Raw genomic sequence first — 121298 nt, forward strand, 5'->3', positions numbered from 1 at the left:
AAGATTTATTTTGAAACAAAATAGTGGTCTCTAAAAGCTGGTCCACGATAGGCACAAGGCATGCAATAGCAAAAATGAGGTGGAAGAAAAGTTCTACTCCTGGAAATGTTGTGCTGAAAGTTTTGGCTTCTGGCTTTTGCTGAAAAATTAACCCCTTGCATACCTTTTCATTGAGAGCAACCAAAGAATGGTTCAAAGAGTGAAGAAGGATTGCAAGAATTGGGTAACTTTAGTCTAGTGACATGATAGCAGTGTTACAATATTTGAGGAATTGCCACAAAGAAGAGGGAGTCAAGCTATTCTCCAAAGCACCTGAAAGCAGGACAAGAAGCAGCAGATGGAAACTAGTCAAGGAGAGAAGCAATCTGGAACTAAGGAGAAATTTCCCGACAGTGAGAACAATTAACCAGTGGAACAATCTGCCTCCAGAAGTGCTGAATGTGGAAGTTTCTAAGAAGAGACTGGACAGCCATTTGTCTGAAGAATAGAATAGAATAGAATAGAATAGAATAGAATAGAATAGAATAGAATAGAATAGAATAGAATAGAATAGAATAGAATAGAATAGAATAGAATAGAATAGAATAGAATAGAATAGAATAGAATAGAATAGAATAGAATAATAGAGTTGGAAGAGGCCTTGGAGGTCATCTAGTCCAACCCCCTGCTCAGGCAGGAAACCCTATACCATTTCGGACAAATGGCTCTCCAGTCTCTTCTTAAAAATTTCCACTGTTGGAGCATTCACAGCTTCTGGAGGCAGGTTGTTCCACTGGTTGATTGTTCTAACTGTCAGGACGTTTCTCCTTAGTTCTAGGTTGCTTCTTTCCTTGATTAGTTTCCATCCATTGCTTCTTGTCCTGCCTTCAGGTGCTTTGGAGAATAGCTTGACTCCCTCTTCTTTGGGGCAGCCCCTGAGATACTGGAACACTGCTATCATCTCTCCCCTCGTCCTTCTCTTCATTGAACTAGACATACCCAATTCCAACAGCCATTCCTTATATCTTTTAGTCTCCAGTCCCCTGATCATCTTTGTTGCTCTTCTCTGTACTCTTTCCAGAGTCTCAAGATCTTACTGGGACAGTCATAAGTGCAAGGACCAGTTGTAAGTCACTGTTTTCAGCACCGCTGTCATTAAATGAATGGTCGTCAATTGAAAACTACTTCTAATTAAAATCTCAAAAATCCTCTTTCGAATTAAGTTTGGAGTAAATAGCTCCAAAGAAGTTATTTAAGAAGACATAGATTTCCCCATGTCTTATAAAGTGCAAACAAACAAACTAGATTAGAGCTGGCAAAGTTGGTGGAACATAATTCATGTTAGATTAGATTATCTTTTACGTTGCTTCAAGTTTGGTTTGAAGTTAGGCCAAAGTTAATCCCACTTAAAGGACAATTCATTCCATAGAGAACAAAAGATGCCTAGAAGGGGAAATCAGCTCTATGATCTTTTGAGAGCAGAATATTGACATCCTAATTGGGAGAGCCTGGATAACTAAATCAAATCAAACAGCTTTATTACAGCCCTAAGGCCAGAAAACAGCAATATAAAATAAAATAAAATAAATTGAATACAAATATACATCTATGTCAAATGTACAAGTAGTAAGTGCAAAATGTGAGATATGTATCAAGGAATAACAACGAAATATGGATAATTAAGGGATCAGCCGTGGTATCGGTAGACCTGTCACAATGAGTTCTTGTCCTTCAAACCTTGCAATTGTGCCTTCTTGTACAGGTTGGCAAACAGAAAGAATACATTACCCTGGGGTCAACTTGCACATTTATCTGATAGGGAAAGCTAGCTGATCAGCTCTGTCCCAGCTCTGAGCAAAAAGCCTGTTTCAACAGGCAGCTGTGTTGTGCAGGATCTGAGGTGTTGCTTGGTTAAGGAAATACAGGAAACCAGAAGTTGCCTTTTTAAGCTTTACATTGTTTTTTTTTATTATTATTATTATTCAGCTGAACAAAGACGGGCCCCTCTATAAGAGAGAAACCCCAAATGACAGAAAGTCCCTCTATTTATATTTTTTGATTACGTAAGCGATTCACCCAGCAAAGCTGACACACATAAGATAAAGACTTCACCCAGAAAGGCTGGCACACCACAGATAAGAAGGGAGAAAGCAAAAGTAGCTAAATATCTTCCTTTTTGGGTGTTTCCATAAAGACATCGGATGGGGTTAGGACATGGGGTGTTTTCCTTGCTGTCCTTTCATGACCCTGCATCCATGACTCTGCAAGTGCCCAAAGACAGGGGGGTCAACTGCACATATTCACAATTAATACTTTCTATGTTTACCCCTCAATTTGAAGGCAAATTGTTTATTTTTCATTCGAGAGACTTGACAAACCATGTGGGGTGCTTGGTTGCTTTCTTGCAGCTACTTCATTCAAACAGATAATGAAATGTTATGTAACGATATAACATTATGCCTCATCAGTGCTGGAAAGGGTTTGCTCTCATTTGATCTACCAGGGCAGGGGCCTTCAAACTTGGTCCTTTTATGACTTGTGGACTTCAACTCCCAGAATTCCTCAGCCAGGCACGCTGGCTGAGGAATTCTGGGAGTTGAAGTCCACTAGTCATAAAAGGGCCAGGTTTGAAGACTCCCTGGTCTGGATCCAAGCCTGCAGTTTCCTCAAAATGGCCGACTGAGGAATTCTGGGAGTTGAAGTCCACAAGTCATAAAAGGACCAAGTTTGAAGACCCCTGGTCTGGATCCAAGCCTGCAGTTTCCTCAAAATGGCCGACTGAGGAATTCTGGGAGTTGAAGTCCAGAAGTCATAAAAGGGCCAAGTCTGAAGACCCCTGTATTAAGGACTTGCTCTGTCTGTGTTTCTTGTTTTTTTTTCCAAATTGACCAAATGAAGCAACGAAGAGGGTATCATTTGATGCTTCAGACATTCCTCAGTCTGAATTCTGAGATCACTTCTGGAAGAATATTTTTAAAACATTGCCCATTTCTTTTAAACTTCCACCAAGAAAATATTCAGCTTAAACTTCTATTGATTTGTTATCTATGTGGAGTAGCATAGGTTTTCATTTTCATTATAACAACCAGGTTTTATGGTTCCAAAATTAAAGAACATCTTTCTTGGACGATCTGAGATATTTTGATCAGAAAATCATCTTCACTTGTCTAAAGAAAAGGTTTTAAACAGTTTTCTAACCAATATTTCTGTATGCTGTGTGCACGGGAGACCTCACGTTCCTATTACACCACCAATGCACAAAGGTCAATCTCCTGCTTGCTGTCAAAGTTGAGGTGCTAATAAAGTGTATTTTTACAAAGAGGTAAGCAAAGAAGTTGGGGGGGAAGCTAGCCTGAAGCCTATGAAACTTTTGTTGGAACTGATGAGCAGCAAGGAGGAAAAAGTTAAGAAGGCTTTTGTTTCTGCTTTCCTGGTTTCAAGGTTTTTCTCTCTTCTAAAGAAGGCTTAAGGGACGCGGTGGCTCAGTGGGTTAGGACGCTGAGCTTGTCGATCAGAAGGTCGGCAGTTTGGCGGGTCAAATCCCGAGTGCCGCGTAACAGAGTGAGCCCCTGTTACTCGTCCCAGCTTCTGCCAACCTAGCAGTTCGAAAGCACGTAAAAATGCAAGTAGAAAAATAGGGACCACTACGGTGGGAAGGTAACAGCGTTCCGTGTGCCTTTGGCATCTGGTCATGCCGGCCACATGACCACGGAGACGTCCTCGGACAAGCGCTGGCTCTTCGGCTTCGAAACGGAGATGAGCACCGGCCCCTAGAGTCGGAAACGACTAGCACGCATGTGCGGGGGAACCTTTACCTTTTTAAAGAAGGCTTTGTGGCATTTACCCTCAGTTCCATGAACCTTCTGGAGTGACAAGGAGAGATTGAAGAGGCCAATCCGCAAAATCCAAAGAGTTTTCAATATTAAAAAAAAAACAGCAATACCCCACTGATGAGAGAAGAAACCCGGAAAGCATTGCTCTTTTCCTATAAATATCAGCCTTCCAAAAACCTGTGAAAAGATACCTTAGAAATATCCAACTCATGCTGAGCACTGTAACTCAAGTTCTCGTCAGCTCAGAAAGAGAGAATAAGTGCAGCTAATGAAAACCAAATGTCTGTTCTTGGCAAAGATTCCAGCTAACGTCATTGCTCAAGAAATAAAGACGTTCTTGTAATGCGAAAGACAGCCCGGCGGAATAAACAAGTTGCTATGTTGTGCCTCGTTCTTAAAATCATTGGAGTTCTCCTCTGATAATAAGGAGTTCTGCTGAAGAGGACCTTCTGTCAAGGTTTGACAAAAAGCCAGAGGAACATCCACAACATAAACTATGACACACACAAACACACCTTGCAATACACTGTAATATTGCAGGGAAGAAAGTACAGCAACAGAAAAGCAAAGGTGTTGAGTAAAATGTCTATGGAGATTCTCAGTCATCCAGATCATGGTTGTCCCAAGGGGAATTGGGAACCGAAGAAGCTTCTTAGATGAGAAACAAAATGGCTTCAAGGGAAAACGAAGTCCAGTTGCCTTTTGGAAAAAAAGCACCTTTGGGACAAGATGTTGAGTAGGTTAGAAGTTCTTAATAAACAGTATGACATCTTGAGTGTAATTTCCAGCTCTGACCAAAACAAACATGTTTAGTTTGAAACAAAACAAAGAGAAAGAAGGAGCAAATAGGCTGGTCAGAACAGGCCATCAAAAAACATTTCATGTCCAACCCAGTGTCATGCGTTGGCTACCTGGATTGGCAAGTTCTGGATGTTAAAGTCTACTTCAGAAATACACTTCCACAAAAGCTTAGGGCATATCCTTTAGATCAGGGGTCTTCAAACTTGGCCCTTTTATGACTTGTGGACTTCAACTCCCAGAGTTCCTCAGCCACACATGCTGGCTGAGGAATTCTGGGAGCTGAAGTCCACAAGTCATAAAAGGGACAAGTTTGAAGACCCCTGCTTTAGATGGACACTGGAAGTGGCTGTTCAACTTGGTACTTTTTAAAGGAGTTACCCAGAGATTGATCATACTAATTACACTGAATTGAGCTAATTTTATTGCAGTTTAAATTTAATAAATCAGATTTCATTGTTGTCCTCACACCACCTTTTTTTGGGAATGGAGAGTCCAGAAAGCGGGGTCAATGTTTCCCAGAGGGCTCTTGACATCCTCAGAGTTGTCCACCTACCCTGGATGTAAATACTTGAGCTGTAAGGAAAACTCAAAGTATGTCAGTCGAAATGTCACAAAACAAAGAAATGTAGAAAAAAGTGGGTGTGATGTGTTTCTTCAAAAAAAAGTAGACAATTGCCCTTAAGTTCCAAGTTTTAGATAGATCATTTTTCCATCTAATTTTACCCACTGGCCATAAAAAAGTTCCAACAATCCAGTAATCCAACAATCCAGTAATCCTTCAAAAGATCCTAAAGCCACACTGTAAATTTTTTCCAATTTTCCAAAATATTTCCAGAAAGTCAGTGCATTTTTCAACTGCTATATGAGTTGAAAATCTATTGTAATTTATAAGATCTCAGATGCTATCTCTTGACTAGAAGAGGAAATTCATTGAATTAATTAAATGTTAATCAAATATTTGAAATTAACATGGACAAGTTAACCAGGGCTCTCACCTCTTTCAATAGAAACACATTAATTTTTTTCTAAATTGAACACCAAGGAGGTCTGTTAATTCCATTCGTATAATTTTGAATTCAAATATTCAGAAACTCCCTTAGCCATGTAGAACTGATTTCAGACTTTGCTCTTCCCTTTTAACAAACATTTCCATGTATAATTTTGTCCTAAAGTTATATACTCTCTTGGTAATTTTTTTTTACCATGGTGTGATATAAGGTCCACATTTCCTAGTAACCTTTATTGAAATTAATCCATGTTTCTGACATGCAGTTTGGTTGATGTCTTAAAGCAGCCTTTCCCAGTCCAGTGATCTACTCACATTTTTGAAATAACCATTGTCCAAATGCCAACCCAGCATAGAAAAGCAGACACAATTTTTTGTCAAGAGTCTCTAGCTTAATTTTTTTGGGTTATTGTTTTATCTACCAATTAAGCAGAGGTGGCAAACAAGTCAAGCTATGTCAATCTTTCAAAACAGGTTAGGTCAGGAAACTGATATATTATATACTACACGTTGCAGACATACTGCAAATAATATATTATTGCAGGGTATAGTAACAGAATCTTGAAAGCTGGACAGAGTATCCCCCTGCCCTTTTTATACTGAATCAAATGAGGGTGGAGTTGTTGTTTTTTCTCATGCTGAATTCTAACCTTATTGTTGTTAGTTGCGAAGTCGTGTCCGACCCATCGCAACCCCATGGACAACGTTCCTCCAGGCCTTCCTGTCCTCTACCATCTTCTGGAGTCCATTTAAGCTCACGCCTACTGCTTCAGTGACTCCATCCAGCCACCTCATTCTCTGTCGTCCCCTTCTTCTCTTGCCCTCCACCTTTCCCAGCATTAGGCTCTTCTCCAGTGAGTCCTTCCTTCTCATTAGGTGGCCAAAGTATTTGAGTTTCAACTTCAGGATCTTGCCTTCTAAAGAGCAGTCAGGGTTGATCTCCTCTAGGACTGACCGGTTTGAACGCCTTGCAGTCCAAGGGAACCTTGTTAGATATTAGCAACTATTGTTGAGCAGTGACTGATCAATGAAGAAGAATATTTGTAGCTCAGGGTTGAAATGAGAAGTCCTTGGTGTTCTCTGAGCTTGCTTGTTTTCTTGCAGACATTTCATTACCCTAACTAGGTAACATCACCAGTGCTAGCTAGTAAGGATTGCTGTTTGCTGTCTGTTTATACAGTATTCTGGTGTCTTGCCTGTCTGGTGGGTGGAGGCTGATCAATGAGCTTTAAATTCTTCTTTCTTACTTGTCGTTCCATCTGCCTTCATCACGATTTTTTTCAAGAGTTTTTTTTTTAATAGGGGAGAATATCAAGAAGCTAAAGGCTCTTTCTGGGAGGCAGTTCTTCCTCACTCCATGTTTTTATTTTAAAACAACCCCCTCATCCCAAAACAACATATTTGATCCATTCCTTTCCTATAACAAGAAACATGGGAACAGCAGCCTCAAGAGAAAAAGACAAGGTTGAAGAAACAAAGATTTGATGTGTGCTCTGTATGTCTTGGTAACACACTGTATGAAGAAACTGCTTTAGGAAAGTTAAGCCTGGCTATGTTTCAAGGCCATTAGCAAGACAACCTCCGTCTATGTTAACTTTGGCTGACCTTGCTTTCATCTGTGGGTAAAACGCTGTCGTAAGCAATTTCTTAAATATTCTAGTCAGAAAGAGTCATCTTCTGAAAAGATCAGAAAGGTGTTGAAATGTCAATTTACTGTACAATTGAATATTAAAATTAGTCTCAGCAGAATCTGCTTGGAGATGCCCCATCATTACAAACAGATGTAGCCTTCAAAGACTTCATTGATAGGCAGATGGATGGTTCTCAAATGTATATTATCATTGCACAAAACCGCAGTAGATTCATATCTGCCTTTGAAACACAGGAATCCTTGAGTGCTGTGACAATTCTAATAAGTTTCAAACCATTCGGCCTTAACTGGATCTTGCAGCTGAAAAGGCTTGTCAAAACATAAATGGAAACAGACTATTTCAATTTTCCACTCTGTGTTTGCCTTTAATTCTTTTGGCAAATATTTCGTATTTCCCTCCCCACATTTTTTTTTTAACAAGAGGCATAAAAATGAAATCTACATCTACTGCTCTGGCAACCAACAGAAATTCTATCAAATTCCTTTCAAATTATCGTGCATTATTATCATTTCATAAAAGGGGCAAAAGAGGTGATATTCTGCCCAAAGACATATAATGGAGAGAACTTTCCATCTTTTCATTGTTTGTCTCTAACTGATGGACAATGTAAATGAAGATTCCATTACAATGAAAGTTTCTTTAAACTATAGCTTTGTTCCCTATGCCATCCGTCTGATAAACTCGTAAGATTCTTTTTTCTCGCCATACACACGTATATATCACCCCAACTAGGCTGTGTTGTTTCTCTGTGTCATATAATATATGTGGGTATATGCATAATTCTGTATTTATTTATTTTTGTCATATTTATGTAATGTATATCGGTGGTGGTGACCCTTTGAGAGCTGAATGCAACGAAATTTCATTTTAATGTACGCTGATTAGTGTACATTTAAAGTGACAATAAAGTTATTATTCTATTGTATTCTATTCCTAAGATGAGAAGAAAAAATGTCTGTATGAATGTAAGGGATAGAGGAGGAGGAGGAGGAGGAGGAGGAGGAGGAGGAGGAGGCAGATTATCAAGGATCCCTCTAGAGATTTTATGGGCAAAGGATCAATACTTGGTCATGTCTATTGGATTAATGGATTCTTAGTGCAACTTCTCTTGAGTGCAACTTGTCTTGAGAATGTAGAGTTGAGCGAGTGGAGGAATTGTTAACACCTGAAGTAGGTTGGGTTCAATAGTGTTACATTATTTAGTAACAGTTGGAAAAGTCAACAACTGAATAAAGATAACTGGAGGGTTCCAGGAAAGAAAGCTGATCTTATTGCAGTGAAGAAAGACAATGACTTAACTGACTTGCAAAATTAACTGACATTCAACCTGGTTATTAAGTTAAATCATTTTCTGGATTCGTACAATACATACACCTATAAGCTAAGTAAAAGAGTTGGGTTTGCAGGCCAAGAAGCATTCACACACACACACACACACACACAAATCACAATTAAAATTGAATTAATTCTGCCCGTGACAGCACAGCAGTTGTATGTTTTTGAACTGACCTGGTTGAGTATGTGGTGAGACTCAGCCAGGAAGGGGAATTTTGTATCAAAGTTAGAATTAGTCAAACAATGGTTGGAAATGACCAAAGAGAGAAGCAACCTGGAATTAAGGAGAAACTTCCTAACAGTGAGGACAATTAACCAGTGGAACAGCTTGCCTCCAGAAATCATGGGCGCTCCATCACTGGAGGTTTTTAAGAAGAGACTGGACAGTCACTTGTCTGAGATGGTATAGGTTCTCCAGCATGAGCAGGGGGCTGGTCTAGAAGACCTCCAAGGTCCCTTCCAGATTCTATTCTATTCTATTCTATTCTATTCTATTCTATTCTATTCTATTCTATTCTATTCTATTCTATTCTATTCTACTCTACTCTACTCTACTCTACTCTATTCTATTCCATTCACTTTGTTAGAAATAAATCAGTGGAGTAATTATTTGAATGATTTTAGGTGAGGCCAATCAGATACAACCTCAGGGGGATCCTATAAGTCAGTAACAGCTACTCAGCCCATCTGTCAACATATATAAACAAGAGGTGAGGTTTCTATGCCACAGTTGTAATTGCCCTCTTGATTTTTTTATGCCTGAAAATTTTTATAGAAAATTATTAATTGTACTTTGCCTGTATACTCTGAATGTTCCTATAAAAAGTATGGTTACCGGTTTTGTGCTCTGAACGGATTCTAACATTGGAATGTTTTCCTGCTATCTCTGATGTTAAATTCTACAGCTGAATAAACAACCAGGGAACTGTTACTATTCTTTGCAAATCAGTTGATGATGTATGGTAGATCTACTGGAAAATATGGAGAATTCTGGACCATTAAGTCATTCAATGATATGAAAGATTCTGTGTCCTGATGGCAAGTCCTAGATATGGCACAAATGTGTTTACCCACCACTGGTTTTCTCACTACTTGTTCTGGGAAAATTACATTTTGTGTGTGATGTGTGATGTGTGATTCCAATTTTTCCATCTTTTTTTTCTTGACTAATAAATGCTAAGGGCTGTGAAAAGACAATTGACAAGCTCTACTCGTGTGGCTTTCTTCAACTTCCACGACAGTGTTTCTCTAAGAAAACCACGCGAGATCGTGCTTAGGATAGTAGTATCCACTGACAATCTCAAGCAGAATGTCACACATTAGAAGCAGAGGCATTTGTAGGCTCTTCAGAAATGCTGTTGCCTTTCTCAAATTTCTTATAACGGTTCTCACGAGGAGGAACAGCTACGATTTCGAGGTTTTGCTTTATAGCCAAATTTCAAGCAGCAGCTCTTGTGCACACGTGAACTTGTAGAAGCACCGAAGTTTGTTGTTATGCGCAAATAATCCAATTTCAGCTCAGGGCATTGTCACTGGGGCCGCTGACAGAACACAAACAGGCCGTTGTGCACATATCAATGTAGGCAGCTGTAAACAGCTCTGACACCTGCCCTTTTGGCCATCAGAGGCCTAATCCAACGGGTGGGTGTTTTGCTTTCGTCAGGCCTGGGACCCCAATGCCTGAAAAGCAAGCCTTCCGCAGTTAATGGGCCAATATGGTGCCGTCTTCAGGGTCCAGCTGGAGAATTGTTCTCCAATCCACTTACAATACATAAAGCATCTCCCTAGAATATTCAGGGAACTCAGAATGCAAGGAGGCATCTGCGTTCTGAAACAAGAGTCTGGTCAGTTCAGATTCATTAGACAACCCTTTTCAAATGCAAAGCATCTCCTTGCATTTTTGGTCATTTAGATGTTAATGACGCCTGTTTATTAAAAATAAAATAAAAGAATTCAGTTTTAATTCCACTCAGGTTGAAAGTCTGCACCCTGAAAGAAAAGACATCGTTTCCACCCCCACCCACCCACCCCTTCTCTATTTCTCATCTCAGCGATGTTTTTTCCTCCTTTCACCTTCTTTCCTTCTGCAGAAGGGAAGGCTTAACATAAAAGATAAAGAACCATCTCCCCAAGTTCTCTACTGGCCAACCTAACAAAGTCACCTATTCATGCATTCAGACGTGTTAGCATTCCCCCCCCCTTTGGTAATGGTAATTGACTGCACAGGTTAATACGAAATAAAATCAAGTCTTTATTTCACTTTTAATTAGTAAAAGGCGGCAGGCCACAAATGTAGTCCTGCAGTCCTAAAACAAAAACGGTACAGATCAACTTCCATTAGGTGGGCGGAGAGGCGAGAGAGAACTGCCTTTCCCATTCAATAGAAAAGTCATTTTCAGGGAGGAATTCTGCAACAGACTGAAGAGAAAGCCCGTTAGCGGTTTGTGACAGCCTACAAATAAAAGCGGAAATGCTTTTTTTGTGTGTACCCCAAACCGAATGACCTTTTAAATCTATTTACATTCTGGTCTCCAAAAAGGAGGGTTCTGTTGCTACAATATTGATAGGACCACCTAAGCCTCTGCCATGACATACACCAGGCGCGTGAAGGTGGGTGATTTCGAAGGCTTTTGCACAGGGCTTTTTTTCTCACAGAACGCTCAGAACGGAGATCCGGCACCTTTTTTGGATGGAAACTTGTAGGGTAGGCAAGGCGGGTTGTATGACATGTGTGAGTTCCGGCACCTTTTTCTTTTACAAAAAAAAGCACTGCTTTTGCACAGTGGTGGGATTCAAATATGGGAACAACCGGGTTCTCTGTCCGGATGCCGCTTCCGGAAGTCCATTCTGGGCCTGGGCAACAAAAAATTAACTACCGGTTCCGCTGAAGTGGTGCGAACTGGCTGAATTCCACACTGCTTTTGCAGAAGTCAGATCTCTAAAGCTTGGCTCATTAAATAACAAGAAGCCCCAAAGCTTAGTCTCTCACTGACTTACTTATCTTTCTCCATGACCTTGGACTATCCAGATTTTAATTCTGGTAACAAAGTCAAAGTTACAATATTTTAAAATGATGGCATTCTGGAGCAGAGGTGTCTTGATACACACCCAGAGACACACACACATATAACAAATGCATTAAAATTATGTGAAACGATAGTAGACATATTTTAAAACTCGGGTGTTCGGGAAAGTGTCACTATAGATATCCAAGTTCCTTTCCTCAAAAAATACCCACAGGGCACAGAAGAATGGGTCATCCCTACGTTTAAAGCTTTCCATTTCTGATTTGGTGTGTTCTGTTTAAATTAATCCTCTCCATCCAGAGAAGAAACAGGACAGAAGAAGTTAAATCATGGGCTGATGACCACAAAATGACATCTGGAAACTCTGTAAAATTGCCATGGTAAACCATGTCTACTGCACATTTTTCTTTAGGAAAAAATAATCCATCTGGGTAAGCTAAAGGCTGGAAATTGCAGGAGCTTGAAGTCCCCAAAATCTGAAAGATCTCAGATTAAGGAAAGCTGGTCTACTGTAGATCACTAATCATATCAGATCCTATCACATTTGTGGACATATATCTCCTGGATTTTGTGGTTCCAAAAGTTAGACTTCCCCAAATACCTGTTCAGTGGACTTCAGATCCTTGGCTAAAAACCCAGCAGTCCGTTCCAGCACTGAAGCCAGTCCCAATTCTTGTCTGACTTATTTTCCAAAAAAGAAGGGATAAGAGAAGCAAATCTGTATTGGTGGGTCAAGGAAGGAAGGAAGGAAGGAAGGAAGGAAGGAAGGAAGGAAGGAAGGAAGGAAGGAAGGAAGGAAGGAAGGAAGGAAGGAGGGAGGGAGGAAGATAGGAAGGAATGGAGGGAGGAAGAAAGGAAGGAAAAAGGGAGGGAGGGAGGAAGAAAGGAAAAAGGGAGGGAGGAAAGGAAGGAAGGAAGGAAGGAAGGAAGGAAGGAAGGAAGGAAGGAAGGAAGGAAGGAAGGAAGGAAGGCAGGCTTGGTGGTGTCAAGACATTTTCTGACTTACTAAATGCTTATAAAACTGCCCATTTGGAATATGTCTGGTTTTTATTAGATTTGCAGCAAGCTGTCAGAAAAACAGAACGTGCCAAATCAGCTCTTCTGGATTAAACTTTGGGAGAGCTCATAAACTGTTGACTGCTTGTTTCAATTAGAATCAGAAAGAAACAGGATTCTCAACGCTGCCAATGTTTATAGGCTGGATGGGGTTGAGGCCATTGAGAAAGGGAGAAAGAGAGATATTTGGGGAGATTCGGGCCATAATCTTATTTCTGAATACAGGCCATGACCAACACGGATGCATTCAGAGATCTCTCTCAGAGCTACCTGTGATAATTGGCCATCTCGGGACTAAGAGAGAGGGCCATCTTGTAACTTTCATCATGTTTACCGACCCCTTCAACTTACAGCAGGTGAGTAGTGGGTACGTGTCACTGAACATCTCTCTTTTACAAAGTTATCTTCTCAGCACAAGTAGTCCACAATTTACGACCGCTCATTTAGCAGCTGCTCAAAATTAAAACACCGCTGGAGAAAAAAAAATTAACTACCTACCCTTGGTCCTCATATGCAAAATCACATTTCAAAATTCAGGCTCTCGGCAATCGGAATATATTTATGATGGTTGCCGCACCCTGGGATCGTGTGATTGTCATCTGGTGTCCTTCCCAGTCAGCTTCCCTCAAGCAAAGTCAATGGGGAAGTCAAATGTGCTTAACAACTGATTCACTTAACAACCATGGCCAAAAAAAAGGCCATAAAATTGGACACAATGTACATAACTGCCATTCTTAGCAGCTGAGATCCTGGTCCCAACTGTGTTTGTTAAGACCAGGACTACTTAACAATTAGTGGTCTGATGTTTAATGGATAATAAACAGTTGAGAAAGTAACACTGGGGGAATCTAGTACAAATATATTCTTAAAACTTTCTTTCAATAAAGGGAGGGGGGATCGTCTTAATTATTTGAATCACGGGGAGGAGAGCAACTTTTCGTTCCACTTCCACTAACTGTAAAATCTTTAAAATAAATTATGGATATTGCTGCCTGTGGTCACCTTCCAATTTAGTCAGTGCAACCGAAGTTCGCTTCTTCTTTTAAAGCATGGCACGGTCTCAAAAACAGCTGGATGTATCTTTGGGTCTTTAAAATTCCTGGAGAAAAGCAAAATCAACAAGCGCAAAGGACTAGACCGGCCGGCCTTTTATTAATTATGCTCAAGGGCTAAAGTGCTTCTACGTGCATTTTAATTCAAAGGGTTAGGGTTAGGGTTTATTTATTTATTTACTCACATGATGTGGCGATATTATTTTTATTATCCTTCTCACCTTTTCTATTACCTTCTCTTATTGGTATCATTATTGTGATTAGTATTACTCTGTTGCTTTGAATGTACACTGAGAGCTTCTGCCCTGTAGATAAATTCCATGTGTGTTTAATCACTCTTGGCCAAACACAATGATGCTCCATACAACCGTCTAATCATAATGCAGTTAAATTCTGGATTACTCACATTGCATACATATGGGTGCTGAGAAGGTCTGCATCTTCTATCCCTGAATACAATTAAATCAACATCAGTGAGTGATCGAGGACTGCAGCCCTTTGCATTTATGACATATATAAAGGTAAAGGTAAAGGTTCCCCCGCACAAGCGTGCTAGTTGTTTCCGACTCTAGGGGCCGGTGTTCATCTCCATTTCAAAGCCGAAGAACCAGTGCTTGTCCGAGGACGTCTCCGTGGTCATGTGGCCGGCATGACTAGACGCCAAAGGCGCACGGAACGCTGTTACCTTCCCACCGTAGTGGTCCCTATTTTTCTACTTGCATTTTTACGTGCTTTCGAACTGCTAGGTTGGCAGAAGCTGGGACGAGTAACAGGCGCTCACTCTGCTACGCGGTACTCGGGATTCGACCCACCAAACTGCCAACCTTCTGATCGACAAGCTCAGCGTCCTAACCCACTGAGCCACCGCGTATATACCTTTCTTTAAAACCATGTATTTGTGTGTTTTTATTTGGTTTATGCCATTGACAGTAAAATGCAACAGAGGTGCATGTCCTGGAAATGTTAAGAACGGCTTTGTCCCTTGCAAATAGAGCCCATCTCTGCTCTCCATTAAAGCAGCCATCTCCTTTGGCACTGCTTTAAGAGTCATCCTAATGAGGTGTCTCATCAAAGCACCCGCCACTTTTCAGATTGTAGGGAAGGCTGACAAAAAGAGGAGCTGCTTTAATGCCTAGGCCTAGAAAGGAGTTGTGTTCAGGTGAAGCTCTTCTTCCAAGCATTTTAATAGCACACAATCTATACATCTTCCAGACGGACCCTCGTTAATTTTGGATGTATGGAACATGAGCGCCATCTGGTGGGAAGTACTTTTAAGGCCACTGCCTCAGAGCCTATATGGATAGTACAGTAAACTTTGAATGGAGTTGGTTTATTCATGCATACAAAGTACTTCAGGCAGAAACCCGCAGCAGTAATACAGTTACATCTATGACACCAAACCAATCTAGAACTCAAAAGCGGATTGACACACACACACACACACAAAAATAATCTCATTCTTGTTCTGGCCACTGAACTGACTTGCTGTAATTTGCCAACATTTTCATTAAGCGATGTAGCAAAAACCCAACCGGCTATCAGAATACTTTAGGAATGTGGAATAATTCTTTTAGTCCCTTCTCCCTTTTATCTTCAGGAGAGTGCAAAAGTTGCACCTGGAGCAACAAAAGGAAAAACTACTGCCTGGAAACACCGGCTGAGGAATTCTGGGAGTTGAAGTCCAGAAGTCATAAAAGGGCCAAGTTTGAAGACCCCTGCATTAAGGCTACCATTTTGGGCATACAAAGATCCATACCACCACCAGATGGCAGCAATAATATACAAAAAAAAATAAGGCTTTACAGTACTGCCATCTGCAATCTTGGCCATCCAGAGTTTTGCAGTTGAGATACAAGAATGTTCTATTTATATGTTTTGTTTTTAAAGTTGAAAGACACCGTTTCGATAAAAGAAAATATTTTTTAATCATATTTTTCTAAAAATTTTACACACACCCTATAAATCAATCAATTATCTTTGGTCCAAAGCAATAGTGAGACTATATAGCTGATCAAAAAAGCAACCAAAATGGTTATCCAGCAGCATGCACACATATATCCATAGGGGGAGGGGGAAATTGATTTTTTTTTTAAAAAAAGATCAAAACATTACAAGTAACAGTTATCAGCTACCACTGCTTTAGTTAAAATACGTTTGCTTGGTAAAACTCACTGCAGTATCTCTTAACCAGCAATTCAGTGCAAGCTCAGATCTGTCACACTTTGTTGATGTCTGCTACTTAAGATAATTTGGTTTCTCCTCAATCCATTGTCCATTCCCACCAGCCTTTTATTTTTTTTTCCCCCTTCCTTCTAATAACTCCCCTCTGATCACTCAGAATATTTGCAGACTTGCTAGCTTTGTTGTCTTTCTTTCTATGGGGAGAGAAAGGGGAAAAGAGCAGGTAGGTAGATCTTGGTGTAGTGGTTAAAGACATGAGGCTAGAGACCCTGAGTTCAAGTCCCACCTTAGGCAGCAAACCAGCTGAATGACGTAGGACAGGGGTGTCAAACTCAATTTCATTGAGGGCCGCATCAGCATTGCGGTTGCCCTCAGGGGGCCGGGTGGGTATGGCCAGGGTGGGCGTGGCCTACTGGGTGGGCGTGGCTAGAGTGCGTATGGCCTACTGGGTGGGCGTGGCCAGCTCTACATCGTTCGCATCAAGGGTGCCTATGGGGGCCTGGGCAGGAGTGGGACAGATCTGGGGGTCTCTGGCAGAAGGAGGGTCTCTGGGCCAGGGCCAAGGCAGTGGGGGCCGTTCCCTCACTGTTTCCAGGATGGCTTCGCGGGCCACATGAAACCACTTCGCGGGCCAGATCCGGCCCCCGGGCCTTGTGTTTGACATGTCTGACGTAGGATGAGTCACCCTCTTTCTCAGCCTAAGGAAAAACACCATGATTCAACTACTTCCAAAAGCATCGCCAAGAAAAAAGCATCGCCAAGGTCTTGTCCAGGTAAGTCAACAGTGACTTGAAGGCACACATATATAGGTACACTGGAGGTTTTTAAGAAGAGACTGGACAGCCATTTGCCTGAAATGGTATAGGGCAGACATGTCAAACACAAGGCCCGGGGGCCGGATCTGGCCCGCGAAGTGGTTTCATGTGGCCCGCGAAGCCATCCTGGAAACAGTGAGAGAACAGCTCCCACTGCCTTGGCCCTGGCCCAGAGACCCTCCTCCTGCCAGAGACCCTCAGATCTGTCCCACTCCTGCCCAGGCCCCCATAGGCACCCTTGATGCAAAAGATGTAGAGCTGGCCATGCCCACCCAGTAGGCCATACGCACTCTAGCCATGCCCACCCAGTAGGCCACGCCCGCCCAGGCCACACCCACCCAGCCCCCTGATGCGGCCCTCAATGAAATTGAGTTTGACACCCCTGGTATAAGGTTTCCTGTCTGAGCAGGGGGTTGGACTAGATGACCTCCAAGGTCCCTTCCAACTTATTATTATTATTATTATTATTATTATTATTATTATTATTATTATTATTATTATTATTATTATTATTATTATTATTATTATTATACATGTATAAATAATACTTCACTATCTGTATATGCCATGCATGCGATGAACGGGATGGTAAAATACCAAGTATATTCATGAATAAATTTATTAGACTGTAGGTGCTGCAGGAATCTTTGTTTTGTTTTGTTTTTTACAAAAAAAATGAAACATGTTCTGGAACATTTGGGTTTCTTGTGATTGTACAGACTTAAGGGCCCATTCATTCTGGCATTAAACAAAGCATTAAAGAAGAGAAAAATACATTGTTCCATTAGGCGACCCTATGAAATATTCTCTTAATGAAAATACGTTTCAAAAGTCTAACTGGTTTGTATTTAGAGTTCTTACAGTTTTCAACATGAAGATGGTGTTTTTATTTATACAGTCTTGAACGATGGAAAAGATTGCTCATTGTCACTGAAGTTGAGGACATGTCTACTGCTGAAATAAAAGTCTTTCATCAACAGTTATATAATTATGTAAAAAACACAACGTTATGATCGTATTTCCATGAAAATATAGCTATATACTTTTATTGGGCTTGATCTTAACAACATTTAGGCATTTTTCATTCCATTTATTACAGTTGGACTTCAAACGCCCTAAATAAGCACCATGTGATTATACTTCAAAAGACATCCATACCATGCAACCTTACACACGTCTTAAGTACTTAATCAAAACTCAGCTGCAAACAAATCCATAAAATATACGAATGCAGCCTCAATATATTGCAGTTCTCAAGATAAATCCTTAGGGTCTGATCATAATATATTGAACGCTGGCATCCCATCCCATTTCTCCCTCCTAAATTCCCAATGGGAAGTGATGTCGTCTCAAGCTATGTAAACAATCTTTAAAGATCAAGAAACCTTAAAATGCATATGCAGTTTTAAAATCACGCTTGCATTCATTCTGTTAAAAATGCAAAGTTATTAAAAACATACTAAGCTTTGTCAGAGGCTTTCAAAATAAGTTGTTCACATTATTGGAAGTGTAGTTTGAGGTACGGCTGGGACGGGGAAAGGCACCATATGAGCAGATCGGTCGAGATGTACAGAATCAATAAAAAAATCATATCCTATTGGAGAGTCTACTTTCCTATTGGAGAAAAAAATGTATATAGATACAGCATTATGCATAATTCCGGCCCCCCCCACAAAAAAACAACAACTCTGCAGTAAATTATTTCAAATAGGAGATAGTATATTTTTCCAAATGTGTTTTCCCTTGTGTATTGATTGTTCAGTCGCAGTCCTATACTTAATTCAAGGTCAAGGTTCCCCCGCACATGCGTGCTAGTCGTTTCCAACTCTAGGGGCCGGTGCTCATCTCCGTTTCAAAGCCGAAGAGCCAGCGCTTGTCCAAGGACGTCTCCGTGGTCATGTGGCCGGCATGACTAGACGCCAAAGGCGCACGGAACACTGTTACCTTCCCACCGTAGTGGTCCCTATTTTTCTACTTGCATTTTTACGTGCTTTCGAACTGCTAGGTTGGCAGAAGCTGGGACGAGTAACAGGCGCTCACTCTGTTACGTGGCACTCGGGATTCGACCTGCCAAACTGCCGACCTTCTGATCGACAAGCTCAGCGTCCTAACCCACTGAGCTATCACATCCCTATACTTAATTACCTAGGGGTAAAACTTGGTTGATATCAGAAAGAGTTACTTTTGAGTAAGAAAAATGGATTGTACTATTACTATTGTACTATTAGTTAGCCTACACATTAGTTATATGTATAGTGAGTGCCTATGTTCAGCATAGAATTACCTGCATTTACGAATAATTTTTCTTAGTTCTGGATAGATCCCTCATTTGCTGTTTTAGTTCCTTAAAGTTACTGTAACTCTACAAAAAGGACTATGGATGGTAATAACTGCACCAAATATTAAGAGAATAATATATATGGGATATATTGGATATAAAATGACATAAGGAATTCTATAAACCCTAACCCTAAGCCTCAACATCAGTAAAGGAAACTACCGTATGTTAAAACAGTGCAACTGAAGAGCATTGGTTTTAAAGAAAAAAAACAGCCTGTAAAATTATATTTTATATATATATATATGTTGTCTCTTTACTTGATTATCATTTTATATTAAATTAAATTTGATTTTTTTTTAAACCATGGCTGCCTACATTCTGAAAAGGCCCACTTACTTGGGCTTCCGTTCCTCAACGGGGAAGGACTCCTGCTTCGAGTTGCCTAAACGACAAAAAAAAAAAAAGAGAGATGATATTTTGATTCATCCCCATTCCTTTTCCTCTTGAAAAAAAAATAAATCCGAATTGAACGCAGACAGCATCAGATTAGATGGAACGAAAAACTGTAGCATTTTATAGCGATGGCCTCGGTGTGCTTACGTTGCCACAACCGGAACGCATCTCTGTCGCACGACTATGCACTAAGACTAGTTTTAAGGTCCGTATATACTTGATATATCTGATTATTCATTCTCCAAAGTATATTAGGTCAGTTAGAAGGTTGGTGATTTGCCCTGCTGCCATTTCTCAATTATATAGATCAATGTTTCTCAATCTTGGCAACTTGGAAGAAGTGTGGACTTCAACTCCCAGAATTCTAGGAGTTGAAGTCCACATATCTTCAAGCTGCCAAGGTTGAAAAAAACCCTCTGATTCAGATATTGGCATTCCACATACATTAGCCCTAACAGACAGCTGTGTTAAAGAGCAGTCTACCAGTCCTTGAGCCAGGAGAACAATGTGCCATCATGAGTCTCAGGTCCCAAGTAGCCTCACATCATCATAATCACAACATTTAGAAGGCCACACTGCTGGATGAGAGTGTATTGTGGCTCCCAATTAAGAAACTTCCTATACTTTTTTCCAGCTGCTCCTGGACCAATGAAGCGGCAGCTCTCTCGCATAAACCACTGAACCCAGAAGAAAATAATAATAATTTTGCACTTAGAATTGAACAAACCATCACCTCCCAAAGCCCCTCTGCTTTGCCTGTAGTAAGAAGAGTCAACCTTTGGTCACCAAGAGCCACATACAAACTTTGAAGAAGGGGTGAAGGTTTCAAAGTATGTGAGGCTGGATTGGGGCAAACTTGGGTGATGCTTCTTTGATCTCTTAGAGCAGGGCTTTTCAACCAGTGGTACGGGTACCACCTGTGGTACATGGGCACCTGGCAGGTGGTACGTGACCATCCTAGAAGAGTGGTAGCTGGGGAGGGGAATGAGCTGAACCGGTGGCAGCACCGCACAAGCCTGAGCGAGAGACGGCTGGAGCTGCAGGGCTGTCAGGGCTCAGTGGAGGCGCCAGGATCAGTGCCAGGCTCCAGCTGGAGCTCAGCGCTGATCCTGACGCTTCTGCTGAGCCCAGAAGAAGTGCCAATCAGCTGGAATGTTGTAGTATCTCCAGGGTCTTGTGATTTACATTCAGATGCTTGGCAACTGATTCATATTTATGATGGTCACAGTGTCCCAGGGTCATGTGAAGTGACCAAAACCTGCTGCAACCACCCCGCAGATGGGGGGAATACAAGCCAAACACCTCCCACCCACCCCACCCCCGCTGCCAATCTTCAACAGAAATGCTCACAACAATGAAAACCTCGGACAGAAGGAAGAGCGCGACCGGGCGGGCAGGCAGGTGTCTTGCTCGGCTGTGGCTTGGGGGGCACTTTTTTCAGTGCCATTGTAACTTCGAACAGTCACTAAGCGAACTGTTGTAAGTCGAGGACTACCTGTACTTCATCATTTTTTTTTCCTTTTTTTTGGATCATCAAGTTTTTGACACCTTCTTAGGTGTCACTGGTGGTACTCAGATGTTGCCATATCCTAAAAGTGGTACAATGGGTGAAAAGGTTGAAAAGCCCTGTCTTAGAGCAGGGGTGTCAAACTCGCAACGTTATGTGACGTGTCGCAACGTATTGTGACTTTCTCTCCATTGCCATGACGCATCCGGCCCACGGGCCGGCAGTTTGACACCCCTGTCTTAGAGGGAGATATTTGAGAGTTAGGCTTGGATTACTCTTTTCAATCTTAGGTGGCCTCATTCCAAAGATTACAGCTTCCTGCTAGTTGGAGATACAAAGCATTTCTATGAGGCCATGAGGCCACCAAAGATTGTAAAAATGATCACTGAGGGCCACACCTGACCTGCTTTGAGTTATCCATTGCCAAAATCTGGGAGAGTTGAGCTATCAATGAGTATTGGAGATTAGTGGGCTTCTATAAATCCCTATGACTCATCCTCATGTCCACCATTTTCCTATGCAACGTCCTCATAACCTTTGCCTTTGCCTTATTCCAAACCCTAGTGGGGGTAGCTTAAAGTGGTCTTTAGGTATTCCCCTTCCTCCCCTATTTGTTTTTCCTCACCACTGAATTGACACCCCTCAGGTTTAGGGTGAGGGACCCCCAAATGGGGGTTGGGCTTCTCACCTGTTTTACAAGCTATGACGCTGGGGAAGTACAATAGCTCGGTGCACAAAATCAGAGTGTTTTTTTAACCACACCGTCTCCCTATCTCTCAGTCCCCTCTTTTGAGTAGTCTCTTCCTTGTTAAAAATAATAATTAATGATGCCTTCAGTGCAAACTCCTGGGGGGGGGGATGCATCTTATTTTGAACTACGACGTTAATCGGTTGATGTTATACTTTACCAAGTGCCGAGAGTAGCCTGTACCACGAGGCAGAGGGCTAACACTACGGCTGCGACTGTGGCTCCTGTTTCTGCTTCTGGAAGACAACTGAAATAAAATGCAAACTGTGAAAGAGATCTCAGTTAAGCAGGGATCCTTTTAATGAGTAGACTTTGCAGAAGGGCAAGGTACCGGTAGGAGACTACTGTGGGAGAAAAGTCCCATTTTGTTTTTGTGTCTAGCAGGAGATGGCAAATCTGGTCCATTTCCAGAAATGGCAACTTCGATTTCCAGTGGAAAGTGGGATCGAAACGATCAAGATGACCCCTTTGACTGAGAAATCAAAGCTCTGCCTATTTTTACGTGCTATCTTGACTTTTTTCGATCCCACTCTCTGGATACCCCTACTTCCAGATGTCCCCACCCAGATTGGCCATTGCTAACACCCCTGGGAACTGAACACACATCTGGAAGCAGTGAAGGTTGAGAAGTAGTGCCCTAACACATTTCAGACTCCAATCCCAATCATAGCATGCAAATTGATCTGGAATTTCTCCCTTAGCAAGACGCTTTAAAATTTCAGCCTTCCATTTGACACACAGCTGAAATTCTAAATTTCAGTGTGCCTGGCTGAGGAATTCTGGAAGTTGAAGTCCACAAGCAGAGGTCTTCAAACCTGGCCCCTTTATGACTTGTGGACTTCAACTCCCAGAATTCCTCAGCCAGGCACACGTAGCTGGCTGAGCAATTCTGGGAGTTGAAGTCCACAAGTCATAAAAGGGCCAAGTTTGAAGACCCCTGTCCTACACCTTATCGCCTCTGTAATCCAATCGACAAATTGTGCTTAACCACCACGGCTTGCTGAATAAGTCACAATTCTCTGGATTCATAGATCATACCAAACAAAGCAAAGGTATAAACCCAAATATCTGAGTTCAAACAACACACTGAGCCAAAACCAAAGGAACTGTGTTACAGCTTAGCATAAGGCCTGAACTCAGCGTATATTACACTTTTCCGAGCTGACACCCTCCAAATATACTGAATTCCTCACCGCCAGGATTCCCAGCTCACACGGAATTCTGGGGTTTGTAGTCTATGCATGTCTACCTGACTGTTTTGTGAGAGTGGTTAAGATGGGATTAGAGATTGGTTGATACCTGGAGCTGTAGGATCACTTAATTTTATAAACAGAACATTTTGATAGCCATTGTTAATTCAGTTAATATTCATTTGTCTTTTGGGTCTGGGCTAGTCTTTCTTGGTATGGGTTTTTTGAAGGCACCTATCAGTATTACATAGTACGGGTAGTCCTCAAATTACGACCACAACGGATCCCAACATTTCTGTCGTCAAGTGAGACATTTGTTAAGTGAATTTTGTCCCCTTTCACGACTTTTCTTGCCTTGGTTGTTAAGTGAATCGCTGCAGCTGATAAGCTGGTAACCTGGTTGTTAAGCAAATCTGGCTTCCCCATTGACTTTGCTTGTCAGAAGGTCGCAAAACGGGATCCCATGACCTTAGCAGAAAAGCAACGGTCATAAATATGAACCAGCTGCTAAGCATTTGAATTTTGATCACATGATCACGGGGAGGCTGGAAAGGTCATAACTGTGAAAAACAGTCAGAAATCAGTTTTTCCAGTGCCACTAGTGAACGGCCACTAAACAAACTGCTGTAAGTCAAGGACAACCTGTATACACACACACACACACACACACACACACGGTAAGTGGGGAGGTGGAAGTAGATTAGTAAGGAGGAAAGTTGAGCATTGCTGGGATTCCTGTGTGAGTTGTTATCTTTTTTCAGTCTAACTCTTCCTTCTTGTCGCTAGGCGATTGTCTTAAATCCTAGAATTTCCTTTGGAGCAAATATGGTTAAACAATAAGTTCGGTATCGTAACTGTCAATCGTCAGGACTTTTTTCGTTCGTCCCTTTCAGAATCTCCTATTTTAATACCATCTGTGGCACGTGGGCTCCAATGGAGAGCTCTCTCGTTTAAATTTTTTTTTAAAAAAGCCTTACCAGGGCGCCTCTTTTAGTTACGGCTTCTCCCTTCACAATCACTGAATCCTCTTCCATGAGAGCTGGCCAGACATGATAAGCCACCAGCGGAGCTGTGAAATCAGAGTCATAGCTGCGACGGTATCTATTCAGAGACAAAAGAAAAGTCCGTAAGATTATCTGGGACGCGACACGTCCTCTTCACGACCGGTTTTCTTTGTTCCCTTCTGGGAGGAGAGGGCTCCGTGGTATCCGAAGCAGAACATCCAGATTCAACCATAGTTTCGTTCCACGCAGCATTAACCTTGTGAGCTCTAAAGCTTCCTCCTTCCGTTATATATTCAAGATGGACAGAACTTAATATTTATTTGTTACGTATATGTAGGGGTGTGGATCTATGCATATGTTGTATGTAGTATGTTTCAGGTGTGTGTCATGTATGTGTTTCACTTCGAGAGCGGGCAACTAAATTTCATTTTTGATTGTGGCATTGTGCCCACAGTAAAAAAAAAAGACAATAAAGTTTATCTTATCAGATCTTATCTCATCATCATATCTTATCGTATCGTGTCATAGCTTATCTCATCTCATCTCACCTCATCATCATATCTTATCTTATCTCATCATCATATCTTACCGTATCTTATCTCATCTCACCTTATCTCATCTCATCTCACCTCATCATCTTATCTTATCTTATCATCTGATCATATCATGTCGTATCTTATCTTATCTCATCTCATCTCGTATCTTATCATATCATCGTATCTTATCTCATCTCACCTTATCTCATCTCATCCCACCTCATCTTATCATCTTATCTTATCTCATATCTTATCGTATCGTATCGTGTCGTATCTTATCTCATCTCATCTCATCTCACCTCATCATATCTTATCTTATCTCATCATCATATCTTATCGTATCTTATCTCACCTTGTCATCTCATCTCACCTCATCATCTTATCTTATCTCATCATATCTTATTGTATCATATCATATCATGTCGTATCTTATCTCATCTTACCTCATCTTCATATCTTATCTTATCTTATCTCATCATATCTTATCGTATCTTATCTCATCTCATCTCATCTCACCTCATCATCTCATCTTATCTTATCTTATCTTATCTTATCTTATCTTATCTTATCATCTTATCTTATCTTATCTTATCTTCTATCCCTCTGTTAATGCAGCCTAGGACTGCTTTGGCTTTTTTGGCAGCTGCAGCACACGGCCGGCTCATCTTTCAGTGATTGTCCACTAGGACTGCAAGATTCCTCTTCCTGTTACTACTATTGAATCAGGTTCCACCTATTCTATAGCTATACATTTTTTGGGGGGGTGGGGTTGCCTAAGTGGTAAAACCTTATTTTTCTCACCACTGAATTTCAGTTTGTTAGATAGGGCACAGATGAGTCCAAGTCTGTCGAGATCCTTCTGGATCTTGAGCCTGTCTTCTGGGGTGTTGGCTATTCCTGCCAAGGTTGTCTAGGCAAATTTGATGAGTTCTCCTTGTTCCCTCACCTAAATTATTTATGAGGATGTTGATGAACACTGGGCCTACCACAGAACCTTGCAGTAACCCACTGCGTACTTACTTCCTCGTAGATGCAGTTCCATTAAGGTGTAATACGTTGACTCCGGTTTTTAATTCATCACGTCTCCAATTCAGGGAGACAAATGTGTCTCTGCATCTTTTTGCTTTTTCTTTTTTTTTTCAGATTAGGAATGCAAAACACCCATACTTTGTTCCCCTTACTTGTATTCGCTGAACAGCTCTCCATCTGTACCAAAAGCAACGTCAAGGGGAGGATCAAGAGTCTGCATGGAAAAAGCTATCCGGCATAACTCTCGAATTAAACTGCTAATCATGATGAAATTAACTCCTGGAACAGAAATCTTAGGGCTGAGGTTCAGTGCACGGATGACCTCCTGAAAGTAGATAAAATACGTGTGGTTATTCCCTAGAGAAAACTAGTTGGAACTTACAAAATAAATAAATAAAAAATAAAAAATAAATGCAGATAGGCCATTTGAAACTGGAACACAAAATGACAGCGTGACCGGGTTAAGACTAAGTGGCTTCCTAAACGTTTGTTTGTTTTTATTATTTATTTATTTTCAAAATCAAGTCATCCACATGCCAGCGTATGTCACAAACCATGTTGTAATACTTTCCATTTAACTTGACTAAATGAGTGAAATGGTTTACTGCGTACTACTTCACTAAAATGTCCTTTAAGGGATTGACTTAAAGATTTCCTATTGCCAGTTATACAGCTGAAGAGGCAATGAAGTCAGACATAGTTAGGAATAGAGATGTTTTCAGAGGTATCTGAAGGGTCAAAAAAGGCAAGATGGCAGCCATGACCACAGAACTGAAGCCCTGCCCCCTTTCTAATACATCATAAATATAGGGGTAGGGTTTCAATCACTTGGTTATGGCTGCCATCCTCTTTTGACGCTCCTCTTCCAAATACTTATGGTACACAAACCGTATTTTATTAGAAGAAAAGTATAATCGTTGTTGTTTAATCCTCAGCCTCAAAGAGCCGTATAATACTGAATGTCATTATGGAATGTATCGCAGACAACCCTGATAACAGAATTAACATCATGGAGGTCCTGTCAAACACTACTTTATTACCTGCCTAAGATACAGATTTCGAGGTGTACGGATCCCAAGGATCTCGTTGCTCTAACATTTAGACTTGGTGGATTTGTCAAGTTCTCGTGACACCTTTGAGATATAATCGCTGGTGAATACTTCTTCCTCATAGACCAGGGGTAGGCAACCTTGGCTCTTTTATAACTTGTGGACTTCAACTCCCAGAATTCCTGAGCCAGCATGGCTAAGCATGGAAACCTCTCCCTTTCCTCTCAGCATGGCTGGCTGAGGAATTCTGGGAGTTGAAGTCCACGAGTCGTAAAAGAGCCAAGGTTGCCTACCCCTGTCACAGACCAAGCAGATGGTCAGTGTAAGGAACCATTTTGTTAGTCTCCCGCCTGCCACAACTCCTCCATTAAGTTGCTGTACTTCAGGGGTGTCAAACTGGCAGCCCTCGGGACCCGTTTGCATCATGCATAGGACCTGCCCACCCCAGCTCCACAAAGGCAAAAAAAGACACAATATGTCACGATACATCACGTGACATGATCTATCTTGACACCCGTGCTGTACTTCAGCTCTCCTTTGTTTACAAAAGAGCTCTGAGGAGTGAGACTGGAGGGAATCTAGCCAAAGTGGAAGAATGTTCTGGAAAAGTTGATGGGAAAATGTATCTAAAGTCTTGGATTGAGTATTGTACATAATCTGGATCCCTTTAGATTGGTTTTAAACGTAATCCAGGACAGAAAAAATATTTGTTACTTTTGTGGGAAATCCTTTGGTCACTTTTAAGTTAGGTAAGACAGGCCCTGATGGTTTTCAACATCTAAATGGAACTGCTGGACAAGGAAAACCGTTAAATTTGCTAATGGATATAACAACGTTAATGATGTCCAGTGACCTAATTCTAGCCCAGAGTACCATTTAAGATCAGGGGTCTTCAAACTTGGCCCTTTTATGACTTGTGGACTTCAACTCCCAGAATTCCTCAGCCAGGCATGCTACCTGAGGAATTCTGGGAGTTGAAGTCCACAACTCGTAAAAGGGCCAAGTTTGAAGACCCCTGGTTTAGATGTTTCGTCAGGATCCATAGTTTCTAGGTAATCAGCAGGTGGAGGCCATGGGTGGGAAAGACTTTGTCAGCCTTGTTCTGGTACACTTATTGTGGCTCTTCATGGAAAAGATATCCTGGCAACAATGACTCGTGCTCTCAACCATAAAGTTGTAATGCATGGAGTTGTCATTGTAGATTACTTGGAAGCTGCAGTTTATGAAAGCAGCAGTGTTTTATTAGCAGACTTACACTGATGCTGGACTGAACATCATAGAGATCTTCCTGACGAATTATATAATCCATCACCATATCTTCAAGTGGTTCTGGCCCTGAATAATTGAGGGACAGTGTCTTTCTAACACGCATTTTGAACTGTCTGAAGGCCTTCTTTGCTGCATAGAAGGACTCCTGCAAAAGAGAGAAGAGCAGTTAAATTTAGATGCCCAGGCAATGCAGATAACCGTATCTTATGATAAAATAGCTTATCCAGTTGTCAGTCTGTGCTATGTTAAACTCTGTCAAACTGATGCAATGCTTTAAAAATTCTAATTAATAATATTTTTTAAAAAATGTACAAAAACATATTCGAATCTACGGAACGATGCAAATAGGATGAGTGGCTGCAAAATGCCAAGTATAGATGGTATGTTTATACTGTATCTGGAGAAAGAATAAGGACAGTCTTTACATTTACAATTAATGATCTATATTAAAGTTAACTAAATTAAAATAATCTAATTAACAAAAGGTAAGCACAATGTATTCGCTTCGTTTTTTCAAAATCTTCTAAAGATAAAAGATGTGTCTGTGTCTAGGTTACAAAAATTTGGAGAACCACTAGATGGCAGTACAGATACAGAAAATGTTCCTTCCTGCCTGCTAATGGCCATCTTGATTTTTATTTATTTATTTTTATTTATTTATTTATTAGTTTTTATAAACCGCCCTTCTCCCGAGGGACTCGGGGCGGTGTACAGAGGAAGGAAGGTATACAGATGAACAATAAAAAGTAATAAAAACAATAGTGAAAACAAACTGGGACCCCAATTAACGCTATCATGCCAGGCCGGACTGCTGGAACAGGAAAGTTTTTAAGTCGCGACGGAAGGTACGGAGGTCGGGGGCCATCCGGATTTCGGTTGGTAAACTGTTCCAGAGGGCCGGCGCACCCACTGAGAATGCCCTCCCCCTGGGGGCCACCAGCCGACATTCCTTGAGCGGTGGCACCCTGAGGAGGCCCTCTCTGTGGGAGCGCACAGGACGGTGGGGTGCTGACATCGGCAGAAGGTGCTCCCGTAGGTAGTCCGGACCCATGCCATGTAGGGCTTTGTATGTCATTGTTAGCACCTTGAACTTCACTCGGAAGGCAACCGGAAGCCAGTGCAGCGCACGGAGGAGAGGTGTGATGTGGGAGTATCGGGAGGCTCCCAAGAGTGTCCGTGCCGCTGCACTTTGCACCAGCTGAAGCTTCCGAGTGGATCTCAAGGGCAGCCCCATGTAGAGAGCGTTACAATAGTCTAGGCGAGAGGTCACAAGGGCATGGGTGACTGTACGTAAGGAATCCAGGTCTAGATAAGGCCGTAGTTGGCGAACTAGTCGAACCCGGGAGAAGGCCCCCTTGGTCACAGCTCCTATGTGGTCTTCTAGGGAGAGCTGCGAGTCTAGGAGGACACCCAGGTTGCGGGCCCTATCAACAGGGGGTAGTAACATGTCCCCGATGTTAAGCAATGGGACATTCTGAATATCCTGGTTTGCCGGAACGTACAGCCATTCAGTCTTGTCCGGGTTCAGTTGAAGCCTGTTCCTCCCCATCCATTCCCGGACCGCTTTCAGGCAGCGGGACATCACGTCTAGGGCATCACTGATATTGTTTGGAGTTGAGATAAAAAGCTGGGTGTCATCAGCATACTGATGGAACCCTACTCCAAAACTGCGAATGATCTCACCCAGCGGTTTCATGTAGATGTTGAACAGGAGAGGCGAGAGGACCGACCCCTGAGGGACTCCGCAAGCGAGAGGCCTCGGGGTCGACCTCTGTCCCCCTGTCAGCACCGACTGCGAGCGACCCTGGAGAAAGGAGGAGAACCAACGCAGAACCGTGCCTCCCACTCCCAGTCCCCTGAGGCGTCGCAGCAAGATACCATGGTCGATGGTATCGAAAGCCGCCGAGAGGTCTAATAAGACTAGGACAGAGGAATAGCCCCTGTCCCGGGCTCTCCAGAGATCATTCATCAGAGTGACCAATGCCGTCTCCGTGCTGTAGCCCGGCCTGAAACCCGATTGGTACAGGTCTAGATAAACCGCTTCATCCAGGATCTGAGGAAGTTGGTGCGCCACCACGCTCTCAACAACCTTCGCAAGGAAGCGAAGATTGGAGACTGGACGAAAGTTATTTAAAGAGGATGGGTCCAAGGTGGGCTTCTTGAGGAGAGGTCTCACCACCGCCTCCTTCAAGGCGGTGGGGAAGTGACCCTCACTCAGAGAAGCAGAGATGACCGCTAGGAACCATCCACGTGTCCCCTCTCGAGCTGCATAGGCCAGCCAGGAAGGGCACGGGTCCAGTAAGCATGTGGAGGAGCTCAACCTTCTCATAATCCTGTCCACTTCCTTAGGAGTTACAGGATCAAATTCATCCCAGATGACGTCGACAAGACTGTCCATGTCTTGTTCTTCCATCTCAGCCCAGTTGGAGTCCAGGCCAGTTCGAATCCGAGCAATTTTATCCAGCAGATATTGACCGAATTCCTCGGCTCGACCCTGCAAGGGTTCCTCCCTCACCTCTTGGTTTAATAGGGAGCGAGTCACCCTGAACAAGGCAGCCGGGCGATTATCTGCGGACGCGATGAGGGTGGAAAAATAGTTGGATTTTGCCACCCTTATCGCAGCGAGATAAGACCTGGTGAGGATTCTTAGTCGCAATCGGTCGGATTCGGATCGGCTGGATCTCCAACGGCTCTCTAGGCCCCGTCTCCGACGCTTCATCTCCCGGAGCTCCTCGGTGAACCATGGGGCTCGCTGGGATCTGCGCCGGGTCAGAGGCCGCAAGGGTACAACTCGGTCCAGAGCCTCCGTGGCTGCCTTTTCCCAGGCTTCCACTAAGGCATCCGCCAAGCTGTGAGCAGGGAGTGCATGCGTGTCCCTAAGCGCTGCCTGGAACTTATCAGGGTCCATTAGGCGCCTAGGGCGGTACCATCTGACTGGCACCGTGCACCCACGGTGGGGGGTGGCAAGGGGGAAGTCTAGCCGCAGGAGGTGGTGATCGGTCCATGACAGGGGCGTAACAGTTGTGGTGCCCCCACCGATATCATCACGCCACCGTCCAGACAAGAACACCAAGTCTGGGGTGTGGCCTCTCTCATGAGTCGGTCCAGAAATTATTTGCGACAGGTCCATGGCCGCCATGGAAGCCATGAACTCCCGAGCCAGTTCGGACGATCCTCCCAGGGACGGTAGATTAAAGTCGCCCAAGACCATGAGTCTTGGGAATTCAACCACCAACCCTGAGAGGGCATCGAGTAGCTCGGGCAGGGCCGCCGCTGCACGATTAGGTGGTAGGTACGCCAGCAGCAGGCCCAACTGTGCCCCTGGGCCGTATCTCAGTAGGAGAGACTCACACCCGACCATCTGAGGGACGGTGGTCTCTCGCGGGCTAAGGGATTCCCTGATGATAACTGCCACTCCCCCACCCCTCCCATGAGCCCGAGGCTGGTGCAGCACCTGGAAACCTGGCGGGCAGAGGTCAACCAGAGGAACACCACCCTCTGGGCCCAGCCAGGTTTCCGTGATGCAAGCCAGGTCCGCATGCTCGCTCTCCACTAGGTCACGAATGAGGTGGGCTTTGTTAGCTACGGACCTTTGCAGCCTAAATACCGGTACTACCATATTTCCTCAAAAATAAGACCCGGTCTTATTATTATTATTTTTTGCCTCCAAAACACCTTGCAGTGGCAGCATTGATAGCCCTGCCCAGCTGGCCCGCTTCTTCTGCAGCCGAAAAAGCAGCTTCATTCTGCAGCCGAGAATGGAGCTCCAGCCTGCGTTTCACAGTCAGAGGCCTTCTGGAAAGGCCTCTGCAGCCGAGAACTGAGCTATGGATTGAATCCATAGCTCGGTTCTCGGCTGCAGAAACCTTCCGGAAAGGCCTCTGCGAAATGCAGGCCCAGCTCCATTCTCAGCTGCAGAATGAAGCTTCTCCTTCTGGCGAGGAAAGAGTTAATCCATAGAAGGCCTGGCTGCAATGGTAATCTCCACTCCCCCACCCCTTCCCTAGATTGATTTTTAGCTGTGCGCCTCGCCCTAAAACTAAGGCTTATTTTTGGGGTAAGGCTTATATTAGGCCCACCCCCCAAAATCAAGCCAGGGCTTGTTTTGGGGGTAAGTCTTACTTTCAGGGAAACACAGTATATGGTATTCCAACGGAGGTAGTATATAGTTTGTAATGAACATATCCAAGCATGCATACTAGTTATTCTTTTTTAGTAGCCAATGCCAGCTATTTGCTTTTTTTAAGAGCTTGTTTCAGGGATTTCATGCAGCTGCTAATGACTTCTGAGTTAACTAATCAGAGGAACAAACCATGGATCTTCTTTTAAGGGCACAAGAAAATACAAGTTGCTAAAATAAACTCTTAAAAAGCCAGAAGTGGCCACTTATAAGTCATCTGGTGGGAGGCTTCATATGCAAATCAATTCGTTCCTCATAAAACATCTCTGTGATAAGCATATTGTTGAACCAATTTCAGATTTCAGTAATGAGACCAGGAGTTCCAACACAGAATGGAATGGAAGAGGAGAGGAGAGGGGGAAGGGGAGGGGAGGGGAAGGCAAAAGGGAAGGGAATGAAAGGAAAGGGAACAAGGGAGGAGAGGAGAATAAAAATGTTATTGTCTCTTTAAATATACACTAATTAGCATTAAAATAAAATTCAACTCTCAAAAACAATATCCTTATGCATATACCCACATACACACACATATATGACACAAAATATAAAAGAATACTGCAAACTTAGATGATGGGTGGCATAAGGAACAAAGCTATTACAGAATCTAGTACTTCTGCTATAAATACTCTGCAACCTTCTCCCAGAGGGCAGCAACAGAAACAGTGAAGTGGTTGTATGGTCTCTAACAATGATTCGAGCTCTAAGCACACAGCACTTATAAGCAGCATCCTGAATACCGGGAAGCGAGTTTCCTATAATCTTCTTGGCTGCCCCTTCTAGCTGAGGCACAGCTGCCACCAAACCAGACAGTGATGCTGTTTGTTAAGACGCTCTCAATCGTGCCTCTGTAAAAAGTGGCCAGGACAGGAGAAAGGTGTGCTCTCCTCATCCGACAGAAGAATTGCAGACGCTGGTTTGCACGCTTCACTAACAATACCGTATGAAGCAAACAAATCAGATCATTAGTTACCTGTGCCCCCAGATACTTAACACTACTGACCACCTCAGAAGTTTCTGAGCAGATTATGATCCGTTTGTACTTATCAAATTAATGGGCATGGAATTAAATAGAATATTTCCGTATCATACCACAACAGCTGTATAGATTATTCTCTGCACCACTTCCAGATCATCTGTGTAGCTTCTCAAGAGGGTCTGAGCGTTTAGGCGTTCCTGAGAATAAGCGTCATTGAAACGTTCCACAAGACGAGCGTGGCGTAAAGCATGGTTAAGTCTTCCCCGGCTGGGCGAAAGATTTCGTACTGAAAGTGGACTAGGAGATCTACTTCGGGCAAGTCTTGGAGAAGAAGACCGACTTCGTGCAAGTCTGAAACAGATTTGCCAAATGGCAGGAAGACAAAATCTTTACCGCTACAAACACTTTGCTGCAAACAGTTAAAAAAACATTGGGATATAATATTATTATTTCTATTGTTCTTAGGAAAACACCTGCTTATTATTGCTTATAAAGTTATGTTAAAGGTCTTGTGCTGGACCAGATTAGCTAGTTTAGGAATTAAGAACTGTGTTAGTATACTTAGCATTTACAGGGTTAATGCTGTATCCTTAGCAGAACTGTATGTAAGAACATTTAGCTTTTAAAGGGTTAAACATTGTTTCCTTAAAAGATGGCTTCTGGGAAATGTAGTCTAGTTGTTAGTTAATCCTATAGCTTATCTAGACAGTGGGAGGAGTTAGAAGTTTATTGCAGGACATCCTGGCTATGCTGCATGCATCTACCAGCATCTGTATCCATGCATAGCTGAGATGGGGAATTATCCCTTTTTACTGTTCTGGCTCCCAGAACCAAAATGCTTTTGTAGCTCCAGAATCCAAAAATTATAACTCAACAAAATGGGTTTAAACAAATTTATTGTCCAGGAACTCTAAGCAGAGACTTACTTTGCAGTAGATTCATCCGGTCATAATCATATCTGTCCATTTTTGTAGGTAAAAAGGGATAATTCCCCATCTCAACTATGCATGGTTACAGATGCCGATTGGTGCATGCAGTATGGTTGATTAGACAAAGGCTTTACAACCCTGGCACATAGCCAGGATGTTCTGCAATAAACTTTTAACTCCTCCCATTGTCTAGATAAGCTATAGAGTTAACTAACAACTAGACTACATTTCCCAGAGGCCATCTCCTAAGGAAACGTTTAACCCTTTAAAAGCTAAATGTTCTTACATACAGTTCTGCTAAGGATACAGCATTAACTCTGTAAATACTAAATACACTAACACTCTAGTGTTCTACATTTTTTATCAGAATGAGACACTTTACAGCTTTTGAGTCTAGTTCTGATACATCGAATTAGTTTCTTGAATGTTCCCAAATTCAAGAAATGTTTAATATTTTTTAAAAAAAATTATGCTTCAGCAGATGCAATTCTTTCTCTTTGGGGAGAAGATGTTTCATATTGAATTGACAGGCAGGAGTACAGAATTGGAGATTTATGGCCTCTTTCCCCAGATCAACGAAATATAATAATCCCCAGAGTTGCTCTTCATGGTGAGATGGGCCCTGTATAAATTTAATAAAAAAATAAAAAAATTATAATGAGCTTTTCAGAGCATGGGAAACTGGATAGTGATTGGCAAAATATTCAAGCACAGAGCATCCGAACATTCTTTCTTTATCCAGAAAAGATGTAACCATTTCTCCAGTCCGTCACAGATAGAATAGAAAAAGACCAAGAATCTCTAATTGAACGTAGAAATAGATCTACTTAAAGAAGACCCCCATGAGAAAAGAAGCGTGCTTTTTGGCTGTCAGAAGCCGCAAAAAACTTCAAAGCTCCTTACCTGCTTTGCAGAAGAGACTTCTCAGCCTGAAGGATAGCAATTTCATCCTTCAACGTTTGAAGCTGATTCTCATACTCATCCAGCTGTTCCAGATTCTCCAAAGTGCAATCTGATTTTGCCCGAGACGCCTTTAGGCTTAACCACACACACACACACACAAAAAAAATCAGATAAAATGAAATATTGAAATCATGCTCCGCCTTCTGTATCACATTAACATCCACACGGAAAGCTAAAAAGTGGTAAGCAGGAGGAATTCAAGAGTTTCCACTCACAGGGGGGCAATTATCCTCACAATTTAAAGTAAACCTTAACTTTAAAAAAAAACAAAAAGAACTCTTAGCCGCTAGAAGAAAGCCACGTGGAACTTTCTGCATTCTATTATTAGCTGTAAGATTACAAATACACATTGAGGAATATTGTGGTCTTTAAGGTAAAGGTAAAGGTTCCCCCGCACATGCGTGCTAGTCGTTTCCAATTCTAGGGGCCGGTGCTCATCTCCGTTTCAAAGCCGAAGAGCCAGCGCTTGTCCGAGGACGTCTCCGTGGTCATGTGGCCGGCATGACTAGATGCCAAAGGCACACGGAACGCTGTTACCTTCCCACCTTACTGGTCCCTATTTTTCTACTTGCATTTTTACGTGCTTTCGAACTGCTAGGTTGGCAGAAGCTGGGACGAGTAACAGGCGCTCACTCTGTTACGTGGCACTCGGGATTCGACCCGCCAAACTGCCGACCTTCTGATCGACAAGCTCAGCGTCCTAACCCACTGAGCCACCGCGTCCCTTCTATTGTGGTCTTTAGAGGTATATAAAAAAAAACCATGCAGGGTTCCAATGTATTTCAGTTCCAAAAGTGCTAAGAGAAAGCAGCTAGTCTTCTCAACTCAAAAGATACTACCCTTTTCAATACTAGAGCCCTCCTACTCCCATCTGCCCAATCCTGCTCATTTGCATAAATGTGTGTTTCCTGTTTTCTTCCTGGGTTTTAACTTCCAACCCACTCCCCTAGCTTCCAATCCAAAAAAAAGGTTCCCACTCCCTTTACACGAGGGCAGGGGGCCTCCATTCCTCTCTTATCGATCATATGAAGCTCCGTGTAAGTAGCTTCTCCACTGATTTCAAATGGAATGGGATGCTTTATGTGACGTAGGATGGGAACATATTGTGGGAAGTCAGCCCCCTCTCCCCCAGGGAAGGAAATGTTAAAAGGGCAGAAAAATATATTTCCTCAAAGGATCTTAAAGAGGCAGAAAAGCATGCCCAGCTTTCTTAATAGCCCCAAGTCTCCCTCCCTGAAGCAGAAACCAGCTCTGTAGTAATGCAGATGTGATAATCCATTCGGGAAGGTTGGAGGCCCCCAGCTAGAAGCTTAGGAAGTCAAAGACATCCAAAATTGAATGGGAAATAATTTTATAATTTTATGTATGATTGACTTGCGAGGCCGGTGTGTTGTGCAATTAACTCACATGGTGTAACAAGATGGTGGGTTTGTTGTCGCTGTGAGTTGGGGGGGGAGGCACGAAGGGAGGCTCAGCCAATCTCAATGTATACATGGTTGTACTTTGACAATAAAGGTTCATTCATTCATTCAATCTACATACCCCACCCAAACTCTAAGACAGGACATAATAGGATTAATCCACAGATGCCAAAGGGCACACTCAGACTCAGGTCAAAATACATGACACAGGAAATACAAAGACTCAAACAGGAACAGGAAACAACCTCAAGAGCCCCAGAGGGTATAAAAACCCACTCCCTACATGTGCTCTCTCTCTCTTTTCTTCCAGAGCCATCTTCCTGTCTGGTTCTCCTCTTCAATAAACTGCAACCTTCTTTCTAAAGCAGTCACCATGTTGTTTATTCCCAGCTTGGATTGAACCATAACGAAGACTTTTCCTTCAACAATATGTATAGATTGTAGCCAGACAGTGGCTAAAGACCCCACAGCACACCTGGTGGAACTGTACATTTTAGAATTCCTTTCAAGTGCATGACAATAGTGGCCTCGGGGTTTATTATTTTGCAATTGGCTATTATTGCTCATTGCCTCTCATTCTGCAGCATCAACATACAAAAACCCAAAACATTTAGGTTGCAATCTTAAATAAGCCTAACTAGAAAATAAACTTGAATGAGCACCAGTGTGAATAAGCAGAAGATTCTGGATAAATTTGATTACATTATTAAAAATCAACATGAGGCATATAAAAAATTTCATACCCTTGTTTAATTGCAGTGTCCTGCAAACAAGTTTAACTTTCCCCACATGTCTTTTGCTGATTTTTCTCTACCCACTTGAATTCAAACTAACCACTGACTATAAAAATTAAAAATAAATATGACACTGAGTAAATATAATACTGCATACATCACACAGGCACACAGGTGAACTTGTTCAGAAGATTCAGTACAACGGCCGCTAAAAATCAGTGTGGAATATCATGAACAGAATGTTGTCAAAACTTTCAGCATGCAATCAGCCCCTTGACAACTCAGTGTCACACCCCAATAAACTAACTGTAACCTCTAAAAAATTTTAAAGTCATAAATATCTGAAGATATATAATAGAAAAACTGTCAGAGATCTCTAAGACAATAACCTTTCCAATTTCATTCAAGCAGTATACAGGTTTTTTATATGTAAAAAATACAGCACTGCCATCTTTGGAATTAAGCATTTTATAAGCAAGGACAGTCTAATATTAGAAGATAAAGTCTCACTCGGTTTTTTGCTTAACTTCTTGAAAAGTATGAAATTACAGAGCAGGGCAGTAACATTCTTAGGCATAAGCAGAGACAATGTGATCCAGGTTTTAACAATAAATGGGTTAGATTTGCCTAGAGAAGAGGCCATAGAAACAAGCTGGCGGTCATACTCGCTTCCGTCCTATTAGGAACCCAAACCTTGTAAAAAAATATTCCTTCAACAATCAGAAGAGCCTTGTTAAGCCAAGTCAACTACAGTAGAGCTTTTGGCCTAACAGGGAGAGAATCTGATCTCTAAAATTAGGCAGAAAGATCACTTTCCACAAATGAGATTTTTTTTTTTGCAAAATCTCTTTCCCCCTCAGTCTCCATGCTTTGTTCTACTCAAAACCATCTCCCTATCTTTGAAGGCTAGTAGGTTTGGCAGTTATGGGGGAGAACAGGCAAGGAAGTTACTTCTGCCCATCTCCTTCTGTAGGCAGTCATAGGAACCCAAATGCTAATAAGAGTGTCAAAATCATCATAAGCAAATCTCAGCAGTTTAGATGAACAGAGCTTCCATCATCCATTTCCATGGGCAATTCTGGCTACGTTAATGAGATTATCTGGTTTGGATGTGGATTAGCATTTAAATTGGGTATCATCTAATTATTGACTACATTGGAAATCCATTCATTAAGGATTGCTTGTCTGCAAATGAATTACTCTTTCCTCAGAGGCAGAAAGAAATCCATCCTCCATTTTTAGGCATTCAGCATAATGAATTTCAACATCGAGGAGAGCTTATAACAGGGGTCTTCAAACTTGGCCCTTTTATGACTTGTGGACTTCAATTCCCAGAATTCCTCAGCCAGGAGTCGAAGTCCACAAGTCATAAAAGGGTCAAGTTTGAAGACCCCTGCACTAGCCCAAGATCACCAAGTCACCTTTCATGGCTAAGGTGGGACTTGAACTCATGGTCTCCCACTCTCTAGCCTGGTGCCTTAGCCACTAGACCAGGGGTAGGCAACCTCGGCTCTTTTATGACTCATGGACTTCAACTCCCAGAATTCCTGAGTCAGCATAGCTGACTCAGGAATTCTGGGAGTTGAAGTCCATGAGTCATAAAAGAGCCGAGGTTGCCTACCCCTGCACTAGACCAAAGTGTCTTGATTATATTGATTGTATAGATTATATTGATGGCTGAGATATTCTGGGAGTTGAAGTCCACAAGTCATAAAAGGACCAAGTTCGAAGACCCCTTGCTTATAATATAGAAGGGAAATAGGAAAGCAGAAATTCTTTATTTGCTTAGAGAAACTAGTGTTATCTTCATACAACTTGGTAGACACCCCTCCATCAATTTCTACTGAGAACTCATTTTTAAAAGTACTCACTTTTAATGATAATTTCAACAAACCAGAACAATATAAATAATTTCTGATGTCCCTTTGGCAGCATATTGACTTGGCTAGCTGTGTTTGGTTATGTACATTCTTTTATGATCGGAACTGATTAAAAATAGGAATCAGAGAGCAAGTAGAATTTTTTTGAAGGAAATTACACAAAGGAATATCTTGATATCTAGGTAACTTATTCATAAATTAAATCATAGGCAAAAATGCAGAGCAGGAGGTTGAAACAATATCCTGGGTGGCCAATCAACAAACTAAAGAATTCCGGCAGAATGACTCATTGATAAGATAGGATTTTGAGATTTAATAAAAACACAAAATTAAGAACTAAAAATTTCAGATGTACCTATTTATGTGTTAAATGTATAACTTGCTCTTTAACCAGGAACTCAGTGCAGTACAGGTAGTCCTCAACTTATGACTACCATCGAGCTGAAAATTTCTGTTGTTAAGCGAGACAATTGTTAAGTGGATCCTTTCAGTTGCTAAGTTGGTAATACAGTCGTAAAGTGGATCTTGGCTTCCCCTGTTAACTTTTCCCGTCAGCAGGTCGTGAAAGGGGATCACGTGACCCTGGGACAGTGCAACCGTCATAAATAGCAGGCCAGCTGCCTCTGAATTTCGATCACATGACCATGAGGACGCTGCAGTGGTTATGTTATAAGTGTGAAAAATGGAAATGAGTCACTTTTTTCAGTGCCACAGTCGCTAAACGAAAGGTTGTAAGTCAAGGACTACCTGTGTACATTTTTCCTACAATAAAACCTCTGTGAGGTGGGTTGGGCTAAAGCAGGGGTAGGCAACCTTGGCTCTTTTATGACTCGTGGACTTCAACTCCCAGAATTCCCGAGCCAGCATAGCTCAGCATGGAAACCTCTCCCTTTCCCCTCAGCATTGCTGGCTCAGGAATTCTGGGAGTTGAAGTCCACCAGTTATACAGGAGCCAAGGTTGCCTACCCTGCCTGGGCTAACGGTATTTGGTGGGCTTCTCTGGCTGTGGGTGGGACTTAATATCCCCAGGGCCAATCCAACATTTTAACCATTATGCCACATTTGCTCTGTGCCGAAATGGTTCAAACATGGTCAGTTCCCAATGCCAGATAACATCAGAAGCATTCAAAGTCTCACATTGTGTGAACTATAAGCCCTGCTTTTAAAAAAAAAAAAGAGAGAGAGAGAGAGGCCTAAAATTTGATATTGTTCGCTTCAATCACATGAATTTATTCAGGTAATACTCAATAGTTTGGCTCAGGAATGATAAGCCTATCCATAGTATGGCCATTTATCTTAGAATCCAAGCCTGGTATTGGCATTTCCAATTGTAAATTTTATCTATGGTGTCTGTCTATGATTCACATACCTTTACTTCTAAAAAAATATGTGCTGCTTTCTGTTGTGATATGTCCATCAACTTTTATTCGTAACTGCTGCTTTCACTGTTAAAATTACAAAGAGGCCTTTTGAAGTTGTTGTGATGTTACAACTTATGGTACATTTCTTCGAGTTTAGTAGTTAGAGGAAAAATTAAGCCACCTTGCCACCTGAAAAAAGTTTAGGCTATCTACTGTCCGTGTGATGTTTTAAACTTCAACCCCCATCAGTCTCAGCCAGCTTAGCCAACGGTAAAGGACTGTGGAACTTGTAGTCCACATGTGGAGAGGATCTGAGTCCTTATTAATAGAGCAGAGCAGCCGAATTACAAAAACCGTGCCCTGTTGTTTGCCAGGAAAATAACGTTTAGAAATGCAACACAGAAGGATCCAATTGTTAGGCATGTTAGGATAAATAAGTAGATATTAAACATTTGAAGAACTTTAGTGAAAAATAACTTGAACGAGTGCGTTAAATGTAAATGCTGAAACGGAAAAAAGTTAACAAAAACATTACATTTTAAATGCAGAATTAATCTAACTATTCACGCTTTACAAACAAAACAAAAAAAAACCAACAACCTAGAATTCTATCTCAAACTATGCAGAATAGTTTGGGATTAAGATGATGAGATAATGAGATGAAATGAAGATGCTTAAATCTTCAATGTGGATGCTCCGTCATTGGGAGGTTTTCAAGAAAAGATTGGGCAACCATTTGTCCATGAAGGAATAAGGATACCTGGTCTGGGCAGGGGGTTGGACTAGAAAACCTCCAAGTTCCCTTCCTTGAAGAGCCTTGCAATACCAGTTTTCTCTATCTGTTTAGTCAGAGGGGTGTAAATGTAAGGAATATGCCCAAATATGTTTGGCCAACCAAATACAAGAGATACCCTAGGATAGGAACCTAATACAACTGTGTTAGCTCTACTTAAAGGCCACAGATCACACAACACCTGCTTGTTTGACCTGGTTTCTTTTAATCAATCTAAGATTTGCAGATTGTACTGAGATTTTAAAGTTGAGATTGAGTGTATGTAACCCTGGCACCTTAATTAGTTTAAAACTGTAATGTAACAAGTTGGTCCCTTTATTTCATTCAAGAAGCAAGGCATTGTATATGTTCCTTTTTACATACTGAATATTCAGAAACAGGTACTTGTAAGAAAAGTCATTATTTATATCTGTCCAAAAGCAATTCAGATCAATAAACTATGACCATTGTAAGATGAAAAAAATCTAAAACCTTTAGGGAAAAAATCTAAAATTTTGACACCAATAGGAATTGTTATAAATAGCCCTGCATAATAAGGGTTTGTATTGTTGTTGTTTTTCCTTACTCAGTTTTTAGCTGAACAATTTCATCTTCTGCTGCCAAAAGAGTAGTGGCTGATTTGGTCTTTGTGTCTTCAAGAGCCAGCTGAGCTTTTGTCAGACTGCAAGAGAATTTAATACCCAAAGGTTTACCTTTAAATGTAAAGACGCTACTTTTTCTAGTTATGTTCAATGAAACAGGGTGCAGTGTATTGAAAAACTGCCATCCCATTAAACCCCGTGGAAGATGAGAGCTTTGAACAGGCTGACTTAATTTATTAACAGGTAAAGTACTTTATCAAAATCACAACAACTAGTACTACAAAAGTCGCCATCGACCAAACCCAGATCCTCTACTTCAGGGGGCTTCAAACTTGACCCTTTTATGACTTGTGGACTTCAACTTCCAGAAATACTCAGCCAGCAATGCTGGCTGAGGAATTCTGGGAGTTGAAGTCCACAAATCATACAAGGGCCAAGTTTGAAGCCCCCCTGCTCTATTTTCTGGGGAAAACATCAGAATATAACAATCACATTGACCTTAAATGATTGTTAAGTAGATGCAAGCAAAATATATGAATGGCACAGAGAAGTGTAACTTACATCAGAATTTGAAAAGTCACAAACCTGTAACAAAAGCACAATAATTTACAAAAATCTTTCATATATTTTCTTTGCAGAAGCTACAATTTGCAATGAATGATATTTGTGTGTATTTCGGAGACTGTAGTTGGATCACAGATGCAAAAGGCAATTTAGGTATCTGTCCATCCATTACCCAGTCGAGGTTAGTGCTGTTTACTCTGTCTTGAAAGCAGCTGTTCCAAATACCACGTAAAGGTTATTCATTGTTTGCTTCTCAGAAGCTTTTAAGTGGAAACGCTAGTCTAGGATTATTCCTCGCTGGCTGAGGAATTCTGGGAGTTGAAGTCCACAAGTCATAAAAGGGCCAAGTTTGAAGAACCCTGGGCTAAACTATGGATTCTGCCTAAAATGTCAACCCTGATTGATAGTTTGACAATCTATACCTCACACTATTCCCAATTCATTCAGTTGCTTTGATAGGACAGCAAACAAGTTTCCTTCATATGATTATTGAATCCTTCCCAAAGGTCAGTTTAGTAGTCAAATTAGAGTTAAGTAATTCATGTCCTCTCATACAGAGACTATAGTAAAAACAAACTCTACGCTGAGACGGCTCGTTGCAGTTGTTTTCTCTGCTATTATGAAAATGCACTTTTAAAAAGGTGGCAATAATACTGTTGGGAGAGACAGTCTGTAAAACATTCTTGCCATCACATAAACAGGAGGGACAGTCCATTCATTCTCCTGCAGCAACCTTTTATCAGATGCCTTCAAAATAGCTTTTGGAGAGTTGATCTCCACAGCAGAGACTGGACAAGAGGTAGGAAAAGGACCATGGCGCAAATAAAAGGTCTCTTTCATAATACTGGATTTCCTTAATTTCTTTAAACACATATCAAGAAAAGAGAGTATATCAAGGTAATTGCAGCATTGGCATTTGTACCTGTCATAATAAAAAAAAGACTTGGCAGCTTATTATGTATGTGTTAATAAATCTAAACTGAGGAAAAAATTCATTGTATTTATCCAAAAGTAAGACAATCCTAAGTTTAAAACGAGGGAAGACTGTACAACAAAAAAAAAACCCCGTATCTCAATTATTATATGTTCAAGTAACCAGAACTTCTCGTTTTAAATGTAATTTATCTACCTTGATGACCATCTTTACTTTTCACATACACACATGTACTTTATTTTGGAGTACAATATATGAGTATTTTTCCAGTTTCAAAGAGAAATATTTATACTTTATTTTCCTAACATAAAATACTATTTTAAGATATATGAATCTTTCATATATACCATATAGGCTGACATTCCATTGATCAACCAAACTAATTCTCAATTACATGCAGGGCAAAACCAAACTCAGATTTTATTCATTGAGCTATTCAATATCTCCTGTGTTAAAAAAATATCTTGGAAAAGAAAGAAATAGCTCAATATAGGTTACAAACCACACCTTTTTTTAAAAAAAGCATTTCTTGTTACTTTTTTTTTAAAAAACTAGGTGCTTGTAAATATTTGTGGTTTTACCTCTAAAAGAATTTAAGCCCATATAAATTGATTTATGTTTAGGTCAATTTTGCTCACAGTATAATTCAACATGATTATGAATACAATATGCTTCTACACATAAACAAACATAAATCAACTGTTAATAATTATGGTTGATGTCCAACTCATAATTTATGAGGTTTGCAAGGAAACAAAACATTTTTTCTTCCTTCATATGAAAATAAAAAAAACCATTTTTGTTTCTATTTGAGGGAAAATAAGGAAACAGCCATGTTTTTCTAAGATATCTGAGAACTGCTTTATAGATGCTTATTTTTTTCTATATCTCTAGGTATATAAACCTGTCGTATAAACTTGCTGAGAGGTAGTGGTTGAAGCACTGCGCTAGAAACTGGGCAATCCTGAATTCTAACCCTGCCTTATACATGCAACCAACTGGATAACTTTGAGCCAGCCAGTCTCTCTCAGCCCTAGAAGGAAGGCAATGGCAAACCACTTCCAAAGATGTTGCCAAGAGAATCGGAGGGACTTGTCCAAAAAATCCACAGAAACAAAGGATGACTAAAGACACATCACAATCCCATTAAAAATTTTAACTTCCACAGTCAATGAATACAGTTACGCCAGCTATATAGTAAATACCTTGCATTGTACAATACAATACAATACGATCTACGCATGCCAGTTATGTTAAGCAGCCTTTTTTTCATTTGATGTACTACAGATTGATGGAGATGACAAAAAACAAAGAAGAAGAAGAGAGACAGTTTGGTCTAGTGCAGGGGTCTTCAAACCTGACCCTTTTATGACTTGTGGGCTTCAACTCCCAGAATTCCTCAGCTGGCTGAGGAATTCTGGGGGTTGAAGTCCACAAGTCATAAAAGGGCCAAGTTTGAAGACCCCTGGTATAGTGGTTAAGGTGCTGGACTAGAAATCAGGTAACTATGAATTCAAGTTCTGCCTTCAATCCGAAAGCTGGCTGGATGACTTTGGGCCCGTCATTCTCTCTGAGTCCATCTCACCTCACAGGTTTGTTGTTGTGAGGAAAATAGGAGGAAGGAGGAGTATTAAATACAAATAATCCTTGATGTACAACCATAACTGAAGCAGAATTTGTTACTAAGGTGGTTAAGTGGATAATGCTTGATTTTATGACTTTTTTGCCATGGTTGTTAAGCAAATCATTGCAGTTGTTAAGTGAATCGACCAAACATTAAGCAAACAAAGCAATGAAAAGTAAAGAAAAAAGTAAGGTTCTGCATTTAGGCAAGAAAAACCAAATGCACAGTTATAGTATAGGGCAGGGGTATGCAACCTCAGCTGTTTTATGAAGTCCATGAGTCATAAAAGAGCCGAGGTTGCCTACCGCTGGTATAGGGGGTACCTTGCTCAGTAGTAGCAACTGTGAGAGGGATCTAAGAGTCCTAGTAGACAATCACTTCAGTATGAGCCAGCAGTGTGCTGCAGCTGCCAAAAAAGCCAACACAGTGCTAGGCTGCATTAACAGAGGGATAGAATCAAGATCAGGTGAAATGTTAATACCACTTTACAATGCCTTGGTTAAGGCCACACTTGGAATACTGCATCCAGTTTTGGTCACCACGATGTAAAAAAGATGTTGAGATTCCAGAAAGAGTACAGAGAAGAGCAACAAAGATCATTGGGGGACTGGAGGCTAAAACATATAGGGAACGGTTGCTGGAATTGGGTATGTGTAGTTTAATGAAGAGAAGGACGAGGGGTGACATGATAGCAGCTCTTCCAGTATCTCAGGGGCTGCCCACAAAGAAGAGGGAGTCAAGCTATTCTTCAAAGCGCCCGAAGGCAGGACAAGAAGCAACGGATGGAAACTAACCAAGGAGAGAAGCAACCTAGAACTAAAGAGAAATTTCCTGACAATGAGAACAATTAATCAGTGGAACAACCTGCCTCCAGAAGCGGTGAATGCTCCAACACTGGAAGTTTTTAAAAAAAAGACTGGACAGCCATTTGTTTCCTGCCTGAGCAGGGGGTTGGACTAGATGACCTCCAAGGTCCCTTCCAACCTTTATTATTATTATTATTATTATTATTATTATTATTATTATTATTATTATTATTACTATTATTATTATTATTATTATTATTATTATTATTATAATATTAATCTGGCTTTCCCCATTGATTTGTAAGACCTCTACAGTAGGAAGGTAGCAAATGGCAATCACATGACCCTGTAGGGCTGCAACCGTCATAAATACACGCCACTTGCCAAGCACCCAAGTTTTGATCACGTGACTGGAGATTCTGCAATGATTCTGCAAGTTTGAGGACCAGCTGAAACTAACTTTTTTCAGTGCTGTTGTCACCTTGCTCGCTAAATGAATGGTTGTAAGTCAAAGACTACCTGTATGTTTGCCATCTTGAATTATTTAAAAAAAAAACAATAAAGGCAGGATGAAAAAAAATAATTAAAAGCCACCAGAATTCCCAGTTACTAGCAACGTTGGCTGAAAGTCCTGCCTGTTGTGTCCCACCGTACCTGGAAGGCCTTTGCTTGTAAACGCCGCTAAGTTATCTGTACATAACAGGATTCAATATTTTCAACTTATAGATTAGGACCAAAAAAAAGGTTTTTTTCCTACTCTTGTTGCACCAAACTCAGCTGTAACCGGGTAGCACTCAATTCTTTTTCCAGCTGCTCAACTTCAAAGCTCCGAATGCTGCTTAACTCTCTTAGCAGTCTGTCTTTTTCAAGCGATTCCTACAAGCAGATATACACAGTCTAAAAATTATAAACGAAAGAGCATTTCTTCGACAAGTTAATATATCCCAGAAATGTTGCGGGAAATTATGCAGATAACTTGAATTACATTCAGTGGTTTAATGCTTAAGGATGGTCAAGCGAAGATTCATATGTTGTGAGGTTGCAAACACAACCACCTCGAGCCTGGCATTGCAACCCCTGACACAGCAACGTCAGAGCATGCATTTCACCCTCTTCACCCAATCACAGCTTGGAGCTAATACACTTGTTTAATCAAAACCGTAAATATCTGCAGAGAGGACAGCCAAATGCCTGGGAGAGGAATACAATTGTATGGCAAATATTTGTGGTGGGGGGGAAGGATTTTGCTTTCATTGCACTACAAATAGCAGGCTTAGATCACATGATCTTCCTTTAACATAGCTTTTTCTTGTACTTTGACAATAAAGGTTTATTCAAAACGTATTAAGTTCAACAGCATAATTTAGGAACAAGGATATTTCAGTAGTGGCTTTAATGCTTCAGCTGAAGATGTTTAAGGTTTTGGACCTTCTATATGAAATATGCAGCCCACACCATGATGTATATGTAACATTGAAGATATTCAAGCCAGCATAGCTATCAGGCTGAAGAACACTGAACTCAGATAGCCCAGCGCATTTCAGCTAAAATAAATAGCCATGTATAGATTAGATTAACATACACATCTAGCACTTTGAGTAAAGTGCTCACTGACCAAGCAAAATGACTTAAAAAGTGACTTTTGCAATGCAGAATCTTTGATAGATCCGTTATAAAATTGTGTTTTCAACAAGGATTTCTCCAGAGATGTGTTGTTTTTTTTGCAATCAATTTCAAATTCTACATTTGAAATCTGAACACCCAAGCACATTTTTAAAGACTGATGACAAAAGATACAGTTTCTGAATCAAAACCATGCAAACTTTTATATTGGGAAATATTTTTTTTAAAAAAAGAATTACCTGTAATACAGAAGAACATGTGTCCAGGGTGCTTCCAGAAGAAGGGCTAGAAAAGCAAGTACCCAACCATGGGAGGAGACGAGATTTTATTATTCCCATACCTTCATAATTGCCACCTGAGTTGATAAATTAAAAATATATATGACAAAATGCTTTAAATGATTGGGTAGGAATCCATTTCAGAAACACATACCATACATGTATGATACATAGGGTTACCCCAAGTGATTAATATAGGCCCCAAGAGTTGATGGGATTATTCAAAGAGTTGATAAAGTGCTAAGAATCGGGGGGGGGGGGCAGTAAAAAATAAAAAAAATAAAATAAAGTCATCATTATTATGTGTGGGCGATCTACAATAAGATTCAGAGTCTAAGACTGGTGGAAAATTCAAGTCCTAATCAAAGACCTAGGACAGGGGTAGGCAACCTCGGCTCTTTTATGACTCATACACTTCAACTCCCAGAATTCCTGAGTCAGGAATTCTGGGAGTTGAAGTCCATGAGTCATAAAAGAGCCGAGGTTGCCTACCCCTGACCTAGGAACAATTAAGGTAGTGCCTGAGGCAGGGGTAGGCAACCTTGGGTCTTTTATCACCTCGGGTAAGGAAATAGGCAGTTTTATTTATTTATTTTTATTTTAATCCCATTTATATCCCGCCCTTCTCCGAAGACTCAGGGCGGCTTACACTCTAAGCACAAATCAATGTGCTTAGCAATAGCCTTCATTCTATGTATATGCCTGCTTATTAGGGCTTTCGCCCCCCCAAGTACGGTGGGATTTTTTCTTTGTTTGTTTGTAAAAGCAGGGTGTTCAGGTCTGACAAATTCAACATTTCCGGATATCCAGCGAATCCTTTAAGGTAATCTCACCTTCTTGACAAGCTTGATTGAGAATCGAAAACAGCTGTCCCTGAATCGTGGCGTTCAGTTCCATGATTTCGCAGCACAGTGTCAAATTTTTATTACATGAGTTAATCTGAAAATCAAGTAAATGTTCTTGATTAATCCAGTTTTATCCATAGTATTCCTTCACCAGTCATTCTTAGCAGAATAGACTAAATCTGAGTCCGAAGTACAATTTTACATCATAAATCACTCCTGCTGAGTAGGAATGACAGGTAAAAGGTAAAAGGTAAAGGTTCCCCCACACATGCGTGCTAGTCGTTTCCGACTCTAGGGGCCGGTGCTCATCTCCGTTTCAAAGCCGAAGAGCCAGCGCTTGTCCGAGGACGTCTCCGTGGTCATGTGGCCAGCATGACTAGACGCCAAAGGCGCACGGAGCGCTGTTACCTTCCCACCGTAGTGGTCCCTATTTTTCTACTTGCATTTTTTACGTGCTTTCGAACTGCTAGGTTGGCAGAAGCTGGGACGAGTAACAGGCGCTCACTCTGCTACGCAGCACTCGGGATTCGACCCGCCAAACTGCCGACCATCTGATCGACAAGCTCAGAGTCCTAATCCACTGAACCACCGCGTCCCTTAGGAATGACAAGAGGTATATAATTATAACTAATGTGGGGAAAGTTTTTTTCCCTTCCTTTTGGCCATACTGATCGTAAGAAAGTTTTCCTTGGTTACTCATAGACTACCTGGCCCATAGAACTGTATGCACTGTTTATCATAATAAATCAAGGATTAAGATGTGAACCACACTGTCATAGCAGAGTATAGTAGAGAGAAAAAATCAGTGTACATTCACACTAATTAATTTCATTAGCAAATAAAACTATTTTCCAAATACGATACGTTATTTTTCAGTTACTCCATGTGCTTCTACATAATGCATAAAAAGGGAGAATAATTTTTTTGCTCCCAGCACATTTGGAACTGGGTTAGGCATACTCAAAAACGGTGCTTTATGAGACTCCCTCATTCATAAAATGACTAACTTTGTGGATTTCAAAGGCTTTATTGATGCAAAGTTTGTGCTTTTCTTCCCATTGACCTATAATTATTAAAGAATCAAATGGGACAGGAAAGCTGGTGGGAATCAAGTGAAGTGGGACATATGTAGGTTCTTAGATAAAACATTAAATCAGGAATAATGTTTTTGCATCCAGAGAAACTGGGAAAAGATTTATGATCTATACAGTCTATTGGAACATGGTTTCACGAGGAGCAATGTTAGGCTTCATTCAGACCCGACTGCACCATCAAATGATGACTGGCATGTGTGAACGAGCCATAGTAGATAAAGCTTCACAAACTCTGAACTCTTCACAGCGTAATGGTTGTCATTTTCAACAGGCCAAACTCGGACCTCTCAAACCGCAGACACAATTAGGCAGGGGTAAACATATCCTTAATTTCCAATTACCTCCAGCTCATCTTAGTGCATTTAAAGAAAGTGTATGGAGAACTCATTTCAAAAAATAACAAATGCATCCCAAACCTAGATGCACAGTATAAATCCAGAAGCCTGAAATGGTACTGATATTCATCAATAAAAATATTAAAATGCTACTAAGAGGAAAGAGTGAGTAGGTCCTGGTAGAACAACACAGATTGTCATAAGGCTCTTACAGTCAATCTCTGAAGACGGATTACAGCTAATTGTAATACTGTAGAGATTGCAGATGTTGCAAAAACCATTTACTATTTACTTCCAGGGGTAGAGCTAGTTTGGACTTGTGGTTAAGGTGCCAGGTTAGAAACCAGGAGACTGTGAGTTCTAGTCCCCTCAGGCATAAAAGATGGTTGGGTAACTTTGGGCCAGTCACTCTTGCTCAGCCCAACCCACCTCACAACTTTGTCGTTGTGTGGAAAATAGGAAAAGGAAGGCATACTAGATATATCTGCCGCCTGGACTTGTTTGCGTAAATAATAAAAGATGGGATATAAATACAATTTAAAAATACGATAGATTCCATTCTCAACCTTCAGTCTGCCTCGGAAGACTATTGCAGGAACAAAAGGAGAGCTAGCTATCTGAAACAAAGAGCTGGTTTCCAAGTAACTTGGTCTGAGCAGCTTGGAAGATCAGCAGAATAAAAAATCTTAACACTTAAAAAAAGATTTTACAGGATTATCATTCCAACCATGTGAAATGCAAATGCTAAGGGGGGGCAATGGCATGCCTGTGGAACTATAAACCAAGGGTGTAAATCTGGTCCAAACAGTATCTGCCATTTGGTGACTGGAGGAGCAACTCCACGTAGTAGACCGGTTGCTAAGGGTAGCAAAGTGATTTTCCACGGGTATCATTGGAAAGTTTCCCGATTTTTACAGCCTAGGAAAATAATAGCCCTGGGCATTTCATCCGATGTCTTCTTCCCCACCCAAGTCGCGTTTTTTTTTAGATCAGCCAAGGTCGACCAAGGGCGATCCGTGCCAAACTGGGGCGTGGGAGGAAGAAAAAGAAACTTGAGTAATCAATAGTTACAATTAATCGCCGGTCTAAGATGTTGTCGGTACAGTGTACCATTACATTCTGTAACGGTGGCAACCACAACATTCCCTCCTCCCTTCTTGGCACTGGAATCCAGCGTCCTTGGTTACTGTTTTTTCCCGGGAAATCGCTAAAGGTCTCCGAGATCCACTGAAGCCCGGATCCACCTCCCGCCATCAACTTACTTGGTCCTCAGCGCCATTCGCGAATCGGATTGTGGCGGGTTTTTTGTTTTTTTCCCCCCTTTCCCTTAATTAGAGGATTTGGGTGGAAAACGTCCTTCTCCCAAAAGATCTCCTCCTTGGATAGCCGCCTTGGAAGCTTATCGTTAGCCCACCACCACCACCACCACCCCGGCACACATTTTGCCCCTCTCCCTTCACCGGATGGGGAAAATCATATTTCAAGCAGAAGAAGAGCCGGAAGGGACCTTAGAGGTCTTCTAGTCCAACCCGCTCCTGCTCCAGCCAGGAGACCTTATACCATTTCAGACAAGTGACTTGGCCAGTCTGTGATGAAGTGCATCACGTTAAAAATAAATAAAAATAAATTAGAGGATGTTCTAGACCAGGGGTAGGCAACCTTGGCTCTTTTATGACTCGTGGACTTCAACTCCCAGAATTCCTGAGCCAAGCAAGCTGGCTCAGGAATTCTGGGAGTTGAAGTCCACGAGTCATAAAAGAGCCGAGGTTGCCTATCTATGCTCTAGACCAGGGGTCTTCAAACCTGGCCCTTTTATGACTTGTGGACTTCAACTCCCAGAATTCCTCAGCCAACGTGACTGGCTAAGGCCTTCTGGGAGTTGAAGTCCACAAGTCACAAAAGGGCCAAGTTTGAAGACCCCTGCTCTAGACCAGTGTTTCCCAACCTTGTCTTCTTTAAGGTGGGTGGACTTCAGCTCCCAGAATTCCCCAGCCAGCAGGGGAATGGCTGGGGAATTCTGGGAGTTGAAGTCCACCCATCTTAAAGCAGACAAGGTTGGGAAACACTGCTCTAGACACTCAACACAGACACACAAACACACACAGACAAACAGACACACACACACACCAGCCGCCTCCTGGTCCCCAGAGGCGTCCTCGAAAAGACAACACCGCTTGTATCGATCCGGCGTTTTACGCACTCACGTAATAGTCTTTGTACCAACTTTCCAGCTTCTCCTGCAAAATCCTGCAGGTCTCGTTGTTGATCAGTCTCCTCAAGGTGTCAGCCATGCCTCCGGCGACCAGGAGACAGTCTAGGCTTCTTTCCCGCCCGAAGCAAGAAGAGGCAAATCGTTGCTTTTTTTTATTCCCTCCCGGGGCTTTCGCTTCTGGCCACCCCGGAGGTCCCGGGGAAAGGGTGGCCTCCAAAGAGGCGCAGACAGCCTGGGATTTGCCCTTGCCCAGCCTCCTCTTATGATTGGAGCGTTTTTATACTGGGTGATTGTTAAACAAACTGACGTTTGCTTTGCCCGGGTGTCAGGGACGCCACGGCTGCGCGGAAAGAGCCGGCTGCTTTGGTTGTAGCAACGGCCGGGAACCCCACCTTCCTTCGCCCGGCCCTGCGCTCCAGCCTCCCTCGGGCTTTTCCGGGAGAAGCGGCTTCGTCGAGAGCGGCGCGGGAGTAAAGGGAGCTCGGAGGTCGCTTGGGAATGAAACACGTGGGAAGGCGGCTTTCCGAATCACTCGATCCCTCTTTCTATACATATATACACACACATATACATACACACACACATATATACATACACATACACACACACACACACACACACACACACACACACACATACATATACACAGTGCTTTTTTTGTAAAAGAAAAAGGTGCCGGAACTCACACATGTCATACAACCCACCTTGCCTACCCTACAAGGTTCCATCCAAAAAAGGTGCCGGAACTCCGTTCTGAGCGTTCTATGAGAAAAAAAGCCCTGCATATACATACACACACACACACACACACAAACATATACATACATACATACATACAGTGCTTTTTTTGTAAAAGAAATAGGTGCCAGAACTCACACGTCATACAACCCACTTTGCCTACCCAACAAGGTTCCATCCACACAAGGTGCGTTCTATGACAAAAAAGCCATGTGTATGTATGTATGTATATGTGTGTAAACACACACACACACACACATGATCTTTCCCTTCGCCGCCACCTTCCACCCCTGGTGCCTCGCCTTGGAGAGCCTTTCCAGGGGGCATTCTGGGAACTGCCCAGAACGACAAAAACGACTTTGATTGTGGGGCGGGAGAAGAGAAAGGGATCCCATTGTTAAAAGAGGTTCAGGCCGTGGGCAAAATGTGCTTTGGGCAGGCCGCTGGCCCTCGGGCTCTGGCGGCTGGAAAGAGAGCGAGGCGCTTCCCACGTTCCAAAGAGGCTTCCGCGGCCCGCCCGCGAATGATGCAGACGCGCGTGTCGCACCCAGGCGACCCTCATTCTAAAATGACTCGAGAGTTCGGGTGCCTTTTTTCCAAAATGAGGCATTAATTTTCAGATCATTACAGGGAAGTGGAAAATGAAGCCGGTCCTTGTTCAGATTATTCTCCTACATCTTGAAAGTATCCATCCATCCATCTCCATCATCTATCTATCTATATCTGTGTATCTATCTCTATCTATTTCTATCTATCTACTACCATCTATTATTTATATTTCTATCTATCTCCATCATCTAACATTATGTATGTATGTATGTATCTATCTTCTATTTCTATCTTTCTCCATCATCTAACGGTATCTATCTCTTCTATTTCTATCTCTTTCTCTTCTATTTCTATCTACTACCATCTATTATTTATATTTCTATCTCCATCGTCTAACAGTATCTATCTATCTATCTCTTCTATTTCTATCTATCTCCATCATCTAACGGTATCTATCTATCTATCTATCTATCTATCTATCTATCTATCTATCTATCTATCTATCTATCTCTTCTATTTCTCTTTCTCTTCTATTTCTACTACCATCTATTATTTATATTTCTATCTATCTAATTATCTATCTCTTCTATTTCTATCTGTATATTTATCTCTATCTTACCTATGAATGATATAAAGTCTACACACCCGTTAAAATGAAACTTTTTTGAGATGTAGAAAAAAATCAAATCAAGGTAAATCACTTCAGATTTTTCCCCCACTTTTAATATAACATATAAGGCCTGCAATTCAATTGAAAAAGAAACCTGAAATATTTTAGGGGGGGCAAATAAAAAATTAATGTAGTTGCATAAGTGTGCAGACTCTCTTATAAGTAGGGATGTGACTGTGGTCAGAATTAACAGAACAGTCAAACTGATTTTCAATAGTAGTCAGTACACACCTGCCATCAATTAAAGTCACCCTGATCGAGGCCATATAAAGTTCAGCTGTTCTAGAAATTTTCTGACATTTACTCAGCTGCCTCTTACAGCAAAAGCCATGGTTTGCAAACAGGGGTCTTCAAACTTGGCCCTTTCATGACTTGTGGACTTCAAACCCCAGAATTCCTCAGCCAGGCACAGAGTCCACAAGTCATAAAAGGGCCAAGTTTGAAGACCCCTGGCTTAAAACATCAAAGGGATCTCATTGTTGGAAGGCATCAGTCAGATGAAGGATACAAAAAAACAATTTCCAAGGCATTGGATTTACCATGGAACACAGTGAAGACAGTCATCCATGAGTGGAGAAGATAATGACACAACAATGACATTACCAAGAACTAGATGTCCCTCCAAAATTGATGGAAAAACAAGGTTGGGCTTTAATTCCATAATTCCCAAAAAGTGTGTTTGGCACAAAAACACTGCGCGTCACCAAAAAACCACCATACTCAGAGTGAAACACGGCGTGGAACATTCTGCTTTGAGGCTACTTTTCCTCAGCTGAAACTGGGGTTTTAGTCAGCATGGAATTATGAACAGTTCCAAATATCAGTCAATTTTGGCACAAAACCTTCAGACATCTGGCTAAAAATTATAAATCAGCGTTCTCTATCTTGGTGCCTTCAGGGGACTTACATGACCACGTTTCCAATTCCCTAAGCGGTACATTTGGGGAAATCCAGTCTATGGGAAGCAACTCCTAGCAAATCTATTCGGGTCCTGTGGGGAAAGGTAAAAAGGGAGGCCAAATTCTAAAAGGTGTGATGGGATCTCTTGTGCCAGAGTAGGGTATTCTCATTAAAGGAAGGTAAATTTTTGCAGCTATCCTTTCCAGCTGCGTATCCGTTTACGCCCAAGAATGAGGGAAGAAGACATCACAATGGATGTGTGTAGCATTTATTTAGTACCACTTTACAAAATGCTAGTACCACTTTACAAAGCCTTTGCAAGACCCCATTTGGAATACTACATCCGATTCTGGTCACAATAGAAAAAAAGATGTTGAAAAGAATGCAGAGCAACAAGGAGGATTAGGGGACTGGAGGCTAAAACATATGAAGGACGTTTGCAGGAATTGGGTATATATGTACGTGTTTCACTTTGAGAATGGGCAACTCCCGTTGATAGGGCGCGCAACTTAGGCATCCTCCTGGATGCACGACTTAGTTTAGAAGATCATGTTGGAGTCGTGGCCAGGGGGCATTTGCACAGGTTCGCCTGGTGCGCCAGTTGCGACCCGATCTGGACCGAGAGTCTTTACATACGGTCACTCATGCGCGCGTCATCTCCCGGGTAGATTACTGCAATGCTCTCTACATGGGGCTGCCCTTGAAGACCACCCGGAGGCTTCAGCTGGTACAGAATGCGGCCGCGCGGGCTGTGATGGGAGCATCCTGATACTCCCATATTACACCCCTCCTGCGCGAGCTGCATTGGTTACCGGTTGCCCTTCAGGTGAGGTTCAAGGTGCTGGTCCTTACCTATAAAGCCCTACATGGCTTAGGCCCGGGATGTTTACAGGACCGTCTGCTGCCAGGAACGTTTTCCCATCGCCCTGTGTACTCACACAGAGAGGGTCTCCTCAGGGTGCCGTCGGCCAGACAATGTCGGCTGGCGACCCCCAGGGGGAGGGCCTTCTCTGTTGGGGCACCTACTTTGTGGAATCAGTTTCCCCGGGAGCTCCGGATGGCCCCAGACCTTCGGTCCTTTCGTCGTGACCTTAAGACATATCTTTTCCAACAGGCCGACCTGGACTGATGATAATGGGGTTTTAATTATGATTTTAAATGTTTTTATTGGGACTTCGACATAATTTAATTCTTTTGTAATATTTGTATTTATTGTATTTTATTGTTGTTAGCCGCCCTGAGTCCTTCGGGAGATAGGGCGGCATACAAGTCTCATTATAAATAAATTATAAATAAATAAACTAAATTTCATTTTTTGATGTGCGCCGTTGTGCCCACAGTAAAAAAAAATGACAATAAAGGTTATCTTATCTCTCGCCTTATATCTAGCTTAAGGGAAAAAAAGGGGCTAGGAGCGATAGGACACCAGCGTTCCAATATTTGAGGGGTTTTTACAAAGACGGGGTGGGGTGGGGTGTCAACCTATTTTCCAAAGCACTTGAAGGCAAGACAAGAAGGAACGGATGAAAAATAATCAAGGAGAGAAACAACCTACAACTAAGGAGAAACTTCCTAACAGTGAGAACAATCAACCAGTGGAACGCCTTGTTATCGGGAGTTGTGGGTGCTTCATCACTGGAGGCTTTCCAGAAGAGACTGGGCAGCCTTTTAGCTGTAATGGTATAAGGCGCAGAGGTAGGCAACCTCGGCTCTTTTAGGACTCGTGGACTTCAACTCCCAGAATTCCTGAGTCAGCATAGCTGACTCAGGAATTCTGGGAGTTGAAGTCCACGAGTCCTAAAAGAGCCGAGGTTGCCTACCTCTGGTATAAGGTCTCCTTGCTTGAGCAGGAGGGTTGGACTAGATGACCTCCAAGGTCCCTTTTTCCCCAACTCTTAATGATTCTACGTTCTCCCTCTCTTCGGCCTGCGCTGCTTTTCTCCTGGCTTTTGTCTCGGAGATCCAACCGCAGGGCCGGCCTCTCTCCTCGACCTCCGGTTCCCACCGCCTGCCGGCAAAAAGCGCAACGCCGGGGTCGGGGAGGATTCCGCGTCAGCTTTCCGTAGCCGCCCAGCCTCGCTCCCCCTGCGGGCCAGGGAAGGACAACAGCCGAAGATGGCGGTTCTTCCAGCCTCTGCAACAACGACGGCGGCGGCGGCGGCGGCGGCTTCCGAGCAGGTCGGCAGGCAACGGGGAAGGAGGGAATTGGGGAAGCCGCCGAGGCTGAAAACCTCTGGCGGGAAAAAAAGAAGGGCGCGGCGGCGCTTTCCTCGCGCTTTGGCAACCTGGCGCAAAGCTGAGGCGGCCGGGGCTAGCCTTCCGTCTCCCCCCCCCTCCCCTCCCAGCCCTTGGGACTAAGTGGCGGGTCCGAGCTCCCCCTCCGCTCCGGGTCTCGCAACCTCGGGTCCCGGGAGTCGTCCGAAGGCGTCCGACCAAGGAAGGGAGGAGGAGGCAGGGGCGAGGAAAGCTCGCTTCGGCGGCGCCATGGTAGCCAGCCAAGCGCCTCCTTTTGGAGGCATTCCTCGCCCGTTACATTTGCGCTTTCGGAAGGAATCCTTAAAACGCCTCTTCCCCCTTTCCCCCCAGAAATAAAATAAAATAAAATAAAATAAAATAAAATAATAAAATAAAATAAAATAAAATAATAAATAATAAAATAAAATAAAATAAAATACAGAGGTCTTCACACTTGGCCCTTTTATGACTTGTGGACTTCAACTCCCAGAATTCCTCAGCCAGCATGCCTGGCTGAGGAATTCTGGGAGTTGAAGTCCACAAGTCATAAAGGGCCAAGTTTGAAGACCCCCCTGAAATAAAATAATAAAATAAAATAAAATAAAATAAAATAAAATAATAAAATAAAATAACATAAAAATAAATCATGCGCTTGGGTGGATTGGCACGCGGGCCGGCTGCTCCCTCGCCGGAGAACCACGCCCGGAGCGAGCGGCGTCCGAGAGGGAGGGAGATTCCTGCCCAAGTATGCGCGCCCGGCCCCCCCGCGCAAAGCAAAAATAGACCGCTACCACAACCAGCGGCAGCCTCTCGCCGGCGTCCGGCGGGTCGCGGCCGGGTATTTGTGGCTCCTGGGCTGCCTGGAACGTGGACCCGGAGGCTGGAGGAGAGGTGGAAAAAGCCGGGCGCCACCCAAGCGGACCGCGGCGCGGGGATTGGGGAGGGCAGAAAGGGCCGGCGAGCTTGGCAAAAAAAAAAAAAAACCCGAGAAGGACGACCTAGAACAGGGGTAGGCAACCTCGCCTCTTTTATGACTCATGGACTTCAACTCCCAGAATTCCTGAGTCAGCTATGCTGACTCAGGAATTCTGGGAGTTGAAGTCCATGAGTCATAAAAGAGCCGAGGTTGCCTACCCCTGACCTAGAATAACGCTCCCTTTTAAAGACATTGTGTTGTGTGTGTGTGAGAGAGAGAGAGAGGATTTCCTTGTCTCTACATTAAAAAAGTAATAAGTAAATAAGTAATATTTATGGTTGAAGGTGCGATTTTTTTTAAAAAAAGCATTTTTTTAAAATCCCATTTATATCCCGCCCTTTTCCAAAGACTCAGGGCGGCTTACAATCTAAAGCACAAATCAATGTGCTTAGCAATAGCCTTCATTCTATGTATATGCCTGCTTATTAGGGGCTTTCGCCCCCCCCAAGCGGCATTATTACAAAGTCATCTTATTGCCCCCAACAATCTGGGTCCTCATTACTTTGAGGAGTCTGTCCGTGCACCCCATGTTCATTCAGTATGAATTACAGGCAGTCCTCGATTTACCACACTTCATTTAGCGACCGTTTGAAGTTACAAGGGCGCTGAAGAAAGTGACTTAGGACCATTTTTCACGCTTTAAAGACTGTTGCAGCCTCCCCAGTGCAGACATGATGAAAATTCGCATGCCAGGCAACTGGTTCAGGTTTACGACGGGTTGCAGGGTCCTGGCGACCTGGGATCACCTTTTGTGACCTCCTGACATGCAGTGGGGGAAGCCAGATTCGCCTAACTGAACGACTTGACAACAATATATGTCTTGAGTGTTTTGAGCACCTCATCGACCCAAATATGGGCGAAATTTATTTATTTATTTATTAAATAAATCCAAATTTATTTTATACACACACACAGTGCTTTTTTTGTAAAAGAAAAAGGTGCCGGAACTCACACATGTCATACAACCTGCCTTGCCTACCCTATAAGATTCCATCCAAAAAAGGTGCCGGAACTCCGTTCTGAGCGTTATATGACAAAAAAAGCACACACACACACACACAGACACACACACACACGGTTGCTAAGTGCCTAAGTCATTAATCAAGGACTCTGTACTTTCCTGCTGGGATATTACCCTTGCCCATGGTCATGTGACTGTATTTAAGACAGTTTTGCCAGAATTATTTTGTTTTTTAAAAATAAAACCTGCCCCATGGCAAACAGTGGATTCTGGTGTTCGTTTAAGAATCATGGCGATCGCTTTATGACCACTGCAAAAAAATGGTTATAAAATGAGGTGATGATGTGGTGATCTATTTTATGAGCGTCATGACTTAACAACTGAAATTCCTGGGCTCAGTTAGGGTCGCCATTCAAGGACTACCTATTCTGTAATGACCACGGACGTATTTTTCAATTTCTGCGCCCTTTCTCCAGAATGTAATCATTTTGTAAATAAAATAAATGATATACTCTGTGTAGGGATGGGCAACCTTGGCTCTTTCATGACTCGTGGACTTCAACTCCCAGAATTCCTGAGCCAGCATGGCTCAGCTTGGAAACCTCCCTTTCCCCTCAGCGTGGCTGGTTTGGGAATTCTGGGAGTTGAAGTCCACAAGTCATAAAGCGACCTAGGCCAGGGGTAGGCAACCTTGGCTCTTTTAGGACTCATAGACTTCAACTCCCAGAATTCCTGAGCCAACACGGCTCAGCTTGGAAACCTCTCACTTTCCCCTCAGCGTGGCTGGCTGAGGAATTCTGGGAGTTGAAGTCCATGAGTCATAAAAGAGCCGAGGTTTGCCTATCCCTGGTGTAGATGCTTTCTGATCGTCTTAAAACGTTTTAAGTATTGGTGAGCTGTTCTTTTTATGATCGTCATATTATTGGCAGAATTGAAATGTTCTCTAATCTGGTTCCCATCTGATGTGTTTGGCTGAAATTTTTAGCAAAGCTCGAATGGCCCCGTGAAGAAATCGATGCGAGAAAAAGCCGTGGAACGCAGAAATATTAACAAAGAGCATAACAGTAACTTCAAGGCGGGATACATACCGATTGATGAAGGCCGTCTACACAAAACTGGCTTGCGAGGCAGAAAAGGCAACTTGGCGATTTGTGTGCTGGTCCTCCTTTTTATCTTGGCTGTTGTTAATTTAATTGTAAGTACAACGATCTATAAAATGCATCTTAGCTGTCAATATTCAGGGGTAGGCAACCTTGGCTCTTTTATGACTCGTGGACTTCAACTCCCAGAATTCCTGAGCCAGCATGGCTCAGCTTGGAAACCTCTCCCTTTCCCCTCAGCATGGCTGGCTCAGGAATTCTGGGAGTTGAAGTCCACAAGTCATAAAGCGGCCTAGGCCTAGGCCAGGGTTAGGCAACCTTGGCTCTTTTATGACTTGTGGACTTCAACTCCCAGAATTCCTGAGCCAGCATGGCTCAGCTTGGAAACCTCTCCCTTTACCCTCAGCATGGCTGGCTCAGGAATTCTGGGAGTTGAAGTCCACGAGTCATAAAAGAGCCAAGGTTGCCTATCCCTGAGGTAGAACTTACTAGCAACAGGAGAGGCTCCATGTTGCTTCCTGATCAAGGGACAGGATGACTCAACCTACCGATTCCACGCACTGAAAAATAGCAAATGGAGCTTCCCTCAACCGTAACAGAGCCTGCCAGCTGACTTCAGAAATGTAAGCTGATCTATATACTCCCTAAATGTCGGGTGGAAGGGTATACTACAAATCCAGGATATTTGACTGCTGACGCCTCCCCAAATTCTCACACCGGACGTATTGTATGAAATAGCACAGGGATCCCCAACCCCCGGTCCGTGGACCAGTACCGGGTTGTTGGCATGCCAGCAAATGGTCCGCACAAACAAGCAAAGCCCCATCCGCGGGATGCAGACGTAGCACACAAAACCAGGCACCCCCTGGTCCACGGAAAAACCTCTCTCCACGGAACCGGTCCCTGGTGCCCAAAAGGTTGGGGGCCTCTGAACTAGTGGGATAAGATTCTGTTTGAAATGCCTGGATGCCAAGCCATATGGGTTTTGTAGGTCAAAACCAGCAGCTTGAATTGTCCCCGGACGCTCTGCAGTAGTAAGTGCAGTGCCCACAGATCTGGTGCAATGTATGGTGGGTGGTTCTTACTGCATTTTGAACCAACTGCAAAATCTGAGGGGGGACTTGAAGTAATTATAGGTAAAGGTAAAGGTTCCCCTGCACATGCGTGCTAGTCGTTTCTGACTCTAGGGGCCGGTGCTCATCTCCGTTTCAAAGCCGAAGAGCCAGTGCTTGTCCGAGGACGTCTCCGTGGTCATGTGGCCGGCATGACTAGACGCCAAAGGCGCACGGAACGCTGTTACCTTCCCACCGTAGTGGTCCCTATTTTTCTACTTGCATTTTTACGTGCTTTCGAACTGCTAGGTTGGCAGAAGCTGGGACGAGTAACAGGCGCTCACTCTGTTACGCGGCAGTCGGGATTCGACCCGCCAAAGTGCTGACCTTCTGATCGACAAGCTCAGTGTCCTAAACCACTGAGCCACCGCGTCCCCTGAAGTAATTATACAGGAGGTAACAAAGGTATAAGTTGCTGTTGTTTGGTCTTCTCTCTTTGGAAAGGCCACAACGCGCCCCGCCAGCCGTAACTGACAAAAAGCCCTTCTGATTATCTGCGTTATCTGCTAGAAGGACCCCACGGCATGATGTTGGGAAGTCTACCCCATCCAGTGTTACTATTTGACTAGACAGAAACAGAAGGTTTTGGGTTTTTGTTTTTGGACAAAAAGCAACATAGTCTTACTCGTATTCCATTTCAACTTAACCATATAAAATTTGCCAAGCTTTCTGGGGTTTCGGGGAAGTACAGAACTTGCATGTATTTAAGGCTTTTGTGTGTGGATGTTGTGTACGTGTGCCTTTTGAGTCGATTTTTGACTGCTGGTGACCGCCTGGACTAGATCCTGCAGGTTTTTTGGCAAGGCTTTTCAGAAGTGGTTTGCCATTGTCTCCTGAGGATTAAACAAGAAAGAGTGACTGAGCCAAGGTTACTCAGCTCGCAGGACTAGAACTCATGTCTCCCAGTTTTTAGCTCTAATGCCTTAACCACTGCAACAGATTGGCTCTACTGTATTTAATCACAGTAGAACAGGGGTCTTCAAACTTGGCCCTTTTATGACTTGTGGACTTCAACTCCCAGAATTCCTCAGCTGAGGAATTCTGGGCGTTGAAGTCCACAAGTCATAAAAGGGCCCAAGTTCGAAGACCCCTGCAATAGAACCTAAGCATGGTTAAATAGAATGTATAAGGTTAATTATAAGGCCCATCTCAAGACTTCAAAACAATCACATTCAAACAGGTAATCCAGAATTTCATCTAGAACACAGGTCCCCAACCTTTTGGGCACCAGGGACTGGTTCTGTGGAGAAAGGTTTTTCCACAGACTGGAAGGTCTCTCGTTTTGTGTGCTGCCTGCATCTCACGGATCACGCTTTGTTTGTTTATGCAGCCCGGTTGTTGGCATGTTGCGGCCCGGTACCGGTCCACAGACCCCTGATCTAGAACATTTACATCTCATTGATAGCTGAAATATTGGATGCAAGGAGAAAAATAATACCATGTTTTATATATACCTTTTATTTTTCATTTTATAAAAGAAAGAATCTTAGCCATTCCTCACATGGGTAGTCCTTGACTTATGACCACAACTGAGCCCAAAATTTCTGTTGCTGAGCGAGACAGTTATTAAGTGAATTTTGCCCCATTTTATGACTTTTCTTGACACAGCTGTTAAGTGAATCACTGCAGTTGTTAAGTTAGTAACACGGTTGTTACCGTAAGTGGATCTGGCTTCCTCCTTGATTTTGCTTGTCGGAAGGTCGCAGAAAATAATCACATGACCCCGGGACACTGCGACCGTCGTAAATACAGGCCAGTTGTCAAGCATCCCGAACTTTCATGGACATCATTCAGGCTTGCCGTACCACAAACATTTCTCAAAAGTTTTTGAGACGGTCAAAACGTTTGCAAATGGTTGAGAGGTGAATTGGTTTTCCAAGTAACATTAATCTTTCAGAACCGTAACAAGCAGTGTTTACTTTTTTTCAGATCACCGTCATAATTTGGACTGTAATTCGCATTGGACCCAACGGCTGCGATAGCATGGAATTTCATGATAGCGGATTACTGCGGTTTAAACAAGATTCCGATATGGGGATTATACATCCACTGTATAAGAGCACCGTGGGAGGCCGACGGAACGAAGATTTGGTGATTGTGGGAGAGAATCAGCCAGTAAGTGTCTGCCTCCTGGCATATGACGTTCAGTATCTGAGGTTCAGGGACGCAGTGGCTCAGTGGGTTAGGACGCTGAGCTTGTCGGTCAGAAGGTCGGCAGTTTGGCGGGTCAAATCCCGAGTGCCGCGTAGCAGAGTGAGCGCCTGTTACTCGTCCCAGCTTCTGCCAACCTAGCAGTTCGAAAGCACGTAAAAATGCAAGTAGAAAAGTAGGGACCACTATGGTGGGAAGGTAACAGCGTTCCGTGCGCCTTTGGTGTCTAGTCATGCCGGCCACATGACCACGGAGACGTCCTCGGACAAGCGCTGGCTCTTCGGCTTGGAAACGGAGATGAGCACCGGCCCCTAGAGTTGGAAACAACTAGCACGCATGTGCGGGGGAACCTTTACCTTTACCTTTTTATCTGAGGTTCATATTATCTTGCTGAATTATGTTTGGCTGGAATCTAACCAAGAGGAAAATCTTTTTAATCATGATTCTTGTGGCATACACCCCCACCTCCCAGGAGACCGTTGTACTGCTACAATCACGTTATTCTCCAAAGCACCAGAGGGCAGGACAAGAAACAATGGTTGGAAACTGAACAAAGAGAGAAGCAACCTGGAATTAAGGAGAAACTTTCTGACAGGACAATTAACCAGTGGAACAGCTTGCCCCCAGAAATCATGGGCGCTCCATCACTGGAGGTTTTTAAGAAGAGACTAGAGAGTCACTTGTCTGAGATAGTATAGGTTCTCCTGCTTAAGCAGGGGGCTGGACTAGAAGACCTCCAAGGTCCCTTCCAGCTCTATTCATCTTTGATAGCCAAAAATCTGGGTTTTTGTTATTGGCTACTTGCTTGCTTTGCTGGTGGGTGAAATTCTTTTGGTTGTGGACTTTTATTTCTGGTTTTCTTTATTCATTGTTTTGTTCACTGCGGTTTGTTGATGCTGTCTTGCATTTATACCTTTTTAAAGTAAATTGATAAATTGCTTATTCAGATGAAAAAGCATTACCAATTAATAATTTAAGCATAGTAAATTCTCTGTTATTAAATTCAGCACCCTCTTTCTTTTTTTCCCCAAAGATTGTTTTTCAGCAGGGGGAAACAAAACTTAGTGTGGAGAAAAACAAAACTTCAATCACCAGTGATATCGGAATGGAATTTGTTGACCCACGAACTCAAAACACTTTGTTTAGCACTGACTACAATACCCATGAGTTTCATTTGCCAAGTGGAGTAAAAATTTTAAATGTCCAAAAAGCATCTACAGAAAGGGTATGGATTATATTTTGCTTACTTCCAGCTGCAAACGTATGTAATAGGTTTGGGTTTTTAAAAAAAAATAATGTCATTTAAAATCCATAATTTTATTTATATTTTTATTGAGATTCATATAAATTTGTCTCATATTCTGCACATAGAATAAGCAAGCAAACAATAACTGAGATGTACCTAGTTAAGCATAGTTAACAGAAAGACCTTGGAACGATAGTACATTTAAACCACAAATTAGAGTATCTAAACAGGTTACTGCAACTATAGTCTATTCCACAACTACTTTTACATGCTATTTACTTTATTAATTGTAATTTATTTGTCAAATGTAGACTGGTTGTAAAGACTCTGGGCTGTCTATGACCAATAAAAACAGTGCAGGCAATCCTCGACTTAACGACCATTCATTTAGCAGCTTTCACAGTTACAAACGGTGCTGAAAAAAAGCGATTTAAGAATGGTCCTCACAGTTACAACCATCTCAGCATCCCCACGGTCTCATGATCCCAATTTGGGCGCTCAGCAATCGGCATGTTTTTACAATGGTAGATCACCATTTATGCCCTCCCCACCCTGCTTCAGGCCAGCCAAGTCCACAGGGAAGCCAGAATTGCTTGATCACGTGTGATCCACTTCACAACCGCAGCAAAAAAAAAAAGTCTCAAAATCAGGTGCAACCCGCTTAACAATCACATTGCTTAGTGACAGACGTTCTGGTCTCAGTTATGATTGTAAGTTGAGGACTATCTGTAAGGAAAAAAATAGAGCAATAAAAACGTTTACTTCCAAAAGAGGGAACATTTAAACTAAGCCCCCGCCCTCCCCCCCCCACATTCCCTTACAACAGACTCGCCATCCATCCTAACGGTGAGACTCAAACAAGCCAACTTTTCATTGACCTTTTAAACACGGTCAAGGTAGGGGCAATTCAGATCTTGGGGAATGGCAGTTGCTGTGATGATACTGAAATGGAACCCAAATCTAACCATATCACTTAAACAGAAACCGTACAGAATTCAGTTAGTGCTGCTCTAGAGTGTTTAGATCAGGGGCCTTCAAACTTTAGACTTCTGGACTTCAACTCCCAGAAGTCCTGGCTGAGGAATTCTGGGAATTGAAATCCACAAGTCATAAAAGGGCCAAGTTTGAAGACCCCTGGTTTAGATAAAGCTGGTAACAAGAGTCCAAACAAGACAACAGACAAATAAAGATAGAAATCTAGAATTTTAAAATTCAGATCTGGAAGCATTTTTAAGTCCAGATCTGCTAACCCTAAACAATTATTTATGTGTTATGATCAAAGTGCAAAGAGTGAATAGCCCTGTTTAAGCACAAGGCTTTTTTGGCACAAGATGTTTTGATTATTTTTATAAATTTGATAACTACTTTAGTAAACACATTGTATAGCCGTGCTCTTTTTTTTCTTTCTTCTTAGATTACAAGCAATGCCACCAGTGATCTCAATATAAAAGTTGATGGGCGTGCTATTGTCCGTGGAAATGAAGGAGTGTTTATTATGGGCAAAACTATTAAGTTTTCCATGGGACGCAACTTGGAACTGAAAGCAGTAAGTAATTCCAGGATTTTCAGCTATTTCGTAATGTAGTCGCTCAAGTAAAGGAATGTCATTTGGTTCAATTTTGTCATTTGTGAACTTGCGTGCATGCACGCGCACACACACAAACACACACAATTTTTACTCTTTCAATTGGTCTTTAAATCTGTTTTGTGCATAAACGCTTTCTAGCTCATACAGAAAGTGCTCTGTTGAATTCCTGAATAAATTATACGCACCCATACACTTGTAGCTATGTTTTGAAGCGAATTTAGGATATTTGAATATTAAAACGAAGTGATGCCTTTGCAGAAGAATAAGAAGACAGTGTCCCATTCTGAGTGTGCGAATGAAAGCAATCACTCAATTCCATTAAAACTTTTTTAATCCAAGTATTTTTATTACCTTCAAACTATAGCCAACCAGTTGTAGTTTCTACATTAATTATTGCCCTCCTGCTAAGGTACGTAAAGCAAGTTCAGTTCTGTAGTAGCAATAATGAAGTGGGTTCAACCTTCCCTCAAAAGATAAATATGTCAGGGGTTTAAGCAGAGATTTTCCAATATGTCATCATTTGATGAATTGTAACTGCAACATTTCACAGCTAACAAATGATGCATCAACCCCCATTTTTCCAAAATACATGGGAGTTTAGAACTAGCAATCTGCAAAAATATAATCAAATGAATCTTTCTTGAATTCCTGAAATATTCTGAACCACCTTGTTTTCAGTGGCTCAAACAAGGTACTCCTAACATTTTGGAAATGTTTTGAGCATTTCAAAAAACTTCCACAAACGCTGAAAGTTAACAGTGGCACACTTCTGTTTTACATTCAGCATCGGTTACGAAACACTCAAAATGAGATAGTTCACATCTGAAAAGGTTTTGTTCAAAGATTGTGTTCGTTCCTGCTTGCAGTAATGATCAGAATAAGTTGTTAAAGCTTAACGAAAACTAAACAAAAAAACAACCCACCCTGGGATGTCCCTGTTTGCAGCACAAAGAGCTTCAGGCTCTGTGGCCAAAAAGTGTACAGGTAGTCCTCGACTTAACAACCGCAACTGACCCCAGAATTTATGTTGCTAAGTGAGAAATTCGTTAAGTGAGCTTTGTCCCATTTTTACGACTTTTTTTGCCCACATTTGTTAAGCAAACCACCCCCGTTGTTAAAATTAGTAACAGGGTTGTTCAGTAAATCTGGCTTCCCTGTTGTTTTTGCTTTGGTCACAAAAGATGGTCGCACGAAACCGGGACACTGCAACCGTCATAAATATGAGTCAGTTGCCAAGCGTCCAAATTTTGATCATGAGACCATGGAGAGGCTGCAAGGTTTGCAAGTGTGAAAAACGATCATAAGTCACCTTTTTTTCAGCGCCGTTGTAACTTCGGTCACTAAATGAACTGCAAGGACTACCTGTATTTTGCCCACTGTACGAAGAGAAACCCATCCCAATTTTGCTGTTGTAACAACTGAAATGACAACAGGGAAAAACGCTGCTCTGGAAGACACCGAGTGCAGTCCCGCTGTCAGAACTTATGTTGTGTACATGGACAGGGGACTATGAAAAAGAGTGGACAATTTTACTTTTTTTTAACTTAAGTTTTTTTTGTGTGTGTGTGTATGTGTGTGTGTGTGTGCTTTAATGTGTAGACAGTATTGTTAGAAGTTCACCGAAGTTTATTTTAAAGCATAAAGCACGGTTCCGCTGTAGTTAAACGAGGAATTTCTGTTGTATAAATAGCCCTCGGCTTGCGATACATTTGGGACCAGAATTTCCATTGCTAAGCAAGGACGTTTTTGAGAGAGTTGCACCCGATTTTACAATGTTTTTTTTTTGCCACGGTTATGAGAATCACTGTAGTTTTCAAGTGGATCCTGTGGTTATTCAGTGGATTCCCCCATTGACTTTCCTGGTCAGAAGCTCCTTGGGAAGGTCACAAAATGGCCATCCCACGGTCCCAGGATGCTGCAGTGGTTACAAATACATGCTGGTTGCCAAACACCTGGATTTGATCATGGGGATGCTGCAATAGTCATCATAAAGGTGATGGTTGGTCTTAAGTCAATTTTTACAGTGCCATCGCAATGTTGAACAATCACTAAAAAAGAACTACCTTATATATTATATTACAAACATCCTGAAAAATCACGCTGGGGCTTATTTTCCGGTTGAGTCTTATTTTCGGGAAAACTCAGTAACTATAAGATCGCAGGGAGGGAAGGCACATGTATAAAATAAGGCATGGTAATTTCAGACAAACATAACATTGGATCGTCCCCTTTAGCACACGAAATCCAAACTCTTCCATTTTTAGGAGTCCAAATTAGTCACCCCAGACGGCTCCTTCCACGTGAACTCTTCCAATAAAGAAAAGGAAAGTTGGAGACATGCCTATTTTTCTACAGGTGTTCCTCGACGTACGACCACAAACGGGCCCCAAATTTCTGTTGCTCAGTGAGACATTTGTTAAGTGAATTTTGTCCCATTTTACGACACTTCTGGCCACAGTTGCTAAGTGAATCGCTGTAGTTGTTAATTTACTAACATGGTGGTTAAGTGAATCTGGATTTTTCCATTGACCTTATTTGTCAGAAGGTGACAAAAGGTGCTTCCATGACCCCCGGGACACTGCAACCGTCATAAGTATGAGTCAGTTGCCAGGAAACTGAATTTCGAGCCCGTGGGGACCCTGCAATGGTCATAAGTGTGAAAAACAGTCATAAGTCACTTTTTCCAGTGCCATTGTAACTTTGAACATTCACTAAATGAACTTTCGTAAGTTGAGGACTAACTATATTTAGTTGTAACTTGTATTTCTCTCCTGATGGGTAGAAAACTGGACAAAATGAAAGTAAGCTGCATTAAAAATCTGTTTTGAATAAGGATGGATGTATTAATCTACTCTCTTTATTTTGCTTGTGTTCACTGGTAAACCATTCTTATTTTCCCCTTCGTGGCCGCTTAATAACTGCATAAAAATAATGAGAATTTACAGCATTGCTTCTCACTTATAAAATTAAAAGTGGTTTATATTAGTGCCACAAAATATTTAAAATATTGTCTCTCACAATGTAAAATTTTGATACTACAGGTAGTCCTTGCTTAATGACTGGTCGCTTAATAATTTCAAAGATGCAACAGGCGCCAGTCCTCAGAGTTACACTGGCCAGTCACAGGATTGTATTTTGGGTCCTTGGCAACGGCTTGAATTGATGACTGTTTGCATCATCCTGTGTTCACCTGACTGCAATTTGCATCTTCTTTTTTTTTTAGCTGGTTTTTGGCAGGGGTTTTATCGGCTCCCCACAAAAAATGCCAATTCAGAACTGATTTAACAACGTTACTTAATGACCTGGTGACCAGTTTTACGCCCATCGTAAAACCGGTTGTAAAACAGTAAAGTCACATGGTAACCCACTTAAAGACTGAGGACTACCTGTATTTTAAAACTGAATAGGCTTAGAATATTCAGAAAGCATGAAGACTGATAATTCTCTTCCACACGTTCATCCGGGTAATTCAGAGCAGGCCAGTTAGCGTCAGACTATATTAGGAATATATTCTGGGAAGCATCCCAACTCCATAAACAAGCAGAAAAATTACAATCCAATGATAAGATCTTATGCTCTCTCCCTCCATTGCTGTTTAATATTAAGGGATATTATGTAGGTAGTTAGGAAAGTGTTTCTACTCTTAAGAGTAGGACTAAATGAAATCTTCCATTGATGCAAATTGAAATCTTCCATTGAATGCAAATTGAAAAAGGATCATATGTTCTAAAGCAGGGGTCCCCAACCCCCGGTCCGTGGACCAGTACCGGGCTGCGGTGTGCCAGCAACCGGGCCGCGCAAACAAGGAAAGCCTCATTCATAGGATGCAGGCAGCACACAAAACCACGGCCCCTCCGGTCCTTGGAAAATCCTTTCCACATAACCGGTCCCTGGTGTCGAAAAGGTTGTGGACCTCTGTTCTAAAGTATCAACTATGGTTACATGTTTATTGACTTCAACATATTCCTTTCCTAGGACAACTCCATTATCCTGAATGGAAGTATGATGATCAACGTATCCCGACTGCCAAATTCTTCTCACAAGGAACAATTTAACAATGGTGACTGGGAACGTTACAAGCTTTGCATGTGTTCTGATGGGACCTTATTCCGTATTCCAGTTAAGGGCCATAATATGGGTTGTCAAACCGCCATGAACCCCTGTGGCAATACCTATTAGAGTCAAACGTGGGTACCGCGGAAAAGAAAAAAACACTATATTTAAGTTCAAGCCAATGCATGTTTGCAAGGATGTTTTTAGTTATCTGTAGAAATATTAAATGAAGCACTTCTCCTACACAGATCTCCACAGGTAGCATTGCTGATTAGGCCAATCATGTTCCTTGCTGGGTAGAAGTGCATTTTTTAGTAAGGCAGTTAAAACAGAAGTGCAGAATGTACTTCGAGGTATTGTTGAATTAAAATTGCCAAGTAAGCCTGTGTGTGTGTGTGTTTCAAAAATAATTTGGAAGAACCGTTTTGGGGTTTGCCAAGGGCAGCACGCTTCAGCTGATTTGTTAATATGGCCCCTAGAGCTGTTGGCGAAGACTCCTGCAACATTAATACATAATTCATTTTTGTCTCTGGTACTTTTAGCTTTGCAAATGTGTATTTCTCAGACATTATACTTAGACCCTTATTTGGTCTCACTATAATTCAGGCATCTGTTTTTTTAAAAAAATTATATGTATTGAATTCCATGTTGTAATTTTGGCTGGGGAATTCAAATCATTATGGAAACAGCTATAGGGTTGTTGGACTATCAGAGCCCTGGTGGTTAGAATGCAGTACTGCAGGCTAGTTCTGCTGACTGCCGACTGCCAGCAGTTCGAGTCTCACCAGCTCAAGGTTGACTCAGCTTTCCATCCTTCCGAGATCGGTAAAATGAGGACTCAAGATTGTTGGGGGACAAGAGGCTGACTCTGTAAACCGCTATTTATTTTTTATTTATTTTATTTTTAATTCCATTTATATCCCGCCCTTCTCCAAAGACTCAGGGCGGCTTAGAGGGCAGTGAAGCGGTATATAAGTCTAAGTGCTATTCTGTTTTCTTACTAAATTAAAATATCAAATTTTCCCAAGTAGTACGTCGAATAATTTGAGTTTGGCGAAACACACGATAGGATTACCAACCTCTGCTTCTGCCCAAACAGCCGTTGGTTCATTTTGGAAAATATCCCACAGTTTAAAATGTTTTTAAGACTTTTGGTTTGCCAGTTTCTTAGGCATGGCATTTGAAAATGCCTCTGGCAGAGGTCCCTTGAAAACTGAACAAAATTTAAAACATTTAAGTCTGCCTTGCGAGAGTGCATGAAATTTATTGGCTTACTGCAAATAAAATTCTGCTTTATTGCTAATGGAGATTGAGCGGTTTGAAAGCATCTTCTCTGCTTATATTGTGTCCTTCATTCAGTCTTTCCATCCCGTTTGTTTTGAAATGGGATCTTGTCAATGGAAAAGGGACGCGGTGGCTGAGTGGGTTAGGACACTGAGCTTGTCGATCAGAAGATCGGCAGTTTGGCGGGTCGAATCCCGAGTGCCACATAACAGAGTGAGCGCCTGTTACTCGTCCCAGCTTCTGCCAACCTAGCAGTTCGAAAGCACGTAAAAATGCAAGTAGAAAAATAGGGACCACTCCGGTGGGAAGGTAACAGCGCTCCGTGCGCCTTTGGCATCTAGTCATGCCGGCCACATGACCACAGAGACGTCCTTGGACAAGCGCTGGCTCTTCGGCTTTGAAACGGAGATGAGCACCGGCCCCTAGAGTCGGAAACGACTAGCACGCATGTGTGGGGGAACCTGTACCTTTACCTTATTATCAATGGAAGGTCACTAATGAATGCTAGTCACAGAGCATCATCTGCAACTTTGACTATATGCTAACATAGCTGGGTACATAAGCAAGTGGGCTGCATCTAGGGACTGATCCTAGATGGGAATATTTAAAACTGCTAGACCAAAGCTATTGTTACTTCAAATATAGCAGGACATCATAGTAAGCAGTAGAATTCAAGTATTCATACTGTATCTACATATGCATTTCTGATCTCTTATTTGTTTCTATCAAGTTGGACAAAGAGTAGGAAAAAAAAACCTTGGTCTTCTTTACTACATTTTGTTAAATATTAAAGCTTCCTTTTCCCAAATCAATTTCTATACGTTGAGAATGCGTTGAAAGTTGCTGGTAAGGTAATGAATAGATAGATATCTCGACTTTGGTACATTTGTTGACGTATTTGAAGAAATGGTCATTTGGAACCGATTATATCCATGTGGAAATCGGATGCTGCATTTGCCGCTAGACTTTCCAATGCCTGAATGGTACTTGAAGTGAGAAGTTGCTAAGGGCAATAGTATGCAGGAAATCAATTGCGGTCTGCTTGCATCAGAGGAGAAGCGATAAATTGGAATGTGGTGCAAACAGAACGACGCAGCTAGACAATTTGCAGTTTGGAGTTTTGACAAGAGTTCACAGAGAACGTTTTAATTTATAGCCTCACATATTTTGTGGCATGGAATTAGTCTTGTGAGCAAATCTCTGCCCGATTCTTAGCCCTGTGGCCCTGTTGTTATGCAGCAGTGGGTTGAAATCACTAGCTAACACCGGTTTATTTTTTGTAATCCACCCAGAATCACAGAGTGAGTGGGCAGTCATATAAATTTTCTTAAATAAACAAAAATAAACACAGGCAAATACATTTGCTGAGCACGTTCTGCTGTTGTAGTTTGATTTAAGCCTAATTTAATTGTAAGCCACCCTGCTGGGCTGCTCCAGAAGAGCAATATTGAATAGAAATTGTGGTAATGTTGTTTTGAAATCAGGGTGGGTTTTTTTTTAATTTGTTTTCAGAGTTAATTTTAATTAGAATACTGTTAGTATATACTTGCATGCCATGTAGGGAAGAGATAATAGTATTCTAATATTGTGCAAGCACTTGAATTAATGTTCGGTTCTATTGGGTCCTCAGCCCTGATCTATGCTGTTTAAATGTTTCATAAAGTTACAGAAATTGGTACGAGAGCTGCTGAAATCAAAAATAAACAAATCCTCAAATCCACATCACACTAGAGGTGCTTCTGTTTTGTGGTTTGCAATCATTTTGCAAAACTCATGATCTTTTAAGACTGTTTAAAAGATGGTGTTAAGTTTTGCAAAACATTTTAAATGCAAGTTTATTGTTCCATGATTAACTCATTTCATAACAGATGAAAAAATGAATTTGGCGTATTTTGTTATGGACTGTACATGCTTTAACGCAGGGTTTCTCAACTGGCTGGAGGATTCTGGGAGTTGAAATCCAGACATCTTAAAGTTGCCAAAGTTAAGAAACACTGCTTTAACGTTCACAATGAAATGTTAAGTTTAACAACGTTGAAAACAAAAAGTTTAACAACAAGAATGGTACCTGCCACTAAGCTTTGGCAACAGATTTGACAAAGTGTAATCTTTGATATTGGGCATCTTGTTTTCCATTTAATTGTTCATAATTACATATTAACGTATTATACATGTGGATAATCATTTTCCTTTTTAAATAGGAGTACACGTCCCCGACTTATGACCACAACTGAGCCCAAAATTTCTGTTGCTAAGGAACAGTTGTTAAAATGAGCTTTGCCCCATTTTACGATCTTTCTTGCCATAGTTGTTAAATGAATCGCTGCAGTTGTTAAATTAGCAACACGGCTGTTGAGTGAATCCGGCTTCCCATTTTTGATCCCCTGACTGTTGGGATCCTGCAGTGGTCGTTAAAAATGGTCATAAGTCACTTTTTTTCCCCAGTGCTGTTGTAACTTTGAACGGTCACTAAATGAGCAGTTGTAAGTCGAGGACTATGAAATGTTTGCAAATACTTAAGTTCAGTAACGGGCTCTCAAAATTCACCGGATATACGTATTAAGCATGTTAAGGTTTGCTTTTGATTAGAATAATGCATCTTTTAGATTTTATTTCTTATTATTTTGGGGTCATACAGCGTCAACAGCCCATTACAAAGGAAAAAAAGAATTGCAGCCAAGACCTGCAAGGCAACTTTTGGGTCCCTGATGTTTACAAAGGAAGAATTAAGTGACCGGTTTGTTGGGCCAGTTTCTAATAGCTAACTCTTGATTCATAGTCACAACGGCTCACAAGCTCCTGAAGTAAATGTGCAGTTTTAATATAAAAAAAAGCCCGTACGTATATTGAAAATCTTCTCGGCAGGGGATAAGATGCTGTTGTGAAGGCTGGATGGATAGGAATGTGCAGCGTTTCAGAATGATGAGCGTAAACGCCGCATCTGTCCGAGTCACATTAAAGCAATTGTGTCCGTTTCCCAGATTTAGGCAACTGCAAAAGTCTCCCCCCATTTCCACATTGCAGCCAAGCAAATTGAGAAACAGCTGTCTTCACACTCCTGTGAATTCTATAACAGGGGTCCCCAACCATGGCCACTTTAAGACCTGTGGACTTCAACTCCCAGAATTCCCCAGCCAGCATGGCTGGCTGGGAATTCTGGAAGTTGAAGTCCACAGGTCTTAAAAGTGGCCAGAGTTGGAGACCCCCGTACTACAAGTTCTGAGGTATCTCTTCTAAATTTAATCTGGAGCACTATACAGCCTTGTACGATAAATTCTTCCTCAGGCGTTTGTGGGAGGACATTAATGGGATCAGCTTTTTTTTTAATGAAATATTGGGATTAAAACGTTGTACTTACTGCTACCACTTAAATCATTTTCACTCTTGGAGCGTATCGTAGAGGAATATTTTTGCTGTTTTGCAGTGTTATACTGACAGCTTAGAATAACAGTTAATATGCCAATTAACTTGGAAGCTTCCGGTTTTATTACTCAAACCATCTACAGGCACATAATAAATAGGGAACAGAACAAAATTCGGAATCCTTTTAGACAATACTGATGGCACTTAATAATTAAATAATGTTCAGTTAAAAATTAAAACGGAATGATCGATCGCGCTGCCAATTTATTTTTCTACTGTGGTGCTGTTCTTATTTGAAGTTTGCTACTAATAAATTTATACGAAATGGAATATTTGTTAAACTGCGCTACGCTGTGTACCGTTTCAAAGCAGGGTTTTTAAAGACTGCATTTATGCCTTAGATTTCATCGTATCACTATGAGGCTTGGGTTTCCAAGTGCCAAAGGAAGTTCTGATGTGCATTTGTAAAAATTTCCATTTAAATAAACAATGTAAATTGATTTAAGTCTGAACTGTCTCTAAAGTTGTGGTACGTGGGGATGTACGTAGCTGCAAAACGGCTCTCTCTAATTGCCCCGTGTTTTGTCTAACATTGGTCTGTTATGTAGCTGCTGAAACGTTACTCAGCATGAATCAGAAGCATTGGGAATATGAAGTAGACTTAGTCTGTGATTTTCAAATGAGAACAAATGACATCCTATAGCTACTTTGGGATTGACTAATTCCTGCTCTCTCCCTGGGCAAAAAATGGGCTGGCACAGACAGCTGTAGGCACAACATACATGGCTCTTTTATGACTCATGGACTTCAACTCCCAGAATTCCCTGAGCCAGCATGGCTCAGCTTGGAAACCTCTCCCTTTCCCCTCAGCGTGGCTGGCTCAGGAATTCTGGGAGTTGAAGTCCGTGAGTCCTAAAAGAGCCAAGGTTGCCTACCCCTGCTCTAGAGCAGCGTTTTTCAGACTTGAAAGGTTTAAGATGTGTGAGTTTTGATACCTGGAAGTGGCTGAGGAATTCTGGGAACTGAAGTCCACATGGCAGGACTTCACAGTGGCCGAGTTTCAAAAACGCTGCTCTAGAATTTTTGTTTTTTTAAAATGCATGTGATCAAGACTGAATCAGGTTTTTATTAGCGAGATAATAGATTTATACACAACTTACACTGTACCAAATTCCAAGAAGGTGACACAGCTGCAGTAAAGCAAAGTGTGCGCTTAGGGTGTGCTGCATGGAAACTTAAAAGACAATAAAGCAGGTAAACTGCTTCTGTCACAACAGGGTGTTACAAAACCCTTTTTTTTTAGTTTCCCAGAAAGTCAGTGTAAATCAGTGAAGTAATTTTATGCATTTACACAACCATATGAGAAGTACAAAGTTTAAGGCTATCAGTAGCATTTAACACTTACCATTTACTCAGGCACCAGCCAAATCTTTTATTACCAGTTATGAAGCATTTAAGTATTGCTAATTAAATATTACCAAGTATTTAAGTATTGTTAGAAGTTCTCCCATTATGAATTCAACAATATTATTATTTGCTGGTTTCTCTAAAAGCGACAGAGGGGGAAAAGTTACCAATACTTGGAGCGTAGGAGAAAAATTTAAGTACAAGCATAGAATTAAAACTATGTGTTTATGTAGTAAATGTATCTGCAAAGTCTCAGCATGGGACTAATATGAATTGCTTTAAAAGGAAAGCAGGAAACTATTCACGTTTAATTAAATGCTTTATGTAAATTTATACGATAGTAAATTATGGAACGCTTTCACAATTTTGTTCCTCACATTTACAAAAAGCACAGATCATTTGGTTTGTACAAACCAAAAATCTTTCAGATGGTTACATTTTTAGTATTCAATTTGAATTTATCTGATCCGACCCACAAAAGAAAATGGTAAAAATAACAGTAGGTATTAGAATTGATAATACCATTTCTGATTCTGAAAGATAAAAGCATAAAAGATTCATCAGTCTTTGGTACTGGAGAATATAGACGGTCTGCTTATTATGGGCTGTTTGCCCATTCATGTATGTTTATTCACTTGGTCATTTAAAAAGCTTTTAAGAATTTCACATTAGAATAATGCATACACATCTTGCTAGCATTTCTGTAGAAAAGATATTTTCAGCTTTAACCAATTCAGTGCACAGCCTTTTTTCCTTTAACAACAAAACACCAGTCATACTATTTCAAAAATGTCAAAAAAAATTCAAAATGAATTAAAAAAATGAACAACTTTGATTTAACTTTACTCTGACAGCATTACGTAACAGTTTTCCAGAAAATGCAATTTTTCCCCCAGTCAAGTGCCATTCTGAGCATGATTGCTTAAACAGGTAGGTCAGAATTTCAAAAATTCAAAATACCATTTTGATCCATATACCGAGTGGACCTTCTTCTCATTTCACAAAAGTTGTGAGTGCAGTGTCCTTAATAAAATGTGTTTTAGAATGAGCCTGCTTTTACAAGCCAGGCCAATTCTCTTTGTGTTTGTGCATGATGGTTGAGAACTAACCATAAGACACGTAAGTCTCTGGATCAACTTTATAACAGAAGCCATAAAGACAAGAGACCTTTTCATGGACAAAGAAAAACAGCCAGTTGCTTCTGCCCTTTGGCCATGTCTTAACAGTGATTTCTGGACGCAATTGCTGCTTCATTTTTAAATGGAAGACAGTACAATTTTGAAGAGCGTCCTCTCTTGCTCTCTACAACTTGATCAGGTCCTTTTTTTTTTTTTTTGCTTTGTATACATGTAAGTAGAAAAAGGTGAGAATCAGTTTGTTAACCTTATGCTTCCCTTTATAAAAAGTAGATCTCATAAAAAGTTCTTTGGCCGTTACCTTTGTTACTGAAAGTCCTTTTATGTCTCCACCAAATTAGCCTGTAATCCAACCAGTATTTGTTATCTTCCCAGTTGGGCAGTTATAAGGTTTTGAATGATTATGGCTATGCTAAATAATAAGTCAATGTAAGTCAGGAGGTATTGAAGGAAGCAAGCACTGGCCCATGGTATTACCTGCCTATTCTCAACAGAGATTGGCTGAAGGGAGCTGCACAGCCAATTCTACTTTGGACAAACAGAGCTGATAGCCCATGGAAAGTATTGTAACTGCCTCCATTTGATCTTTCCAATCTTACTACTTGGTCAATAGCTTGGGTAGCTCTGCCCCATTCAATCCTTGTTCCCAAGACTTCTGAAGCTCATGAAGGCATCAGAGAGAGAGAGAGAGAAAGAGAGAGAGAAAGAAAGAAAGAAAGAAAGAAAGAAAGAAAGAAAGAAAGAAAGAAAGAAAGAAAGAAAGTCCATTCCCACAGCTCCTGTTAAGGGCAGAATCACATTTGTCCGTGGATCTCTTTGGATTCCACTCCTTTATTTTTCTTAGTTTATTTAGAACTATCCAGTCCTAAAGAGGCTGTATGCCTTGCTACTACACTTTTTTTTTTTTACAAATACCTTCAGTGCTTTGAAAATTGGAAAAAAAAAGTGGTTTGTACTAATTTGTTATTGAAGCTTAAAACTATATTCCTAAATTCTGAAATGTTCACGTAGCTTTTAACTTTCTGTAAAAGGAAAGGCAAGCTCATGTTTTATTGCAAATTTCACAATGAACTCTTGGGTTGATTGAACAAAGACCCATGGATTTTTGAATGCATTTTCAATAAGTCTACATCTACCTTAGTAAAAATTTTATAGAAATGTACATTGAACCGCATAATGAAGACGGATGAAAAGGTGACACAGGAAGTTACTTCATTCATCTACTTCTTTGAACTTTCCAGTCCAAACAGATAAAATGATCCCAAATAAATAGTGCTACTGCTGCTTGAGTAGATGTTGCTCGCAATTGGCATTTTTGCCAGGAAATTCAATCCCTGGAATAAATGTAGCCATGCCAAGTTTTCAGGCTAAGCTTTGATTCCAGTCTCTGAAATATATTCATACATTTAGGCTGTGTTTTGAAACAAGACTTCATTCTGTCTTTATCCACATCATCAAAACACTCTGGGAACAAGAATAACAGTAAAATAAAAGAATGTGCCACGTTGCAAGTCTAAAACTCTTTTTAATCAGATGTTTAATCAGATAGCCTATGCCTCTTAGCAAACTACAGCATCTGATTATTAGGAGATCAGCATTATCACCAAATGGAAGTTACTATGGCATGTACAACTCTGTTCAAGCTGTAACGGTTTATTAAGAGATTCAATTAAAAAGGTAGCCAATGATGGCTTATTAAATAAAAATGAAGTTGGGCACTGGCAAAGAAATTGTACTGCAGGATTTTCCTTCAGAAACTGGCATCCTAAAAAAAAACTATTACTAACTAGCTAGCAATAGTCTTACATAGGCAAACCTCCCCCAACCCCTCCCACCCCATCGTTTTCCCGGAAATGCTATGCCCGAGACCAAGTCAATTAAAAATTAAGGTACATGGTTACTTGACTGCAACATAATTATTTTTATACCTTTCCTGCTGAAATCATTCCTAGATGAAGCTTTTTTTTAATACACATATACAAAGTTTAGACAGCAATATTCACATTAGTCACAGTGAGGATGCTGGCAAATTCACCATCTGTAGTGTAGACAAAATGCAAAGCAGCCTTCGGAGAGAACAATGGTACACAGCAAGCAGAGCTGGCCTGTTAAACAGCAAACACCCAAAAATCCCTGAAAATGGGATACAGTGCAGGAAAAGCAGCATGCGCTTTATATACAAAGAGAGGTTTATGGCTAATGGTTGACATTAACTGTAGTAACAAAAGCTCTTGAGCAGCTGTGCATAGTTAAAATTCCTATGTCATTTGTTTCTCTTTATACCACTCCACAAATTCATCCAGCAACACTGGCCCTTAAAGAAAGAAGGAAACGATTTTTTAAAAAATAAAAAAATATTACAAAACACATTTTTTTAAAAAAAGGCATAGAGATCACAGATTACGATGTGAAATGATTCTTTTTTTGTGTGTGTCTTTCCTGACCAATACGTACATGCTCCATCTTCGTCGTAGTTGCTGAGGTCAAGATTAATGGATCGGCTGAACTCCAGGACGTTGCACCATTGGTCCTTGTTGATAACTTTGTACTTAGATTGCTACTTAAAACAAAAATGGCAGCTGTTCAAAACGCTTTTTGAACAAGGACACCGGGAACTAAAAATGCAAAAGCTAATTTTGCAAATGTAATAGAGAGGGTGTCATGCTCTAAAACAGTGATGGCGAACCGTTTAGAGACCGAGTGCCCCAAAACCGCCCCCGCCCTGCCTGCCCGCAGCAGATCGCCCAAGCGGCCTAGCAGTACCATGGCAGCCACGTCCTCCACTCGCGCCCCGCAGCATCACCTGCGCACGACGGGGTGCAAGGGCACAGTCTTATCCCTGCTGCCTAGCTGCCATGTCCTTGGCTGCACTGCTCCGCGCGGGCCACGCCCGGGGATGGCTCTCCTCCGGAGGGGCTACTGGTGAGGAAGGGGCCGTAGAAGGAGGAGAGACTGGGGCGACGATGCACGTGCCCACAAAGAGGGTTTTGAGTGCCCCCTCTGACACGTGTGCCATAGGTTCGCCACCACTGCTCTATAATATAAATATTATAGCTATAACATTTAAGGATAACAAACACACCAGAAATTATCTCGATCCCCCCACCCCCCCACCCCGCAAACAAGACCAAATCAGATGAAAGGAAGACATCATCAAGAATCCATTTTTCTGGGGTACGGTCGTTGCATGGGGAATGTTAAAGAAATCTTTGCCTTTTTCAAAGTAAGCAGGCCTGTTCTTCCTTTTCAGAAACCCCAAATAGATACGTTGGGTACTAGTTCAGCCTCAATATAAGGAATCGCTTCAGAGGATGGGGCATCTTGTTCGATGTAGATGTCCATTATTTACATCCGTTGCATTTGCATAATTACATAATTGATGTAAAAGACACCGATTAAAAAAAGAAAAACAATTTAACGAGCAAACCTCAAGCGAATGGACATTGCTCCGAGCAAAGGTTCAAAGCAAAAAATTATATATATATATATATATATATATATATATATATATATATATATATATATATATATATATATATATATATATATATATATATATATATATATATATATGTAAAGTATAAATAGGTAAAGGTTCCCCCGCACATGCGTGCTCATTTCCGTTTCAAAGCCGAAGAGCCAGCGCTTATCCGAGGACGTCTCCGTGGTCATGTGGCCGGCATGACTAGACGCCAAAGGCGCACGGAACGCTGTTACCTTCCCACCGTAGTGGTCCCTATTTTTCTACTTGCATTTTTAAGTGCTTTCGAACTGCTAGGTTGGCAGAAGCTGGGATGAGTAACAGGCGCTCACTCTGTTACACGGCACTCGGGATTCGACCTGCCAAACTGCCGACCGTCTGATCGACAAGCTCAGCGTCCTAACCCACTGAGCCACCGTATGTGTGTGTGTGTATATGTGTGTGTGTGTGTGTGTGTGCGCGTGCGTGTGTGTAAATATATTAGGTAGCAACATTTTCAACTGATTCACTGTCAACTCTCACTTTTAACTTTAACGCTTTTTTTAAAAAAAAAATCTTAAAAAAGTTATTTTCTACTTGTACCTCTAAGAACTGATGAAATACTGGAAAAAGGGGCCATGTTTTTCCTAAGAGGAGTCCTAGCATACACTTGGCAGTATTGATATCTAGGCTTCGCTGATCTTTTTCCTGTCAGAAGGAAACAAAAAAAATATATACTTGTAATATTGCTTAGTTGAGCTAAGAACCGTTTCAACTTAACCCTCAAACAAGTATAACCCAACTTTTATCTTTATCTAGCATGCCCTGGCTTTTTGTTTTCATCAGTGCATGTGCCGTCATGCTACACCTAGAGTTCCTAGAGATTTAATGAATTGTTCTTACTTCAGAAAATTCCTCCTTTGTTCCAGATCTCTCTTTAACAAGCTTCCATCCATTGCTTCTTGTCCTGCCCTCTGGTCCTTTGGAGAAAGACAGCTACCTAACCCTTCTCTTTAATAGATTAAACATACCTCATCCCCCTAACCCAGGGGTAGGCAACCTTGGCTCTTTTAGGACTCGTGGACTTCAACTCCCAGAATTCCTGAGCCAGCCATGCTGAGGGGAAAGGGAGAGCTTCCCAAGCTGAGCCATGCTGGCTCAGGAATTCTGGGAGTTGAAGTCCACGAGTCCTAAAAAAGCCAAGGTTGCCTACCCCTGCCCTAACCATTCATCATACAGTTTAGTCTCTAGACCCCTTGTCGTCTTAGATGCTTTTCTCTGCACTCTTTCTAGAGTTTGTCAAGGTACTTAATGCTATCTTCAGTATGAAGACATATGGTACTTCCAACCCCAGGAAGTGACCTATTCACATATTAAGAGACATATTCCTACCTGCGTAAGTTATACTATCTCATTCTGGGATTACAATAATAGAAAGGAATAGCTGCTCTTTATGGTTACAATAATCAACTTCAAAAAATCAGAGATATGTAACGTTTTAGACTGAAGGCCTCTTCTGGACTCTGAGTACAATCCACAGTCTCAGAAGCAGGAAGAGTCAACAGAAAGCATTTTAAAAATTAACACTTAAGGGTTAAATGAAAGTTAAATACTAACCATGTGGCAGCTTCCCATATATTTAATACTTCCCTTCTTGTCCCATTAAATATTGGAGGTATGCAAATGTTTCCAAATGACATCACTTCCATGACATACAAGATTGGTTTGAGGCCAAAAACCATCTCTGGGGTTGAATGTTCTACGATATTATTAACATGACTTAAAAAATACAATTTTGGAAGACTCTGGGGCAACATGCACAGATTTGGATAGGTTGTATTCTGCAATGAGTCAACAACCTCAATTCCTCACAATATGCTTCAAACCAGAATGTAATGTATTTTGCCCTTCAGCTTAGCAAGGTTAATTTCTTCCCTCAGTTTCAAATCAAGAGTAATTGTTTTAAAGCGAGCAATTCAGGAGAGAAAATAAAGCACCCCCACATGGTTTTCTCATTTTGGTCATAATTTACTGGAAGATTTAACAGAATTTCAGGCTACTCACACGTGCGAAGTCAAATGCGTATCTATAAATAAGCTTAAAGTTCATAGGCTCGTTTAATAAAGATCTCAAGTAATCCAAAGAATTTCTTAGCTTCTCTGTCGTATCACATCTGCAAAATTAATAATTCTCATGAATGGTAATTTAAATGTTATGAGACAGATTGCTACAATCCCCCCCCCCCAAGTTCTAGATCCCTTGTTTTTTAAAACATGAAAAGTGTCTTCCCAAAACAACTCTCACAAAATTACAGTACACAACATTTCTTCACTTAGCATGTGAGAGAAATCCATGTACCACACACAAAAGCGGAAGGTCTAGGGCAGTCTCCTAAGACAGGGGTCCCCAACTCCTGGTCCGTGGACTGGTACCGGGGCCGCGGCAGGCCAGCAACCGGTCCGCATAAACAAACAAAGCCCCATCCATTGGATGCAGGCAGCACACAAAACCACGCGCTCTCCGGTCCACGGAAAAACCTCTCTCCACGGAACCGGACCCTGGTCCCCAAAATGTTGGGGGCCTCTGTCCTAAGACATGTGGGGCACAGTAAATTGTTTTTCCCCTCCCCAGGAGGGGAGGGACTTCAACCCCATTACTTGGGACCTAGTGGGAGAACAATTTCAGGGAAAGAGGGTGATCATGAGCTGGTATACGTTCTGGAGGCAGAGAGTGTATGTGTGAGCGCAAATGAAAGGAGTGGCAAGTGGACCAGGGACGGAGCATGATGCCAACTGTCCTTGAGACACTGATTACAACCGGAAGGTTGTTTTTTTTAATCCCATTTATATCCCGCCCTTCTCCAAAGACTCAGGGCGGCTTACAATCTAAGAAGCACAAATCAATGTGCTTAGCAATAGCCTTCATTCTATGTATATGCCTGCTTATTAGGGCTTTCGGCACCCCCCAAGCGGCATTTTTACAAAGTCAGCTTATTGCTCCCAACAATCTGGGTCCTGCTGCCACACAGAGGACAGGGAGAGATTGTCTGCATGTTATGCTGAGCCTGAGAACAGGGGAACAGTTTGAAGGGTACTAAATAGATTCTCAGTCTTTTAGTGTTTGGGTGAATCTCCCTGACCTGGGGTGGGGAGACTTGTAGTCTGGATGGGCCTAAGTGTTTACTTCCCCCACGACAATCACGAGATACCAAGAAATCTTGGCCTTTACACGGTCAGATGCAAGACCTGGGCATTATTTTGAAGCAGATGTAGCGTGATCCAAAAATGGAGGTCATCATCACCAGTCTTTTGCTACCGTCAGATCACTTTCTGACTTGCATGCGCTTCATCAGCCTGCTAAATCTCCGCAGGGGCAACAGATTGATTATAAGAGTGTCCGTCTGCCTGAACTTGCTAGATGCAAAGGGTTTTGTGATCTTGCTGGTAGAGGGCGTCCCTCTGGAACATCTATATAACCGGGGTCTTCGAACGTGGCCCTTTTATGACTTGTGGACTTCAACTCCCAGAATTCCTCGTGCCTGGCTGAGGAATGCTGGGAGTTGAAGTCCACAAGTCATAAAAGGGCCACGTTCGAAGACCCCTGGTCTATAAGGATGAAGCTTTCTGGTTGTGTTTTGCAGTGGTTTCATCCCCTCACAAGTAGGCAACCTCAGGCATCGTGTGTGAGAAGGAGCGCTGCAATGGGTGGCTGCTCCAGTACAGAATTCCACTCCCCCATGCTATTTAACATTTAACATTGGCACCACTGAGGAAGACCATCTATCAGATCCAGTCTTATTTTCAGGGAAACACGGTATGCTATGGCCATTTCCAGATCCAATTTCAAGGGCTGGTCTACCTGATCTCTCTTTATGTAGCTCCCCCCATGCCATGAAACACCTGCCTCCTGAGCTATAGAATACCCCAACTGCCCTGCCTTTTGGAAATGGCTTAAAAAGCAGCTGTTCCACAAAGTTTTAGGCCTCATAGTATTCCTGTTAAGGTAAGCTTTTTAATACTGAATGCTCCCAATTTTACAGAATATATTTCTTTTATGCTTTGTGATCTGCCTCACGTCTTGTGGAATGAACAGTAAATAAAACCGGGTAAATAGACAGCAGTGGCAATTGCACGTAAGACTTATATACCACTTCATGCTGCTTTACAGCACCCTGAGCGGTTTACAGTCAGCGTCTTGCCCCCCAACAATCTGAGGTCCTCATTTTACCCACCTCAGAAGATGGTAGGCTGAGTTAACCTTGAACCGGTCAGGATCGAACTCTTGGCAGTGGGCAGAGTTGACCTGCAGTACTGAATTCTAATCACTGCACCGCAGCTCCTGCATATTCTATGCAGCTTCGCAAAATTATTGGCTAAGAAAGTACAGTTGTTTGTTTTTTGTTGTTTTTTTTTTACTTTATATAGACGTGCGAGGTTCATTTTGCAAGAGGACATGAGATCGCTACCGGAGCTATTTCACATTTGATAACAGAAATAATACTTACTGCAGGGATGTCATTCCTTTTAGCCATTCTTGCAATGTAAAATAACCCATGTTCTGAGCATCCAATTTCCAAGCCAACACGAGCATGGCTACCTGGTTTACAAATAAACAAACAAAAGACCCAAAAGTTTGTTACCGTGTTTCCCCGAAAATAAGACCCAGTGTTGTTTTTATTTTTTTGCCTTCAAAAGAGGAACGGCGTCTTTTCCACAGTCTCGCCTTGCAGTGGTGGGACCAACAGCCCTATTTCCAGCTGGCCCATTTCTTCTGCGGCCGAAGGGACTGCCTCCGCAGCTGAGAATGGACCTCCCGATTGACGTGCATGGTGCCCGCTGGCCTGCATTTCAACATCAGAGGCCTTCTGGAAAGGCCTCTGCAGCCGACAACCGAGCTACGGATTCAATCCAAAACTCGGTTCTCAGCTGAGCAGAGGCCTTTCCGTAAGGCCTCTAATGGTGAAATGCAGGCCGGGGGAGAACCCGGAGCTCCATTCTCAGCTGCAGAGGCCTTTCTGGAAGGGGGGGGAGACGGACAGAAAAAGTGGTCCAGTGAGGCGACCAATTAATGGGAGGCGACCAATTAATGGGAGGCCTGGCTGCAACGGGGCACGTGGGGCAGCTCCAACCTTCCTCACCCTAGCTTGATTTTTAGGCCTGTCGCTCGCCCCAAAACTAGGGCTTATTTTTGAGGTAGGGCTTTTATTAGGCCCACCCCCCAAAATCAACCTAGGGTTTATTTTCAGGTAGGTCTTACTTTTGGGGAAAACACGGTCTAACCAAACAGGAGAATTTATATTTCTTCAATGATTTTCTAATGCATCTAGTCTTCAAAGCCTTATATTGGCAAACAGGGATAGGGCAGAAGGGATACAGAGCTCCATTTCCCCCCCCCAAGTATTTAGACTTGAAAAAGTGCAGGGGATATTCCCAGTGTTGGCGTTCAGTGGTGAGTGGAAAGACAAAAATACCTGAACCGTAAAACGGAAAGATGAGGGCTGAAGAGTAATTTCTTCTTTTCAGCAAAAACATAAAATATCAAATCATTTCAATGGGCCACTTTCATATCATGATTAGCACAAAACAGTCAAATGGTTAAATGTATATAATTTCTGCCTCACATATGCCCAACGATCCATCTCAGTGGCTTTCTTGTGATAGCCTGTTACCAGAGCAAATTTTTAAGTATGCCATCCAAATGCCGGTCAACATTGTTTCTGGATGTATGTATTCCTAAACAAACTGGAAAGTATACATTCATGGACTATAACATGCATCCTGCATGCGTGGACATATGGAACCATTTGCTACAATTATCTAATCACAAAGGGAAGGTGTGCGATAAGAGTTGCCCACATGCTAGAGGGTAACAGCCACCATATTTGCCATTTAATTACACAATGGATAAGCACACTGTGCCAGCGCTATCAATGCGTTAAGTTCCTCATCAGGTTCAGGGTGGAACGACAGAACAAATAAATCACGAAAAAAATGGAAACGGGAGAAGCACAACCTGGTACCCTATAACCTATAAATGAACTTGAACGTACGTTTTCCGGCTCCACCCCTATGTCCTCACAGAACTTCTCCATTCCTTCAGGACCCACAACCTCATCTGTTCCTACAAGTAAATGACAAAAGATTATTTTCTATTCAAAATTTACAATTACTTGATTATGAAAGTCCAACTGTCTGGGTTGTACAAAAAGAGCAAGTCTTACAAGGATGTGACTTCTTGGACACTGCTTAGGCACACAATAGGCTGTGCAGGTCCAAAGATCAAAAACTCCTTTCTCTGTCTCAGTCCCACACACACAGCTGTCACAACGCGCAAATATTCAAAGAGCCCAAAGGTTCGTCAAAACAGAATCAAATTTTATTATTTACTTTACTGCAGATTCACATCCACTGCTCCAATTAACCAAGAAAAGATATACTTCAAATGTTTAAAATACAGCAGCTCAAAACCACCTTTGGATTTTCATAAATGGATCTATTAAGGATCTGCAAAAACTGACTGTAATTTCAAATGAAAAGTTAAGTTGGACTTTTCAGAGAAAGGTAAAATTACTTGAAGTCATCCTTATTTAATTAAAAAATGATATTTTTAATACTTCAAATAGGAATTGATTTTTTTTCCTTTCAAATTCTTGCTTAGTCAGATGTGCAGATGTGAGTACTTGCCTGCATATTCATAGAACCATTCTAAACACCTTTTACTTGAAAACATATCATCTTCTGACCTTATTCTGGTAGAATCATATTTTCTGTACACGCTGAAAAAAAGGGGAAAAGCTTAAGTACATGGTGTTTCACAGTTCTATAAAATGATATGCCAATGTTGATAGATGGCAAGCTTTTGAAGTAACATCTTGTCCCTAGTTCTGACACTATAAATAATGTTATAAGATCAGTTGCATAAACTTCCAAATTCTACACTGGAATTTAAAGCACTTTCAAGACAAGCCTTAAACAGATGCAATGGATGGCATGGTCCTGGAAAAAGTGGAGGCTGCTTTATCAAATTAACTGCAATTCTTACAGCACAAGGATTTTTTTCAGACTTGCACTGAAGCCCAGGAAAAAAAATAGGCTGCTTTAATGAATAACAGAGAAATGAATAGAATAGAATAGAATAGAATAGAATAGAATAGAATAGAATAGAATAGAATAGAATAGAATGGAATGGAATGGAATGGAATGGAATGGAATGAGAATAGAATAGAATATGGAAAAAATAGGATAGGATAGGATAGGATAGGATAGGATAGGATAGGATAGGATAGGATAGGATAGGATAGGATAGGATAGGATAGGATAGGATAGGATAGGATAGGGTAGGATAGGGTAGGGATAGACTAGAGTAGAGTAGAGTAGGGTAGGGTAGAATAAAACATGGAAAGAATAGAATAGAATAGAATAGAATAGAATAGAATAGAATAGAGTAGAGTAGAGTAGAGTAGAGTAGAGTAGAGTAGAGTAGAGTAGAGTAGAGTAGAGTAGAGTAGAGTATGGAAAGAACAGGAAGGGATAGGGATAGGGATAGGGATAGGGATGGGATGGGATGGGATGGGATGGAATGGAATAGAATAGAATAGAATAGAATAGAATAGAATAGAATAGAATAGAATAGAATAGAATAGAATAGAATAGAATAGAATAGAATAGAATAGAATAGAATAGAATAGAATAGAATAATAGAATATCTTTATTATCATTGTATATCTCAGAACAAAATTAAGTGCTGTCCACGGTGCACACTACACACAAGTGAAAAACCACGAGTAAAAATATACATTATATTACACGCATCCTTCACAAATTGGATCGCAACTGAGCACCAATGCTGTGCTCAATTGCGATCCAGAACATTTCTTCCCTACGATTTACATGTACAACCAGAAGCAGGAAACCAATCTTGCCTACCAAATCTTACTTTGCTTACTTACCACAAATTAAGGCTCATCATTGTGAGATTTCTGTTTTGCAGGTTTAGCATCTTGCCACACCCCCACCGTAATCAAAGCGCGTGCAATACATAGGTCAAATTATAAAATCTGCGGAGAAATCTGTCACCCTAAACCATTTCTTAAGGAAGGAATAGGTAGCACTGACGATGACTCTTAAAATAATGAGACTACATTGTGCCAGGCCCGCAGAGCATAATAAGAAAGCCTAGAAATTTCATTTAAGCAAGTTGCTGGTGGGAGCTGAAAGTTCAACCATCTTCTTCTGGTTTGCTGCCCTTCCAAATTTATTTTATTTATTATGTCGTGTTTCTTAACTGAAAAATGACCAAACAGGACAGCTTACGTACCCATCGTGTCTACTTTTTTTAGCTGTCAGATCGTCTCCTGCTGTCGGTCTCCTTTTTTTCCTTGGAGGCATAACTTTGCTAAAGCTGTCTGATGAACTGCAAGATCTCAGGTTTCCTGCAAGAGAATGCAGGAAAAAAAAAAAGAGAAACGTGAAACCGGGACGGGGATGTTACTACGTCACCTTATTTCATCCACTTCTACGTTCTCCCAAAACTTTTGAGGCTGCTTATCAATCAAGCGCAGACCTTTTAAACTGGGGAACAATAAATTGCAATAAATATATCAGAAGAAAATGCCACAGGTCAAAATGCCACAGGGAGACATCAGCAGAGAAAATTCAGATGTGCAATGCTCCTAAATATCTGAAAGTAGCTTGAGATCGACAAGCAAGGGAATTAAAATTAAAGAAGCATCAAATTTCAGAATTCTATAAGAATTAATAGGATTAATCAAAATTACTAGAACAAGGAAACTCAGTGGGGAAACCAACGGGAAATCAAAAGTCTCTCCTACTCCCACTGCTTTCTTGCCCACCCTTGGTCATTCTGTTTCTCTGTTTAAGTAAGGAAATGTCTCTAAAAGGATGAGCCATTGGAAAAACAGGTTGTAGGGACATAGTCAGGTATGCAACCTCTATGTTACATTACCAACTTATACTTAGAATTGCCTTATCTAAAATTATTCTGTAAGTAAAAGTTACACCTGGTTTTAAGAATCATATCATATCATTAAGCAATCGATCGGGTGCTTATGGGGAAAATGTAAAAGATGATTGGATGACAAAGTGCTATTTTGATTATCACCCCATGAAGCATTCCATTGAAGAGAGATGCTACTGGAATTTAAATGGGTGACAGATCAGGATTTATTGATATTTGAAGAAGGATTTAAGATAATAACAAGAGAACAACTAGTAAGTGAAGGATCTCTTTGTGATTGGTTTAATTATTGCAGAATTTTTTGAAAGACTAAACTTGATTAAACAAACGGTTTTGTTTTCGCAGGAGCTAAATCTGAATTGGATATCAATTTATGTTCTGGGGATAACCACCCGATTGCTAAATAAAATATGACTTAAGAGGTCAAAGATCGTATGGTAAAATGGGCAAAAAACTTTGGGTATAACACAACACTAAATAAATGGGAGAATATATGGACCAATGATTTAAAATGTACTTTGAGTTAAAGTTCGAAAGAATGTTTTTATAAAATGATGCAGCGCTGGTATTTGGCCCCAGAGAAGACTAGGAAAAATGTATAGAGGAATTTCCAACAAGTGTGGGAAATATAATCAAAATCCGGGTACCTTTATCGTATGGGGTGGTCTTGTAAGTATGTTAAAAGGTAAAGGTAAAGGTTCCCCCGCACATGTGTGCTAGTCGTTTCCGACTCTAGGGGCCGGTGCTCATCTCCGTTTCAAAGCCAAAGAGCCAGCGCTTGTCCGAGGACGTCTCCGTGGTCATGTGGCCGGCATGACTAGACGCCAAAGGCGCACGGAACGCTGTTACCTTCCCACCGTAGTGGTCCCTATTATTCTACTTGCATTTTTACGTGCTTTCGAACTGCTAGGTTGGCAGAAGCTGGGATGAGTAACAGGCACTCACTCTGTTACGCGGCACTCGGGATTCGACCCACCAAACTGCCGATCTTCTGATCGACAAGCTCAGCGTCCTAACCCACTGAGCCACCGCGTCCCTTTTGTAAGTATGTTAAATCATACTAAATAAATATAATAAAAGTAGTACAGAAAATATTCTCTCTCTCTATTTTCTGTACTACTTTTATTATATTTATTTAGTATGATAATATTAGGGACGCGGTGGCTCAGTGGGTCGGCAGTTTGGCGGGTCGAATCCCGAGTGCCGCGTAGCAGAGTGAGCGCCTGTTACTCGTCCCAGCTTCTGCCCACCTAGCAGTTCGAAAGCACGTAAAAATGCAAGTAGAAAAATAGGGACCACTACGGTGGGAAGGTAACAGCGTTCCGTGCGCCTTTGGCGTCTAGTCATGCCGGCCACATGACCACGGAGACGTCCTCAGACAAGCGCTGGCTCTTCGGCTTTGAAACGGAGATGAGCACCGGCCCCTAGAGTCGGAAACGACTGGCACGCATGTGCGGGGGAACCTTTACCTTTTACCTTTACCTTACAGAAAATATTTAAGCACAAATATTAATGAAACCTGAAGCTTTCCTTTTAGACGATAGGGACAACAAACCCATCGAAAAACAGTTTGGGACATTATTTCGTTACAGGATGACCGTTGTGAGGATTTTATATGTCAAGCATTGGAAAGAAAATGAGGTGCCAACAGTTGAAGAGTGGATTTTGAAATTGATCAACTTAGCAGAGATGGCAAAATTAACTACCTTGATTAGGGACAATGTATTATATAATTTTATACGAGACTGGAAGCTGTTTGTGGACTTTCTATATATTGAATAGAATGACAGATGGTTAACTGAGAGATTTGAAAATTAGGGTAGTGTTTGGGTAATCTGTTGAGTGCTGAAATCCCCACTCACTCACTGTCTTAAGATGCCATTTGACTTGATGGTGACTCAGCACAGGCAGTCCTCGACTTACAACAGTCCACTTAGTGACTGTTCAAAATAACGCCACTGAAATGATCATTTTTCACACTTACGACCTTTGTAGCATCCCCATGCTCAGGTGATTAAAATTCAGATGAATTCAGACCTATGGCCATTGCTATAAGGTCACGCCGTCCCTTTTTGCAACCTTCTGAGAAGCAAAATCAATGGGGAAGCCAGATTCACTGAACAGCCGTGTACTAACTTTTATCAACTGTAGTGATTCACCTAACAACGGTGGCAAGAAAGGTCACAAAATGGGGCAAAACTCAGTTAACAAATGTCTCACTTGTGACCGTAAGTCAAGGGTTACCTGCATCCATGATTTAGTTAAATTTATGCTGATTTGAGGGGGGCTGAGTTTTAATTGTGAACAGTCCAGAGTTGACTGAGGCATGATTAAAAAAAAGTCTATAAAAACATCTTAGGTTCCTTTATTTAATAGTTTCACACTGAGTGGAAATCTTTTCAATAGGCCAAAACAAAAGGCAGAGCTATTCAAGGGCCTATTGGGACCAGCGCTTTTTAGCCTGGTCATAAATCAATTTGACTTAGGCACAGGAAGTTATCTGTTCAACTTTTACAAACCAAAGTAAAGTCTTCAGGGCCGAAAAAAAAACAACCCCAAAGACCAGTTCTTTTTTAAAGATTTTGAAACCAGTAACCAGTCAACCGATTGGAAATGCAATTCAGTTTATGGAAGTGTGAATTGATGACCATGAGGTAACTCTTGCCCACCCACCCCCCAATTTAAATGTATGTTTGAAATATCTATAACAGAGTGTAGATATGAAAATAAAGTTGTCATTATTATAGTGCCCTTATCGATGTATACATGCTGGTTTGGTGCAATAGTTAACCCACTAGGTTACAAAGCAGGGAACCATGAGTTCGAATCCCACCTAAGGCACAAAGTTAGTTGGGTAATTTTGAGCCAGTGATACTTTCTCCCGGTCTTAGAAAGCAGGCAATGGGAAAATGTTTCTAAAAATCAGATACTTGCAGACTAGTTCAGAAGCTGCTAGGAACCAACACTAGGCCTAATATAATGTACAAATGCAGAATATATTAGCGTTTGTAATGGGAATTGTTTGGTCTTCTTCTTAGCATGTTTTGCGAACTCAGTTACAACTGTTTGTTTACTGGTGGTTATGATTCACATGTTGTGTGAACTCAGCCACTCTGATTTATTCACTGAAGATAAACAATCAATTAAAAAATTGATCAAATGTTTTTAACACAGCCTACAATAGCCTGCTGTTTTAACTGAACATTTACTAGATATAAAAAGTAACTGATGTAACAATATTAAATAACTGAACGAACATTAACAAACCTTTAAAACAATCTATCACCCCATTTTATAAATCTGTCCTCCATTTTAATAGAAATAATGACACAAATTTGCCTGACAAGTAAGAACTTAATAAGGTTCCCTTTTCACTCAACGTTCTTAAAAATTGTGTAATGCATATAAACGTTAAGAACTCTACCTGTTTGGTGATCGTCTTGACTAGTATCTTCTGTCAAATTCTGAAAAAATATTTAAATTAATTAACTGGGAGTTTGGATATTGCGTTGTGGGTTCAGAGACTGACAGCTATCTTATTCTGGCCTCACCAGATTTAAATGTCAAAGAGTACAGACAGCTACGACCAACTTTCTTATCCGAGGGAAAACATGTGAACTTTTCTGCTTTAAATTATTCTGGTTGAAAATTCTTAAGTGTTTTATCATAAAAAAAATCCTATTAATATTCTTGTTTTGCTATTTCTCTTTAATTACTGCAAAAACGTATGGCTTCAACAAAATTCCAGATTTCATTTCACTTCTAAGAATTCCAAACCCCTTTCCATATAAGCAAATAATGAATAAGACCTTGCAGCCTGATTTCCCCCCACCCCCAAAGTCAGCAAGGTAAATTCAGCCTGATTGTAACTGACATTAACAGCGAGATTAAAAACACCTTTGGATTAAAATAATACAGGAATTGGATATACTGTAAAAGGTCTAGACTTGGAGCAGATACTAAGCAACCATGTACCCTCCAGTTGTTTTGGATTGTATCAAGTAAAGGAAGGTCCAGAAGAAGCTCGTGTATGTACTACAAGTCTATTTTGGACTGTTTGGAAAAAAATGGAATCTCTGGATTTTAAAACATGAGATCCACCAAATAAACAAAGCCAATGTTGAGGTTTACTTCCCTCAAAGGCCTGTGCGCATGATTTTCCTTTGCCAGACCATTTCTCTGTGATAAGAAACTAGCTTTGTTTTAAAACCAATCCCTTTCTTGGTTCACCCATTGGAAGCTAGATGGAGTATGTCCCAAGATTATTCCCATTAGCAGGAAGCATGTGGGGAAAAGACTGTTGGTGCCACGACTTGTGAGGGCAACCCGTTCCACTGGTTAATTGTTCTTACTGTGAGGAAATTTCTCCTTAGTTCTAGGTTGCTTCTCTCCTTGATTAGTTTCCATCCGTTGCTTCTTGTCCCGCCTTCCGGTGCTTTGGAGAATAGCTTGACTCCCTCTTCTTTGGGGCAGCCCCTGAGATATTGGAACACTGCTATCGTGTCATCCCCTAGGTGTACTTTTCACTAGGCAATTCCTGTTCATGTGTTTTAGCCTCCCCCACCCGCAAATCATCTTTGTCGCTCTTCTCTGCACTCTTTCCAGAGTCTCAACATCTTTTTTATATTGTGGAGTCCAAAACTGAATGCAATATTCCGGGTGTGGTCTTAGTAAGGTTTTATAAAGCGGTGCTAACACTTCATGTGATCTTGATTCTATACCCTCTGTTAATGCAGCCTTGGACTGCATTGCCTTTTTTGGGGTCCAGCACACTGAGTTAGTTCCCTTTCATTCACTCATCTAAATTGCTTATGAAGATATGGAAGAGTATTGGGCCTAAGACAGAACTTGGGATACCCCGCTGATTACGTGCCGCCCATGTAGATGTAGCACCATTAAGGATTACTGGTTGTGTCCATTTTGTCAGCCAGTTACAAATCCACCTGGTAGTGATGCTGTCTATCCCACATTTTTCTAACTTACTAGGTTACGGTCTACTTTGCCAAATGCCTAACTGAAATCCAAGTAGACTACGTCCACAGCATTTCACTGGTCCACTAATTTAGTCCCTTTGTCAAAGAATGAAATAAGATTTGTTTGGCATGATTTGTTTTTGACAAACCCATGTTGGCTTCTGATTATAACTTTCGCTCGCTTCTAGGTATTGGCAGATCTATTGCTTATCTTTTCTAGGATCTTCCCGGGGACTGATGTCAGGCTAATTGGTCTATACAGTTTCCTGGATCAATTCCCCCCCCCTTTTTTTTGAAGATGGGAACCACATCAGCTCTTTTCTAGTCCTCTGGTAGTTCTCTGGCGCGACAGGATCTTTGAAAGAATTAGTTCAATGGTTCCAAGATCACCTCCGACAGCTCCTTCAGAACTCTGGGATGTAATCCATCTGATCCTGGTGATTTGAAAACTCTGCTTTCTTCCTATGCTCATCCCTTCCTTGCCATCTTCTCCCATTTGTAATTTGTGTGTTAGCTTCATTTCTCCATCTGTGAAGCCATGACGAAAATGAACGGCTTGCTAATTCTTAGTTCCTATTATAAATACTTCCAACAATTGACCATATCATCATGATGGGCAAGCTTCCTGATGCTTCCAGAAAGAAGGGGGCAGAGAAAGAGCTCGATATGTGTTTTAATATATTTATACCCGACACATTATACATTTATATTGACAAGGATAAGCAGCTCTAAATAATCTAATTAGGGTCCTATGGTCAGAAATGCAATTGAGTTATCGTATTAAAACACATAAACAAGTACGTATCTAAATAATATAACTATTCCCATTATACCAAAAAACCCCAAAGTATTAAAACTTACTAAGAAAAACTTTGGGACCCCCTTCAAAATCAGTACCAAGAGCTCTGGCTTCATTTTCCCCCCTGATAATCCTACAGCATGCTTATTATACTGATAGGCAACCCACAAGTGGGTAAGACTATGTAGGGTAGTAGGAATAGCAGGATAAGAATCCTAAGATATGTAGAATCAGATGGGTATTTGTTTAATGGAAGAATGAAGGGACAGACCAGTTGTGCACATAAAGTTTGAATATGAATCCAAAGATGAATACAGAAAAAAGAATTAGCAGAAATGACAGTACGCACAGTTGAATTTACACAGGTCTTCCATCGCTGATTGCAAAATAACAAAGGAAGAATATTCAAACATCTATTTAACATTAAATAACTACGATTTTCCAAAAAATGTAAGTAATTTACCAGCCTATTAAGAGTATGGTAAATCTTGTGAATATTTGCCAGTGTTGACAGATGAGAGTTCAGCTGAAAATCTAGGAATGAAAAGAAAAAAAAGGCATAAAATTCATATTTTATTAGTTCCGCAAAAAAAAGTGGAATACTTTAAATGTACAGGCTAGCCGCTAGCTAGAACTGAGGAGAATGGTGAAATTATTATTGATGTCATAAAGAGAAAGTCGTTAAGATTCTGACCGGATTTGAGCCACAAAGGCACTGGTGTTTTTAGCCAGGAAAATCTCTGGAGCCAAGTATGAACTTGGGAGCAAAAGGGATTGTTGATACATCCTTAACATTAAAAACAACATTAATACATTTGGAGTCATTCCCTGAAACAACCCCCCCCCACACACACACACACAAAGCCCAACTTGGCAGCTACTTATGCCATGAATAGATTTCCCTAGCAAAGCAAAACGCGGACTCATTACACAGAATAAGAAAATCTTAAATTGTTGGGTACCCAAAAAAAAAATGTTAATATGAATAAACAGCATACAGCTTAACTGCAAGTAAACAGTGGGAAAATACCACTGGGTTTTTGTGTGTTGTTTTTTTTTGCAACAGTGGTGGGATTCAAATAGGTGAACCACCGGTTCTGTGTGTGGATGCCGCTTCCGGAAGTCCATTCTGGGCCTGGGCAACCAAAAATTAGCTACCGGTTCTGCCAAAGTGGTGCGAACTTTGGCTGAATCCCCCCACTGCATAGGTTCTCCTTTTCACCCAGCACTCTGAAGCTTGCATTTTGTAAAGACTGAACAGACATGCTTAGTTTTTATAAGCGTTTTGCTAGCCTGAATCCTTTTCGGTCCCAAAGAGGTTTCCTGAACAAGAAACTATCAGCTTGAAGAGGAAAAATTCTCACCGTCTGTTACAAAACAAGACCAACAAATTAATATTTCACATAACACATTGGTTTATCCAAAGTTCCACTCTTTATCAAAGGAAGGCAAAATTTAACATACTATGTCAAAATAAATAAAATGACACCACTTAATTTACTAATTGTAGGTAACTGGCACACACAAGTGTTCGCTCCAGGTAGTACAAAACATGCATGTGCAAAGGAGTACAGGGTTATTAAAAATAAGCATCCTTAAAATCCCCAGAATTCAGGGCTACCAAGTTAGAGAAGACTCTAATTTAACTCAGCAAGTCAGTTTCACATTCTTTTAAGATAACTAAGCACGATAAATAGTCCTACAGTACAAAACAGTATAAAACACTAAAATATCACATCTCACAGAAATCAACCCTAAGCCACAGCCAGATAAAACTATGACAAGCATTACTACAAGAGATTAAACCTTCTAATTATCAGCAATGTTGAGAAAGGGCTCTATTGTGCAAATACAGATCCAGTAGACAAAACATGCCACGCATTGAGTCTACACTCAAATATGTAATATTAAATCATGGTTAAAGTAAACTAATCATGTGGCTTGTTATGTGAAACTTGGTAAGTCAACAAAGCCATTATATGTTATGGCAACTGTGGGTTGAACTCTCATCCAGGGTTTACCCTAACCTGAGTTTAGAGTCTTTTTATTTATACATTTATTTATTAAAGGTAAAGGTAAAGGTAAAGTAGGAAGCCAAAAGATAACCGGAATAACAGGCAAGTTTGGCCTTGGAGTACAAAATGAAGCAGGGCACAGGCTGATAGAATTTTGTCAAGAGAATACGATGGTCATAGCAAACACTCTTTTCCAACAACCCAAGAGACGGCTCTACACATGGACATCACCAGACGGTCAACATAGAAATCAGATTGACTATATGCTCTGCAGCCAAAGATGGAGAAGCTCTATACAGTCAGTAAAAACAAGACCAGGAGCTGACTGTGGCTCAGACCATGAGCTTCTTGTTGCAAAGTTTAGGCTTAAACTGAAGAAAGTAGGGAAAAGCACCAGGCCAGTCAGGTATGAATTAAATCATATCCCCGTTGAATATACAGTAGAGGTGACAAATAGATTTAAGGAATTAGATCTGATAGACAGAGTGCCTGAAGAACTATGGACAGAGGTTCGCAACACTGTACAAGAGGTAGCAACCAAAACCATCCCAAAGAAAAAGAAATGCAAGAAAGCAAAATGGCTGTCTGAGGAAGCTTTGCAAATAGCTGAGGAAAGGAGGGAAGCGAAAGGCAAGGGAGAAAAAGAAAGATATGCCCAATTGAATGCAGAATTCCAGAGAATAGCTAGAAGAGATAAGAATGCCTTCTTAAATGAACAGTGCAAAGAAATAGAAGAAAACAATAGAATAGGGAGGACCAGAGATCTTTTCAAGAAAATTGGAGAGATGAAGGGAACGTTCAATGCAAAAATGGGCATGATAAAGGACCAAAATGGCAGGGACCTAACAGAGGCAGAAGAGATTAAGAAGAGATGGCAAAATTACACAGAAGAACTATACAAGAATGAGCTTAACGTCCCTGATAATCACAATGAGGTGGTCACTGACCTCGAGCCAGACATCCTAGAATGTGAAGTGAAGTGGGCCTTAGAAAAGCTGAGCAACAACAAAGCTAGTGGAGGTAACAGTATTCCAGCTGAGCTATTCAAAATCTTAAAAGACGATGCAGTAAAAGTGCTACACTCAATTTGCCAGCAAATTTGGAAAACTCAACAGTGGCCACAGGATTGGAAAAGATCAGTTTACATTCCAATTCCAAAGAAAGGCAGTGCCAAAGAATGTTCAAACTATCGCACCATTGCACTCATTTCTCATGCTAGTAAAGTTATGCTTAAAATCCTACAAGCTAGACTCCAGCAGTATGTGGATCGAGAACTACCAGAAGTACAGGCAGGATTTCGAAGAGGCAGAGGAACTAGAGATCAAATAGCCAACATACGCTGGATCATGGAGAAAGCTAGAGAGTTCTAGAAAAACATCTACTTCTGCTTCATTGACTATGCTAAAGCCTTTGATTGTGTGGATCATAACAAACTGTGGCAAGTTCTTAAAGAGATGGGAGTACCAGAACATCTTATTTGTCTCTTGAGAAACCTATATGCGGGCCAAGAAGCAACAGTGAGAACTGGACACGGAACCACTGATTGGTTCCAAATTGGGAAAGGAGTCCGGCAAGGCTGTATACTGTCGCCTTGCCTATTTAACTTATATGCAGAGCACATCATGAGAAAGGCAGGGCTAGATGAATCAAAAGTTGGAATTAAGATTGCTGGAAGAAATATCAACAACCTAAGATATGCAGATGATACCACTCTAATGGCAGAAAGTGAAGAGGAACTGAAGAGTCTCTTGTTGCGAGTGAAGAAGGAGAGTGCAAAAGTTGGGTTGAAACTAAACATTAAGAAAACCAAGATCATGGCATCCGGCCCTCTCAATTCCTGGCAAATAGATGGGGAAGAAATGGAAGTAGTGACAGATTTTATTTTCCTGGGCTCCAAGATCACTGCAGATGGGGACTGTAGTCAAGAAATTAAAAGACGCTTGCTCCTCGGGAGGAAAGCCATGGCAAATCTAGACAGCACACTAAAAAGCAGAGACATCACCCTGTCAACAAAAGTGCGTATAGTCAAGGCTATGGTCTTCCCAGTTGCAATGTATGGCAGTGAAAGTTGGACCATAAGAAAGGCTGAGCGCCAAAGAATTGAGGCCTTTGAACTCTGGTGCTGGAGAAGACTCCTGCGAGTCCCTTGGACTGCAAGGCGATCAAACCGGTCAGTCCTAGAGGAGATCAACCCTGACTGCTCTTTAGAAGGCCAGATCCTGAAGCTAAAACTCAAATACTTTGCCACCTAATGAGGAGGAAGGACTCACTGGAGAAGAGCCTAATGCTGGGAAAGATTGAGGGCAATAGAAGAAGGGGACGACAGAGAATGAGGTGGCTGGATGGAGTCACTGAAGCAGTAGGCGTGAGCTTAAATGGACTCCAGAAGATGGCTGAGGACAGGAAAGCCTGGAGGAACATTGTCCATAGGGTCGCGATGGGTCGGACACGACTTCGCAACTAACAACAACAACAAAGGTAAAGGTTCCCCCGCACATGCATGTTAGTCGTTTCCAACTCTAGGGGCCGGTGCTCATCTCCGTTTCAAAGCCGAAGAGCCAGCGCTTGTCCGAGGACGTCTCCGTGGTCATGTGGCCGGCATGACTAGACACCAAAGGCGCACAGAACGCTGTTACCTTCCCACCGTAGTGGTCCCTATTTGTCTACTTGCATTTTTACATACTTTCGAACTGCTAGGTTGGCAGAAGCTGGGACGAGTAACAGGCACTCACTCTGTTACGTGGCACTCGGGATTCGACCCGCCAAACTGCCGACCTTCTGATCGACAAGCTCAGCGTCCTAACCCACTGAGCCACCGCTTAATCAGACTTATATAACCACCCATCTCATCAAAAGCAACACGGGCAGCACGCAATTCGATGAAAAACAATGAATGGAAACAAAAATATGCAAGTGTAAAGGGATGAATATCGTCAATTCAAACTCAAGGCAATTTACAAGGCAATAAATATCACGGTACTCATGACGCAAAAGAAATAATTAAATGTCCGTGGTAAGAACGGAAAGCAAAGCAAACGGCGGGAAAAGTAAGAAACAAAACAGAACAACAACATTTCAACAGAGCTATGGTGTCGCGATGGGTTGGAGACGACTTCGCAACTAACACCACCACCACCATCATTACCTATAAAGGATCACTTATAAAAACAACACGTTAACACTTCCAGTGTTCACCAACCAACATTATAAGAAAGAAAACACTAAACCACTAGAACCCCCCCCCCTCCAAATTAAACCTGCCTTCTATGCTTTCCACAGTACAAAAACTATCCTCACGGTGTCTAGAGAACAAGTTGCACCTGAACATCGGCAAGACGAAGGAGATGGTGCTAGACTTCCGGAGGAAAAGAGAGGGTAGGTGCATATCTCGCCTTGGCTCTACTCTTCAGTCAAACCCTGTTCTGCGCATGCGCACATGTACGCACATGTGCACACATTTTTTGCGGCTCCCAGTTTTTCCTTTTGTGAGGGAACTATTGCCTACTCCTGTTGGTATTTTGTGACCATCGCTTTGTTGGTTGTATCGTGATTTATGATTGTATCTTATGATTTATTTGTCACTTTGTTGCTTGAACCTATACTGAGGCCTTATGCACCAGAGACAAATTCCTTGTGAGTCCAATAACGCTAGGCCAGGGGTCAGCAACCTGAAACAGTGAAAGAGCCACTCGGAACCAGTTCCCTCACAAAAGGAAAAACTGGGAGCCGCAAAAAATGTGTGCACATGTGCGTACGTGTGCGCATGCACAGAACAGGGTTTGACTGAAGAGTGGAGCCAAGGCGAGATATGCACCTACCCTGCACATTTGAATTGATTGGTTGAACTTTTTTAGTCCCACTTTTTTGGGGGGGACTGCACATGGCAGAGGACTGGGAGCCACAGGAGACGGCGGAGCCGCGGGTTGCAGACCTGTGCGCTAGGCCAGGGGTAGGCAACCTTGGCTCTTTTATGACTCGTGGACTTCAACTCCCAGAATTCCTGAGCCAGCATGGCTCAGCTTGGAAACCTCTCCATTTCCCCTGAGCATGGCTGGCTCAGGAATTCTGGGAGTTGAAGTCCACAAGTCATAAAAGAGCCAAGGTTGCCTACCCCTGCACTAGGCCAGGGGTAGGCAACCTCGGCTCTTTTATGACTCATGGACTTCAACTCCGAGAATTCCTGAGCCAGCTTGGCTGGCTCAGGAATTCTGGGAGTTGAAGTCCATGAGTCATAAAAGAGCCAAGGTTGCCTACCCCTGCACTAGGCCAATAAAGACTATTCTATAATCCTATTCTATCCCGTCAAAGGGCTTCCACATTTTAAATGCTTCATCGGCAACAGGCCAGCTGGGCTGAAATGAGGGTGGAAAGACAATTGCAAGCAACAGGAAAGAAATACTACAGCACCTCAGGAACTGATTTACATTTTGTTCAAGGATGGGCTCAGATGAGAAACCTTTGAATACTTCACCTTCCGTGAGTTCCCTTTTTTCTTCCCTTCTTCGCTCTCCTAAAACCAGAGCTTTACAGTGAGGGAGAGCTGCAGCTACCTCCGAGGAGCGTAAGAAAAATAATTCAGTGTTACATTTAGCCCCTCCAAAACTAGGCCATTTTCTCTGCTCTCAAAAAGGAAAATCCAATCAATTCTGTGGTCAGAAGGTTGCAGCCTAAAATTCAAGTTCTCCCAGTTTTCCTTAGGCAGCAGATGCATTATACCGGGGGGGGGGGTCTTCAAACTTGGCCCTTTTATGACTTGTGAACTTCAACTCCCAGAATTCCTCAGCCAGCGTGCCTTTGCGATACGTAAGTGGGTTTTGGGTTGCAGTTTTGGGCACTCGGTCTCTAAAAGGTTCGTCATCACTGTTCTAGGGTGTTCTTCTCAACTTCGAAGCTCGGCACTGGTATTGTCTGGAGGACTTCATTCCAAATACTAACAAGGTTAAACCCTAATTAGTTTCAGAGCCAACAAGATCAACCAACCCCTGCTACCTGCTCAAAATGCTTTAGCTCCACTTATTCATTTTACTTTAAAATATATTTATGGCTTGGTGCTCCAGTACAAGCAGTGCTCAAGATGTTACTATTAAAACAATATATTACAGTAAAATAACATTAAAATTCAAGAACATAATTAAATAGCAAATAGGCTCAAACAATATCAGCAAGACAATGTGAAAAAGTTTTCATTTAAAACCCATCTGCAGCAAAATTGAAGGACTAAAAGCTGAAAGATGCAAAATGAGGAGAAATTCTGGCATCCTATGCCAAGCAATTTGAGAACTTAGGAGTATGAAACTGAGACTAGCTAGCCACTATGAGGGGTAGACTTTAAAATAATCAGTTTCCAATTTTTATAGGTCACATATAACCTTTATTATAGGGACGTGGTGGCTCAGTGGGTTAGGATGCTGAGCTTGTCGATCAGAAGGTCGGCAGTTTGGCGGGTCGAATCCCGAGTGCCACGTAGCAGAGTGAGCGCCTGTTACTCGTCCCAGCTTCTGCCAACCTAGCAGTTCGAAAGCACGTTAAAAATGCAAGTAGAAAAATAGGGACCACTCCGGTGGGAAGGTAACAGCGTTCCGTGCGCCTTTGGCGTCTAGTCATGCCGGCCACATGACCACGGAGACGTCCTCGGACAAGCGCTGGCTCTTCGGCTTTGAAACGGAGATGAGCACCGGCCCCTAGAGTCGGAAACGACTAGCACGCATGTGCGGGGGAACCTTTACCTTTACCTATAACCTTTATTATCACTTTTTTACTGTAAACACACTGGCACACATTAAAAAAATGAAATTCTGATGCCCGCTCTCAAAAGAATATATACCATACGCATACATGTACATATGTACACAGAACACACATGTACATATACACAAATATATACATACATATATTAATCACAGATCAATATAGATATATAGCATATGAAATGACTAATGTAAATTACCACGAAGCCATTCCCATTGTCAGCATTTTATCGTTTCAAATGAAGCTTGTTATAGTAACTGAACTATTCAAGTACCACATATGCTAAGTCTCCAGATAACCAGGGAATTTTTTTTTGGGGGGGGAATTAGTTCTTTGCAAGACATTTTCACACTTACATATAAGCCTAGAATAAGTTTTAAGCCACCAGGTTTTCCTTTCATTAAACAATGGCATCAACTGGGACCTTGGAAGTAAGCCTTCTCTACAGCAATGCCTGCCCTCTGAAACAAGGTTCCCCTTAGAGATCTTTTGCAGAAGTGGTTTTCAAACCTATTTCTTTTAAAATGAATAAATTAGCTTAAAATATTTAAACGTGATGTGTTAAAATGGCACCTCAAATTAAAGACCAGCAAGACTAAACAGAGTACTTTACTTCTAGTCATATTTAAGTTCAGTGTTTTTTAATAAGCACGCTGAAGTGCGATTTTACATGTTACTGCGAGGATGCATTTCTATACAGTACATGCCTACTCAGAAGAAAATACTATCAAGCAATAGAATTACTTCGTCTATCCTTGAAGTTTAATAGGGGTTATCCCTTCATAAAACCAGTAAGGCTGCCGCTTGAATTCTTAAGAGAATTTATTTGGAAGTAATCTGTTTTTTTTCCCAGCGAGCCTTAATTCCCAGTATTCTGCATTCTAATCTTACAACATAGCCACTTTCCTCTCAATTTCCAAGCATTCAGCAATAATCTCAGACGTCTGTCTGCACTTCTAAACTTATTCAACTGTTCAATGGATGCCAGCTAAATTAGTTTACTGCTACTTATTGTTGAAATTTTTGAAGACATGGGCCTAGTTTTAAAAACTAAAGAAATTTGATATAAATCTATAACGTATTAATAATAGGGATGGATAATTTTGTTTACTAATAGTGTACACAGACAAAATTTAAGAAGTTCCTTCTTTGAGTAGGTCAAAATTCTCTAGTGAAGCATAACTAAATCACACATATTTCAGAAGCAGCTACTTCTTATGGGACTTTCTTCCATTTTTTAAAAATGAATACAGAATATTCATAAAAATAAACTGAGCAATATCATGGAGAAATAATATTATTTTTGAACAGGAATTAGGGAGAACTTTTCATCTTTCTATGGGAGCCACCAAGATGACTAGCTTAATAACATTCTTACCTTTAAAGTAAGACAAGTTTTTTCAGCCCAGAACAAACAAAAGAGAATTCTGAATTTCACATACACTGAAAAATACATTATGGGCTACAGTGTGAACTATCCATTACTTGCTGTAAACTATCCATTACTTGCTGTAATGCCCAAGAAGAATATTTATGTCCTGTACACTGCATGGACAAACTTGATTCAAGTAAATAGTTTAAAAACTCACTGATCATCACAGACAAAGATTCATGCAGGTGACAAGAGGCCAGAGAGGAATAGAGCAGAGGTCTTTCAAACTTGGCCCTTTTATGACTTGTGGACCTCAACTCCCAGAATTCAACTCAACTCCCAGGGATGCTGGCTGAGGAATTCTGGGAGCTGAAGTCCACAAGTCACAAAAGGGCCAAGTTTGAAGACCCCTGGAACAGAGGGATTTGGCTCCTCTCTGCCACTCTGTTCCCTTCTCCATCAAGGTTTCATGGAAGGCTCTTCTTTTTACTAACCTTTAATAACCGTTAGCAGCTTGCTATTTTGTTGTAACTACAGAGAAAACCCCTTCCTCTATGGCTACTATGCATATTCAGGTAAGCCTCTTTACAAAATCAAGAATGTAAGTTCCCCATTTACAAAGCCTAGAAAAATCAGGAATATTTAAAAAAAAACACACACACACACACAGGCTGACCTAGAAAAATTTACCCAACTATTAGAATGGCCCCGATCGATGAACAATCCAATAGGATTTCTCTCTTACCAAATGGCTATCCAGCAACAAATTAAATTGCAACAGCAACTTTCATAAATAAGCTTATCCTGAAATAAATTACCGGCTTCCGTTGACCTCCAAGAAAGGTATGAAAGGCAGCAAAGGTCCCCAAACATTTAAGACCTGTGGGTTTCAACTCAGCCAATCTCACTGTACACGCGTTGTGCTTTGATCATCAAGGCTATTGATTATCGTTCAACTCCCAGAATTCCAGCCAGTGGGAATTCTGGGACTCCCAGAATTCCAGCCAGTGGGAATTCTGGGAGTTGAAGTCTGAAAAGTAGCCAAGGTTGGGGGAGAACTCCTGTATAAAGGGACAGAGAATTAATGCGTCCTTCCTCCCCCCCCATTTTTTTTTGATCAGTGTCAATCAAACCACGATGAAGTTTGTCCAGCGCAGACCAAAAGCCCTAAGAAAACGTCCAGGCTTCAACGTGGGAGGAGAGAACACGTTAGGGGATCCCCTCCCCAGCTTCATTTCCCCCTGAAAAAGGAAAAAAAAAGGGGGGGGGACCCTCGACCCCATGCAACTGCCCCTTCGAGGGGAGTTCCCTGCAGAGACCCCCACCCCATCCCCTCTACCTGCAGAGAGGCAAGGCGTGCCTGGGCTCCAGTTGCACCCCTGACCCAAAAGAGGGGCGAATGGTGGAGAAAGGAGGGGGCGTGTGTGTGTGTGTGGGGGGGAGAGACAGGCAGACAGCTGTCCGCGGGATGCACTCTGGGAATTGTAGTCCGCCGGCCAAGCCGGGCCGCGCAGCCAGGGCGGGCGGGAACTACAACTCCCACCATGCAGTGAGGGGGGCGAGAAGGCGAGCGGGCTCTTCCCTTTCTTTCTACATCCCACCCACCCACCCGCCCCCAATCACCGCCGGCCCTGGATCCCTGATCCCGCTCGCCGACTCAACCTGGCCGCCGCTCAGAAGGGCAGGGAAGTGGGGCGGGGGGGGGGGAGGAACGGAGCAGTAAAGGGAAGGGGGGGGGGCCGCCGCAGCCGGAAGCCTCCTCGGTCGAACTGCGTCACAGGGAGCCTCCCCCCCCCCACAGCCCCGTCAATGCATCCCCGGACTCTCCGTCGGCACCAGCCGCTTTCTCCTCCCGACCAGGCAAACGCCGGCTGGCCCGGCCCGGCGACCCACTTACTGACAGCCGCGGCATCCGAGTGCATTTTGGGGCAGCGGCCGTAGCGCGGGTGCGCACCCCACCCCACAGCCTGCCCAGCGCGGGCGCTCCAACCGCCGCCTCCCGTTCGACTCCGCTCGGCTCGCCCTCCCTCCCCAGGCAAGGCTCAGGCCAGGCCAGGCCGGGCCGTCCGCCACGCCCCCGCCGCCGCCGCCGGCTGCCATTGGACGCCGCTCCCTCGCCCCGCCTCCCGTCCCCGACGGTATTCTCGCCCGCCACGCCTCTCGCTCAGCCGGCTGGCCCACCCGCCGGATCTCGCGCCTCCCGATTGGCCGGACGGAGACAGCCGCCCAACGTGACTGGGGGGGGAGGGTTCCGCCTCGCCCGTTGGGCCGCCGACTCCGCCAATCGGCGGAGCGAGCGCGTGCAAAAAAAAAAGAGGAACCGTGACACGGAGAGGGGGAGGCCGGCTCGGATTGGACAGGGGCGATCGGAGGCCACGCCCAAGCCGTGAATTCATTGGCGGAAAGGAAAAGGAGCGCAGACCATGGATGGAATTAAGAGGACTTTTAGGCGGAATTGGCAGGATCGCTTTCTATAGCTAGCAGAGGGGAGGGGGGGTCTTCGAGCTTGGCCCTTTTATGACTTGTGGACTTCAACTCCCAGAATTCTGGGAGTTGTTGTTGTTGTTGTTGTTGTTGTTATTATTATTATTATTATTATTATTATTATTATTATTATTATTATTATTATTATTATTATTATTAATTTGGTTTATATACCGCCCTACTCCCAAAGGACTCAGGGCGGTTTACAAGGCAAAATTTAAAAACAGTACAATATAAAACTAAAATTAAATTAAGTCTAGCCCCAAAAAATTAAAATCACAATTTAAAAACATTAAAACCCCTCAGTCCACTTGAAGTCCACAAGTCATAAAAGGGCCAAGTTTGAAGACCCCTGAGCTAGATCTTGCTTCATTTTAGGGTAATTTAGATTTTTTTAAAAAAAGAAGGAAAGAAAATAATGCCTGTGGAGATCCTCAGTCATCGAGATCATAGTTGTCTCAAAAGTGCTTTTGCAGTTGCCTTTTGAAAAAGCACTTTTGAGACATGAAAGATAATGAAAAACCAATTTGATGGTATTGTAAATTCATGGCCCTGTCCATGTAACTCCCCAGGAGCCAGAAAACTCATATGCTTTGAAGGAGGCTTGTGGTCAGCTTCCTGTCTTTTTGAAGAACAGTCATCTAAAATTTGCATTAAAGAGGCATAATTGTGGGATCATTTGAGGATAATAAAAGTTGGAATGTGCTATTTCTGTCACTAGCTAAGAACCTGACAGAGTACTGGAAAAGAACTTGAATGTGTTATTCCTGTCAAAATTCTAAGACCCTGAAAGAGTCCTGGAAAAGCGCTGGAGATACCAGATCTCATAGTTGAACCTTAAGTGTTCATAATGTGTGTCCTGTAGATGGCACTCAGGGTGTGGACAACCAATCTTTCTTTGGCCTAAAGCTGAGAGAAATTGAATACCAGATCAGAGAGACAATTAGACGTATGGAATTGAGGAGAATTGGCAAGAAAATGGGAGTAAGGAAACATAACGCATAAAATATGTGTTCATCGCTAAGCATGCAGATAATAGACTTTAATCCAGACACGAAACAGGTAATTGTGATGCATACACAAAACAAGATTATCTTGGCTTACTTAATTGCAGGTTTTTTCTAACATTTAGAATTATGTTTGATGTCCTAAAACAGAGGTCCCCAACCTTTTGGGCACCAGGGACCGGTTCCATGGAGAAAGATTTTTCCATGGACCGGAGAGTGTGTAGTTTTGTGTGCTGCCTGCATCTCACAGATGGGGCTTTGCTTGTTTGTGCGGACCAGTTACTGGCATGCCACAGTCCAGTACTGGTCCACAGACCGGGGGTTGGGAGCCCCTGTCCTAAAAGATACGTAATTGAGCTTAGTTAAAAATCCTTTACAGTAACTGTAGTGTATGCTGGGCTGGCGTACACGTGTCGCAACCGCATCAGGAGGCGCGGAGCTGGACAGCTCTGTGCAGGAACCACGTTCGGCGGGAAAGCCAGAATTAAAGGTATTGGCCGCCTGGCCGGCGGGAAACCAGGGTTCAAACCTATTGGTCAGGCATTCACCTGGGCAGGTATAAAACATGCCCAGGTAACCGTTCTCCCGCTGTACAGACCACACTACCATCCAATAAAGCTTATGCACACACCTACGCCTGCGTCTCATCGATCCGTGAACACGACTTAACAGTAACTACCATTAACTTTATAATATATTAGGGTGGATTGTAAAAGGGTACTACGGCTTCTGCATCCTGTTGCCATCCAGGTATCCACAAGCTAGATTTCAACTTCTATAGTTTTTCAGCCAGTGTGGTGTTTGGCTATGGGGAATGGGCAAAAGGGTTGCAATTCGAGAGATCAAGAGAATATCAGGTTGGGGAAATAGCGACTGTGATATAATCATTAGTGGCAATATGTGATACAGTATCCTAAGTTTAAAAAAAATGTTTATAGATAGGCGATATGTGCACATCAAAATGAAGAAAGATTTATGTATGCAAATGAGACGTTTCTCTTAATTCAAATTTTCAATGACTTATAGGCTCACTTCCCACTGTCAATTTATCTTCGGGCTGCATATATTAACTGCAAGTTTGAGGGGAAAACCATCATGTATACAACAAGATTGTGACCCTCTAAAATATATTCTGTCACTGATTCACTCCAACCTGATCTTTGAGGGCTAATTTGAAAGAAAACTCATGAGCTTAATAAAATTCATAAACATGTAAACAGGGCTCGCTTTGGGCTAGAGTCAAAGGTCAGGGGGCACCAAGGCTGCCACTTCTGAATTATTCTAAAAAAAGCGACTATCTCCATTAGTGAGAGATGGCACCATCTGTCAGTGTGGCTTGAGGGCATCATATACCCTTCATCTCGTGCACCTTGAAACTTTAGACCATGATATGCTTTGATGATATATTTGCTTTAGAGACTCTTCAAGTCCTGGTGTTCAACTTTAGGCTCACTCTTACATTCTCCATTCTTGCCCATTGTTTGGTCATATCTTCTCCACTCCATCAATGGAAGATGCTCAAATCCTTTCTATGTAGAATATTATTTGGAATAGAAATACTGTGCATTGCATGCAGCAAAGTCAGTTTGTTCATGTATGAGCTATGCTGTGGAGTGAATAAACCAGTTCATTTCTTTCACCTCAAGAAGATCTTCCAAGCGGTGTGTTCTGTTGACATGGATTCATAAAGTAACCAACCTCCTTCCTGATTCAAATCTATTTTACATTCTTTACTAACCAAATTCATTTTCACTTCAGCTTATTCTTAGGATGGGAAAGAAGACAATTGAAGGTACAGTCTTCTGATAAGTGGTTTCTATTTTTTTTCAAGTATGAATATTAACTATCGATAAACCAAGCCTCATATTTAATCCTTTTGTTTAAAAAAAATGTAATATGGCAATTGTCAAATCTTTTTTAAAAAAATACAGTAAGATAGTAAGAAAAGGGAACAAGAGGATGACCAACTGCAAAGTGGACAGACTCACAGCAGTGAGGGGTGTGGCACTAAAGCACCAAGTTAGGGACAGATCCTCATGGAAAATATGTATCTGGATAGTCTCTAATAATCTATATTGACTTGATGGCACATGATCAATCAATCAAAAGTTAACTATCCTGCCAGACAGGCTTATAATCAAAACTCATATAAGATAGCACATTCTCTGACAGTTTTTATTAAAAAGCATATGCTTATATAAGAGGGACAGTGCTGGCACTGCAGCATCTTACCAAGCATTTTGCAGGTTTTGACCTTCAGCAATAAACGCTGCCAAATTCTACTATGACCTCGTTGAGCCACTTACTTTGTTTACACCTTGTATAATATAAACCAGTTTCAACTAAGAGCTGTGGTGGTGCAGTGGTTAGAATGCAGCATTGGAGGCTAATTCTGCTGACTGCCAGCAGTTCGATTCTCACCGGCTCAAGGTTGAGTCAGCCTTCCCTCCTCCCTGCAAAATAAGGAGCCAGATTGTTGGGGGCAAGATGTTGACTCTGTAAACCACTTAGAGTAAAGCACTATGAAGCAGTGCGTAAATCTAAGTGCTTTTGCTATCACGATTCCAGTTCAAGCTAAAAAGCTCCAGTCGTTAACCCTCTAGCAAACTAGAATCTATGCTGCTATGTGATCCTGTTACTTCATATCTCTGTTCCTTATTAAAATCTTATTCTTAGGAGGGAATTAGAAGATGGATGGATGGATGGATGGATAATTATTTAAGTTTTATAGAATGTCAAATAATGAAATTATACTCCCCTGCTGTCTCACTCAGAGACGAGGTTTCAATGGACATGTTACTGTACACTAATAATGCTAAACAGTGCAAAATGCACAACATCTATTAGATTGGTTCTTAATTTTATGCAAATATTCAATAGAACCAGCCATTAAAATTTAAAATCCATTAAAATTTAAAATCCTTTTAAATTTTAGGATTCCCCCCCCCCTTCTTTCTGGAAAAAAAACCCCCTATTCTTTTTATACCAAATGCAATATGGATAACTTCAGTGGCATAATAATTGCTTTCGCATTTAAACAGTTAAATAGTTAAACATACCAACAGTTCAAAATGAGGATTTCTCTGCAACAATTTTAAGGTGAACTAAAAGAATCAACTCTCAATTGGATGGTGAATAGTGCTTCAGGGTTAAACTTGGCTCTAAGCAAATTCCTTACCAACTGATATGCCAAAGAACGTTTTTGCTATTCAGATTATGTTTACAGGATCCACAACAGGTAAATTACACCCATTTACGTAACAGCAATGACAGTAAAGTTAAATGCTTATGTAAGAATTACAGATGGCTTAGCTGCAGTAGTATTGTACACTAGGGGTCCCCAACCCCCGGTCCATGGACCGGTACCGGACTGCAGCATGCCAGCAACCGATCCACACAAACAAATGAAGTCCCGTCGGCGAGAAGCAGGCAGCACACAAGACCACGCACTCTCCGGTCCACGGAAAAACCTTTCTCCAAGGAACCGGTCTCTAGTGCCCAAAAGGTTGGAGACCTCTGTTTTACATCATGTATGAGTAGAGCAGAGGGCAAATGTTTAGAATCTTCTGTGCAGCCAGAAGAAAAAGATTTCATGTCCTAAAATGTTTTTGCTGTAGTTGTGCCGGGACAGAAGAGGGCATTTTAGGACACGATCTAAACAGTTAGTGACTAGTTGAGCTGGCAAACAATTCCCAAAGACCCCTGCCAGCTGGAATGGCTTCAGAAAATCTTTGGAGATTCAGCTGCACACTCATAGCACCAATGTCTTGCTTTTTACAAGCATAAATGAAGTAAAACAGAAAACACAGCAAACAAAATGTTCTTCTCACAGCAAGGATTGTGTGAGGAGAGCTGGCCCCATTCCCATCGGTTGGAGCCTAAGCTTATGATCTATCTTCTCAAGTATGCAACAGATTTCTAAGTACAGAAATACATTGTCTTCCGCATCCTACGGTCCCACAAGGTCTAGGACAGTGGTGGTGAACCTATGGCACGTGTGTCAGAGGGGGCACTCAGAGCCCTCTCTGTGGGCAGCATGCCGTTGCCCCAGACCTGCCTCCCCCCTGCGGCCCCCTCCTCACCAGCAGCCCCCCCCCCGAGAAGAGGGTCACCACTGGGCATGGCCCGTGCCCAGAGCGCAGCCAAGGACATGGCAGCCGGGCAGCGGGGACAAGACTCCGCCTTTGTGCCCCATCGCACGCAGATGATGCTACGGGGTGCAGGCGAAGGGCGTGGCCACCATGGGCGATCTGTGGCGGGCCGGGGAGGCGGTGGGTGGGGACAATTCGGGGATGGAGAGCTAGGTGGGCAGGTGAGCAGGCGGGCAGGGCACACTGCAGCGGCGGCCAGAGGCCTCCCGTTGTCACACTCTTCTGCAGCCACCACCAAGCTCTGGGCTGAAGAGCTTTAACATTTCACCCTTCTAGCTGTCTCACTTGCGGCCATTAGGGGTGCTCACGAAGTATTAAGGTGTGCTCATGTGAAAGCTATGATTCAAATGACAAGGGTGTCCTTTTTTTGTAGGATCCAAAGCTGTGCAGAAGTAGTGAATCTTACAAACTCAGAAGACTTCACACCAATATTGTAATCCGTCCCCAGTCCTGCACTTTTACATCATAATTAATGTCACTGGCAGTAGCAGACTTTAGTGTTGTTTTGACATTAGTTTATTCGTTTTTCACCCACCATATAATGCTTGTTTTCTCTTTTCTTTTTTTTTATTGAAAAGTTTTAACATACATTTTATCTTTAACAATCCCCCCTCCCCCTCCCGTACCCATCCCTCCCTACCCCTCCCCCCCTCCCCCCCCACTTCCCAGAGCTAAGTACAAGGTATAAAAACAAAAAAAAAACAATCATAAACATCCATATGCTAACAACCATAAACTCTGAAACCTGTCACTCTCTAGCTCATATAGGGTAACTACAAACACTATTACTATTAAGTATACGAAAAAAAGAAAAAAAGAAAAAGAAAGGAAGACTTATTCAAATGCTACATGAAACTTTTTAGTCCCATATTTGTTCTGGATATACTCAATCCATTTTCTCCACTCCATGATATAACGTTCTTGCGAGTGATCTTTCAAATAAGCCGAGATCTTTGCCATCACTGCTAAGTCAGAAACCTTTAAAGTCCATTCTTCTATAGTCGGCAGTTCCTCCTTCTTCCAATATTGACCTATTAAGAGTCTTGCTGCCGTAATTAAATTCAACATCAACTTAATGTCCACAACCGTAACATCTGTAATTATACCCAACAAAAAAAGTTGCGGGCAAAACTTTATCCTTTGCTTAAAAATCTTCTGCATGTTCCACCAAATTTTTATCCAAAAGGCCTTAACCTTTTTACAAGTCCACCATATGTGAACATATGTTGCATCTTCATCGCCACACCTCCAGCACTTGGGCTGATAGTTCGGATACATACTTGCAAGCTTTTTAGGATCTAGATGCCATCTATAAAACATTTTAAAAAAGTTCTCTCTTAAGTTTTGAGCTTGTGTAAATTTTACGTTCCTCACCCAAATCTTTTCCCACGTGTCCATTGTAATAACTTCTTGGATGTTTTGGGCCCATTTTATCATACAATCTTTAACAAGTTCTGTTTCTGAGTCAATTTCTATCAATGCAAGATATATCCGTTTGATATGAGCTGGACCCTGATTTCTAATTTGCTTTATCAGATTTTCATCAGTCATTGTAAAACCAGTTTTCTGATCTTCTTTCCACCTGGCCCGTAGCTGAATATATTGGAACCAAGTTTGAACAATCTTCTCATCTCGCAAGAGACTGTACGATTTCAGACACCAGACATTTCTTTCCAAACTTAAAATCTCCTTATACGTAGTCACATCATGTTTAAAACCAACATTTATATTTTCTATTGCGTGTTTTGGGATTGTCCACAACGGTATCTTACAATCTACCTTATATCTATACTTCTTCCAAACTCTCAACAATGCCTGCCTTAAAATATGCACTTTAAACACATTATCTACCTTCTTACCCCTTCATGGATTACTGCCTTGTCGTGGCGAAGGGGCTTGCGTAATTCAATGAAGCTATGAGCTATGCCGTGCAGGGCCACCCAAGACGGACAGGTCATAGCTGAGAGTTCTGACAAAACGTGATCCACTGGAGAAGGAAATGGCAAACCACTCCAGTATCTTTGCCATGAAAACCCTATGGACAGTACCAAAAGGCAAAACGATATGACGCTGGAAGATGAGCCCCTCAGGTCGGAAGGCGTCCAATATGCTACTGGGGAAGAGCAGAGGGCTAGTACTAGTAGCGCCAGAAAGAATGAAGCGACTGGGCCAAAGCCGAAAGGACGCTCAGCTGTGGATATGTCTGGTGGTGAAAGGAAAGTCCGATGCTGTAAAGATTTTTTCTCCATAGGAACCTGGAATGTAAGATCCATGAATCAAGGAAAGCTGGACGTGGTCAAACAAGAGATGACAAGACTGAACATCGACATCTTAGGTATCAGCGAACTAAAATGGACAGGAATGGGTGAATTTAATTCAGATGACCATCAGGTATACTACTGCGGGCAAGAATCCCTCAGAAGAAATGGAGTAGCCTTCATAGTCAATAAAAGAGTAGGAAAATCAATACTGGGATACAATCCTCAAAATGACAGAATGATCTCAGTTCGAATCCAAGGCAAACCATTCAATATCACAGTAGTCCAAGTCTATGCCCCAACCACCAGTGCTGAAGAGGATGAAATTGACCGGTTCTATGAAGCCCTACAGCACCTTATAGAAGTAACACCAAAAAATGATGTCCTTATCATCATGGGGGATTGGAATGCTAAAGTAGGAAGCCAAAAGATAACTGGAATAACAGGCAAGTTTGGCCTTGGAGTACAAAATGAAGCAGGGCACAGGCTGATAGAATTTTGTCAAGAGAATACGATGGTCATAGCAAACACTCTTTTCCAACAACCCAAGAGACGGCTCTACACATGGACATCACCAGACGGTCAACACAGAAATCAGATTGACTATATGCTCTGCAGCCAAAGATGGAGAAGCTCTATACAGTCGGTAAAAACAAGACCAGGAGCTGACTGTGGCTCAGACCATGAGCTTCTCCTTGCAAAGTTTAGGCTTAAACTGAAGAAAGTAGGGAAAAGCACTAGGCCAGTCAGGTATGAATTAAATCATATCCCTGTTGAATATACAGTAGAGGTGACAAATAGATTTAAGGAATTAGATCTGATAGACAGAGTGCCTGAAGAACTATGGACAGAGGTTCGCGACATTGTACAACAGGTAGCAACCAAAACTATCCCAAAGAAAAAGAAATGCAAGAAAGCAAAATGGCTGTCTGAGGAAGCTTTGCAAATAGCTGAGGAAAGGAGGGAAGCGAAAGGCAAGGGAGAAAAACATAGATATGCCCAATTGAATGCAGAATTCCAGAGAATAGCTAGAAGAGATAAGAATGCCTTCTTAAATGAACAGTGCAAAGAAATAGAAGAAAACAATAGAATAGGGAGGACCAGAGATCTTTTCAAGAAAATTGGAGAGATGAAGGGAACGTTTAATGCAAAAATGGGCATGATAAAGGACCAAAATGGCAGGGACCTAACAGAGGCAGAAGAGATTAAGAAGAGGTGGCAAAATTACACAGAAGAACTATACAAGAATGAGCTTAACGTCCCAGATAATCACAATGATGTGGTCACTGACCTCGAGCCAGACATCCTAGAATGTGAGGTGAAGTGGGCCTTAGAAAAGCTGAGCAACAACAAAGCTAGTGGAGGTGACAGTATTCCAGCTGAGCTATTCAAAATCTTAAAAGACAGTGCAGTAAAAGTGCTACACTCAATTTGCCAGCAAATTTGGAAAACTCAACAGTGGCCACAGGATTGGAAAAGATCAGTTTACATTCCAATTCCAAAGAAAGGCAGTGCCAAAGAATGTTCAAACTATCGCACCATTGCACTCATTTCTCATGCTAGTAAAGTCATGCTTAAAATCCTACAAGCTAGACTTCAGCAGTATGTGGATCGAGAACTACCAGAAGTACAGGCAGGATTTCGAAGAGGCAGAGGAACTAGAGATCAAATTGCCAACATACGCTGGATCATGGAGAAAGCTAGGGAGTTCCAGAAAAACATCTACTTCTGCTTCATTGACTATGCTAAAGCCTTTGATTGTGTGGATCATAACAAACTGTGGCAAGTTCTTAAAGAGATGGGAGTACCAGACCATCTTATTTGTCTCTTGAGAAACCTATATGCGGGTCAAGAAGCAACGGTGAGAACTGGACACGGAACCACTGATTGGTTCAAAATTGGGAAAGGAGTCCGGCAAGGCTGTATACTGTCGCCCTGCCTATTTAACTTATATGCAGAGCACATCATGAGAAAGGCAGGGCTAGATGAATCAAAAGTTGGAATTAAGATTGCCGGAAGAAATATCAACAACCTAAGATACGCAGATGATACCACTCTAATGGCAGAAAGTGAAGAAGAACTAAAGAGCCTCTTGTTGCGGGTGAAGAAGGAGAGTGCAAAACTTGGGTTGAAACTTAACATTAAGAAAACCAAGATCATGGCAACTGGCCCTCTCAATTCCTGGCAAATAGATGGGGAAGAAATGGAGGTAGTGACAGATTTTGTTTTCCTGGGCTCCAAGATCACTGCAGATGGGGACTGTAGCCAAGAAATTAAAAGACGCTTGCTCCTGGGGAGGAAAGCCATGGCAAATCTAGACAGCACACTAAAAAGCAGAGACATCACCCTGTCAACAAAAGTGCGTATAGTCAAGGCTATGGTCTTCCCAGTTGCAATGTATGGCAGTGAAAGTTGGACCATAAGAAAGGCTGAACGCCAAAGAATTGAGGCCTTTGAACTATGGTGCTGGAGAAGACTCCTGCGAGTCCCTTGGACTGCAAGGCGATCAAACCGGTCAGTCCTAGAGGAGATCAATCCTGACTGCTCTTTAGAAGGCCAGATCCTGAAGCTAAAACTCAAATACTTTGGCCACCTAATGAGAAGGAAGGACTCACTGGAGAAGAGCCTAATGCTGGGAAAGATCGAGGGCAATAGAAGAAGGGGACGACAGAGAATGAGGTGGCTGGATGGAGTCACTGAAGCAGTAGGCGTGAGCTTAAATGGACTCCAGAAGATGGTAGAAGACAGGAAGGCCTGGAGGAATGTTGTCCATAGGGTCGCGATGGGTCGGACACGACTTCGCAGCTAACAACAACAACCTTCTTATCATACAACAAATATGCATGCCAGCCAAACAACAAGTCGTGGCCCTCAAGATTTAATAATCTCTCTTGTGTCAAGTTAATCCAATCACTTATTCCTGCTAACGCAGCAGCTTCATAATATAATTTAAGATTGGGCATTTTAAGGCCACCTCTTTCACGAGTATCCTGCATAATCTTAAGTTTAACTCGTGGCCTTTTCCCTGCCCAAACAAATTTATTGATACCTCGCTGCCATTCCTCCAGATTAGCATCTTTCTTAAGAACCGGTATCATTTGAAATAAGAATAAAAATTTAGGCAGGACATTCATTTTCACTGCTGCGATTCGCCCCAACAAAGACAATTGCAATTTTTCCCAGTTCTCCATTTCTTTTTGAATTTTTCCCCATAATCTTTCATAGTTATTTTTATATAACTTTGTATTAGAGGGTGACAAAAACACCCCCAAATACTTGACCCTTTTAACAATCTCAAATCCAGTTAATCCTTCTAAAAGGGCCTTTTGCGATACTGTCATATTTTTGGCCAGAATTTTAGTTTTTTGTACATTAACTTTAAATCCAGAAACCTTCCCATATTGTATTATTATCTCCATCAGGTCCACAACAGAGTTTTCCGGCTGGGTCACCGTAACAACCAGATCATCTGCGAACGCTCTCAATCTATAATCCTGATCTCTAATTTGTATACCCTTAATTCTTTCCGAATTCCGTATTTTTACCAATAATATCTCCAATGTTAGCACAAATAACAAAGGCGATAACGGACACCCTTGCCTTGTGCCCTTCTCAATATTACAAGCTTCAGTCAAACTATTGTTAACTATTATTCGGGCAGTTTGTTTTTGATATAATGCCCTAATCGGTTGCAAAAATTTATCCCCAAAATTCATTTTATCTAAAACTTTCATCAAAAATTGCCAATTCAATTGATCAAAAGCTTTTTCAGCATCTAAAAAAATTAGCGCCGCAGAGATCTGGTTGTTCCTTTCCAAAAACTCTAACACATCAACTATATGCCTCACATTATTTTTCATTTGCCTACCACTAATAAACCCAGTTTGATCCCCATGAATCACCTGTTGCAGAGTTGTTTTCTCTTTTCTTGATAAACGTGCTTCGAACAAATGCTATAATCTTGCATTGTGAGCTGTGGGAGGTTTTACTTCTGAGTAAATGATATTCGGTTGTAAAATTTAGAAACATATATGCAATTGTTCTGTACGCCTTAGATCTACACATGAAAAGTAACCATTAATCTACCACAATCTTTAGATATAGTATTAATATTTTATTCAGTTTTTAATGGTCTTGTTTTTTTAATGGTTAAACATTATAATATTTTATTACCACCATTATTATGAGGTTGTAAGCCATCCAGAGTCACTTGTCAATTAGTTGGGCAGCATATAAGTTTAATAAATAATAAAATAAAATAAAAACATAAAATAATAAAATAAATACAGGAAAGGATTATTTAACTCTTAACAGATATGGGCAGCTAATCTTGAAGGGACCCATTTTTCATATTTTCTTGGATCGCCATTCTCAAGATATTCAATCAAAGCAAAGGATCGTTTCTTTTTAAACTACACTCTTAAACTGAAATACATTTAAAAATACACTAACCTCATACTGAGATACATTTCCTCAGGAACTTCAGTAGGATCACGTAAAATTTTTGATAAATAAATATTTAAAGCACTGTCTGGATTAATTCTCTGAAAGTAACACTTATTGAGAGCGTTAGTCTCTAGTCTAACGATATTGAAACAACAAAATGTGTTAATATTTCTCTGAAATCATTTCAGTTGGATGACTGACTCTTCTGAGACTATTATCAATCTATTTTAAAATGAATATTATACACAAAACTAATAATATATATATAATTAACATGATTGTATGTTAGAGGGCTCCCATGCAGTATCCCAAATGATTTTGGAATCAGTTGCGATAGGAGAATTCAAATAATACAGTTTAAGGCTAGCTGCGTGAAACAAAGGACTGAGCTTTTTTAGCAGTCTTCATAGTCTTCCACTATGCTCCAGCACAGCAGCTATCATTTGCTGCACCAACATCTTCAATCCTCAAGCTAAAGTGAAATAACTGTTATTCTAATAGCAAATGAAATGCTTAGCAACAGAGGACATGTTTGGCATGTAAAAACTTCCAGCTTTTTGATTTTTACTTCTCCAAGGATACAAACAGGGCTTTTTTTCTCATAGAACCCTCAGAACGGAGTTCCGGCACCTTTTTTGGATGGAACCTTGTAGGGTAGGCAAGGCGGGTTGTATGACATATGTGAGTTCCGGCACCTTTTTCTTTTACAAAAAAAGCACTGGATACAAATACTGTAATGTTAAACAACTGTGACTTCATCCAAGTGGATCGGCCTTTGCAGTGTGGAGCCACACGCACACTGTGAATACAGCAAGAAGATTGCCAGCAATGGCTGCCTACCGTGTGTGTAAGCCAAACGGACCAACTCCTCTTACTGTGCCTATGAAAAGAAAAACAAAAAAGCCATTATGTGAGGGGAGAACCATTCTTTTTTATATATTTAGATGCCTGTGGTGTTAAAACATTTCATAGAAACAGATTCCAAGTTGCTGCATGTTTGTAGTTCTGTTCTGGGGTGGGCTTCCCACCCCACTTTCACTTCCTACGGACACATGTCAGTATTAGGACTAAGGAGGATGTCAATCAGGTTCTGGGGACTACTCAGTTACAGTGCCAGTAAAAAAAAAGTGAGTTATGACCATTTTTGACACTTATGACCATTGCAGCATCCCCTGGGTCGTGTGATCAAATTTCACACTGTCAGACCATGCACAGTCTTATTGCGCTGAGGAAACCCAGGAGTAAATACAGTACACAGTGGTTTGTACTTAAATGGTGGTTTATATTACACTATATCTACAAATATACACTAGAAATAAAATACATACACATGATAATTCAGCAAACTCCAGTACACAGCAGTTACAGCAATTGAAGGGAGAGAGAAAAACTCCAGCAAAAAACTTTCCTTTTATACACAGGCTCTTAAAGGGATACACACACCTGCTGAGTCATTCCTATTATTGCATCATCCCCCTTAGATTACCCCTTTACATAAGCTGTTTAGCTATTAAATTATTATTTATTTATTATTTATTTATTTATTCGTTTTATATACCGCCCTTCTCCCGGAGGACTCAGGGCGGTGTACAGAGCAAAGTAAGTATACAATAAACCAACAATAAAACAAATAAAACCCCAGATCTACAAATAAAACCCCAAATCTATCAGGCCAGGCCGGCTTGCTGGAATAGATAGGTTTTTAAATCTCGCCGAAAGGTGCGAAGGTCGGGGGCCATCCGGATTTTGGCTGGTAAGCGGTTCCAGAGGATTGGCGCACCCACCGAGAATGCTCTCCCCCTGGGGGTCACCAGCCGGCATTCTCTGACCGGTGGCACCCTGAGGAGGCCCTCTCTGTGAGGGTGCACAGGACGGAGGGGTGTTGACGCTGGCAGTAGGTGCTCCCATAGGTAATCCGGACCCACGCCATGTAGGGCTTTGTATGTCATCACTAGCACCTTGAATTTCACCCGGAAGGCAACTGGAAGCCAGTGCAGCTCACGAAGCAGAGGTGTAATATGGGAGTATCGGGGAGCCCCCAAAAGCTGCACTGCACTCTGTACCAGCTGAAGCTTCCGAGTGATTCTCAAGGGCAGCCCCATGTAAAGAGTGTTGCAGTAGTCAAGACGAGTGGTCACAAGTGCATGGGTGACTGTACGTAAGGCATCCAGGTCCAGATAGGGTCGTAGCTGGCGCACCAGACGA

The 121298-nt window shown here is 41.8% G+C and overlaps 3 protein-coding genes across 8 annotated transcripts; 1 reads left to right on the forward strand and 2 right to left on the reverse strand.

Annotated features, from left to right (window-relative positions):
• Positions 1-19242: 19242 nt before the first annotated feature.
• Positions 19243-52014, reverse strand: SPATA18 (spermatogenesis associated 18; the record flags this gene model as incomplete). Its single annotated transcript, XM_081333002.1, has 12 exons — positions 19243-19459; positions 21886-21972; positions 23893-24016; positions 25637-25809; positions 27789-27947; positions 33072-33309; positions 34791-34925; positions 41605-41700; positions 46306-46424; positions 47411-47526; positions 48283-48388; positions 51928-52014. The coding sequence occupies 12 exons, from the start codon at positions 52012-52014 to the stop codon at positions 19352-19354; spliced, it is 1548 nt and encodes a 515-aa protein (XP_081189128.1). The 3' UTR covers positions 19243-19351.
• Positions 52015-56800: 4786 nt separating this feature from the next.
• SGCB (sarcoglycan beta) lies at positions 56801-85427 on the forward strand. 2 transcript variants are annotated; one of them, XM_081333011.1, is made up of 7 exons: positions 56801-56970; positions 59950-60159; positions 63106-63291; positions 64361-64552; positions 65988-66119; positions 70137-70221; positions 85289-85427. In XM_081333011.1, the coding sequence occupies exons 1-7, from the start codon at positions 56908-56910 to the stop codon at positions 85318-85320; spliced, it is 900 nt and encodes a 299-aa protein (XP_081189137.1). In that variant the 5' UTR covers positions 56801-56907; the 3' UTR covers positions 85321-85427. The 2 variants fall into 2 exon arrangements, with proteins under 2 accessions (XP_081189137.1, XP_081189136.1); XM_081333010.1 differs by lacking the exon at positions 85289-85427 and having other exon boundaries at positions 70137-70600.
• On the reverse strand, positions 64641-106799 carry DCUN1D4 (defective in cullin neddylation 1 domain containing 4). Of its 5 annotated transcripts, XM_081333003.1 has the most exons (12): positions 105566-105788; positions 96307-96399; positions 96076-96146; positions 93265-93304; positions 89181-89295; positions 87548-87639; positions 86914-86984; positions 85369-85460; positions 82929-83037; positions 81468-81572; positions 79859-79961; positions 64641-65299 (listed from the first exon to the last, which is right to left on the reverse strand). In XM_081333003.1, exons 1-12 carry the CDS (start codon positions 105618-105620, stop codon positions 65235-65237), a joined length of 1011 nt encoding a protein of 336 aa, XP_081189129.1. In that variant the 5' UTR covers positions 105621-105788; the 3' UTR covers positions 64641-65234. The 5 variants fall into 5 exon arrangements, with proteins under 5 accessions (XP_081189129.1, XP_081189131.1, XP_081189132.1 ...); XM_081333005.1 differs by lacking the exons at positions 96307-96399; positions 105566-105788 and adding an exon at positions 106645-106799; XM_081333006.1 differs by lacking the exons at positions 96307-96399; positions 105566-105788 and adding an exon at positions 96906-96979.
• Positions 106800-121298: the final 14499 nt, after the last annotated feature.

This window comes from Vipera berus (genome assembly GCF_964194415.1).
Source record: "Vipera berus genome assembly, chromosome: 7".
Lineage (NCBI taxonomy): Eukaryota > Metazoa > Chordata > Lepidosauria > Squamata > Viperidae > Vipera > Vipera berus.

Coding starts and splice junctions, on each gene's coding strand:
- SGCB (XM_081333010.1), top strand. CDS start 56,908: ATGGCGGTTCTTCCAGCCTCTGCAACAACGACGGCGGCGGCGGCGGCG. Junction 63,292..64,360: donor TTGTGGGAGAGAATCAGCCA/GTAAGTGTCTGC, acceptor TTTTCCCCAAAG/ATTGTTTTTCAGCAGGGGGA. Junction 64,553..65,987: donor AAAAAGCATCTACAGAAAGG/GTATGGATTATA, acceptor CTTTCTTCTTAG/ATTACAAGCAATGCCACCAG.
- DCUN1D4 (XM_081333003.1), bottom strand. CDS start 105,620: ATGTTTGGGGACCTTTGCTGCCTTTCATACCTTTCTTGGAGGTCAACG. Junction 89,296..93,264: donor TCAAGACGATCACCAAACAG/GTAGAGTTCTTA, acceptor ATTCTCTTGCAG/GAAACCTGAGATCTTGCAGT. Junction 65,300..79,858: donor CTACGACGAAGATGGAGCAT/GTACGTATTGGT, acceptor TTTTCCTTACAG/ATAGTCCTCAACTTACAATC.